Source organism: Artemia sp. Qi Xiang Cuo, chromosome 2 (genome assembly GCF_049724085.1).
Source record: "Artemia sp. Qi Xiang Cuo chromosome 2, ASM4972408v1, whole genome shotgun sequence".
Taxonomy (NCBI): Eukaryota; Metazoa; Arthropoda; class Branchiopoda; order Anostraca; family Artemiidae; genus Artemia; species Artemia sp. Qi Xiang Cuo.
Window position 1 is genome coordinate 48,519,232 of NC_142795.1, and position 121,896 is coordinate 48,641,127.

At 35.0% G+C, this 121,896-nt stretch overlaps 1 protein-coding gene across 2 annotated transcripts; it reads left to right on the top strand.

The window, feature by feature from the left end:
* Nucleotides 1-43,133: 43,133 nt before the first annotated feature.
* Nucleotides 43,134-115,719, top strand: LOC148955310 (1-acyl-sn-glycerol-3-phosphate acyltransferase gamma-like). Of its 2 annotated transcripts, none has more exons than XM_089101436.1 (8): nucleotides 43,134-43,158; nucleotides 81,354-81,548; nucleotides 83,978-84,147; nucleotides 98,542-98,703; nucleotides 103,468-103,658; nucleotides 105,903-106,050; nucleotides 109,145-109,358; nucleotides 113,974-115,719. In XM_089101436.1, the coding sequence occupies exons 2-8, from the start codon at nucleotides 81,365-81,367 to the stop codon at nucleotides 114,042-114,044; spliced, it is 1,140 nt and encodes a 379-aa protein (XP_088957562.1). In that variant the 5' UTR covers nucleotides 43,134-43,158; nucleotides 81,354-81,364; the 3' UTR covers nucleotides 114,045-115,719. The 2 variants fall into 2 exon arrangements, with proteins under 2 accessions (XP_088957562.1, XP_088957552.1); XM_089101426.1 differs by having other exon boundaries at nucleotides 43,152-43,258.
* Nucleotides 115,720-121,896: the final 6,177 nt, after the last annotated feature.

Genomic DNA, 121,896 nt, shown 5'->3' on the forward strand with positions numbered 1-121,896 from the left:
GGTTAAGATATCTTTTTTATCCAAATAAGACAAAATTCATTTGTGAAATAACTTTTCTAAAATCTTTGACAAAGGAGAAAATATTGCAATAGATCGGTAATTATCAACATTAGTTTTATCACGATTTTTTTACCGAGGAATAACTCGGGCAATGACTAGTTTCAAGATTTTGCAATGGAACATCATGTTTCTAAATAGTTTATCCAGATTTCTCTTGTCCCATATCTTCAGACTGATCATGCTGCAATCCTTATCGAAATTCATGCAGCAAAAAACACTCCGGTTCCACACACATTGCATTGTACAGTTATGACTATACAGTTATTGTACAGTTGTGACAGGCATTGTAAGTTATGCCATGGGGGCATATATACTTTTTATGGAAGAGATGCTCGTATAAACTTCAGAGACGGCTCATTTGATTGGACATTGAAAGTTCTAGTTTAATTTTAAAAGTCAAAAGAGATGGGAGGGTAAACAGTCCCCCTCCCCTTCCACGCCTTTTTTCCTCAAATCGATCCGATAAGAACTTACATGTTTACATTATTATGATATACATTTTTTGAAAATTGTTCAGAGATCATATAAATAAAACTCCAGGGTTGATAAAACCCCCATGGCTCGGGTGGAGGTGTTGTAAGTTATGCCCTGGGGGCACATACGGTTCTTACGGAAGGGATATTCGTCCAAACTTCAGAGAGGCCTCATTTGATTGGAAATTGAAAGTTCTAGTTCAGTGTTTGAAAGTCAAGAAATATTGAAGGGTAACCAGCCCCCCAATCCTTTTTTCCCAAATGCATCCGATAAAAATTTCGGGATAGCCATTTTGTTAAAAATAGTTCAAAGCTCAGATAAGAAAAATTACGGTGTCGATAAAACTCCCCAGGGCCCGGGAGATGGCGTTCTATGTTATTCCCTGAGGGCATATATGGTTTTAATGGCATGGATATTCGTATAATCTTCATAGAGGGTTCATTTGATTGGAAATTGAAAGTTCTGGTTCGCTTATTAAAAGTCAAAAGAGATCGGAGGCCAACTGGCCCCCCATGCTCTTTCCCTAACCCCATCTGATAAAAATTTAAAAATAGCCCCTTTAAAAATAGTTCAAAAATTAGATAACAAAAACTTCGGTGGTGACACAACCCCCCCCCCCCCCCCTCCAGGGCCCAGGGGGCAGGCGTTGTAAATTTTGTCCTGGGGTCGTATACGTTCTTTATGAAATGGGTGCTCGTATAAACTTCAGAGAGGGCTCATTTGATTGGAAATTAAAGGTTCTAGGTAACTCTTTCAGAGTCAAAAGTGATCCGATGGCACTCCCCCCCCTCTCTTAACCATTTCTTCCCCAAATACATCAGACATAAATTTTGAGATAGCCATTTTGTTAAAAATAGTTCAAAGATCATATAACAAAAACTCCGGAGTCAACACAACCCCCAGGGCCCAGAGACAGGTGTTGTAAAATATGCTTTGGGGGCAAATATGGTTCTTATAGAAGGGATGCTTGTATAAACTTCAGAGAGGACCTATTTGATTGGAAACTAAAAGTTCTAGTTTACTTTTTCAGAGTCAAAAGTGATCAGAGGGCAACTAACCCCTCCCCCCCTCTTCCCAAAATACACTCGATAAAAATTTTGAGATAGCCATTTTGTTAAAAATAGTTCAAAGATCATATTTCAAAACTCCTGTGTGGACACAAACCCCCAGGGCCCTGGGCCAGGCGTTGTAAGTTATGCCTTAGGGGCAAATATGGTTCTTATGGAAAGGAAGCTCGTATAAACTTCAGAGAGGGCTCATTTGATTGGAAATTAAAATTTCTAGTTCATTATTTCAGAGTCAAAAAGAGATCAGAGGGCAACTAGCCCCCTCCCACGCCCATTGTCTCCAAATGCGTCAGATAAAAATTTTGAGATAGCTATTTTGTTAAAAGTAGTTCAAAATTCAGATAAAAAAAACTCCGGTGTCGACACAGCCCCCCGGGGGCAGGCGTTGTAAGTTATGCCCTTGGGATATATATGGTTCTTATGGAAGGGATGCTCGTATAAACTTCAGAGAGGGCTCATTTGATTGGAAACTGAAAGTTCTAGTTCACTTTTTAAGAGTCAAAAGAGATTCGATCGCAACTAGCCCCCAAACCTCCACGCCCTTTTTCCCCAAACCCATTCGATAAAAAATTTGTTATAGTTATTTTGTTAAAAATAGTTCAAAGTTCAAATAAAAAAAACTCCTGTGTTGATACCCCCCCCCCCCTAGAGCCTAGGGACAGGCGTTGTAAGCTATCTCTGGAGGCATATATGATTTTTATGAAATGGATGCTCGAATAAGCTTCAAAGAGGGATCGTTTGAATGGACACTGAAATTTTGGTTCAATTTTTAAGATTCAAAACAGATCAGAGGGCAACTAGTCCACCCCACATCCTTTTCCCCCAAACCCATCTGATGCAAATTTTGAGATAGCCATTTATTTTTATATAGTTCAAAGGTCAGATAACAAAATTTCCGATGTCGACACAACCCCCCGGGGCAAGGGGGTAGGCATCGTAAGTTATGCCCATGGGACATATATGTTTCTTACGAAAGGGATGCTCGTATAAACTTCAGAGAGGACTCATTTGATCAGAAACTGAAAGTTCTAGTTCACTCTTAAGAGTCAAAAGAGATCCGAGGGCAACTAGCCCCTCCATGGTCTTTTTTCCCAAACCCCTTCGGATTAAAATTTTGAGATAGCCATTTTATGAAAAATAGTTAAAAAAAACTCCGGTGTCAACACAACTCCCCAGGGCCCGGGGGCAGGCGTTGTAAGTTATGCTCTGGGGGCATATATGGTTTCTATGGTACGGATGTTCAAATAAACTTGGGAGAGGGCTCGTTTTTATTGGAAATTTAAAGTTCTAGTTCACTTTTAAGAGTCAAAAGAGAAATGAGGGCAACTAGCCCCCCTAGCCCCTTTTTCCCCAAACCCATCCGATACAAATTTTAAGATAGTCATTTTTTAAAATTAATTTTAAAAAAACTTTCCGAAAACTTAGTTTTTCAAAGAAAAATAAAGTAAATTTTAAACTTAAGCTATTCAGATAAAAATACTTTTTAAAATTCAAAAAAAAAACGACCAGAAATTACTATTAAAGAATAAATGAGCCCCAAAACGAACAGAAATTAAATAAACAATCATAGCAAAAACATACAACAAGTAATAATAAAATGAATAAATAGATATTAAAGCGATTAATGCTTAGAGTGAATATGAAAATCAAGCTTAAAGCGAAAAAAAAATTCCTATTGAAGTATAGATGAAACTTAAAACGAACAGAAATTAAATAAACAATCAATGCAAACAAACATACAATAGATATTAATGTAAATTAATAAATAAATCTTGAAAAGAGAGAAACTTAAATTGAATATGCAAATCAGCTCGAAACGAACAAAAATCACTACAAACAAGAATTTGGGTATAACCCCCTTCTCTCACTGTAAAAGTTTGAAACCTACTGCGTCATTGGCGCTTTACTGAAAACCAATTTTATGACAGATATTTTCTTTTGTACTTAATATTGCAAATAAACATTAAAATTATAGTAACATTTTGAACTGATGAGCCTTCAGCAATTATTATCGATATACATCAAATATTCTGTTTAATTTATTAGCTATTTTTAAAGTTGTTCAAGACGAATATATATTCACTACAAACAAGTGTTTGGATAGTGCCTCCTTTCCTAACTGTAAATAAAAACCAAAAGCCTACTGCTTCATAGGCGCTTAACTGAAAACGAATTACATTACAAATATTTTCTTTTCCAGTTCTTACAGCATTGAAAAAAAAATTAAGACGATATTAATTCTTAAACCTAAGGATCTTTCAACAGTTAATATCATCATACTTCAAATATTAAATTTGATGTTGTTTATACTTTTCAAGGCTGTTCAAGACGAATCTAGTTTTAAGTAAATCGCCAATGACGCAGTAGGTTTTAGACTTTTACAGTGAGAGAAGGAGGTTATACCCAAACTCTTGTTTGCAGTGATTTTAGTTCGTTTCAAGCTTGATTTGCATATTCAATTTAAGTTTCACTCGTTTTAAGAGTTATTTATTAATTTACATTAGCATCTATTTTATGTTTGTTTGCATTGATTGTTTATTTAATTTCTGTTCGTTTTAAGTTTCATTTATACTTCAATAGGAAAATATTTCTTTTTTCGTTTTAAGCTTGATTTTCATATTCAATTTAAGCATTACTCGCTTTAAGATATATTTAAGGGCCCTGGGGGGGGGGGGTTGTTATCTAATTTTTGAACAATTTCCAAAAAACTCGATATCTCAAAATTTGTAGTGGATGAGTTTGAGGAAGAGCGTGGGGGGGGGGGTAGTTGCCCTTAAATCTCTTGAATCTTAAAAAGTGAACTAGAACTTTCAATTTCCAATCAAATGAGTCCTCTATGAAGTTTATACGAGCATCCCTTTCATAAGAACCATTCATGCCCTTAGGGCCTAACTTAGAACGCCTTCTCCTGGGCTCTGGGGGGTTATATTAACACCGTATTTTTTCTTATCCAACCTTTGAACTATTTTTAACAAAATGTCTATCTCAAAATTTTCATCAGATGAAATTGGAAAAAGAAGGCTTGGTGGGGGGGAGTTAGCTGCCCTCGGATCCCTGTTGACTATTAAAAAGTTAGCTCGAACGTTCAATTTCCAATCAAATGAGCCCTCTCTGAACCTTATACGAGCATGTCTTTCATAAGAACCATATATGCCCCAGGACATAACTTACAACGCTTGTCCCCGGGTCCTGGGGTTGTGACGACACCTGAGTTTTGTTATCTGACTTTTGAGCAAGTTTTAACTCAATGGCTATCTCAAATTTTATTGGATGCATTTGGGGAAAAACGGGCCGGGGGGGGGGGGGGCTAGTTGCCCTCCTATCTCTTTTGGCTCTAAAATACTGAACTATAACTTTCAATTTTTAATCAAATAAGCCCTCTCTGAAGCTTTTACGATTATCCCTTCAATAAAAACCATATATTCCCCCAGGGAATAACTTACAGCACCTTTCGTCGGGCCCTGGGGGGCTATGTTGACCCCGAAGTTTTCGTTATATGGTCTTTGAACTATTTAAAAAAAAAAACTATCTCAAAGTTCTTATCGGATGGGTTTGAGGAAATAAGGCGTGGAGGTGGGGGGGGGGCTATGTGCCCTCCAATCTCTTTTGACTATTAAAAGTGGGCTAGAACTTTCAGTTTCCAACCAAATGAGCCCTCTTTGGAGTTAATACGAGCATCCCTTCCATAAGACCCATATATGCCCCCAGGGCATAACTTACAACGCCTGTCCCCATCCCTGGGGGGATGTGTTGACACCGGAATTTATTTTATATGATCTTAGAACTATTTTTAACAAAATAGCTATCTTAAAATTTTTATTGTATGCATTTGGGAAAAAAGGGTTTGCGTGGGGGGGGGGGGATCTGGTTACCTTTCATTATCTTTTGACGCTTAAAAAGTGAACTAGACATTTCAATTTCCAATCAAAGGAGCGCTCTCTGAAGTTTATACGAGTATTCCTTCCATAAGAACCATATATACCCCCAGGGCATAACTTACAGCCCTTGCCCCTGAAGACTGTGGGGAAATTGTCCTGCTCAAACATATAATTTCCAGAACTTTCAACTACGTTGAACAAAATGGCTATATAAAAATTTTGATTGGATGTGTTTGAGGAAATGGTGGGCGTGGAAGGGGTGTCAGTTGCCTTTCAATCACCTTCGACTATTGAAAGGGAACTAGCCATTTAAATTTCCAATCGAATGAGTCCTTTCTGAACTTTCTACGACAACTTTTTCTATAAAAAAAACCTTATATGCCCCCAGGGCATAACTTACAACCCTTGCCCTGAGGGATTTGGGGGGGGTTGTTATCCTCAAAGACACAATTTCCTGAATTTTCAACTACGTTTAACAAAATGGCTATCTACAAATTTTGATTGGATGTGATTGGGGAAAAGGTGGGCGTGAGAGGGGGTTTAGTTTCCCTCCAACCACTTTCGACTTTTAAAAAGGGCACTAGCTCTTTGAATTTCCGATCGAATGAGTCCTTTTTGAAGTTTCTACGACAAAACTTTCTATAAGAACTTTATATACCCCAAGGGCATAACTTACAACCCTCTCCCTGAGGGCTGTGGGAGACTGTCCTCCTCAAAAATATAATTTCTATCTGGAAATCAACTACGCTGAACAAAATGGCTATCTCGAAATTTTGATTGGATGTGTTTAGAGAACTGGTGGGTGTGGAAGGGGTAGTAGTTGCCTTCCAATCACTTTTGACCCTTAAAAATGGCACTAGAACTCTCGATTTCCAATCAAATGAGCCTCCTTTGAAGTTTTTACGGTGACCCCTTCCATTTGAGGTGCCTCTGGAAAAAATAAATAATAAATAATAAAACATTGAAGCCGTATGGCCTTTACTATAGACAACGCAATAGCGTTGCCTCTGATAATTCAAACCTCAGATAACAAAAACTGCGGTGTCGACACACCCCCCCAGAGCCCGGGGGCAAGTTTTTTAAGTTAGGCCCTGGAGGCGTATAAGGTTCTTATGTAAGGGGTAGTCGTATAAACTTCAAGGGTGGCTCATTTGATTAGAAATTGAAAGTTCTAGTTCACTTTTTAAGAGTAAAAAGAGATCTGAACGCAACTAGCCCCTAGCCGTTTTTCCTCCAAATCCATCCGATAGAAATTTTTAGATAGCTATTTTTTAAAATAGTTCAAACATCAGATAACAAAAGCCCTGGGGTGGAAACAATCCCCCAAGGCCGAGGGGCAAGTGTTTTAAGTTATTTCCCGGAAGCGTATAAGGTTTTTATGTAAGGGGTGGTCGTATAAACTTCGAAGATGGCTCATTTGATTAGAAATTGAAAGTTTTAGTTACCTTCTTATGAGTCATAAGTTAACGATGGATATCGACCCCCCCCCCCCCCCCCGTGACACGAACACCCTCTTTTTCCCAAATGTATCAAATGAAAATTTTGAGATAGCCTGTTTGTTTGAAATAGTCCGACGATAAGATAACAAAATCAATGTTGTCAACACCCCCCCCCCGCCACCAAAGCCAGGGTTGTAAATTATGCCGCGGGGCATAAAAGCTTTAAATGGAAGAGGTGGTCGTATAAACTTTGGAGGAGACTCAAATGATTAGGAATTGAAAGTTCTAATTCAACTTTTAAGAGTCAAAAGTGATCTGATGGCAACTAGCCCCCTCCCTCCCAACCTTTTTTTCCCCAAATGCGTCCAATCGCATTTTTTATATGGCCGTTTTGTTCAAATAGACCGAATAGAATATAAAAAAACTCCAGGAATAAAACAGCCCCCTCCCCATGAATCGGGGGTAAGTGTTGTAAAATGTGCCTTGGGAGCATTTAAGATTTTTATGGAATGGATGGTCGTATAAACTTCGGAGGGGGATTATTTTATTGTAAATCAGAATTTCTAGTGCCCTTCTCAAGAGTCAAAAGCGATCGGAGTGCAACTAGCCCCCCCCCCAAGACCCTTTTTCCTCGAATGTATCCAATCAAAATTTTTAGATAACTATTTTGTTCAAAATAGTTTAAAGATCAAACCACAAAAACTCCAAGGTCGACACCTCCCCTCAAAGCCTGAGGGTAAGTGTCGTAAGCTATGCCCCGAGGGCACATAAGGTTTTATGTAAGGGGTGATCGTATAAACTTCAGAGATGGCTCGTTTGATCTGAAATTGAAAGTTCTAGTTACCTTTTTAAGAGATATCAAAAGTGATCGGAGTGTATCTACCCCCACCCTACGCCTTTTCCACCAAATACATCCGATAAAAAAAAAAATAGATGGCCATTTTTTTTTTTTAAATAGTCCGAAATTCTATTTCCAATTATCTGTCTCAGGTTTACAAAAAAAAGTCTCGACAAGTTATTAATGATCCAGAGTGGATGAGAATGCCGGAAACTAACATATATATATATTTTATATTTAGCATTAAGGATTGTGTTTGCCCCTGCGTTAGGGGGGGTCCAGGGGGGTTGATTTTCTGGTCCCTTTTTTGTTTTTTGCATAATTTTATTTTAAATCTAAAATTACAAAAAAATAGTTACAAAATATTTACAAGAGAAACAGACAGCATAAAAATTCACTCCAAATTTTTGCCAATTTAGGTTGAAAGGATACAGAAAAAAACATAGTTTTTTCACTCAAGCGGCATTGATTTCGCGTTGTACTATTTATTAACTTAAAAATGGATATATATATATATATATATATATATATATATATATATATATATATATATATATATATATATATATATATATATATATATATATATATATGTATGTACATATATATATACATACATATATATATATATGTGTATATATATATATATATATATATATATATATATATATATATATATATATATATATATATATATATATATATATATATATATATATATATATATATTCGGCCTTGGATTATTTGAAATTATGCCAAAGGGCAATTTACATTTTTATTGAGCTGTGGGGTTGTTTCCAAAGATGGAAATTAAGAGGCTAGTACAGCCAATTTTTCATGATGGCTGGCATCATCAAATGTGCCAGAAACTGATTCTATGCTCCTCTCAATGTAATTTCGTGAGACGGAGAAAAGTTGTATTTTTGATTGTTCTGTGCTCAATTATTTTTTGCGATTCTTGGAGACTTCAATTTACAAAACCTAATGCGGATGCCATACGATAGAGCATGGTGGTTCTCCAGTAGAGACGTGTGGATGACGACAGATCTTGAGCCAAGCAGTGGAAGTACAGGCACTGGTAGAAGAAAGAAGACAAATGGATTTCGTAAAGTTGAAGTTCAGTGTTATAATTGTAAGGGTGTACCAGCGTGGCGCATGGGTGGTCTATATATATATATATATATATATATATATATATATATATATATATATATATATATATATATATATATATATATATATATATATATATATATATATATATATATATATATATATATATATATATATATATATATATATATATATATATATATATATATATATATATATATATATATATATATATATATATTATATATATATATATAAGTAGAAGGCTATCTTATACTCCGAGTCGACACCCCTGCTGCCACCTACAACTTTTTTTAACATCAAATATGGGCATAGAGTCCCTAGGGGAAATGGATTTCTGAGAAATTGATTGCGTAATCAAAGTGTGTCAATAACTTAAATTTCCAAAGGTGTTGATGTTGTTGTTGTTGTAAGTGCATGCTCGAGGCGAATGTTATGTCGTCCAGGAATTTGGAACACCTGTGCTGTCGACCTCAATTCCCCTATCGTGAATCAATAATTCCCCTTAGAAACAACAAATTAATTCCCCATTTCTTGACAGATCAATCAACCAATGACATCATCTGTCAGACTTTAAAAATTTTGGCCTAGAAACGACTCTCCAGGAATAGATCCAAGTCATTAATGTCTTTGCCTCGGAAACAACTCTACTGGTCGAACTCCAAAAGATATTAATAACCAAACGCCATGGAAACAATTCTCCAAGAAACATCTTAGCGATGAATTGTTTTAGCGTGGAAATCAGGTTTCTTAGTAATTTGAAATGCGTCAGCGCAGAGATGCCAAAAACAAAAGGAACACGCTGAAATTACGTTTAGGGATTATTTAGGCGAAACCGTTTTAGACAGGTTATGGAATTATTTCGGCGAAACAGTTAGAGACATTTTAAAAGATGATTTAAAAGATGATTTTAGAAGAGGATTTGAGGGTGAAACTCTGTGGTCGTTATAATACACAAGTTCCATTTGAACAGTGTTATGGGGTCCCCTACCACAACCTCAAAGGGTTCCGATCCCCCCACCCCAACCCCCAAGGAAGCCACCCGTCCTCAAAGGTCCCCCGGGCTCCCAAAGGTCCCCCCGCGCCCCAAAGGCGCCGGAGCCTCCATTTTAATACTTTTTTAAGTCTTTATTATATCTTTTCAGAACAAATTTTTATTTTAGGGAATTATTTCGGCGAAACAGTTAGAGACATTTTAAAAGATGATTTAAAAGGTGATTTTAGAAGAGAATTTGAGGGTAAAACTCTGTGGTCCTTATAATACACAAGTTGTATTTTAACAGTGTCGTGAGGTCCTCTACCCCAACCCCAAAGGCTCCTCATACCCCACCCCAACCCCGAAGGAAGCCCCCCGGTCCCCAAAGGTCCACCGGGCTCCCAAAAGACCACCGGGCTCCCAAAAGACCACCAGGCTCCCAAAGGACCCCCGGACCCCCAAAGGCCCTCCACCGGACCCCAAAGGTCCACCGGGCTCCCAAAAGACCAATCGGCCCTCAAGTGCCCCCAGACCCCCAAAGGCCCTCCCCAGACCCCCAAAGGCCCTCCCCGGGCCCCCCAAAGGCCCTCCCGAGTCCGCAAAGGTCCACCGGGCTCCCCCAGGACCACCCAGTCTTAAAGGGCCCCCCCAGACCCCCAACGGCCCCCAGGACCCCCCAACACCCCTGAGCCCCCATTTTTTTATAATTTTTTATGGGTGTATTATATCTTTTCAGAACAAGTTATTTTCTTAATTTCCATCCTAAACGCATTTTAGAAGTTGAACTACCCATCCTTTTCACCCACAACTTTACTATACTGATTTTTGAATGCTCCAACACCAAGCAATACTTTTCAAAGGGCATTTCAGAACAAGTTCTTTTCATAATGTCCATCCTAAACCCATTTTACAAGTTGAAGTACCCATCCTTTTCACACACAACTTTACTTTACAGCTTTTTGAATGCCCAACACCAAGCAATACTTTTCAAAAGGCATTTCAGAACAAGTTCTTTTCTTAGTGACCGTCCTAAACCCATTTTACAAATTGAAGTACCCATCCTTTTCACCCACAACTTAGTTATAGGTAAGAGTTTGAAGTTTTACCTTAGAGACTTAGCTTAGAGTTTTAGTTTGGTTTAGTTTTACTTAAAAGTCTGTAGGTTTTTTTTAGCTTAGACTCTTAGCTTAGAGTTTTTGTTAGAGTTCTAGTTTAGTTTATTTTTAGTTAAGAGTTTATAGTTTTTAGCTTAAAGTCTTAGCTTAAAGTTTTAGTTTGGTTTAGTTCTATTTTACTTTAGTTTTAGTTAAGAGTTTATATTTTTTAGCTTAGAGTCTTAGCTTAGAGTTTTAGTTTGGTTTAGTTTTAGTTAAAAGTTTGGAGGTTTTTTTAGCTTAGAGTCTTAGCTTAAAGTTTTTGTTAGAGTTCTAGTTTAGTTTAGTTTTAGTTAAGAGTTTATAGTTTTTAGCTTAGATTTTTAGCTTAGAGTTTTATTAAGAGTTCTAGTTTAGTTTAGTTACAGTTAAGAATTTATAGTTTTATATTAGAGTCATAGCTTATAATTTTACTTAAAGTTGTAGTTTGGTTAAGTTTTAGTTAAGAGTTTCGAGTTTTAGCTTAAAATCTTAGCTTAGAGTTTTTGTTAGAGTTGAAGTTTAGTTTAATTTTAGTTAAGAATTTGATGTTTTACCCTTGAGTTTCAATTAGAGTTCTAGTTTAGTTTACTTTTAGTTAAGAGTTTAGAGTTTTTAGATTATAGTCTTAGCTTAAAGTTTTAGTTTGGTTTAGTTTTAGTTAAAAGTTTAGAGTTTTTTTTTTTGCTTAGAGTCTTAGCTTAGAGTTTTTGTTAGAGTTCTAGTTTAGTTTAGTTTTAGTTAAGAGTTTAGATTTTTTAGCTTATATTCTTAGCTTATAGTTTTATTAAGAGTTCTAGTTTAGTTTAGTTTAGTTACAGTTCAGAATTTAGAGTTTTAGCTAAGAGTCATGGCTTATAATTTTACTTAAAGTTATAGTTTGGTTAAGTTTTAGTTAAGAGTTTCGAGTTTTAGCTTAGAGTGTCAGCTCAGAGTTTTTTTTAGATTTGTAGTCTAGTTTATTTTTAGTTAAGAGTTTAGAGTTTTAACTTATAGTCTTAGCTTAGAGTTGTAGTTAGAGTTGAAGTTTAGTTTAGTTACAGTTAATAATTTAGAGTTTAAGCTTAGAGTCAAAGCTTAGAGCTTTACTTAAAGTTTTAGTTTGGCTAAGTTTTAGTTAAGAGTTTCGAGTTTTAGCTTAGAGTCTTAGTCTAGAGTTTTTTGTTAGAGTTCTAGTTTAGTTTAATTTTAGTTAAGAGTTTGATGTTTTAACTTTGAGTTTCAGTTAGAGTTCTAGTTTAGTTTAGTTTTAGTTAAGAGTTTGGTGTTTTACCTTAGAGTCTTAGCTTAGAGTTCTAGTTTAGGTAGTTTTAGATAAGAGTTTAGAGTTTTAGCTTAGAGTCTCAGCATAGAGTTTTTGTTAGAGTTCTAGTTTATTTTAGTTTTAGTAAAGAGTTTAGTGTTTTTATCTTGGAGTCTTAGCTTAGAGTTTATGTTGAAGTTCTAGTATAGTTTAGTTTTAGTTTAGAGTTTTAGCTTAGAGTCTTAGCTTAGAGTTTTTGGTAGAGTTGAAGTTTAGTTTAGTTTTAGTTAAGAGTTTAGAGCTTTTTTTGTTAGAGTTCTAGATTAGTTTTATTTTAGTTAAGAGTTTGATTTTTACCCTTGAGTTTCAGTTAGAGTTCTAGTTTAGTTTAGTTTTAGTTAAGAGTTTACCATAGAGTCTTAGCTTAGAGTTAGAGTTAGTTACTTAGAATTATAGTTTAGTTTAGATTTAGTTACAGTTCAGAATTTAGAGTTTTAGCTTAGAGTCATAGCTTAGAGTTTTACTTAAAGTTATAGTTTGCTTAAGTTTTAGTTAAGAGTTTAGAGTTTTCAGCTTAGAGTTTTTTTTGAAGTTTTAGTTTGGTTAAGTTTTAGTTAAGAGTTTCGAGTTTTAGCTTAGAGTCTTAGCTTAGAGTTTTTGTTAGAGTTGAAGTTTAGTTTAATTTTATTTAAGAATTTGATGTTTTACCTTTGAGATTAATTTATAGTTATAGTTTAGTTTAGTTTTAATTAAGAGTTTAGAGTTTTTAGCTTAGAGTCTTAGCTTAAAGTTTTTGTTAGAGTTCTATTTTAGTTTAGTTTTAGTTAAAAGTTTAGAGATTTTAGCTTTGAGACTTAGCTTAGAGTTTTTTTTAGAGTTTTAGTTTAGTTTAGTTTTAGTTTGGTTTATCTAGATTTTATACTGGAGTGGTAAATTAGAGCTTCAGATGTATCTCTAATTTAGTTTAGTTACATTTAAGGAATTATAGTTCTATCTTTGGGTCATATCTTATAGTCTTACTTAAAGTTTTAGTTTGGTTAAGTTTTATTTAATATTTTCGAGTTTTAGCTTATAGTCTTAACTTAGAGTTTTTGTTAGAGATATAGTTTCGATTATTTTTATTTAAGAGTTTTAGAGTTTTACATTATATTACTATCTAATGTTTATATTAAGATTTTCTTTTTAGATTAGTGACAGTTAATAATTTATATTTTTAGATTATATTAATTTATTATAGTATTACAATTTTTATTTTGGCTAAGTTTTAGTTAAGAGTTTCGAGTTTTAGCTTAGAGTCTTAGACTAGAGTTTTTTGTTAGAGTTCTAGTTTATTTTAGTTTTAGTTAAGAGTTTAGAGTTTTTAGCTTAGAGTCTTAGCTTAGAGTTTTTGTTGAAGTTTTAGTTTATTTTAGTTTTAGTAAATAGTTTAGAGTTTTAGATTAGAGTCTTAGCTTATAGTTTTATTTAGAGTTAAATTTTAGTTTAGTAATAGTTATGAGTTTAGAGCTTTAGCTTAAAGTCTTAGCTTAGAGTCTTTGTTAGAGTTCTAGTTCAGTTTAGATATAGTTAAGAGTTTGGAGTTTTACCTTAGAGACTTAGCTTAGAGTTTTAGTTTAGTTTAGTTTTAGTTAAGAGTTTGGAGTTTTTAGCTTAGAGTACTATCTTAGAGTTTATGTTAGATTTATAGTTTAGTTTATTTAAAATTATGAATTTAGTGTTATACCTGATATTAAAATCTTTTAAATTTAGTTAGAGTTATAGTTTAGTTTAGTCTTAGTTATTAATTTATAATTTTATATTATAATCTTAGCTTAGAGTTTTTGTTAGAGTTCTAGTTTAGTTGAGTTTTAGTTAAGAGTTTAGAGTTTTTATCCTAGAGTCTTAGCATAGTTTTGGTCGAAGTTCTAGTTTAGTTTAGTAATAGTTAAGAGTTTAGAGTTTTTAGCTTAGAGTCTTAGCTTAGAGTTTTTGTTAAAGTTGAAGTTTAGTTTAGTAAAAATTAAGAGTTTAGAGTTTTAGCTTAGAGTCTTAGCTTATAGTTTTTGTTAAAATTAAATTTCAGCTTAGTAATTTTTAAGAGTTTAGAGTTTTATCTTATATTAGTATCTTATATTTATATTTTGTTTTAGATTTATTAAATATTGTATAGTTTCTTATAATATAGTATTATATTAGAGTTTTTGTTATAGTTCTAGTTTATTTTATTTTTGGTTAATAGTTCATAGTTCTGAGCTTAGATTATTATCTTAGAGTTTTAGGTAATCTTAGTCTTAGTTAAGAGTTTGGATTATTCAAATAGATTCTTATTATAGGGTTTTTTTTAGATTCATAGTTTAGTTTAGTTTTAGTTAATACTTTATAGTTTTTTAGCATCGAGTATCCGTTTAGAGTTTTTTTTTTATGTTCTTTTGTATTTTAGAGTTTTATATTTTAATCGGAGTTTTTTTAATATTTCTCGTATTGTTTATTTTTAGTTTATATTTTATTTTTATGGCTTTGAGTCTTAGATTTTTGTTTGGTTTATATTTATTTCCTATTTTATAGTTATTTCATATTTTAGAGTTTTATATTAGAGTCTTGTCTTAAATTTTTTTCTAGAGTTCTAGTTAAGTTTAGTTATAGCTAAGAGTTCTGAATTTTAACTTAGAGACTTATCTTAGAGTTTTAGTTAATTTTAGTTTTAATTAAGAGGATATAATTTTAGCTTAGAGTCTCAGCTTAGAGTTTTTCTTAGAGTTCTATTTTATTTTATTTTTAGTTTATATTTTTGTTTTTTTATGTTATAGTATTAGTTTAGATTTTTTGTTGAAGTTCTAGTCTAGTTTATTTTTAGTTTAGAGTTTTATATTATAATTATAGTTTTAATTATAGTTCTAGTTTAGTTTAGTTTTAGTTAAGAGTTTAGAGTTTTTAGCCTAGAGTCTTATCTTAGTTTTATTTAGAGTTATAGTTTAATTTAGTTTTAGTTAAGAGTTTAGAGTTTTACCATAGAGTCTTAGCTTAGAGTTTTAGTTAGAGTTAAAGTTTAGTTTAGTTACAGTTAAGAATTTAGATTTTTAGCTTAGAGTCATAGCTTGGAGTTTTACTTAAAGTTATAGCTTGGTTAAAATTTAGTTCAGTGACTCGTGTTTTAGCTGAGTTTTAACTTAGAGTTTTTGTTATAGTTCTAGTTTAGCTTAGTTTTAGCAGAGAGTTTAGAGTTTTACCTTAGAGTCTTTGATTCGAGTTTTTGTTAGAATTTTAGTTTAGTTTAATTCTAGTTAAGAGTTTTGTGTTTTAAATTATATTCCTATCATAGAGTTATCTTTAGTTTTCTATTTTAGTTTTAGATAAGAGTTTAGAATATTAGCTTAAAGTCTTAGCTTAGAGTTTTTGTTAGAGTTCTATTTTAGTTTAATTTTAGTTAAGAATTTGATTTTTTAACTTTGAGTATCAGTTAGAGTTCTAGTTTAGTTTAATTTTAGTTAAGAGTTTAGTTTTTTGACTTAGAGTAATAGATTATAGTTTTTGTTAGAGTTTTCTTTTCGTTTGGTTTTAGTTAAGAATTTAGAATTTGAGCTTAGAGTCTTAGCTTAGAGTTTAAGTTCGATTTCTATTTTATTCTAGTTTTAGTTAATAGTATAGAACTTTTGTCTAAGAGTCCACTTCTTAGATTTTTGTTTGAAGCTTTAGTTTAGTTTAGGCTTAGTTACTAGTTTAGAATCTTATATTTGAGTAGTAGCTAAGAGATTATTTTAAATTTCTAGTTTATTTTATATATAGTTAATAGTCTGGAATTTTAAATTATATACTTAGCTTAGAGTTTTAGTTTAGTTTAGTTTTAGTTAAGATTTTAGAGTTTGAGCTTAGATTCTTGTCTTGTTTTTCCATTGAGAGTTGTGTTCTTGATTTGTGATAGGTAAGAGTTTGGAGTTTCTAGCGTAGAGCCGTTTCAAATAGTCTTTGCGAGATGTCGAGTGTAGTTTAATCAGGATTAATGAATTGTAGCATATAAACTTATCTTCTAGTTTCTGTTGGTTTTAGTTTAGTTTTTGTGAAGTTAGAATAGTTTTTTATCTTATTGTCCTAGCTTAGAGTGTTTTATATTGTCCTATTGCATTTTACTTTTAGTTAATTTGTCGGAGCTTTTCCTTATATAATTATCTTATAGTTTTATTTATATTTCTATTTTAGTTTATTTTTAGTTAAGAGTTTAGAATTTTAGATTAGAGTCTTAGCTTAGAGTTTTTGTTAGAGTTCTAGTTTAGCTTAGTTTTAGTTAAGAGTTTAGAGTTTTTAGCTTAGAGTCTTAGCTTAGAGTTTTTGTTGAAGCTATAGTTTAGTTTAGTTTTATTTAAGAGTTTATAGTTTTAGCTTATATTCTTATCTTAGAGTTTTTGCTAGAGTTTTAGTTTAGTTTAGTTTTAGTTAAGAGTTTTGAGTTTTATCTTAAAGTATTAGATATGAGTTTTAGTTAGGTTTGAAGTTTCGTTTAGTTATAGTTAAGAGTTTACAGTTTCATCTTAGAGTCTTAGCTTGGAGTTTTTAGTAGAGTTATTTATTATTTTAGTTTTATTTAATAGCTATAGCTTAGAGGTTTAGCCTACAATCTTAGCATAGAGATTTAGTTAGAGTTGAATTTTAGTTTAAACTAGAATAACCACAAAATTACACAATATTGCATAGAAAAACCAAAACAAAAGGTTAGATTAGGTTAGAGGTTAGGTTTCTCTACGTTTATGTTAGGTTAGATGAGTTTATCTTATCTTGAGCGCTCATGAAAAGCTAACCTAATCTAACCTAACTTAAACGTGGAGAAACTAAACTAAACTAGGACTCTAACAAAAACTCTAAGCTAAGACTCTATGCTAAAAAAAACTCTAAACTCTTAACTAAAACTAAACCAAACTAAAAATCTAAGCTAAGACTCTAAGCTAAAAATCTAAAATATTAACTATTAATAAACTTAACATAAACTTAAAAAAAAACTATAAGCTTAGACTATAAGATAAAACTCTAAACTATTAATTTTTACAAAACTAAACTTAAACTTTAACTAAAACTCTAATATAAGACTATAATATAAGACTCTAAATTCGTAACTACTACTAAAATATACTAGAACTACGACCGAACATATTATAGGAATAAAAGCTTAAAACTATAAAAACTTAGCTAAAACTCAACTAAACTAGACCTCTAACAAAACACTAAGCTAAAACTATAATATAAAAATCTAAATTAATCAATACGACTACAATAAACTAGAAATATAGCTAAATTTAAATTATATTAATATATTTTAAAACAAAAAACTAAGAACTATAACTAAACTAAAATAGAAATCTAAAATAAAATCTAAGATAAGACTCGAAACTAAAAACTCCCAACTCCTAAATAAAATTAAAATAAAAAAAAACTCTAATCTAAGTCTTTAATGTAAAACTCCAAACTCTTAACTATATCTAAACTAAACTAGAACTCAAACAAAGACTATAATATAAGACTCTAAGATAAAGCTATAAACTCATAACTATTACTAAACTAAACTTAAACTCTAAAAAAAATTATATTCTAAGACTATAAGCTAAGACTCTAAACTATTAACTAAAACTAAACTAAACTAAAACTTCAACAAAAACTCTAAGCTAAGACTCTAAGCTAAAAACTCTAAACTCTTAACTAAAAATAAAATAAACTAGAACTCTAACAAAAAATCTAAGCTAAGACTCTAAGCTAAAAACTCTAAACTCTTAACTGAAACTAAACTAAACTAGAACTTCTAACTAAAACTCTAAGCTAAGACTCTAAGCTAAAACTCTAAACTCTTAACTATAACGAAACTAAGCTAGAACTCTAACAAAAATCTCTAAGCTATGACTCTAGACTAAAACTCTAAACTCTTAACTAAAACTTAACCAAACTACAACTATAAGTAAAACTATAAGCTATGACTCTAAGCTAAAACTCTAAATCTGAACTGTAACTAAACTAAACTAGAACTCTGAATAAAACTATAAGCTAAGACTCTAAGCTAAAACTCATACTCTAACTAAAACTAAACTAAACTAAAACTCTAACAAAAACTCTAAGCTAAGACTCTAAGCTAAAAACTCTAAACTCTTAACTAAAACTAAACTAAACTAGAACTCTAACTAAAAATTTAAGCTAATACTATAAGATAAAAACTATAAAATCTTAAATAAAATTAAACTAAAATATAACTCTAACTGAAACTCAAAGGTAAAACATCAAATTCTTAACAAAAATTAAACTAAACTTCAACTCTAACAAAAACTCTAAGCTAAGACTCTAAGCTAAAACTCGAAACTCTTAACTAAAACTTTACCAAACTACAACTTCAACAAAAACTCTAAGCTAAAAACTCTAAACTCTTAAATAAACCTAAATCAAACTATAAATTTAATTATAACTCTTAGATATGACTCTAAGCTAAAACTCTAAATTCTGAACTATAACTAAAGCTAAACTAAACTAGAACTCTAAGTAAAACTCTAAGCTAAGACTCAATGGTAAACTCTATACTCTTAACTAAAATAAAACAAAATAGAACTAAAACTTAAAATAAAAGGTAAAAAATAAAACTCTTAACTAAATTTAAACTAAACTATAGCTCTAACAAAAAAAAATATAAGCTCTTAAATAAAACTATACAAAACTTAAACTCGAACGAACAATATAAGCTAATACTCCAAGATAAAAATCTAAAATAAAAATAAACTATACTAGAACTTCAACATAAAATAAAGCATAAGACTCTAAGATAAAATTAATAACATCTTAACTAAAACTAAATAAGATATAACTATTAAAAAAACTATATTATTAGAATAAAATATAAAAATCGAAACTATCAACTAAAACTAAACTAGAAAGATAATTTAATAATACATGGTAAAGCGTAAAAAAATTAAATAAAACTAAACTAAACTAGAACCATAGCTGAAGATCAAAGTGGAAACAACAAAATCTTAACTAAAATTTAACTGAACTAAAACTCTAACAAAAAACTCTAAGCTATTACACTAAAATAAAACTCGAAACACTTAACTAAAACGTAGCTAAACTAACAATTTTAGTAAAACCCTAAGCTATGACTCTAAGCTAAAACTCTAAATTCTTAACTGTAACTAAACTAAACTTCAACTCTAACTAAAACTCTAAGCTAAGACTCTAAGGTAAAACTCTAAACTCTTAACTAAAACTAAAGTAAACTACAACTATAACAAAAAATCTGAGCTAAGACTCTAAGCTAAAACTCGAAACTCTTAACTAAAACTTAACAAAACTACAACTTTAAGTAAAATTATAAACTATGACTCTAAGCTAAAACTCTAAATTCTGAACTGTAACAAAACTAAAATAAACTATAATTATTAATAAAACTCTAAGCTAAGACTATAATATAAAATATCTACACTATGGACATAAAATAAACTAAGCTATAACTCTATCAAAAAATATAATATAAGAGTCTAATAAAAAAAAAAAATATAAAATTTTAGATAAAACTAAAAAATACAAAAAATATAATATATTAATAACATATAAAAAATACTATCTCTTAAATAAAGTAAAATAAAATATAGATATAAAATAAAATAAAAGGTAATACATAAAAATATTAACTAAAATTAAACTAAACTACAACTATAACAAAAACTCTAAGCTATGACTCTAAGCTAAAACTAGAAACTCTTAACTAAAACTTGACCAAACTACAACTTTAAGTAAAATTATAAGCTATGACTCTAAGCTAAGACTCTAAATTCTGAACTGTAACATAAACTAAACTAGAACTCTGAATAAAACTCTAAGCTACGACTCTAAGCTAAAAACTCTAAATTCTTAACTAAAAATAATGTAAACTAGAACTATAATAAAAAATATTAGATAATAATCTAAGATAAAAAAAAACTCTAAAATATTAACTAAAAATAAAAAAAAATAAAAATTTGAGCTATTACTCTAATCTAAAAACTCTAATCTCTTAAATAAACATAAAGTAAACTAGAACTAAACCAAACTAAAACTTTAAGCTAAGACTCTAAGCTAAAAACTCTAAACTCTTAACTAAAAATAAACTTAACTAGAGCTCTAACAAAAACTCTAAGCTAAGAGTCTATGCTAAAAAAAACCTCTAAACTTTTAAACTAACAACTAAAACTCAAACTAAAACTCTAAGCTAAGTCTCTAAGGTAAAACTTCAAACTCTTACCTATAACTAAGTTGTGGGTGAAAAGGATGGGTACTTCAATTTGTAAAATGGGCTTAGGACGGTCACCAAGAAAAGAACTTGTTCTAAAATACCTTTTGAAAAGTATTGCTTTGTGTTGGGGATTCAAAAAGCTGTAAAGCAAAGTTGTGGGTGAAAAGGATGGGAACTTTAACTTGTAAAATGGGTTTAGGATGTACATTATGAAAAGAACTTGTTCTTAAATGCCCTTTCAAAAGTATTGCTTGGTGTTGGAGCATTCAAAAAGATCTAAAGTAAAGTTTTGGGTGTAAAGGATGGGTACTTCAATTTGTAAAATGGGTATAGGAGGGACATTAAGAAAAGAACTTGTTCTGAAATGCCATTGAAAAGTATTTCTTGGTGTTGGAGCATTAAAAAATCAGTAAAGTAAAGTTGTGGGTGAAAAGGATTGGTGCTTCAACTTGTAAATTGCTTTTAGGATTGAAATTAATAAAATAACTTGTTCTGAAAAGATATAATAAAGCCATAAAAAAGTATTACAAAATGGGGGCTCTGGGGTCTTTGAGGTACGGGGGTTCCTTTGGGGGTCTGGGGGGCCCTTTAGGGCCGGGTGGCCCTTTGAGAGCCCTGTGGACCTTTGCGGACTAGGGAGGGCCTTTGGGGGGCCCGGGGAGGGCCTTTGGGGGTCTGGGGAGGGCCTTTGGGGGTCTGGGGGGCACTTGAGGGCCGATTGGTCCTTTGGGAGCCCGGTGGACCTTTGGGGTCCGGTGGAGGGCCTTTGGGGGTCCGGGGGCCCTTTGGGAGCCTGGTGGTCTTTTGGGAGCCGGGTGGGCGTTGGGGGCCGGGGGGGCTTCGTTGGGGGTGGGGGTGGGGTATGAGGAGCCTTTGGGGTTGGGGTAGAGGACCTCACGACACTGTTAAAATACAACTTGTGTATTATAAGGACCACAGAGTTCTACCCTCAAATTCTCTTCTAAAATCATCTTTTAAATCATCTTTTAAAATGTCTCTAACTGTTTCGCCGAAATAATTCCCTAAAATAACAATTTGTTCTGAAAAGATATAATAAAGCCTTAAAAAAGTATTAAAATGGAGGCTCAGGAGCCTTTGGGGTGCCGGGGGCCCTTTGGGAGCCCGGGGGATCTTTGAGGATGGGGGGCTTCCTTTGGGGTTGGGGTGGGGGGATCGGAACCATTTGGGGTTGTGGAAGGGGACCCCATAACACTGTTCAAATGGAACTTGTGTATTATAACGACCAAAGAGTTTCACCCTCAAATTCTCTTCTAAAATCATCTTTTAAATCATCTTTTAAAATGTCTCTAACTGTTTCGCCGAAATAATTCCATAACCTGTCTAAAATTTTAAAATTTTTAAAGTCTGACAGATGATGTCATTGGTTGATTGATCTGTCAAGAAAGGGGAATTAATTTGTTGTTTCTAAGGGGAATTATTGATTCACGATAGGGGAATTGAGGTCGACAGCACAGGTGTTCGAAATTCCTGGACGACATAACATTCGCCTCGAGCGTGCACTTACAACAAGAACAACATCAACAACTTTGGAAATTTAGGTGATTGACACACTTTGATTACGCAATCAATTTCTCAGAAATCCATTTCCCCTAGGGACTCTATGCCCATATTTGGTGTTAAAAAAAGTTGTAGGTGACAGCAAGGGTGCGACTCGGAGTATAAGATAGCCTTCTACTTATATATATATATATATATATATATATATATATATATATATATATATATATATATATATATATATATATATATATATATATATATATATATATATATATATATATATCCAAAAAAGGATTTTTTGAACTTGTAGGTTTCTGGAATTTTCAATCATACTATTAAAACAAAAGAAAAATGAAAAGAGAAAAAAAAGAAGAAAAAAGGAAAAAGATTGTGAAAATCGTATACGTAATCCTATAGTAAAAATCAATGCTTGATGGTGCGCGTGCGGCGTAGCCGCACGCGCCAAAATTTGTTTTGAGCATTTAGTAAAAACAAATGCGATCTAGTAAATTTCTCCTCTCCGATTTAGTAAATTCTTCCAGGTCAGGGTGGCAACCCTGGTAGTGCTTACAACCACCTGCAACAGTATTGAGTATATTCACACTTGTCGATAAAATTAAAATTACACACGGCTACAGTGCCAATTACGTTCGCCGTTCGTAATTTCTCGAGTTGAACACTGTTCAACTTTCAGATATAAGCTTCTTGACTGAACAATCATAGTCAAGGTTTAAGACATAATTTTTAAAACTAGACAAGATGGAAACCTAGAACAGCGGTGTTTCTATCTGGGAGAGGAATCTGACAAAATCTCAGAAGACTTAGTATTAGTAGCGAACGGTTGGACACAAATTACTGTTGGTGCTAACTCTTTAAAATAATTTCTTGCAGTTTTAATTTTTTTTTGTTTTTTTAAATACAAGTGTGACGTTAAAATCACGAAAATTGCATTGTCATTCATGATATTTGGCTTTCTTTATCGATAGATGTGACTATGATGTGGCACGGGCATAAAGATTTTTACTTATTTCTCTCTCGTGGTTGTTCTCATTTGTGAGTATTGCTTATATTCTTGTTTGAGCTATATCAATCAACTGTAGGCAACCGAGGCATGCGTCCTGGACATCAGATCATTTTCCCCTCTTTTTTTCTGGATTGGGTTGACAATAGGGATGTTTTTTCACTCCTTATCAATGTGCTAAGATGTTAAGGGTAGGGCCACATAGCTGATTTTGGGAACCAATTTCAGCAACTCAGTGGACAAATAATAGCAGTAAGAAAATTTTATTGTGCAGGATTTTCAAAACAAAAATCATGGACACAAATAGTCAACTGGAGTTTATTAATAGTTGCATGATTGATCTCAGCTTAGTTCTCCACTCAGTAGTGGGGTCTTTCACCACAGACATCTCTGCCTGACTATTTATTGTTATCCCTATTTTTTTGCGATGATCACGATGAAATCAGCAGTGATCTTGTAAATCAGCACCAAAAACTAGAAAATTTTTCAAGCTCAAAATGACGCTAATTTCTTTTAAAATCAGCGCTGATTTGGAAATAAGTTCTTGAAATCAGCTACGTGTGCCCAGCCCTTTACATCTTTTGCCAGAAAATGCTTAGAAGTGAAATATTTGAACTAAGAGCCTCATTTTCAGGCTCATCGGGTTTGAACACAGGTTGTTTTCGTCTAGTGTATCAAGTGTTTTCACAAAGTGGGTTCTCAAGGAAAAAATGGGGTTGAAACTTTGCAGCTGAAAACGTTTGATGCTGAGCAATAAAATTTCCTTCAATTACTTGGACTATTTCTCTTGACTTTTTTTTTTACAATTAGCCATGTTTTGAAGCCTACTGCAAAATACTTGATTTTCAATTCAAAATCAAGGGTTTGGTATCCCAATGTGAAACTTTCATGGGCTGTGAATTCAGGATGGTTAGCCATTTTTGAATTTATTGCAAATGAATGCAGAACTCGGGACTAAACCTGGTATTTCTGTGGGTTCCAGATTCAAGGATCCTGGGTTCAAACATGGGGAGAACCTGGCAGATGAATATACTTAGAAGCAGATTTGTGTTGAACCTGCAACCTTAAAAACACTTGATATAGAACTCAATAGTAACCTCTGTTCAAACCCAGTGCCTGAAAACAAGGCTAAGATCTTACATCTTTGATCTTTTTTATGCAAAGGTCTTTCATCATTCTGCTCTGATCAGCAGTCTGAGAGCAATGATGAGTATATCATCAAAGTTCTCTCATCATTTTTCTATTTGGCAGAAAACTTGATTTTAAGAAGATTTGGATCAACAAACCCATGTGTTATTGTGAAATTTAAATTGTTGGTTATTTCCTCAAATTGGGAGTCAGACATTTTTCCTAACCTAGTGTGTTATTTTCCTTATTAATAGACCCTAAAGTGTTATATTGTACTGACTTACCTTGGAGTTTTATTGTGTTTAATGTGTTTTTAATCGGTGATATATAAGTGTAATTCCCTAGAGATTTCAATGTTTCCTGATTTCAAACTTTCTTTGTCGTTGATGCCTCGCAACATTCGAAGATACTGCGATCACCTCCACTATCCCCAACTGCCCCAAATTATTACATTGTATCAATTAAAAATAAAAACGGAACACCTTTAGTAACAGATGATTATGTATTAATCTGAAAATCAATTTTTAAAGAAGTCAGTGTAAGGTTGCCCCTACTAGCAGGGCTAATAAATTTGGTAGCGTGATACAAACTGAGGCGTTGGGTAAGAATCGGTACTCAAAATTCAATGACAACTGATTTTATTTATAAAATAAGATAAAAGGAAAAATATTCTAATTCTATTTATGTTGACTATTTATGTTGACTAATTCCAAACCTCTTCTAAGGTCAAATGATCTACTTGTTCAAATCCACCAATGTATACCGAAAAGAAAAAGATTAAGTTAATCATAAGCTAACGAATGTTTTAACTTAAAAGGGTTACACTTGAACAGCTAGTCAAGGCTTGAGTTCTGGATTATTAAAATCCTTTAGTTCAAGTTATATTTGAGCTAAGCTAAGAATAACCGTACTTGCTTTTAATTCAAATTTTCATTAACCCAAACCAAGAGATTCCTTTATTATTTCTTGAAAGGGTTGTGTATTCCTTTGACCTTTATTAAGCTTTAATTTTAGCAGGGAAACTTTCAAATATAAGCTTCTTGACTGAACAATCATAGTCAAGGTTTAAGACATAATTTTTAAAACTAGACAAGATGGAAACCTAGAACAGCGGTGTTTCTATCTGGGAGAGGAATCTGACAAAATCTCAGAAGACTTAAGTATTAGTAGCGAACGGTTGGACACAAATTACTGTTGGTGCTAACTCTTTAAAATAATTTCTTGCAGTTTTAATTTTTTTTTGTTTTTTTAAATACAAGTGTGACGTTAAAATCACGAAAATTGCATTGTCATTCATGATATTTGGCTTTCTTTATCGATAGATGTGACTATGATGTGGCACGGGCATAAAGATTTTTACTTATTTCTCTCTCGTGGTTGTTCTCATTTGTGAGTATTGCTTATATTCTTGTTTGAGCTATATCAATCAACTGTAGGCAACAGAGGCATGCGTCCTGGATATCAGATCATTTTCCCCTCTTTTTTTCTGGATTGGGTTGACAATAGGGATGTTTTTTCACTCCTTATCAATGTGCTAAGATGTTAAGGGTAGGGCCACATAGCTGATTTTGGGAACCAATTTCAGCAACTCAGTGGACAAATAATAGCAGTAAGAAAATTTTATTGTGCAGGATTTTCAAAACAAAAATCATGGACACAAATAGTCAACTGGAGTTTATTAATAGTTGCATGATTGATCTCAGCTTAGTTCTCCACTCAGTAGTGGGGTCTTTCACCACAGACATCTCTGCCTGACTATTTATTGTTATCCCTATTTTTTTGCGATGATCACGATGAAATCAGCAGTGATCTTGTAAATCAGCACCAAAAACTAGAAAATTTTTCAAGCTCAAAATGACGCTACTTTCTTTTAAAATCAGCGCTGATTTGGAAATAAGTTCTTGAAATCAGCTACGTGTGCCCAGCCCTTTACATCTTTTGCCAGAAAATGCTTAGAAGTGAAATATTTGAACTAAGAGCCTCATTTTCAGGCTCATCGGGTTTGAACACAGGTTGTTTTCGTCTAGTGTATCAAGTGTTTTCACAAAGTGGGTTCTCAAGGAAAAAATGGGGTTGAAACTTTGCAGCTGAAAACGTTTGATGCTGAGCAATAAAATTTCCTTCAATTACTTGGACTATTTCTCTTGACTTTTTTTTTTACAATTAGCCATGTTTTGAAGCCTACTGCAAAATACTTGATTTTCAATTCAAAATCAAGGGTTTGGTATCCCAATGTGAAACTTTCATGGGCTGTGAATTCAGGATGGTTAGCCATTTTTGAATTTATTGCAAATGAATGCAGAACTCGGGACTAAACCTGGTATTTCTGTGGGTTCCAGATTCAAGGAGCCTGGGTTCAAACACGGGGAGAATCTGGCAGCTGAAAATGCTTAGAAGCAGATTTGTGTTGAACCCGCAACCCTAAAAACGCTTGATGTAGAACTCAATAGCAACCTCTGTTCGAACCCGGTGCCTGAAAACAAGGCTAAGATCTTACATCTTTGATCTTTTTTATGCAAAGGTCTTTCATCATTCTGCTCTGATCAGCAGTCTGAGAGCAATGATGAGTATATCATCAAAGTTCTCTCATCATTTTTCTATTTGGCAGAAAACTTGATTTTAAGAAGATTTGGATCAACAAACCCATGTGTTATTGTGAAATTTAAATTGTTGGTTATTTCCTCAAATTGGGAGTCTGACATTTTTCCTAACCTAGTGTGTTATTTTCCTTATTAATAGACCCTAAAGTGTTATATTGTACTGACTTACCTTGGAGTTTTATTGTGTTTAATGTGTTTTAATTCGGTGATATATAAGTGTAATTCCCTAGAGATTTCAATGTTTCCTGATTTCAAACTTTCTTTGTCGTTGATGCCTCGCAACATTCGAAGATACTGCGATCACCTCCACTATCCCCAACTGCCCCAAATTATTACATTGTATCAATTAAAAATAAAAACGGAACACCTTTAGTAACAGATGATTATGTATTAATCTGAAAATCAATTTTTAAAGAAGTCAGTGTAAGGTTGCCCCTACTAGCAGGGCTAATAAATTTGGTAGCGTGATACAAACTGAGGCGTTGGGTAAGAATCGGTACTCAAAATTCAATGACAACTGATTTTATTTATAAAATAAGATAAAAGGAAAAATATTCTAATTCTATTTATGTTGACTATTTATGTTGACTAATTCCAAACCTCTTCTAAGGTCAAATGATCTACTTGTTCAAATCCACCAATGTATACCGAAAAGAAAAAGATTAAGTTAATCATAAGCTAACGAATGTTTTAACTTAAAAGGGTTACACTTGAACAGCTAGTCAAGGCTTGAGTTCTGGATTATAAAAATCTTTAGTTCAAGTTATATTTGAGCTAAGCTAAGAATAACCGTACTTGCTTTTAATTCAACTTTTCATTAACCCAAACCAAGAGATTCCTTTATTATTTCTTGAAAGGGTTGTGTATTACTTTGACCTTTATTAAGCTTTAACTTTAGCAGGGAAAGCTTAATTGAAAATATCTCGACATAAAGGTTTAAAAATTCTTAAGCTGGTAATATTGTTCCCCTTTTTCCCTTAACCTGCTTGTATAAACATTGAGGTTACCTTTGTATAAACATGCAGTACGGGATTAACGAAATGAAAGAGTGATTAAAAGGGGAACGGTGTGTTCCTCTTCGTATAAACGTCTGAAGATTGCACAAAGGGAGGGGCGGTTTAAGTAATGTTATTGTCCGATAATTCCAATTTTCGAATATAAGGTCTTTATAAAGTCAAGCTAAGTCTCAAGGGACTCTAGGCTGAAAAGGGGAAGCCAAAATGGCTCTCTTAGCCTTCTCTTCTTGTTTAAGGTTTTCTTTCCTCCTTAAACTCACAGTTATTCAAAGCTTAAATTTCTGGGAAGAAATTTAATTTGACTTATTCTAACCTTAAAAAAATGCTGTTTTGTCCAAATGGCTCAAGCCTTGTTTAGGTTAAAATACGAATGAAACTATAAGTCCTAAAATCATTAATTTCTCTTATATACGTATTAAAATTATCTCCAAGTGACAGATAGCCTTTAAGAGGTTTATCTTGTTATTTTAACCTTTATCTTCAAACTTTTATCCCCAAGGAGAATTTCAGACAGACAGTGGTAGCTTATCGTTATTACAAAGTAAACACTTACTCTTTGTTCGATTTCCAAAAAAAGACTACCCTGTTTTCGTTCCTCAATCCCTATTGGCTAGTGGGAAGTGTTTGACACTGGGAACGGAATGATGAACATTTCGAACATTCTAAACCCATCTTGTTTATTTGATATAGAAAAATCACAAATAGCCAACGATTTCAATTGTTGTGTCGCCAAATTGCAGCAAGTAGATTTATAAGGTTCCAGTAAGCCGTACCGTCTGTAATTTACCGATATTCTATAACCTATTGGTAGTGAATTTTCAATTTCGAAAATTGTCCTAAGCATGTCTGCCGGATCTGTGACAATGAATGGGAAAGTTTTATTTTCTGCTTGAAGAATAGAAAGGATTACTGTTTCTGTTTTCTTTACTAACCTTTTTATTTTAATTGAACTTTTTCTCACTCCATTGTTTATCATTTTAAGTTGTCTTACATTTACTAACCGTCAGTTATAAATTTTCAACTGGTGTAACAAAAAGACATTTTTATATAATTCCGGTAACACTAGACCACACCATTAAAAGCATAATAAGAATAATTTTCTTATGAACTTTATTGAATGACTCTTTTTTTCTCTTTTTCTTTATTAATATTTGTTGGCTGAAATTTACCTATTGAAAGAGAGTATATATTCATTCATATTTAGAACGAAACTCCTCTCAATTATCCGCGCTACTAACTCCTGTGTCATAGTTCTAGTCTGTCCGTGCCAGTGACGTTAATAGTTTTAGTCTTGTCCATGCCAGTGACTCCTGTTTCATAGTCCTAGTCTTTCCGTGGTAGTGACCTTCATGGTCCTAGTCTTGTCCGTGCTAGTTACTTCTGTTTCTTTTCCCACTAGCCTGTTTCTGTTCCCACTAGCCTGTTTCTGTTCCCACTAGCCTGTTTCTGTTCCCACTAGTCTGTTCCTGTTCCCACTAGCCTGTTTCAGTCCCCACTATCCTTTTTCTGTTCCCACTAGCCTGTTTCTATTCCCACTAGCCTGTTTCCGTTCCCACTAGCCTGTTTCTGTTCCCACTAGCCTGTTTCTGTTCCCACTAGCCTGTTTCTGCTACTAGTTGTAAAGTCTCTCCACTTAAAGATCTACAAAGATTAAAGATCTATCTACAAAACATTTTAAAAAATTTTGTTCTGCTATTTTAGCAGTCCACATAAATGGGAAAGAACTTGGTTCAGTTTTATATTCCTGTAACGCACTAAAACAAATATCTTCATGTTGGTTAGAGGAAGGTTTGTGATTTTATTTTCAGGCTTGGGACGTACCTCCTCTAAGTCCTGGCCTGATTATTTTTTTTTCAATAGGATTTGGTGTACGGCTTTCTAAAATCCAGATTTCTCTTGTCCCATATCTTCAGACTGGTCATGCTGCAACTCTTATCGAAATTCATGCAGCAAAACACACTCCGGTTCAAACAACAATGAGATTCAATCTAAAGATAGCAATCTGGACCCTCTTCAAAAATATATTAGATAGCATTGATTATTCTACTATGAGGTGCCATATTGGTGCCATACATTTGTCTGCACTATGCCCAAATTCTTGGCATCTTATACATACTAGACTTTGCCAACAATCATTACGAATAATGTCCGGCTTAAGATTTTGCAATGGAACCTAAAGATAGGTTCCATTCAATCTAAAGATAGCAATCTGGACCCTCTTCAAAAACATATTAGATAGCATTGATTATTCTACTATGAGGCTGGAGGAAGATAATGAAAATAAAGCCAAAAACTAATTGACACTCTCCTAACAGCAACAGAAAACTCAATCAAGAAATTCTCTGACCAAATTTAGTCAGAGAATTTTTTGATTGAGTTTTCTGCTGCTGTTAGGAGAGTGTCAATTAGTCTTTTGGCTTTATTTTGCACTTCTACAGTCAAGACTGTAGAAGTGCAGTTCTAAGTAAAAATAAAGCAAGAAGCATTTTCCAGAGGCATCCAAGCCAAGAAACTTTCGTTGCTCTTAGGAAGGCTGAAGCTTTAGTGAAGAAAACAGTTTTGAAGGCCAAGCGCTCAGCTTGGAATGACTTTTCCTCCGAAATTGACCATAATGTTCCTACAAGTAAAATTCATTCGTTCATAAATCGAATGGCTGGCAATAATAAACTTACAATTCAAAGATCCCCTGTCTTACAACAACGGAAACCGCTTTAAAGACCAACAAAGACATTACTGAAGCATTTGCTATTCGTTTCAACAAAGAGGTCCTCACAGTGCACAGAGGAAGGCCTAGAGTAAGCAAGTTGCTTGAGAAGACCAATTTCAAGAAGGAACATGTATTAATGTCTACCAAATCCGAGCTAAAGGAGGCTATAAGGTCGTCTAATTCCTCTTCAGCATCAGTAGAAGATGAAATAAGTATCCAATGGGTCATAAATGCAGGAGAAATCTTTCATGATGCCTAACTTCATGTACACAAGTGCGCAAGGACTTAAAAAATATTCCCAAGGATATGAAAACAGGCGAATATAATCCCAATTAGAAAAAAGACAAATCTCCAGATTTAATTAATTCCTACAGGCCTACCTCACTACTACTAGTGCTTGGAATTTTTTTTGAAAAGATGCTACATAGGAGGGGTAGATTGGTTTGTGGAAATTGATAGAACTCTACCCAATTTTCAGGCTGGCTTTCGTAAGGGGCGTAATACTGTAAACATTGCAATCCAGCTTGAAGCAGCTTCAAGAAATGCCATGGATAGCGGTGAGATCATGATAGCAGTCTAAGTTGACTTTGAATCAGCTTTTGACCACGTTTGTAAGTACCTCATTTGTCGAGTTCTAACAAGGATGGATCGCTCGGATGGATTCGTTAAGTTCCTATTCAATTATCTATCTGATAGAACCTACAAAGTCTGGGTGCAAAATGAGCTATCCAGTATTTCAGAACTACATGTTGGACTCCCTCAGGGGTTCATACTCATTCCCATTCTTTTCTTATTAGTTCTAAGTGAGCTTCAGTTCAGTAGTGATTCTATATCCAAGATTAAACTCTCAGATTACTCAGTTCTTTGGTCAGCAGGTAGAGACGTAAATATTATTGCTAATAATATTAACTTAGCATTAGATTAGTTAGTAACTTTTTCTGCTGCATTTTCCCTACCTATCTCCAAGTCTAAGACAAATGCAATCATATTCCATAAAAAAAAAATTCGTCATACCACCAAAATTATTCGTCAATAATGTGGAAATAGAATATGCTAAATTTTTAGGAGTATGCCAGGATCCAAGACTGACTTGGCAAAATTAAATCAACTGTGTAAAAAATTCATTTATGCAAAGGTTACTCATCCTTAAGCGCCTGGCAGGGTCAAAGTGGACTAATTCCGAAGAAATACTCTTGGATTTTTACAAAAGGTTTATTCGTCCAAAGATTGAGTATGCCATTGAAGCATATGATGAATGTAGTAAGACTAATCCTGCCAGATTAGAAACAATCCAAAATATGGCTAGCAAAATTGCCCTAGGGCTTCATGCTCAGTGCCCCTCTAACAAAGTTAAACACTTAACTGGCCTGCCTTCTATTTTAGAAAGACGGAATGCACTGATCATCAAATACTACAGCAAGATACAAGCTATAATCACGGGCATAATATCTTTAAGCTCACTTTTACCAAAGATTGTATCTCCCATAGTTTAGTATCTATAAGGTCATGGAAAACATTTAGCGAGATTGTCCCATCTTGGAATCTTTACTCACCCTGTTTCAGTAATTTTCTTGTCTCCCCTGGATGGGGGGATACCCTTGCAAAAGACAAATTACCTACCAATCCAAATTCAGACACTTTCATGAGAAAATAGCCACTTTGTATCCAGATTCTCTCCAAATTTACACTGATGGCTCGGTTAAAGGCAGCAAATGCGGCTCTGCATCTGTTATCCCAAGTTATCCACTGAATATAAAAACCAGACTTCCTGACAATACTTCCATCCTAAATGCAGAGCTATCGGCAATAAAAAAGGCTTTAAAGGTCATCAATATTAATCCACTTTCTTCCAAAAGAGTGGAATTGCTGTCTGTTACAAGATGATATTCTGGAGATGGGACCAATGAATTGTGCCTGCTAGAACGGCGCTTTCCAATCAAAAGTAAAAACCTGCTCGACGGAATGGAAGCTTGGCGGTACAACTTCCAAACAGTCCCTCCAACATTGTCTACAAAACTTCACTTCAACACTGGCTCAAGGATAAGTAAAAACAATCTGTTTGGCCCAAGAGAAGAATCTTACAGCATTTTCCAGAATATAATTCCATAATTTCAGAGGTTAGAACCTAACCGCTTACTTCCTAAAAACTGGAAAAGTTGAAGACCCCAGCCGATGCCTGTCAATAAACCGGAGTCTCCCCCCCCCCCACAAAAAAATTATGTTTGAATTATGCACGTAAACTAGATAAACTCTATTTTCAGAATGTTTATTGAATTCAAAATTATAAACGACTTTCACTAGAAATGTTAACGTAGACTTGCACTAAATGACATGTAAGAGACATGTTAACTAGACTTGCACTAAAACATGTTAGCTTAGTCTACTTAACATACATGATAATAAATTACCCTAGCCGCTCACTTCCTAAAAACTCTAAAAGTTAAGACCACGGCTACTGTCTGTCAATAAACAAAAGTCTTGCCCCCCCCCTCCCTCCCAAAAAAAGCGAAGTTTGAATTATGATGGAGTGAGTTGTTAGTAGTAGTAGTAGTAGTAATACCGAGTCATGCTCTTCAATTATAATCTAACTAACCAAATTGACACAATTCCCAGTTACGGTACAACCCCCTAGGGCCCGGGGGCAGGAGTTGTAATTTATGCCCTGTGGGTATAAATGGTTCTTGTTGAAGGGATGCTCGAATAAACTTCAGAGAGGGCTCATTTGTTTGTAACGTGGAAGTTTTAGTTCACTTTTGAAGAGTCAAAAGAGATCGGAGGGCAACTAGCCCTCTCCTGTCTAAGCTCTTTTTCCCGAAATGCATCAGATAAAAATTCTGAGATTGCCACTTTGTTAAAAATAGCTAAAAGGTTAGATAACAAAAACTCTGGTGTCGACAAAAACTCCCAGGGCCCGGGGGCAGGCGTTGTAATATATGCCCTGGGGGCATATACTGTTCTTATGGAGGGGATGCTCGTATAAACTTCAGACTCATTTTTTTGGAAAGTGAAAGTTACAGTTCTTTTTTTAAGAGTCAAAAGAGATGGGAGGACAACTAGCCCCCCAAATGCCCTTTCTCCCCAAATGTATCAGATAAAAAGTTGAGATAGCTCTAAAATAAATAGCTGAGGTAAACTTCAGAGAGGGCTCATTTGGTTGGAAATTGAAAGTTCTTCTCTTAAGAGTAAAAAGAGATTCATGGGCAAATAGCCCCCCTCCACGTCCTTTCCCCCAAAAAAATTTTCTTTGGGGAAAAAAATTTGATAGCCATTTTCAAAAAAATAGTTCAAACGTCAGATAGCGAAAACTCCGGTGTTGACACAATCCTCCAGGGGCAGGTGCCGTAAGTTATGCCATGGGGGCATATATGGTTCTAATGGAAGAGACCTTCTCTTCTAGATGACTCTGGAGATGACTCTGGATCCAAACATCAGAAAATAAAAGCTCCGGTGTCGACACAACCCTCCAGGGTCCGGGGACAGGCATTGTAAGTTATGCCATGGGGGCATATATACTTTTTATGGAAGAGATGCTAGTATAAACTTCAGAGAGGGCTCATTTGATTGGACATTGAAAGTTCTAGTTTACTTTTAAAAGTCAAAAGAGATGGGAGGGTAAACAGTCCCCCTCCCCTTCCACGCCTTTTTTCCTCAAACCGATCCGATAAGAACTTACATTTTTACATTATTATGATATACATTTTTTTGAAAATAGTTCAGAGATCCTATAAATAAAACTCCGGGGTTGATACAACCCCCATGGCTCGGGTGGAGGTGTTGTAAGTTATGCCCTGGGGGCACATACGGTTCTTACGGAAGGGATATTCGTCCAAACTTCAGAGAGGCCTCATTTGATTGAAAATTGAAAGTTCTAGTTCAGTGTTTGAAAGTCAAGAAATATTGGAGGGTAACCAGCCCCCCAAGCCTTTTTTCCCAAATGCATCCGATAAAAATTTTGAGATAGCCATTTTGTTAAAAATAGTTCAAAGCTCAGATAAGAAAAACTACGGTGTCGATAAAACTCCCCAGGGCCCGGGAGATGGCGTTCTACGTTATTCCCTGAGGGCATATATGGTTTTAATGGAATGGATATTCGTATAATCTTCATAGAGGGCTCATTTGATTGGAAATTGAAAGTTCTGGTTCGCTTATTAAGATTCAAAAGAGATCGGAGGCCAACGGGCCCCCCATGCTCTTTCCCTAACCCCATCTGATAAAAATTTCAAAATAGCCCTTTTGAAAATAGTTCAAAAATTAGATAAAAAAACTTCGGTGGTGACACAACCCCCCCCCCCAGGGCCCGGGGGCAGGCGTTGTAAGTTTTGTCCTGGGGTCGTATACATTCTTTATGAAAAGGGTGCTCGTCTAAACTTCAGAGAGGGCTCATTTGATTGGAAAGTTATGGTTCTAGGTAACTTTTTCAGAGTCAAAAGTGATCCGATGGCATCTCCCCCCCACCCCCTCTCTTAACCATATTTTCCCCAAATACATCTGACATAAATTTTGAGATAGCCATTTTGTTAAAAATAGTTCAAAGATCATATAACAAAAACTCCGGAGTCAACACAACCCCCAGGGCCCAGAGACAGGTGTTGTAAAATATGCTTTGGGGGCAAATATGGTTCTTATAGAAGGGATGCTTGTATAAACTTCAGAGAGGACTTATTTGATTGGAAACTAAAAGTTCTAGTTTACTTTTTCAGAGTCAAAAGTGATCGGAGGGCCACTAACCCCTCCCCCCCTCTTCCCAAAATACATTCGATAAAAATTTTGAGATAGCCATTTTGTTTAAAATAGTTCAAAGATCATATATCAAAACTCCTGTGTGGACACAAACCCCCAGAGCCCGGGGCCAGGCGTTGTAAGTTATGCCTTAGGGGCAAATATGGTTCTTATGGAAAGGAAGCTCGTATAAACTTCAGAGAGGGCTCATTTGATTGGAAATTAAAATTTCTAGTTCATTATTTCAGAGTCAAAAAGAGATCAGAGGGCAACTAACCCCCTCCCACGCCCGTTGTCTCCAAATTGTCATCCATTGTCATCCGGTGTCGACACAGCCCCCCGGGGGCAGGCGTTGTAAGTTATGCCCTTGGGATATATATGGTTCTTATGAAACGTATGCTCGTATAAACTTCAGAGAGGGCGCATTTTATTGGAAACTGAAAGTTCTAGTTCACTTTTTAAGAGTCAAAAGAGATCCGATGGCAACTAGCCCCCAAAACCCCCACGCCCTTTTTCCCCAAACCCATCCGATAAAAAATTTGATATAGTTAGTTTGTTAAAAATAGTTCAAAGGTCAGATAAGAAAACTCCTGTGTTGATACCCCCCCCTCCAGAGCCTAGGGACAGGCGTTGTAAGCTAGCTCTGGAGGCATATATGGTTTTTATGAAATGGATGCTCGAATAAGCTTCAGAGAGGGATCGTTTGAATGGAAACTGAAATTTTGGTTCACTTTTTAAGATTCAAAACAGATCAGAGGGCAACTAGTCCACCCCACATCCTTTTCCCCCAAACCCATCTGATGCAAATTTTGAGATAGCCATTTATTTTTATATAGTTCAAAGGTCAGATAACAAAATTTCTGATGTCGACACAACCCCCCGGGGCAAGGGGGTAGGCATCGTAAGTTATGCCCATGGGACATATATGTTTCTTACGAAAGGGATGCTCGTATAAACTTCAAAGAGGACTCATTTGATCAGAAACTGAAAGTTCTAGTTCACTTTTAAGAGTCAAAAGAGATCCGAGGGCAGCTAGCCCCTCCATGGTCTTTTTTCCCAAACCCCTTCTGATTAAAATTTTGAGATAGCCATTTTATGAAAAATAGTTCAAAGGTCAGATAAAAAAAAACTCCGGTGTCAACGCAATTCTCCATGGCTCGGGGTCAGGCGTTGTATGTTATGCTCTGGGGGCTTATATGGTTGTTATGGTACGGATGTTCAAATAAACTTGGGAGAGGGCTCGTTTTTATTGGAAATTGAAAGTTCTAGTTCAGTTTTAAGAGTCAAAAGAGATCCGAGGGCAACTAGCCCCCCTATAGCCCTTTTTCTCCAAACCCATCCGATACAAATTTTGAGATAGTCATTTTTTTAAATTAATTTTTTTAAAATGTCCGAAAACTTAGTTTTTCAAAGAAAACTAAAGGTAATTTTAAACTTAAGCTCAGCAGATAAAAATAATTTTTAAAATTCAAAAAAAAAACGACCAGAAATTACTATTAAAGAATAAATGAACCCCAAAACGAACAGAAATTAAATAAACAATCATAGCAAAAACATACAACAAGTAATAATATAAATGAATAAATATATCTTAAAGCGATTAATGTTTAGAGTAAATATGAAAATCAAGCTTAAAGCGAAAAAAAAATTCCTATTGAGTATAGATGAAACTTAAAACGAACAGAAATTAAATAAACAATCAATGCAAACAAACATACAATAGATATTAATGTAAATTAATAAATAAATCTTGAAAAGAGAGAAACTTAAATTGAATATGCAAATCAGCTTGAAACGAACAAAAATCACTACAAACAAGAGTTTGGGTATAACCCCCTTCTCTCACTGTAAAAGTTTGAAACCTACTGCGTCATTGGCGCTTTACTGAAAACCAATTTTATGACAGATATTTTCTTTTGTACTTAATATTGGAAATAAACATTAAAATTATAGTAACATTTTGAACTGATGAGCCTTCAGCAATTATTACCGTTATATATCAAATATTCAGTTTAATTTATTAGCTCTTTTTAAAGTTGTTCAAGACGAATATATATTCACTACAAACAAATGTTTGGATATTGCCTCCTTTCCTAACTGTAAATAAAAACCAAAAGCCTACTGCGTCATTGGCGCTTAACTGAAAACGGATTAAATTAAAAAAAATTTATTTTTAAGTTCTTAAAACAATGAAAAAAAAAGTAAAAATAAATTTAAATAAAATATTAAAATGATTGATATTTAAACAATTAATATTATTATACATCAAATATTCAGTTTGATGTTGTTTATACTTTTCAAGGCTGTTCAAGACGCATATAGTTTTCAGTAAAGCGCCAATGACGCAGTAGGTTTTAGACTTTTACAGTGAGAGAAGGAAGCTATACCCAAACTCTTGTTTGTAGTGATTTTTGTTCGTTTCAAGCTTGATTTGCATATTCAATTTAAGTTTCACTTGTTTTAAGATTTACTGATTAATTTACATTAACATCTATGGTATGTTTGTTTGCATTGATTGTTTATTTAATTTCTGTTCGTTTTAAGTTTCATTTATACATCAATAGGAAAATATTTTTTTTTCGTTTTAAGCTTGATTTTCACATTCAATCTAAGCATTACTCGCTTTAAGATCTATTTAAGGACCCTGAAGGGTTGTTATCTAATTTTTGAACAATTTCCAAAAAACTGGATATCTCAAAATTTGTAGCGGATGAGTTTGAGGAAGAGCGTGGGGGGGGGGAGGGCTAGTTGCCCTTAAATCTCTTGACTCTTAAAAAGTGAACTAGAACTTCCAGTTTTCAATCAAATGAGCTCTCTATGAAGTTTTTACGAGCATCCCTTTCATAAGAACCATACATGCCTTTAGGGCATAACTTTGAACGCCTTCCCCTGGGCCCTGGGGGGTTGTATTAACACCGTATTTTTTCTTATCCAACCTTTGAACTATTTTTAACAAAATGTCTATCTCAAAATTTTCATCAGATGGAATTGGAAAAAGAAGGCTTGGGGGGGGGGGGAGAGTTAGCTGCCCTCGGATCCCTGTTGACTATTAAAAAGTTAGCTCGAACGTTCAATTTCCAATCAAAAGAGCCCTCTCTGAAGTTTATACGAGCAACTCTTTCATTAAAACCATAGATGGCTCAAGACATAAGTTACAAAGCCGGCCCCCGGGCCCTGGGGGGTTACGACTACACCTGAGTTTTTTTTATCTGACTTGTGAGCAATTTTTAAGTTAATGGTTATCTCGGAACTTTTATTGGATACATTTGGGGAAAACGGGCGGGGGGGGGGCTAGTTGCCCTCCTATCTCTTTTGGCTCTAAAAGACTGAACTATAACTTTCAATTTTTAATCAAATGAGCCCTCTCTGAAGCTTTTACGATTATCCCTTCAATATAAACCATATATTCCCCCAGGGAATAACTTACAACACCTTTCCTCGGGCCCTGGGGGGCTATGTTGACCCCTAAGTTTTCGTTATATGGTCTTTGAACTATTTAAAAAAAAAACTATCTCAAAGTTCTTATCGGATGGGTTTGAGGAAAAAAAGGCCTGGAGGTGGAGGGGGGGCTATGTGCCCTCCAATCTCTTTTGACTATTAAAAGTGGGCTAGAACTTTCAGTTTCCAACCAAATGAGCCCTCTTTGGAGTTAATACGAGCATCCCTTCCATAAGACCCATATATGCCCCCAGGGTATAACTTACAACGCCTGTCCCCAGCCCTGGGGGTTGTGTTGACACCGGAATTTATTTTATATGATCTTAGAACTATTTTTAACAAAATAGCTATCTTAAAATTTTTATTATATACATTTGGGAAAAAAGGGTTTGCGTGGGGGGGGGGAGCTGGTTACCTTTCATTATCTTTTGACGCTTAAAAAGTGAACTAGAAATTGAAATTTCCAATCAAATGAGCGCTCTCTGAATTTTATACGAGTATTCCTTCCATAAGAACCATATATACCCCCAGGGCATAACTTATAACCCTTGCCCCTGAAGAATGTGGGGAAATTGTCCTGCTCAGACATATAATTTCCAGAACTTTCAACTACGTTAAACAAAATGGCTATATCAAAATTTTTAATTGGATGTGTTTGGGGAAATTATCGGCGTGGAAGGGGTGTCAGTTGCCTTTCAATCACCTTCGACTATTAAAAGGGGAACTAGCCATTTAAATTTCCAATCGAATGAGCCCTTTCTGAAGTTTCTGCGACAACGCTTTCTATAAAAAAAACCTTATATGCCCCCAGGGCATACCTTACAACCCTTTCCCTGAGGGATGTGGGCGGGGGGGGGGGGTTGTTATCCTCGAAGACATAATTTCCTGAACTTTCAACTACTTTGAACAAAATGGCTATCTCAAAATTTTGATTGCATGTGCTTGGGGAAATGGTGGGCGTGAGAGGGGGGTCAGTTGCCCTCCAACCACTTTCGACTTTTAAAAAGGGCACTAGCTCTTTGAATTTCCGATCGAATGAGTCCTTTTTGAAGTTTCTACGACAAAGCTTTCTATAGAAACTTTATATGCCCCCAGGGTATAACTTACAACCCTTGCCCTGAGGGGCTGTGGGAGACTGTGCTCCTCAAAAATATAATTTCTATCTGGAAATCAACTATGCTGAACAAAATGGCTATCTCAAAATTTTGATTGGATATGTTTAGAGAACTCGTGGGTGTGGAAGGGGTATTAGTTGCCTTTCAATCACTTTTGACCCTTAAAAATGGCACTAGAACTCTTGATTTCCAATTGAATGAGTCCCCTTTGAAGTTTCTACGATGACCCCTTCCATATGAGGTGCCTCTGGAAAAAATAAATAATAAGTAATAAAACAATGGGGCCGTATGGCCTTTACTATAGACAACGCAATAGCGTTGCCTCTGATAATTCAAACCTCAGATAACAAAAACTGCGGTGTCGACACAACCCCCCAGAGCCCGGGGGCAAGTTTTTAAGCTATGCCCTGGAGGTGTATAAGATTTTTATGTAAGGGGTAGTCGTATAAACTTCAAGGTTGGCTCATTTGATTAGAAATTGAAAGTTCTAGTTCACTTTTTAAGAGTAAAAGAGATCTGAACGCAACTAGCCCCTAGCCATTTTTCGTCCAAATCCATCCGATAGAAATTTTTAGATAGCTATTTTTTCAAATAGTTCAAACATCAGATAACAAAAGTCCAGGGTTGACACAACCCCCAGGGCCCAGGGGCAAGTGTTTTAAGTTATGCCCCGGATGCGTATAAGGTTCTTATGTAAGAGGTGGTCGTATAAACTTCGAAGGTGGCTCACTTGATTGGAAATTTATAGTTCTAGTTACCTTTTTATGAGTCATAAGTTAACGATGGATGTCGACCCCCCCCCCCCCCGTGACACGAACACCCTGTTTTTCCCAAAAATATCAAATGAAAATTTTGAAATAGCCTGTTTGTTTGAAATAGTCCGACGATAAGATAACAAAATCAATGTTGTCAACACCCCCCCCCCCGCCACCAAAGCCAGGGTTGTAAATTATGCCGCGGGGCATAAAAGCTTTAAATGGAAGAGATGGTCGTATAAACTTTGGAGGAGACTCAAGTGATTAGGAATTGAAAGTTCCAATTCAACTTTTAAGAGTCAAAAGTGATCTGATGGCAACTAGCCCCCTCCCTCCCAATCTTCTTTTCCCCAAATGCGTCCAATCGCATTTTTTATATGGCCGTTTTGTTCAAATAGACCGAATATAATATAAAAAAAACTTCAGGAATAAAACAGCCCCCTCCCCATGAATCGGGGGTAAGTGTTGTAAAATGTGCCCTGGGAGCATCTAATATTTTTACGGAATGGATGGTCGTATAAACTTCGGAGGGGGATTATTTGATTGTAAATCAGGATTTTTAGTGCCCTTCTCAAGAGTCAAAAGTGATCGGAGTGCAACTAGCCCCCCCCCAAAGACCCTTTTTCCTCGAATGTATCCAATCAAAATTTTTAGATAACTATTTTGTTCAAAATAGTTTAAAGATCAAACCACAAAAACTCCAAGGTCGACACCTCCCCTCAAAGCCTGAGGGTAAGTGTTGTAAACTATGCCCCGAGGGAATATAAGGTTTTATGTAAGGGGTGATCGTATAAACTTCAGAGATGGCTCGTTTGATCTGAAATTGAAAGTTCTAGTTACCTTTTTAAGAGATATCAAAAGTGATCGGAGTGTATCTACCCCCCCCCCCACGCCTTTTACACCAAATACATCCAATAAAAAAAAAATTAGATGGCCATTTTTTTTAAATAGTCTGAAATTCTATTTCCAATTATCTGTCTCAGGTTTACAAAAAAAAGTCTCGACAAGCTATTAATGATCCAGAGTGGATGAGAATGCCAGAAAATAACATAATTATATTTTATATTTAGCATTAAGGATTGTGTTTGCCCCTGCATTAGGGGGGGGGGTCCAGGGGGGTTGATTTTATGGTCCCTTTTTTTGCATAATTTTAGGTTAAATCTAAAATTACAAAAAAATAGTTACAAAATATTTACAAGAGAAACAGACAGCATAAAAATTCACTCAAAATTTTTGCCCATTTAGGTTGAAAGGATACAGAAAAAAACATAGTTTTTTCACTCAAGCGGCATTGATTTCGTCGTTTTCGATTTTGGTTGAGCGGCAGTACTTTGTTGAACTGGTTGGCAGAGTTGTCACTGGCGACACTTATGTGCCGCTTTTGACACTTTTTAAAGTAGCACTTTTCGGGAAACATGACACTATTGTGACACTTTAGTAAAAGTAGTATTTTTTTCAAAGTAGCACTGTTTTACCAAAAAAAACGGAAGGAAACTGTCAATGTAAAAAAATTAATGTCCTTTTTTCTTTCGTTTTTCCAACTCTGTTTTCAGATTCAGAAACGCTCTATTGCTATGCTGATTCTCCTCCATATTAACCATAAATCTTATGCTTCATCATCATCACATTGATCATAAATAACATCCCTTTTGGAAACCTGCTGAGTAATCACCGCCAAAAAAAAGGATTGGACGCACTTCCTCTTTTTAGCTATTTCCTGGTCACAAAATTTTGAGCGTAAAAAGTGATAATTTCCTTAAGTTTTGTCTCCCATGTATCTCAGCAGAAGGATATCCTACTGTTTTTAACAAATAAATTATTTGAAAGAGTGTCTGATCGACTATTGGTTGTATTTATCACAAAGTAATTAATAGCTGCAATCTATGTTCGCGGCATTCTGTTCAGTATTTTCGGAGAAAAGTTTCAAGTACCCGAACGCACTGTAATAATCCAAACCACATTTGTTTCTTAGGCATCCTTATTAATAAAAATTAATACTTTGAGCACCACATTCATTTGATCAAAATAAAGATTTGCCGAAAACCAGACATTCTAGGAAAACACAAACAATAATTTCCGGGACAAATTCTACGAATCGCCTTTAGATAAATAAATATTTATTAATTTATGACAACACAAAACAATATTAAACACTAACACTACACTCAACAACATATATTCTCAATGTAGACGAGTATTGCTGTCCCTTTTTTCCGTTTTCTCAAAAGAAAAGAAAAAGCAAGGACGGCTTTTTTTCTTTTCTTTTTCGCGTTATGGGCAAAAACTACTCATAAAAAAGAGAAAAAAGTACCATTTGCACTTTAGCGGGTTTTAAGGGGAGGCCTGGAAAGTTGACAAGAGTAGAATTGCTGCGCAAAGTGGAGAATCAGCACCGCCTTAGTAAAATCAATATTGCTTTTTTGTAGTTTTTGGATGGCATTAGAGACGACTTTTCATGTTTGAAAATTAAAAGATACGGAATACCGCGTGGAGGGGATCCCAATTGGACTGGCCAATAATTTCAATTTCAAATCTTGTTCGTACCAGGGCGAGCGATGCAAAGCATTGCGAGGGGTATATTTCTGGAGAATGACACTTTTTATACAAAAGCAATACTATTTGGCCACCCAAAGTTGCACCAAAAAAACCTACTCAGTGGCAACCCTGCTGGTAGGCTACAGAAAAAGGTAAATAAATTATGCATTAGTTAAGGAATTTTTGTACTCTACCTTAATTATTATACCTGATGCTGTTTAATGAATTTAATGAATTTCTGCATTAGTCAAGGTAAGGTCTGAATTTTTGAGAAAAATTAGTTTAGGGACTTTTGACTAGGTCTAGCCCATTTCAGAAAGCTGTTGAGCTTGACCTAGGTGAAAGAAACTAACCTTGCTAGGCTATGAACCTAGATTAAAGAATAATGATTCCATTTATATTCGGTAAAATTCAATTTTAGCCACTTTTGGCTATCTTGGAAAGGGTTTGAGTTAGGAAAATGAAACTTTCAGTGATCAGTCTACAGGCTAAAATATATCCCAAGAAGGTATTTTGAAGTACATATCTCCACTCCTCCTCTCTCTAGTGGGTCCTGAAATTTTTCTACATAACAGGTCTATTACATATTGAAAATTTGAAAAAAAAAATTAGTTTAATTTTCTGTTAGCCTATTAATTTCTTTTTCTTTAGCTTTAGTTCTGAAAATGCAATTCCTGTTGTTTGAGTAGAAGTTTAAGCCACATCAATGTTTTTTTTTCAAAATGTAGGAAATGTATTTGCATATCTTTAAAACCTTACAAATTGAGATTGAGCAAATCTGCAAAGCTAGAAACAAATTTGTTGTACTTCATTTAAGCAGAAGATCTATTTTGCAAGGTTTCACTTCAACACTCAATGTTTGGTAAATATCTACCAAATAATATTATTGAGTTAGGACTAAAGTGAATACACCATTTGATGCCTTTTTTTATGATGATTACAAATATATTAAGCATTTCAATTGGTAATGAATTTCTGCCCCACCATATCCCTAACCTAACCCTGAATTGGCATATATAGGGGGGGAGGCTGAAATTCATTTCCGACAGAAATGCTTATTATATTTGTAATCAGCATAAAAAAAGGCATCGAATGGTGTATTCACTTTAGTCCTAACTTAATAATATGATTTGGTAGATATTTACCCAATGTTTTTTTTCAAAATGTAGGAAATGTATTTGCATATCTTTAAAACATTACAAATTGGGAATGAGCAAAGTTGCAAAGCTAGAAACAATTTTGTTGTACTTCATTTAAGCAGAAGATTTATTTTGCAAGGTTTCACTTTTATAATACACAGATTTTTAAAGGTCATCAAAGGTTAGGACCCTCTAGAGGGAGAAGGAGTGGAGTTAGGTACTTCAAATACCTTCTTGTGACATACTTTAGCTTGTAGACCCATCCCTGAAAGTTTTGTTTTCCTAACCTAATCTCTTTCCAAGATAGCCAAAAGTAGCTAAAGTAGAATTTTACCTTATATTCTTTGTAACAGCCTAAATTTGGAACTACAAAGACCAAAATTTGGTAATAATTGAATTAAGTTTGGATTGAAAGTTCTGTCAAAAAATTAGATAAAGGACTTTTCATTGGTCTATCTCATTTACCCATTGAGCTAGGGCTAGGGAAAAAAAGCTTGATAAATTTCCTGATTAATTCACTAATGAGATTCATAAGAAACAGACAGAAAGACTGTGGCATCATTAAGGGGGGGAGGGGTGCAGTTGCCCCTCCAATAATTTGGAGAAAAAATTATTAGATAACTTTAAAACTGTTGTTTGTTTTAAGCTTCAACTTTGTTCTTTACTTTGAGCAGATAATTCTTTTAGTTTATCCATCCTCATTTTTAATATTCAAAAAATTGTGAAAAACAAGGATCCACTTCACTTCCTAATATGTCCCACATTAGTATTTATAAAAATAACCCTTATCAAAACCTTATTATCAAGTAAATGTGTGAGCCTATTTAAGGGCAAAATTGCGAAAATGTACTATACTTCCTGTTTCACCATGTTTGCTCAGGTCAAAATGTTTCCCCTGATAGGTAAGGGTCTTTTAGATCCTAAAATCTATAAGTTCAATATAATATTTTCTTGTTTGGAAATTTTCAAAAATGGATATGAATACATCTTCTACATCTGCAAATAGGACAAAAATGGAATCACTGAAAATCAAGAAATAATCAAAAAGAATATCTTTTTTTCATTGAAAAACATAAAAAGAAATCATCAAAAAGGAAAATAAGACTTAGTACTCTTTATAATAATGTTTGTACTGTAGCTAGATAGGTCAAATCAGTTTTAGTTTAGTCATAAAAGTTAGTAGAGGGGAAGGATCAGCTCCAGGAATCATTTAATTGTTTTAATTTTCTACTTCCACTATTTAAATTAAAACTTCAATATAGTTGCAAACTCTCTTAATTGTAACTGAAATGACTAATGAATGGTGATAACATCATATTCCTTGCATTTTGGATTCAAATACTAACCCATAAATATAGAACTGCCTCTAAGTACAATACCATGTTGACTTCTTGCTGTTTTTGTTTTTCTAAATATTTCTTTTGACTAGCTCCAAAAAAAGAATTGGCATAAATGTGCAGAGAATTATTACTATTATTAGCTGGATTTCATGTAATGATAGTGCTACTTGTGTTACACTTACTTGCTCTGTATTAGCTTGTTGTACAACATATCTGCTGCAAGTAGGATAAAGTAAACCTTAACAATGTATGCATATTTTTCTTGCAAATTAGAAATTTTATGCTCACAAATAAGGAGTACCAGCCCATACTCTTTATTTATTGTTGCTAGTTTTAATATACAGCACTAGGAGACCAAGCTCCACTTGGTGAAGGGAATTAGAAAAAAAATGCAGGGCCCCCTCCCCCTTCTGAAAATGTATACCTCCCAAAAGCTTTAGTGTGATTTTTCTAGTTTTTTCAAAGATAAAAAGGGGAAAGCAATTTTCAAACTCTAGGTGTCAATTTTTCCCACCCAATTGTCATCCCTGGTAAGTTTTAATGAATTCATGGTTTCTACCACAATGATACCAAGATTGTTTAGATTTTATGGATATTCTTAATCAAGCAATGCTCAACAAATAAATTAAAAATACTGGCACTATTTCAAATGTAAGGAAAATTTCCAGGGGGTTTCCTTAGAGGAGAATTTCTGCAGGGGTGGGGGGGGGGATAATTGTACAACATGCTTTTTTTTCTTTTTTAAGAAAAGACAACCCAAAGTGCCTTCCTTGGGTGCCAAGTGTCATTTTATGATTGCCTTATAGATTCAAATTTACAAAGAGCAATTAAATATAAAAATTGGTTTATAAATGACCAAATAAATAGCTCTCTATGATGTCCATTTGTCTGGCCCAGCCTTTCCATTACAAAAATGTCACCCAAATTGCACTTTTAGTGCACCATATGGCATTTTATGATGGCCTCAATTAGTCTGGGTATATAAAAAAAATAATAAGATATAAGATTTATCTTTAATTAGTCCTTAAACAGCTCTCTACTATGTTCTGGTGCCTCAATAGCAACACCAAAAAATAAAAGGACATACCATACCACTGCTGCCCATGTAAAAAGAATATTGTTTTCTTGTCATTCAATGAGTATTTGTGTTGTGCAATTTTCCTGTATAAGGTTTCAACAATGGTAATTTAAAGGGTGTACTTTTTGATTTGCTAAGACATCATTTTCAAATCATATGCAACTGAATGGCGCGATGCACGGGGTTCTTGGAGTAGTGCATAGTTCAACTGCAAGATTTTGTCTCCTATGATGGGCATGGGAGTTGAAGGAAGTGGTAGGGGAATATTCACTTTAATATTAATGGTAAAACTGGCAAAGGATCCCAGCTTATTAAACTCACCATCACCCACCCAAAGTGTTTCGAGTAAACTATTGTCATCTGCAACAGCTCATTGCTGGCAGCCTTAGTAGAAGATGAATCCACTACTTATTTTATGTTTGTTTTATTTATTTGTACTGTTTGTTTATGTATTCTGTTATATTTTTGAATTTAACCAAGTATCCTCTTTGCTAAATAGTAACATTTCTTCATTATTGGTTGAAGAAAAATGTCCTATTGAAGACTTAGAGTTGTCATGTGGTCCCAGGATAGGGACAGCTGGGCTGATACCTATTCTGTAATAAATTATTAATTCAGAATAACTGTGTCATCAGGTTCTAAACTTTCAGTTCCTTAACCAGTTCTGCAAAGACAACCTTTGTCCAGCTCACAGCTTTTATGTGTTTTATAATGCTATTAAAAGTATAATTTGTATCAATTTTAATTCGTTCTAGAAGGCTAATGAAAACAACAAAGGGTAGAGCTCCTTACTTACTTTCTTTGGCTCAGAACTAACTTTATAAAGCAACAGGAAGTAAAACAAGAACAAAAATTTATTGAAAAAGGATTTGATATCCCATCTACATCTTCTTATAGTAACACAAGAACAGAAAGGGAAGGCAATCTTATCAATGAAAACAGCTTAACTTTGACCCAATACATTAAGAAACATGATCCATTTAATGGTCCAACCTCAGCTTTGGCTCATATTGGTGATGGCCCCTTTCAACAAAGAGACTTGATTTTCCCTTTAACTAACAGGAAAAAATTTGGAACAGAATTTTCAGATGTCTTTAAAATACATTTAGGCCTATGTTTTTCCCAAGTTTTCTAACACACCTTTCCCCACGGATGGTTTTAGAGGAAAGAGGTTGAGGAGGCATAGAAATTTTAAGGGCTCAAATTTGAAATAAATAATCTAACATTTATAATTATTTTGTAGTTTTTAAAATTTTGTCCTTATTAAAATCAAATAGGGGTTGTAGTTGGCAGTAAGTTAGTTACCTACTGTAGTACTTGTATGATACTACTTAATACTTGCTGTAAGTATAAGCAAATTGAAGAGACCAGAATCGCCACTGCTTTCCCCTGAAGGATAACCCATGGTCATTGACTATCTGGAGGTGGACCCCCCTCTCCCCCCCCCCATAAAAAATGATGTAGCTACACCCCTGGAAACAGACATAGGCCTACCTTTTGAGTCAAAATTTCATCCTGAACCTGAATATGACATTCATTTGCATCAGGAATAAACTTTAACACCATCCTATAACATGCAAATATATACCTTCTGTTGTATATATGCACTGAATTCTCTGTAATTTAATTTTATCTCACAGCCTAGGTACATATAGGTTTATGTATGCATTATATGCATAAATAAAAGGAGCCAAGGAAAAATGTACAACACATGATGTGTCCCAGAACTTTTCAGTAAAGAAAATATGATTGTATATTACTGAATGGGAGAATGGTATATGCAGGGACGGATTTTGGAAAACCTCCAAAATGTATGGTTGACATAAGAGTAGAAAAATGGTTTATGGCCCAAAAGAAAGCCCCAGAACTGCAGCATAAACTGATTTTTCCAGATTTTTCTTGTATAGCTTGAAGAAAAAAAGAGGGATGTCCCTGCTTATACCATTTGTCCCACTAAGTACCATGGGTGGTATGTCTTGGGACACAAGATGGTATACTCTCGGCCATTGTAAAAAGATTCATATATTGGTAGAAAACTTTGACTATTCATCATATAAAAACTATATTCTAAATTTAACTTCAAAAGTAAAAATATCTTAGGTACAAGACTAGACTAGCAGTCAGCAAACAAAAATATGACGCTGCTCTTGAAACTGTACTGGGCGCTGGGGTAGGAGGCGACAACTTTTTCAATATGTCTTCCCTTGGATAAAATATTGAGTCTTCTCGATCTGGCCACTTCCACTTTCTTAGACCGGCCATGCACATGACACTCACTCTGACACTGTTCTCATTTTTCTCTTGGACAGACCCAGGAAAATACCCTCCTTCATAAACAACTTTAACAAAATCTCCTGTAGAGACACTATCAATGACAGTGTCTTTCTCTGTCTCACTTTCATCTTCCAATTCACCTAGTTTCATTGACTCATCACTGTCATCATCAAGAATAATTTTTTGATCATCACTTCCTTCTGAATCCACAAATAGCTTTTTTGTTGTCTGGTCTTTTTTTTTGCTTTTCCAGTTCTTCCAACAGTCCTAACTTTTCTTCTAGCCTTACCACCCCGTGCTTTCTTATCTTTTCTTTCGGCTTCTTGTTCTTCAATCTTTTTTTTCACAGGACTGTCAGTAAGAATCTTTGTAGAGCCTTTCTTCCTACCTCTTCCACTCAGTACACATGGCTATGCTTTAGGATATGGCCAAACTTGTTCTGGCATCACAATAACTGAAAAGGGTGTAGAGGATTGTTCAGGCCCACTTGTAATGGGGATTTTGGCCTGGTTGTTTCCAGTTTCCAGTCAACTGAATCCAAAGCATCAGGCACTGGTCTGTTAGTTACAGCAGAGGTTAGAAAATCCTTCTCTTTAAATATGTCTGGGTTGTAGGGCCATATCCTTGCCTTTTCAAAGCCCCTCATTATGTTGTTTGGTGTGAAAGATACAGGGAGGCTTTGGCCAACTAGAGATGCAATCTCGTATATCGTCATGGTCTTCCCTGGGTTGGATAGCTTCTAGTTGTCCACAGCTTTGTTGTGAAAATACACACAAATGTCCAATGGCTGCAAGCTGTGGCTGCAGAGAGGTGGTATTGTTAGTAAAGTGATACCAGACTCTTTCACAAACTGCACAACAGCATAACAAATGTGGGAGAGAGAGAGAGAGAAAAGAATTCTTACTGTAGGCCTAGTCTCTGAACTCAATATAAGAACTGAAGATAATTACGAAACCTTGCCCCTAGAACGGCCAAGCTGCCTATGGGCTGTGGGTGGATTCTATCCATAAACATGCTATTTCCAGCCAATCAAAGCCCTCACCGGTTGCAACATCAACTCAAATGAATCAACTTTATTACCCTTTTCTCTCCCCGTCAATTTCGACCAAAATTGACTCACCCATAGAACTACGCAGTTACAATTTGTGACTTTGACTGTCTATGCAATAAAAGAAAAAGAAAATGGTGTTACCACTACTAAGAGAAAATTAAGATTGCCACAAAGAGGGAAGGGGATAATTACAAACCAAAAAAGAGAAAAAGAAAGAACTTTTATCTTAAAAAACAAGAACTGAAGGTTTCAGCATGTGGTATATCATGTCCCACTACATACCACTTGTCCTTGTCCCAGTATATACCATGCAACCTCTTGTTCCAAATTGTGTCCAGTTTTTTTTACTGTTGCATGTTTTTCCACAAGATGGCCACGCAACATGGCCTGATGTTTTAGCTTTCGTTTGCTATCTTACACACACAGTTTCTACAAACCATTACAAAATAAAACACAAAAAACTATTGCCCAAATATTTTTTTGGGGTTATAGCCAAAACTTTGAAGTCGATTTTCTCAAAAACAAAAATAGCAACTTACCAAAATGATGAAAACTGTCATGTTCACCATTGAATGAACTATACTAGGTGACTTTATTGAATTTGTTAAAGAATGCTAGATGGCAGATAAGTACTATGTTCCACCTTATACCCTGTCCCTGCATATACCACTCTCCCCTATGTATACAAGGGCAGTCTGAAAAGTTTCTGACCTGACATAGATACAAGAATGTATATCTTGAACTATATTTTTATTTCTCTACATATTCTCCTTTTGACTCTATACACTTCTCCCAGTGATGCTTCCATTCCTTTAATCCATCAATATAGTACTTGGCATTCTTCTCTATAAAATAATTGTTCACAAGGGTGATTGCCTCCTCATTTGACAAAAATCTTTGCCCTCCAAGTGCATTTTTAGTTGAGGGAACAGAAGGAAGTTGCTTGGGACTAGATCTGGTGAATAAGATGGATGGTCAAGCAGTTCAAACTGTAATTCACGGGTTTTTGCCATGGCAACTGTTCAGGTGTGAGATAGGACATTGTCTTGGTGAAACAAGATTTTCTTTTTCTGCAAATGTGGCCGTTCATCTGCAGTTTCTGCCTTCAGCTTGTCAAGTAAAAATGCATAGTACACTCCTGCAAGGATTTTCCTTTTTTGAATAAAATTTATTAGGATAACTCCATGACTATCCCAAAAAACAGTTGTCATCACTTTACCAGCCAAAAAAACAGATTTTTCTTTTTTGGAGCCAGTTCCCCTTTTGCAGTCCACTGTTTTGATTGTATTTTTGTTTCAGGCATATAATGGTGTATCTAAGTTTCATGTACAGTGATTAACCAGCACAAAAACTCAGATTTATTGTGCCTAAACTGCACCAACAAAGCATTGCAAATCTTCACTTGAACACATTTTTGGTCTAACATTAGCAAATTTTGCACCCAATGTGTTGACAGCTTCCTCATGCCTAGATCTTGATTTAATATGTGACAAACACGTTCTTTGGACATTTTCATTGCCTCTGCTATCTCTCTAACTTTAATTTGGCAGTCATGTAACACTGTTTGGTGAACTTTGGCGATGTTTTCGTCAGTAGTTACAGTTGTTGGACGTTCTGAATGTTCATCATCTCCCAAGCTCTTAAAGCCATGTTTAAATTCAGCTGTCAAAAATTTCACTGTGGTAAATGACAGTGAAGAGTCCCATACACAGAGTCTAACTGATCTTCGACTTTTGTTGGTGTATTTCCTTTCAAAAACAAATGTTTTATGGCAGCTTGATACTTGATTTTTTCTATTTTCACACAAAGACCCACATCAACTCACCAAATTAAAACTGTGCATCCAAAATGGCTGAAACTTTGATGTGTTGCTGTCAAAAGATGCACAACTACATTCTCTGACTTATTGATGAATTCTGTCATCTTCACGTTGAAGGTGGAAACTTTTCAGACCACCCTTGTACATAGGCTGTGTCTTTTCTTTGAATTGATTCAATGGTTAACCAAAATAATAGAAAATTCTTTGCTTAGGCTACATACATTTCAGGGTACATATTTGCACATTAGGAGGGGTGGGGTAAAGTTCATTTCTTATGTAGATAAATGTCATTTCTTATCAGTCTTATGTTCATTTCTAAGAATGAAATCCTGATTCTAAAGATATGCCCATTTCTTAGATATCTCATTAGTGAGCCAAAGAATAATAATTCCAAATTAAAAACTTTTTGCTAGGCTAAAGCCCATGGTAAATATCTAGATGATTCCATCCCTAAATAGAGACAAGGTGAACCTAGTAGGCCTACACAGTACCTTTTAGAGATGGCCAGTGTTGCCAGATCGTGAACAAAAAAGTAAGCCGCAGCCTTTGAAAAACAAGCCAAAAATAAGCCAGACAATTTTTTTCCCAGAATCTAACTTTACTTTTAAAGGTGTCCAAGTTTTGACGGCCGCTTAATAGAAATACTCACCACTATTCAGGTCCTTTGATCCTACTGGCATTATCCACCATTCAATTCGTTCCCTGGCTACAGGAAGTTCAGTTCCAGTGTAGAGATTATTTTGTGGCTGCATTTAGTACAATTGTAATAAACCGCTACCCCATGTGGAACTCTAGAGACTTTACAGAAATTCCCGCGCACTATGTTCAGAAAATGCTCGACCGTGCTTACTTTCCTGTCCAACAGTTCGGGGAAAATTATTGACGAGGACGCCCACCGGCTCGATTTCTCCTGTGTTAGTTCGAGCACTGTCCGTGTGTGCGCCGTAATTTCTGTATCCCATAATTTCACTGAGTCGGACCTCCGATTACTATAATGATACTCTGTGAACCAATGCGTTTCACTGAAAACATTTTGGTTCAGTCTGTGGCGAAGGAGATTTTTTGCAGTAAAAAATTACTAAATTTATGTCCCAGTCCTTATGAATTGGTTGGAAAAATTGAACATTGCTATATAACGACCGTGGTTCGCAGACAAAAACAAAAAAAACCAGTAGATCATTGGTTTATTATTATATAGATACACAAACAAAAATCAGATCATTGGGATATTATCACTTATAGATTCATAAAATTATAGAAATCACTTTGTGTAAAGTCAAAGCTTTGTGATAAAATCCTTTTCCTAATGCTAAATGCAATGCTAAAATGCCCTTAAAGGGCTACGAAAAATACACAAGGAACACAATCGTACTTTTGTATTTATCACAAGTCCATCCCAGGGTCATAATTGGCTATCTCGAACCACACTACGTCCCTGGGATCAAGAACAAATAAGACTGAGTAGAACCTCAGTCTTTGGTCCATGCACCGACTATTGGATAACCCGTAAAATTCTGAGTGGAGGTGGAGCCAATTTGAGAACTTGCTGAGCAATGAGTTGACAGCCATCTGCTTTCCCTCTTCGCTGTCTCGTATTTGTGAAGAAAAGACCGTAGCAGGCCTCCAGGCGTGTATGATAAATGTAATCAAACACTTTCACTTATACTCCCTCAATTTTTCTTCTCTACGGCTGTACTGCGATGAGCTAGTTGTAGAGGTAACGAATTGTAATGTTCCGCGCCAGCTTCACCTCCGCTCAAATTCGCCGGGTATCAGCCGTATTTTATTCGACTCCGCATGGTTGTAGTATCGAGATAGGGAGACGAAGGTTCTTAGTCTTTATTTGTTCTTGCTGGGATGGATCTCCAGTTTCCTGTTTGATGAGCCACATTTTAACAAAGTCCGAACATTCCACCACTTTAAACATGGATGGGAAGTATCGTGGGCCAGATTGGGAATGACACGCGTTATAAATTTTGATACTTTTATGTAAGACAAACTAAGAATTGAATTTTGTTGCTGTGCTGCGAGAGTGCGTGCCTCTGGATATGGGGTTTTCCCTAACTAAACGCTCCATGTTAATGGGCAGCTTCAACCTACAGAGGTGGTTGGATTCGACTTCATGGACTCTCAGTATCTACGCAAGTCTTAACTCTTATTAGATCCCAAGTCAAGGGTCGGTTGGGTCAGCCCCCCTCCACCCGAAAATTTTACCAGCCAGACGCGCAATGATCCAGCGTAGGATGACCTACCCCCCCCCCCTTTACCTTCCACGACCCCAGCACGTTCCTGGACCGGTTTTAGACCATCAAATGAACCTTATTGACGAAGGTGGAATATGACTTATCACTTGAAACGCACTCCCACTCAACTTCTCTGAAGCTAAGTCAATGCTTGCCTATGAGCTATAACTCTTCAATATAGCTGTGGCTGCCCTTGCAGCAACCTGCCTTGTCAGAAGAGAGTCCGAAGATGTTGGTGAAGATTATTACCTGGTCTGGTCTGGTGACCCAAAAAGCAAGACAAATGGTGTAGGCCTCGCGCTGAACGCTAGATCCAAGAGATGCCTTCTCTCCTATAAACAAATTTCAGATAGAATACTGATGGCTCAGCTCAAGCACAAGCATGGAAAGTGGACAATTATTGTATGCTATGCTCCCACCAATCCTAGTTCTGCGGAAGTGAAGGATCAGTTCTATGCGGAGCTCTCAGCAACCCTGTCAAGAGTCCCACCCCACGACATCGTCACTCTTTTGGGAGACCTTAACGTGACGGTAAATGACAGGGAGGGCGTGTGGAGAAGTGTTCTCGGCCCTGTGACTCCAGATTCACTGAATGACAACGGACAAAGACTCCTCCAGCTCTGCAATATGCATAATCTGGTCATTTCATACACGCTCTTCCAGAGACGAGATATACACAAATACACATGGTATAGTAACGACGGCCAGACAAAGAAGATGATCGATTATGTTATGATCTCGGGTCGCTGGCGCTCGTCGATAACAAATTGCCGGACTTATAGGTCGGCCGAGCTTGGAAACACAGACCATAGGATGGTAGTCGCCACACTCAGGCTACGCCTGAGAGCACAAGGACAAGAAAGACGGCCTCCCAAGCTTGATCTGAGTAGTCTGGCTACATCTCAGATGTAACAGAAGTATGCTCTCGATATCTCTAACCAGTTGAGCCACCTTCAAGTTCTGGGCGATCTTAAAATAATCTGGAAGTCTTTCAAAGATAACGTACTCGATTCTGCTGGCAGCACTATTGGCTGGAGCAGACACAAGAATAAACCCTGGATATCCCAGGAGACTTTGTCTGTAATCGAGCTGCACTGGAAGGCCCGTTTAGCAAAGAACATGCCAGAGTACGGACGACTCAATGGCCTGCGCAATAGCCTACTGCACAGTGATAGGAAGACCTTCGTCGACAAGAAAGCCAGCGATCTTGAAGATGCCTCGAGAAAAAGAGGCACCTGCTTCCTCTACAAACACCTCCTCGAGCTGACGGAAGGGAGGACCTCCACCATGAGCCGTGTTTTTTCTGCTGACGGAAGCATGCCGGATGACAATGCAGGGCAACTCTCTGCCTGGAGCAGTCACTTCTCAACGCTTCTGAATGCCGACGCAGTTGCTCATCCCGACCCTGATCTGATTCAAGCAGCAATGACCACACCCGAGGCTACTTCTTACCTCGTATCGCAACCGTTTACCACCTTTGAGATCCGAAATGCTGTAAAACGGTTAAATAATAATTGAGCCCCCGGCGTCTGTGGTATTTCTGCAGAACTCCTCAGGTACGGGGATGCAGCCATGATTCTGTGGCTCCAGATACTCTTTTCAGCTGTATGGACGACGGAAAGCATACCGAATGACTGGCGTGCTGGCATCATATTGCAGCTCTGGAAACGCAAGAGCAACCATCAAATCTGATCCAATTATCGTGGGATCACGCTTCTCTCCGTTCCTGACAAACTCTTCGCCATGCCACTTCTGAACAGATGTTCTACATTTTTGCATAGAAAGAGAAGAGTACAGCAAGCCGGGTTCGTGCCCAGCAGGTCGACGACGGAGCAAATGTTTACTGTGCGCCAGTTGATGAAGAAGACGCGGGAGTTCCACCAAAAAGCGTACATCGCGTTCGTGGACTTTAAGGCTGCCTTCGATTCTGTTGATCGCCGTTCACTTTGGCTGATACTAAGAACTACGGGTCTACCCAAGAAATATTGCTCACTCTTTGAAAAGCTGTATGAGGATACGGAAAGCTGCGTGAAAGTAAACGGAAGATGTAGTCCCACAGTCTTGGTAAAGACCGGCGTCCAGCAAGGGTGCACCACCGCTCCCGAGCTATTCCACTGTGTCATATACCATGTTATGGCCAGTACGACAAATCACCTTCAAGTTGGTCTTCAGTTCGGAGACGGGGTACTTCCTGATACTAAATTTGACAACGACCTAACGCTAGGTGCGAACACCTTCGATAAGATGACGGAAGCTGCCCAGTTGCTTTCAGAAGAAGCCTTGAAAGTTGGATTGAAGATCAACTGGCAGAAAACCAAAGTTATGCTCCTTGAGCCCCCCACGTCCCGTTCTACTGTAAAGGAAGTCAACATCGGAAGCAACCGAGTAGATGTGGTTGAAGAATTACCTTACCTTGAATTTATTCTGTCTATTGATGGCTCGATCACAGAACAGTTTTCATCACGAAATGCAAAAGCTTCAGCACTTGTTGGGAAGCTTATCAGCATCTTGATGAAGGCAAACAAAAGCCACTTTACTAAAATGCGCTTCTACAATGCGTCAGTCATCATTGTCCTGCTGTATGGAGCGGAGACATGGTCAGCTGCCAAATCTATCCTCAGTGCCATCAATGTCGTTCAGACGAAACATCTCTAAAGAACCGAAAGACTTCACTGGACTGACTTCGTTAGCAGCCAGACTCTCCAATCACGTACGGCTCAAACTCCTTTCTCGACGCAGCTTGCCCAGCATACTGTTCGGTGGTACGGCCACCTCCTTCGCATGCCACGCAACGCCCCAGTGCGGGTCGAATTTAACTTCGACCCCAACCTCCCCGGATGGAAACGACCCAGAGGACGCCCTCCCACTAGGTGGAAAGACAAAGCCAATGAAGTCCTCACCCAAGCCCACCTACCGGTGAAAAAAGCTGTGATCTTGGCAAGCGATAGGTTAACCTGGAGACGCCTTGTATCATCGTTCTATATGCCAAAACCCTCGGCAGGAGCCTTAAGTCAAGTCAAGTAAGCTGCGAGAGCCAACTCACTCATCGATTTCAGAAGTTTACAACTTATCATAATTATATTGACCTTTAGCGCAATATGGCTGTCCGAACTCTGGCTGCCAGTCGTTGAGTGAGTGCGTACCTTTTAAGACGCTTTATGACGGGAAAACGAAAAAAAAAGGGGCAGTTTGGAAAAAAATGCTCCAGGGTGGAATTTTCGGTGATTAAGAATACCCGTCTTTCATAACCCTTTAAGACTGACCAAATGCCTCTAAGATGTCACTGAGTTCATCTTCTTCGCGGTAAGCGTCAGGCGCATCAGCTCTGCCACATCGTCCACTGTCAGACGCATTTTCAGCTCCATTTTTCGAATATATGGAACTGTTGAACGACATTTTGGCCGATGGTACGAATGACGAACAGCAGTGGCCACTGATAGACATCCACAGTCAAAAATCAAAATTGCGTTTTGTATTGGTAAAAGCATTCTATTCCGATGCTTTGACATTATACAGTTCATCATAGAAAACGCTCTCTCAACAACTGTGTCGCTGATAGGCAAACTCAGCAATGACAGTGCCCACTTAGCCAAATCCTGAAAGACTGAATCTCCAATAGGGATGCATATTTGAAGTTTTGTTCATTTCTATCTTGCATTTAATGGACATAAATTGTGTATGTTCCTTCATTTATCTGTCTGTTTCTTTTCTGGAGGAATATTTTTTTTATCATTTTTAGAATTTGTAATTAATTTTTCCAACTAGTTGACTAATAACTTCTCCCCAGCAGAACTTAATTTTTCGCAGGGGTTTGTACAGAGATACAAACCACAGAAAATAGCTAGAGTGCACATGACGACAGCATGACGACTCTTAGACGACTCACATGAACTAAACAGCTAAACAGGATCTGTAGATGTTACAGACATGTCTGTTATGAGGTTGATTCCTGGCGTTATTCTATACTAAGAAGTAACAGCTAATATACTGTACCTTCAGCTGTAGTTCAACCCATGACTTATGGCTAATGCTTTTTATGCTGTTGTTACGAAGCCACGTGTCTCTTAGGATTTGAAAACTTCACCACACTGCCGCGGTTAGATTCGTATTTTGACCATAGAGTTAATACGTGATTTTGACCTTTCGTGAGCATTCGTTCGTTCGTTCGTTCGAGAATCGGATGAATTGCCCAAAAATATAAATTCTTCCCGAAAAAGTAAATGACGCCAAGAAATAAGCCAGCTCAAAATAAAAATAGCCAAGTTTTAAGCCACAAGCCAGTTCCAAAAATTTTCACGCCAGTCGCCAACAAAATAAGCCAGTTTGGCGTAAAATAAGCCAATCTGGCAACACTGGAGATGGCGGTTAAAACACTTTACAAAGAGTATAATAAACTAGGGCTGTGACCAAGGTTGCCTCCCTGACCTGGAAAAATTTACTAAATCGGAGAGGAAAAATTTACTAGATCGCATCTATTTTTACTAAATGCTCAAAAAATTTTTCACCATCAAGCATCGATTTTTACTATAGGAGGATAATCAATACGATTTTCACAATCTTTTTTCCTTTTTTCTTCTTTTTTTCTCTTTTCCTTTTTCTTTCGTTTTCATAGTATGATTGAAAATTCCGGAAACCTACAAGTTCAAAAATCCTTTTTTTGGATATATACATACATATATATATATATATATATATATATATATATATATATATATATATATATATATATATATATATATATATATATATATATATATATATATATATATATATATATATATATACATTTGTATACATATATATATATATATTTATATAATGTCACATTTCTATTTACTTTTAATTGCTCTCAGCAGGCTCCTTTTTCCTCAATAAAAATTTTCAAACTGAGGAGATTCACCTAATCACCTTGGATGGTTGGCTTTTGTTTTGATTCCAATAGATTCCCAATCATCATAAATCCAAGTGTCATTATAGCTTCATTTTTAGTTGGTAAGATTTGATACACAGAAAGCTGATTTTGTCGACCTTTAGACGCCGGAAGTGAAGTATTTGACTATGAAAATAGGTGACTGCTTGTCTGTCTCTGAGACGGACAAGCAAAATTGTAAAACAAACAAGCAAAAATTGTAAATTGTCATATTTTTACGATAATTGTTTTCCCTGAATTCATGGCAAATAAAAAAAAGTTTTCTTTACTATAAATCATGACCTTTTACTAGTTTTAGTAGATATCGGAAAATTTACTAGATCCTATAAATTTACTAGATTTTTTTTTTTTTTACTAGATATAGTAAAATCCTACTGACGGTGGCAACCCTGGTTGTGACTGTGTTTACAGCCTAGTGACATGCCTTCTGACCAGGGTTGCCATCCTGACCTGGAAGAATTTACTAAATCGAAGAGGAAAAATTTACTAGATCGCATCTGTTTTTACTAAATGCCCCCCAAACAATTTTTGCGCATGCGGCTGCGCTGCACGCGCACCATCAAGCATCGATTTTTACTATAGGAGGATAATCAATACGATTTTCACAATCTTTTTTCCTTTTTTCTTTTTTTTCTCTTTTCCTCTTTTGTTTCGTTTTCATAGAATGATTGAAAATTCTGTAAATATGTAAGTTCAAAAATCCCTTTTTTGGATTATTTGGATGTACTGCTAGATAGGCTTTCTGCTTCAGATGCGGTGTTTGCAAGATGTCGAACAATAGCCTGGAATCTTGGATTCTGGAAATTCTGCTGGTGAAGCCGGCTTTAAATTTATTAATGGTCTTCAGGTCATAAAATTCAGATATATTGAAAAAGTAAAAAACAATCAACGAAGACAAACAGCTACAACTCATCACGAAACAATTTAGGCGATGAAGTGCTAAGAATCTGAGGTGTGTTTGAAAGTGACGGCTTTTGAAATTTGTTCCCCGGGTTCCGTTTTTAGGTTTGAAATCTAAACCCTTCAATTTTGCATTTTTAGGAGAAAATTTGCAAGTTTTAAAACACTAATTTGACTGGTCCTTAAATTCGGGATAAGCTGCTTACAAAGATGTCTGGCAGATTTTAAATTAATTAATTTATGATTTTTTTAATTGATTTTTTCTGGATTCTTTCTCGTTCGTATTCTAGGGAATCAAAAACCAATACAATCTATGTCACTTCAAAACGGAAACGACGTAATCGGCTACCGGCGTAGTTGTAAAATCATTTAAGTTTAAAAGTACACCTCAAATTGGACCAAGAAAAAGAAAAATGGTTTTTATGACCAACAAAATCGAGAACTGTCTCTCTGCTCCAGCACTTGAATAGGGCAAGCTGCAGAGAGTCAGAAAGAACTCTGGCAAGTATGGAAAAAGTTTCGTTTCCAGCAGCGTTTTTAAAAAGGGACAAAGTTTTCCAAAATTTGCACGGATTTTCGAGGTCCAACTGTGAACCGTGACGGAGAATCGTTTTCCTCCATCACGGGAGCTCTTCCCATTCAGAGTGTAATGCCTCTCTCATTTTCATTGTCTCTCCCTCCGTCTTGCATGTTCTGAAAGCTACCCTTTCAAGTCGTACCATCAGAGACACAACGGATAATATTTGTCTCTCGGGAGAGATTGCTTCATGAGGATCAAGAGCTCTCAAATTAGACAGTGTTTCATCCCAATAGCTAATTCGCTTACGTATCTGGTCAGCTATTTCTATGTAATACATTTTCACTGTCTTTCTAAAAGCATCGAGTTCCTTTTGTTCGAGAGGCAGCACAGTGAAATGTGCTTCTACATTTGCACAAAAGGCAAGCATATCATCAGGTAAGTAGTTCTCAGGGACTAGGACGGTTCTGGAAACCTCCTGAGGGTTGATTGCTACCGTTTTGACAAACCCTCTATGCACTATCTCTTAGAGCTCACGGGTTGTGACTAAAAGAAGATGAATGTGTGTTCCTGTGCTTTGGAATTCCACGTTGAATTTGTTTATTTTTGGCAGCATATAATGAAGGAAGTACAAGTATGCCTTGAACACTGGGTGCAACATTGCTCCATAGATAGCCTTTGCTTTGTCAACAGAGGATCTCTCACTGACAGCCCCATCTAAGGCATGCCTCGAAAAAAAAGTAGCAACGCTCTCCACTGTTCAAGCACTCGTGCTACAGCAGAATGAAGAGAGAGCCAGCGAACCTCACATATGGAGAGCAGTCGGTGATTCGGAACATCGGCAAATTCCTGATGTTCTGCTAGTTCATCTATTCTTTTTGGGCTATTCATGACAAATAAAATTAAATCTCGCAAAAAACTCTCCACTTCATTGGGGATTTGTTTCACGGCCGTGGAAGCACATAGTGCAGTGTTGTGGCAAATACAACCAAGTATAAACAATCCAGGTACTTCGTGCACTAAAAGGATGTTCAAACCTTTGTCTTTGGCCATATATACAGAAGTATTGTCAAGTCCTATGCCAATTAAGTTGGAAATTGGTACATTAATGGTGACCAAATAATCAGTGATCAGTTTCCTCTGGCCCTCCCCACTTGCATCATCCACCTCCAGCAACCCCAAAAATTCTTCCTTTGCTTCCTTGTTTTCATTTACATAATTTGCCATCAATACTAGGCTCTTTTTTGTCGAGCGATCTGTCGACTCGTCGGCAATCAGATAAAAAAAAATTCATTATTCAGTTCCTTCGATATAAGTTTTGTTTCATATGAAGAAGTTACATTGGAGATGATGGTAGTTGCTTTGGTTCTCTTGATCTTGATACAAGACGCAATTTCCGATTCACTGAAAGTAGACTTTACTAGCTTTTCCAGGGAGTTCATTTTCAAAACAGGAAGGTCTTCGACAGCGAAGTAGGTGGCTAAACGTAGTTCTGCATTTGTAACTTTGTTTGCGTGCAGTTGTTTTGCAGAAATTGCAGAAGTGAAGAGATCTAGATGAACATCTTCTTTGGTAGCGTTCATACTTTTCACTTGACTTTGGCATGTAGCATGTTTCTTAAGAACAGGCGTTTTTTGCAATATTTGCAGTACGCCGACTTTGAATCAAGAGGGCACCAGGTAATGATTGTTTTCAGTTCTCTATCTTGTAATTATTCGTCCCTAAACTTCTGTTGGTACAGCAGTTTTCCTAGGCGTTTTACTGACCTTTAACCCACATTCTCAATACCTGCAAAGTTTTCATCTTCCAAACTAAGATGAGAAATAACATCACTTCGTTGTTCATTCCTGGAGTTTGCAATATTGCATGATACCTGAACTGTACCAGTGTTGGATCTATGAGTTTCATCCATAATGCTTTTAGTGTCTAATTCGCGATCTGATCTCTAGGCTTCTATTTCTCTTTCATTTTTATGACTATCAGATATGTTGGATTCGTCAGAACTTTCATTTTCATTTACTCTCCTGGTCCTTCTTGCATTAGCAAACAGTGAACTACTGTACGGTTTAATTTCACGCGGTTTGACTTCATGATCTACAATAAAAAAAAAAAAGTTTTGTATTTTTTGCCAGAAGAAAGATCGCAGATGCGTGTTTGTTTATTTTTTTTCCCAGGGGTGATCGTATCAACCCAGTGATCCTAAAACATCGAGAAAGGGCTCATTCGAACGAAAATTAAAAGTTCTATTGCCCTTTTTAAGTGACCAAAAAATTATAGGGCTGCGAGGCCCCCTACCACGCCCCTTGTCCCCATAATTGTCCGATAAAAATTTTGAGGTATGTATTTTGTTCATTAAAGTTGAAAGGCCCAAAAAACATGCCGTCGGTTATAACATAGCCCTCACCCCCCAGCCCCAGGGGAAGGGTCTTTAGGTTATAAATTATAGTATTTGTTATTGAAATGTAGGCATATATTTTCCAGTGGGGGGGGGGGACAAATTTTCTGATGGGAGGTTTTCCACGGCAAAATTTTCCATGGGGAGTGAAGTTTCCAGGGAGTGAACTTGTAAGAGGAAATTATGCACTGGGGGAATTCGCCAGGATTCTTATACAAAGTTTTTTTTGTCTTGCTTTCTATTTGCCCTCTCAATTTTATGTGCGGAGTGGTTAAGAGTAATTGTCCGGGGTAAATTTTCACCGGGATCGAATTGCCTAGAGAATATTTCCATGAGGAGTGGGTTTCTCCGTGGAGGTGGGGCCAGATTTCCTGGCATTATTTAAAAACGATCAGAAATTAAATAAAAAATGACTCAATTGCGAGTGCCCCACCCCCAATTGCCCCTACCCACAAATATTACTATTTACGTTAGTTCTACCCTAGGATGAAAGGATGATAAACTATCTATATAAAAGTAAAATGAATCATTTTATGCAATTCTGAAAAAAAAAGGTAACTTTCACTGCTTTCAAAGTTTGGTAACTAAAATGTTTTGGCATATTATGGAGTGATAACTGTTTCTTAACACGTTCTCTTCTCAATAGCCCCAATTTTAGGCTTATATTAAATATATTTATTTCTACTTACTTTTAATTTCTCTCAGCAGGTCCCTTTTTCTTCAATAAAAATGTTCAAACTGAGGAGATTCACCTAATCACCTTGGGTAGTTGGCTTTTTTTTTATTATTCCAATAGATTCCCAATCATCACAAATCCAATCTTATAGCTTCATTTTTAGTTCGTAAGATTTGATACACAGAAATCTGATTTTGTCGACCTTTAGACGCCTGAAGTGAAGTGTCTGTTTATGAAAATAGGTGACTGCTTGTCTGTCTCCGAGACAGACAAGCAAAATTGTAAATTGTAAAAAAGACAAGCAAAAATTGTAAATTGTCATATGTTTACGATAATTTTTTTCCCTGAATTCATGGAAATTAAAAAAAAGTTTTGTTTACTACAAATCATGACTTTTTACTAGTTTTTACTAGATTCCGGGAAATTTACTAGATCCTCTAAATTTACTAGATTTTTTTTTTACTAGATCTAGTAAAATCCTACTGACGATGGCAACCCTGCTTCTGACTAGGAGAGTGCATCTAACATCAATTTCTGGTAGAGTAGGCTATGCAAGTTGGTTGGGTATGACAAGTGTAGAATTCGTAATATTCGAGTTGATTTAGCTCTTTAATATGACCCAAGCACCTGTAAATACAACAATATAAGCACACAAGCAGAGCAAGGCAAAGCAACACTAAATACAAGCACATAACAAAAACAACACTTAAACTAATAAGCAAGCGAGCTCAGCGGGATGCTACTTCTTCCGAGCATGCTGTTGTCTCTATAAGTTTAACCTGATGGGTTTGGTTATCGTTCTACCAGATCTTGTTGGCGTCACTCTGCCTCTGTCCGGGACTGATCTCGTCCGTTGTTGCGCTACAGCGCTAGTAGGGGCGGTGGCACTATTTCCGTTGCGTTCAGTGGGGGCTGCCAAGCTGGGTGAGGCTTCCCACAAAGTGCACTTTTGGTTGTTTCCCCAACTTTTTTAAATGAAAAAAGTGCCTTTTCCAATGAAAAGACAATATTATATTACAATATTATACGTCTGTAGGCAGTTGAAGATGATTTTTTTTTGTCAAATTGATCTCAAATCATAACATTCGAAAAAAACCTTATGAGACAAATTAGGTCTTGGGAGGAGGTTCAGTTGCCCTCCAATCTTTACGGTCTCTTAAAAAGGTCACTAGACAAAACAAAACAAAAAAAAAACAAAAAACAGAAACGCATCCGTGATCAGTCTTCTGGCAAAAACATAAATTCCACATTTGTGCAGATAGGAGATAACCCCCACAATAACATTTTCTGATACGCTGAATCTGAAGGTCTAATTTACATTAGGATTTATTGACTTTTTGGGGGGGTGTTTCTCTCTTTTTCGAAAATCAGGCTCCCTGTTTTCAAAATCCCTTAATCCATCAAAATTCCTTTTTCTTCTGAGGCTTGGAGCCTTTGGTAAGTAGATATTAAACGTAATGAAACTTATATATTTGCAATCTGCATAAAAACCCTATTCTTATCAATTGTTATCAAAATTCCATTTTTTAGTTTCGGTTACAATTGAGCTGAGTCGCTCCTTAATTACATTTTAACACTATGAACTGTTTGATAAAACTTATTGGGATAACGTCCTATTTTTAATTAGTCCTGTAGTAAACCGGAGTTTTTGAAGCACGATTCGTCCTATTAAAGTGTAGTATTTCTGAGTCCAGTTGAAATGTGCATCATCTTAGAAAATTCTCATTTTGGGGGAAGTTTTTGGTTCCTTTACGTGTACGTAAAGGACTGAAATACCCTTACCGGCGTCTTCTTTTCTTCGATATATTTGCTTACTTGGTTTGTCAGTGTAAGCAGCAAATTTATGGCAAATCCAGGGAAGAATTTTTTTTTGAAACGCTTTTTGGGTCCCATTACAAAAATGACGTTCATTGCAAAAACATAAGTTGTTCCCACAAAAGGATTTTCGTTAGTAATTAGAAAAAATTGAATTCAGAAAGCAATATACTTTCACCGTTAGCACTGTTAAGGTTAGGGTAGCATATTAAGAAATTTTCTACCAGCAGAAACTAAAAAAAATGTATCTAAAAAAAGCGATTGTAAAAGTTAAAAGATAATTTTTGTACATAAATTTCTCCGTGTTCATTTTGCAGACAAGAAAGCTCAACTTATTTCAAAGTTAAAATATATTTCCTTATTTTTATAATTATCTTTTTATACTCAAAATTCAATTAGAATTCCCCCTTTTCTGCTATAATTCAAATATTTGAATTGAACTTATACTGAACATATTACTTTCAATGGTCCTATAAGTATAGTCCTTCTAATGAATTTGCTTCCGCCCCCGTACCAAACAGGTTTTTCTGATAGGTATAGTATGCTACCGGTCCTATCGGTAAACATTTCTACGGGTCATTACACCTTTGCCAAGAGGAACGAGTATCACTTGATTGGTGATTAGTATTTGAATAATTTTTAGGTTAAATACGTGGTCATTCATCTGTAAGTTGATTAGTAGGTTTTTTTTTTTTATACTTTGCTAATATGTTTTTAAAACTATTAATACAAACCTTACATGCATTCCATTTTTGGAACTAGGAGCGAGATTGTGTGATGCTATAAGACTGGTTTCGTTTCATGGGTTCATTAATAGAAGGACTAATGTTTTTGAAAAGGGTAATTACTTCTTTAGTTTACGAGATTTGCGAATTTTTTGCGAAAAGATATTTGCGTTAAGGTATTGAGATGGTTAAGAATGCCTCACGTGTAATTATAGAATGGGATGCTTGCATCAACAATACAAAGAATAAGCTCAGATACTTAATAGATTTGACGCTTACAAGAGACATTGCTAGAAAGTATTCAATAGCTTAATTGAAAAGTAACGATAGAATGACATTGTGGCTTGACCTAGCTTTACCTCGTCGTTGTGCTCTGTATGATAAATAAGTAACGTTTGGAAAGTATTGTCAATTTAAAAAGAAATGGCTGAAAAGTGTTTTGAGGGGGATGGGTTGCATGGAGGGGTGAGTTGCACGAGGGTTCAGTTAAAGGGGATACAGCTGCACGGGGGTTTCGGTTATACAGGGGTTTAGTTACAAGGGGGATTGAGTTGCACGGGGGTTGAGTTAAATGGGAATTGAGTTCCACGAGAGTAGTGCTTTGTCGTGGTTTAGCCGTGAGGTCCCTTACCACAACCCCAAAGGGCTCCGATCCCCCCACCCTAACCCCGAAGGAACCCCCCCCCCCGGTCCTCAAAGGTTCTCGAGGCTCCCAAAGGGGCCGTGGTCTACCTTGTAACTTTTACATTCTCGTGATTTTCACAGTTCCGTTTGAAGGACTATGTTGTTTTAAGCCCGTGTGATTTTTTATTTACATGGTGTTCGTTCAAAAAAGCTAGAATTTCTGTTAAATAATTAATTATTATATTTTTCATGTTCAATTGAAGGAGAAGATTTCTGTTAAATAAATAATTTTTATACCATTTAGAATGACGTTACGGGGTTTGAAGGGGCTCTATTGTTTTAAGCCGTTTGATTTTTTCTTTACATGGTGTTCGTTCAAAAAGCGAGTATACTCCGTGTGATTTTTTGGGAAGTTTAATGAATTTATTAGTTACCGAGAGTTCAATGACTCCCCTCCTCAATGACTTCCAGGAGTTTTATGACTCCTTCTCACAATGAATTCAGATGGTTTTAGGACTCATCCACCTAGCCATAACTCCATTCAACCTTGAGCGAAGATATAAAAGTTTGATGAAATATTTTTCTGCTTAACAACTACATTAATAACTTCCAAGATGATAGCTTTTTGTACATAACTTAAAATGTCAAAATATGCTTACAGTCCTAACAATTACGCGCTGTGATTGGTCAGAGACACGTTGTGACTTTCCCACTGGTATTCTATGGCCGGGTATTGACACTACCTAATCTATTGCATGTATTAAATCAGTATTTTTTACGCAGTGGAATGATAAACACATAAGTCATATCTTTAAAAAAAAGTGAAGATGGAGCATTTTGATAAAGTGTGTTTACATAACAAGGTTATTGTAGCATTGAATGTTGACAAAGAGAAGTATTTAAACTTAGAAACAAGTACAGCTTGTAGCACTATTTGAAATTTATGTCTGCCTTGTAATGACAGTAAGGAATTAAGTTTCTTTGGAATGCTGAAAAAATTCCGCTATTATGTTGGGGGTTATGAGAGATTGTGATCTCCAGAGAAGATTGCACTCATAGAGAATGTCAACATAAAAATAATAGTTGATGATAGAGGAAAACTCCTTGCTACCGTTGCAGGTAACACATTACCTACTGATACATCCAATCGTCACCTTTCGGGTATTAGCATTCAACGGAAGATTAATAAAAGAAAGGCCTACTCTTCTACTAATATCGTAAACCATATCTTGTTTACTTGACGAAACTGTTACCTGTATAAAAATAATGTGATAATAGACAGTGAAATTGACATAAAAATAAAAAGGGCATTGTCAGAAAATATCACGATGGAATATAAAGATGAATAGATGAAAAACAAATCACCAGCAAAAGTTACTGACATTGGTCAAAAAGTCAATGAACCAAATAATACCAAAGACAAAAAGCATATTGAGCCTTTTGATGAGACACCAGTAAAAATTGTGTATGACTGAAAATGGAATAATGATTATTCTACTGATTACGAACTAAGAGAAGACAATAGCTATAATATCAAGAGAGAACATGGTGAACTATTTTATGGAACAGATTCAAAATGTCCAAAGTTAATCATTGATATTAATAATGTATCGTAATATATTTTTTTGTATTAATATTCTACATAGCATTATTTCATTAAAAATATATTATGCATTACATTGTTATGTGTTCATTATTTTTAGAGTAAGCTAGCATATCAAACGTTTAGAATGTCAATAAAATGTTTGGTGTGTAAGGAAAGGAAGTTTTATGAATGTTTTGTCAGATACATGAGGACAGTCTTTTTCTTTAATTTCCCTCCCGGATAAATAAAAAAAAAAAAGTAAAGTCAACACGTTATTTAGTAAGTACCATTGATCAAAACACAATTTCCTGAATCTACATCAAGGATACATAATGAGGAAATTTAATTTAAGAAATTATCAAAAATTGTAAGTAAGTAGCAAATTCTTTCAAAAATATGTTAATACGTTTAAGCAATAAATATCTTTAAGCTTAACCCGTCTTTATTCTTAAGAATAGTTTTATTCATTTCATTAAATTATGAAGAAATTGTAAGTAAGTAACAATATCTTTCTTGAATTCGCTTCCTGCACACAATAAATATATTTAATTCAAGAAATCATAATAAAATTGCAATTAAGTAATAAAGTATTTATTGTTTTGATCTATTGGATACACAAAACTGAAAATTCATTCAAGAAATTATGAAGGAATTGTAAATAGGTAACACACTCATTTTACCTCATGGATACACAATGCAGAAATTTCAATTAAGAAATTATCAAAAATTGTAAGTAAATAGCAAATTCTTTCTTGAATTTGCCTCCTGTACACATAAAAAAGACAATTCATTAAAGAAATTGTGAAAAAATTTTAAGTAAGTAGCAAATTCTTTCTTGAATTCACCTGCTGGTTAAACAAAAAGATATTTAGTTGGAGAAATTATGACAAAATTCCAAGTAAGTAACAAACTCTTTATTGTTTTCATGACTTAGATACAAGGTTTATAAATTTAATTCAAGAAATTATTAAAAAATCATAATAACTTAGCATTATATTTCTATTATTAGGATATCTTTTAAAATCTCCGTAATTAAAATTCAATATTTTATGAAAAAAAAAAAAAATTATTTATTTAAGTAAAATCGTGTATACAAAAAGAAGAAATTTCATTCGTTAAATTATGAAAATATTTGTAAGTAAGTAACAAACTCTTTTTGATTTCACCTCTTGGATATACAGTACAGATTCTTCATTCAAGAAATTATGAAAATATCGCAAGTAAGTAACTTTTTTTTTCTCTTTATCAAAAACAATTTTCACTTAGCTACACGATGTAGAAATTTAATTCAAGAAATTGGGAAAAAATTCTCAGTAAGCAACAATTTCTTTCTTGAAGTCAACACATTGATACACAATACGGAAATTTCACTTAATAATTTAGTGACATAGATACACGATGAAGAAATGTTATTCAAGAAATTGGTAAAAAATTCTCAGTAACTAACAATTTCTTTCTTGAACTCATCTCTTGGATCCACGCTATTGAATTTTAATTCAATAAATCATGAAAATATTTTTAAGCAATTAACAAACTCTTTATTGATTTCACCTCTTGGATATACAGTACAGATACTTCATTCAAGAAATTTTGAAAAAATCGCAAGTAAGTAACTTTTTTCTCTATATCACAAACAATTTTCACTTAGATAAATGATGTAGAATTTTAATTCAAGAAATTATTGAAAAATTCTCAGTAAGTAACAATTTCTTTCTTGAAGTCAATTCTTGGATATGCAATACGGAAATTTCGTTCAGGAAATTACGACAAAATTGTAACTAAGTAGCAATTTCTTTCCTGAATTTACCTGTTGGACAAACAAAAAGAGACATTTCGTTCAAGAAATTATGACAAAATTCTAAGTAAGTAACAAACTCTTTATTGTTTTCACGAGTTAGATATACGACGTAGAAATTAAATTCAAGAAATTATGGAAAAATTCTCAGTTACTAGCTAAATCTTCGTAAGTGAGATTTTTTCCTAATGTCTTGAATGAAGTATTTGCAGTGTATATATAAGAGGTGAAATCAATAAAGAGTTTGTTACCTACATACAAATATTTTCATAATTTATTGAATGAAATTTCCGTATTGTTAATCAATGAGTTAACTTCAAGAAGGAAATGGTTACTTACTGAGAATTTTTTAATAAGTTCATGAATTTAAATTTCTACATCGTACATCTAACTCGTGAAAACAATAAAGTTTGTTACTTACTTAGAATTTTGTCATAATTTCTTGAACGATTTGTTCTTTTTTGTTTATCAAACAGTTGAATTAAAGAAAAAATTTGCAACTTAGACTGAGAATTTTTTCATAATTTCTTGAATTTAATTTCTACTTCGTATATCTAACTCGTGAAAACAATAACGTTTGTTAAATACTTATAATTTTGTCTTAATTTCTTGAACTAACTGTTTTTTTTGTTTATCAAACAGGTGAATTCAATAAACACTTTGCTACATCGACTGTGATTTTTCCCATTATTTATTGAATTTAATTTCTATTTCGTATATCTAACTCGTGAAAATAATAAAGAGTTTGTTACTTACTTAGAATTTTGTCATAATTTCTTGAACGAAATGTCTTTTTTTTGTTTGTCCAACAGGTAAATTCAAGAAAGAGTTTGCTACTTAGTTACAATTTTGTCGTAATTTCCTTAACGAAATTTCCGTATTGCATATCCAAGAATTGACTTCAAGAAAGAAGTTGTTACTTACTGAGAATTTTTCAATAATTTCTTGAATTAAAATTCTACATCATTTATCTCAGTGAAAATTGTTTGTGATAAAGAGAAAAAAAGTTACTTACTAGCGATTTTTTCATAATTCCTTGAATAAATTATAGGTACTGTATATCCAGCAGGTGAAATCAATAAAGAGTTTGTTACTTACAAATATTTTCACGATTTCTTGAATTAAATTTCCGCATCGCGTATCCAAGAGTTGACTTCAAGAAAGAAATTGTTACTTACTGAGACTTTTTCACTAATTTCTTGAATCACATTTCTTCATCGTTTATCTAAGTCATGAAATTATTGAGTGAAATTTCCGTATTGTGTATCCATGAGTTGACATCAATAAAGAAATTGTTAATTTCTGAGAAATTTTTACTAATTACTTGAAATAAATTACTACATCGTGTAGCTAAGTGAAAATTGTTTTTGATAAAGAGAAAAAAAAAGTTACTTACTTGCGATTTTTTCATAATTTCTTGAATGAAGTATCTGTACTGTATATCCAAGAGGTGAAAACAAAAAAGAGTTTGTTACTTACTTACAAATATTTTAATAATTTCTTTAATGAAATTTCCGTTTTGTGTGTCCAAGATTTTACTTAAAGAAATAAATTGTTTTTTTTTTCATAATTTACAAAATTTAATTTACCTATTTTTTATACATTAGTTTACTTATATAAATAAAATTCTAATTGATTATGATTTTTTAATAATTTCTTTAATTAAATTTATAAATAGTGTATATAAGTCATTAAAAAAATAAAGAGTTTGTTACTTACTTGGAATTTTGTCATAATTTCTCAAACGAAATGTCTTTGTTTAATCAGCAGGTGAATTCAAGAAAGAATTTTCTACTTACTTACAATTTTTTCATAATTTCTTTAATGAATTGTCTTTTTTATTTGCCCGGGAGGCAAATTCAAGAAAGAATTTGCTACTTACTTAAAATTTTTGATAATTTCTTAAATGAAATTTCTGCATTGTGTATCCATAAGGTAACATGAGTGTGTTACCTATTTACAATTCCTTCATAATTTCATGAATGTAATTTCAGTATTGTGTATCCAATAGGTGAAAACAATAAAGACTTTATTACTTACTTGCGATTTTATTTTGATTTCTTGAATTAAATATCTGTATTGTGTCCAGGAAGCGAATTCAAGAAAGCTATTGTTACTTACTTACTTACAATTTCTTCATAATTTAATGAAATGAATAAAACTATTCTAAAGAATAAAGACGGGTTAGGCTTAAACATATTTATTGCTTAAACGTATTAACATATTTTTGAAAGAATTTGCTACTTACTTAAAACTTTTGATAATTTCTTAAATGAAATTTCTGCATTGTGTATCCATGAGGTAACTTCAAGAAAGAGTTTGTTGCTTACTTAGAGTTTCGTCATAATTTCTTGAATGAAATGTCTTTTTTTATTTATCCAAGAGGCGAATTCAAGAAAGAATTTGTTCCCATGTGTCTGACAATAGATGTATGCAAATTCCTTTTCTTACATCTCCGACGTTTTATAGACATTCTAAACGCTTGATATGCTAGCTTACTCTAAAAATAATGAACACATAACAATGTAATGCATAATATATTTTTAATGAAATAATGCTATGTAGAATATTAATACAAAAAAATATATTACGATACATTATTAATATCAATGATTAACTTTGGACATTTTGAATCTGTTCCATAAAATAGTTCACCATGTTCTCTCTTGATATTATAGCTATTGTCTTCTCTTAGTTCGTAATCAGTAGAATAATCATTATTCCATTTTGAGTCATACACAATTTTTACTGGTGTCTCATCAAAAGGCTCAATATGCTTTTCGTATTTGGTATTATTTTGTTCAATGACTGTTTTATCTATGTCAGTAACGTTTTCTGGTGATTTTTTTTTCATCGATTCATCTTTATATTCCATCGTGATATTTTCTGACAATGCATTTTTTATTTTTCTGGCAATATCACTGTCTATTATCAAATTATGTTTACACAGGTGACAGTTTTGATATGTAGATAAGGTAGGCTTTAAAATATTATTAGAATATCATGAATGTCTTTTATTGATAGTCTATTGAATGATAATACATGAAATGTTATAACTGTATTACTCAGTATGTAATTTGTTACCTGCAACAGTATTAAGGAGTTGTCCTCTATCATCACTGATTATTTTTATTTTGTAATAATCTTTGATTTAAATCATATATTTATATATCAATCTATCATAAACAAAACAAAAAGTTTTGAATTATTTATTTATTAAAAATATATATAATTAATTACTTTCATGACAATACATTCATAAATATCCAATAGTGCTACCATCTGTACTTGTTTCAAATTTTAAATATTTCTCTTTGTCAGCATTCAATGCTACAATAACCTTGTTATGTAAACACACTTTAGTAAAATTCTCCATCTTCACTTTTTTTAAAGATATGACTTATGTGTTTATCGTTCCGCTGCGTAAAAAATACTGATTTAATACATGCAATAGATTAGGTAGTGTCAATAACCGGCCATAGAATACCAGTTGGAAAGTCACATCGTGTCTCTGACCAATCACAGAGCGCAATTGTTAGAACTGTAAGCATATTTTGACATTTTAAGTTATGTACAAAAAGCTATCATCTTGGAAGTTATTAATGTAGTTGTTAAGCAGAAAAATACTTCATCAAACTTTTATATCTTCGCTCAAGGTTGAATGGAGTTATGGCTAGGGGGATGAGTCCTAAAACCATCTGAATTCATTGTGAGGAGTCACAAAACCCCTGGAAGTCATTGAGGTGAGGAGTCATTGAACTCTCGGTAACTAATAAATTCATTAAACTTCCCAAAAAATCACACGGAATATCCTCGCTTTTTGAACGAACACCATGTAAAGAAGAAATCAAACGGCTTAAAACAATAGAGCCCCCTCAAACCCCGTAACGTCATTCTAAAAGGTATAAAAATTATTTATTTAACAGAAATCCTCGCCTTCAATTGAACGGAAAAAATATAAGAATTATTTATTTAACAGAAATTCTCTCTTTTTTGAACGAACACCATGTAAAGAAAAAATCACACTGGCTTAAAACAACAGAGTCTTTCAAACGGAAATTTGAAAATCAAGAGAATTTAAAAGTTACATGGTAGACCACGGCCCCTTTGGGAGCCTAGAGAACCTTTGAGGACCGGGGGGGGGTTCCTTCGGGGTTAGGGTGGGGGGATCGGAGCCCTTTGGGGTTGTGGTAAGGGACCTCACGGCTAAACCACGAAAAAGCACTACTCTCGTGGAACTCAATTCCCATTTAACTCAACCCCCGTGCAACTGAATCCCCCTTGTAACTGAACCCCTGTATAACCGAAACTCCCGTGCAACTGTATCCCCTTTAACTGAACCCTCATGCAACTCACCCCTCCATGCAACCCATCCCCCTCAAAACACTTTTCAGCCATTTCTTTTTAAATTGACAATATTTTTCAAACGTTACTTATGTATTATACAGAGCACATCGACGAGGTAAAGCTAGGTCAAGTCACAATGTCATTCTATCGTTACTTTTCAATTAAGCTATTGAATACTTTCTAGCACTTTCTCTTGTAAGCGTCAAATCTATTAAGTATCTGAGCTTATTCTTTGTATTGCTGATGCAAGCATCCCATTCTTTAATTACCCGTGAGGCATTCTTAACCATCGCAATACCTTTACGCAAATATCTTTTCGCAAAAAATTCGCAAATCTCGTAAACTAAAGAAGTAATTACCCTTTTCAAAAACTTTAGTCCTTCTATTAATGAACCCATGAAACGAAACCAGTCTTATAGCATCACACAATCTCGCTCCTTGTTCCAAAAATGGAATGCATGCAGCCTTCGTAGTAATAGGTTTAAAAACCTATTAGCCAAGTTTAAAAAAACAAAAAAACCTACTAATCAACTGACAGATGAATGACCACGGATTTAACCTAAAAAATATTCAAATCCTAATCACCAATCAAGTTATACTCGTTCCTCTTGGCAAAGAGTGTGATGACCCGTAGAAATGTTTACCTATAGGACCGGTAGCATACTATACCTATCAGAAAAACCTGTTTGGTACGGGGGCGCAAGCAAATTCATTAGAAGGACTATACTCCTATAGTCAAATTTAAAATGATATTCAAGAAACTTCAAACTACTGTTGAAGTTCAAATCGTGTTGATTGATATAGCCTATTTACGGTGAAAATTACATTTTTTCTACTGAAAAGTACATAAATCTTAATAATTTCAATAATTTATTGGAATTCAATAAGCAAGTCACAATTCAAACAGAAAAATTCGATTTGTTTGTGACTTGTTTGAATTCAATAAGCAAGTCACAATTCCAACAGAAAAATTGGCTTTTTTTGACTTGTTTGAATTCGAGTGAAACATTTTGTTGGAAATCAAATTTTTTTTTACAGTGCAGCTTTTTCACTTGGGACACGACGCCAAAAGTGCCGTTTTTAGTGCCATCTGAACTTGATGCTGGTGGAATTTATATGAAAGACGTAGATACGTGCAATATCTTTTATATGAGCTATAAAAGATCTTTCAACAATGTTCTGGTAGCCTGCTAGTGCCGCCCTTTGAGAAATAGCACATAAAGTACCATTTTAGTGCCATATGGCACTTGCAGATGGCAGAATTTATAAAAAGCATGTAGATATTAGAAATAGATTTTGAATGAGCCATTAAGGATCTCTCTATGATGTTTTGGTAGCCCGCTAGACCTGTTGAAAAAAAAAGAAACAACAACAAAAACTGGAGACAAATCAGTGCTACCGATGCAAAAAAGTGATTTTCCTTGTTGTTCAGGGAGGGGGACTGTAAATTCCCTATACAAGGTTTTGACCATGTTGATTCCAATGGTACAATTTTCATTTTAATCTGACGTCATTTTCGAGGGGTTTGAGGGTTTTTTTTTTAATTCACCATAAATTTCTTTTCGCAATAAACTTTTAGTTTTAAGACGAATCGAAATAATAGTTAACGTTCTTGAGTCAGTGTCAGATGGGATTTTTTTTTCACTAGGCAGTATTTTTCAAAACATGTTTTTTTTACTTTTGGTTACTATGGGCTGTGGATCGCTCTTTACTAGGTTGCAGCTGCCGCTGCAACCATGATACCTTGCCGGACGTGCTTTAAAAAACAAGTCTAGAAAATGACTGAAAAAAACAGCGGATACCGATATTCCCGATACGATACATGCGATACCAATACGCGCGATACCGATACGTGCGATATCGATATGCCCGATACCATATACAGCCCTTCCCCGGGGACTATGGGGGCCATATCATCGTCAAAACCATGTATGTTGAACCTTTGAACTATGTTAAACAAAATGGCTATCTCAAAATTTTTATAGGACTAGTTTGGGGGGAGGGGGGCTATTTGCCCTCCAATCTTTTTGGTCACTTAAAAAAGGCACTTAAAAATTTAATTCCTTTTCCAATGAACTATTACACACCTCTCTATGATGCTCTGGCCACGCCCTAGCCCTTCTAGAAAAAAAAAGAAAGAAAAAAAGGGAGACAAATCAGTGCTACCCATGGAAAAAACTCATTTTCCTTGGTGTTCAAGGTGGGGGACTGTAATTATCCTACTAAAGATTTTAGACCATGCTGATTCCTATGGTGCACTTTTTATTTCGATTTGACGCCATTTTCAAGGGGTTTCAGGCTCGTTCTAAATCACCAAAAATTTCTTTTCGCAATAAACTTTTACTTCTAAGATTAACCGAAACAATAATTACCATTCCTGATTCATTGTCAGATGGCAATTTTTTCTCACTAGATAGTTTTTTGGAAAACACGTTTTAAACTTTTAGTTACTATGGGCTGTGGTTTGCTCTTTTCTAGGTTGCAGCTGCTGCTGCAACTATGATCACTGTTTCATACGGTTTGATAAAATCACCCCTGAAAACAAGAAACACGCATCAGTGATCTTTCATATGGCGAAAAAAGAATGTTAAATTTCACATTTTTGTGTATAGAAACTTGAAACCTCTATATCAAAGTTCTCTGATATGCTGAATCTGATGGTGTGATTTTCATTAAGATCATTTGACGTTTTGGGGTGTTTCCCCCCTTGTTCCAAAATTGGGCAAATTTTCTCCAGCCTGCAACTTTTGATAGGTAAAGTTAAATTTAATTAACTTTGTATATTTTGAATCAGCATAAAAATTCGATCCTTTTGATGTATGTATTGTTATCAAAATTCTGTTTTTTATAGTTTTGGCTACTATTCAGCTGTGTTGCTCCTTACTTACAGTTTGTTACCACAATTTGTTTGATACAAGACTAGCTAATGTTCATGTTTTTTTTCAAATTGTCAAATTGTCAGGTTGTGTAATCTCTGATTTTCTTTTCAATGCTTTTTCCAAATATGATAATTAGTAGTTCCATGGTACCATCACAATTGTATCCCATCTCCCCCCCTCTTAAAAGTGCTGGATATAGTTCTATGTTATGGAGAAGTTTTAAGTTTTGTTGATTGATCTCGAAACTAGAAAATGAGCACACAACTTGATTTGCCGTTTTATGCTCTTCTCCAGATATACCAATTGCTACCATATAAATTCCATATTGGGTCCTTAATGGGACCCTAAAAGGAAGTTAATTTTGGGCTAGCAGAATTAAAGAAAAGCATACAATTCAATTCAAATGTGATGCTAGGCTGATATTTTATAGCCATGTATTCAACATGCATTGATTTATTACTACTAGTTCTGATGCTTATTGTATGATTGGTTATGGGCCTGTGGGGGATGGAATGTTTTGAAAAGTGGCATGTTCATCTTCTAGTTAGTAAACCATTTGAGAAAACCTAAAATTTACACTTTTATACTAATTTTTCATCAAGAGTTGGTTCATAATAGCAAACAAAGCCAATTAAAGAAAAAAACTAACCAAACTATTGTATATAGGCTAGGGGGTATATTCAACCCTCTTAGGGGCAGGGGGCTGGGATATAATCATGATTTTAGTGTCTAATATATTTGGGAGGAGCATTGAATAGTATATTTTTTTCTATCTCATATCTGTCTTACAACATGCTAATTTGCTGGCATCTGTTGGTAATTTGAACCATTTGCCAAAGAGAAGTAAGTACACCAAACAATGCTAACCACGAAAGTCTGCAGGGACACAATTTCAATGGTTTGCAATCATAATATTTGGTGACGGTATTTATTTTGGAGTCCCCGAAAGATGCATCAAAAACTTTAGTTCCTGATGCAGTTTCCCATCTGTGTCTAATAGGTGTAAACAAGATAGTGCAATAGATAGCTATTGCTATTTCAGGATCAGGTCAGGTTGAACTTGCATCATCCTTTTAGCTCTACCAGGTACCTTATCCAGAATTTTGTTTTAAGATCGGTTCAAGAGAACAATGGCCTTTTGTAACTTTTGCTTTTTGACCATACAAATATTGATGGGAATGTTTGCACCCAAATCTGGTACTGTAGAGCTCTTTCTAGTCAAGAGTATTTCTGTTAAGTGTAGTTAAGAGTTCTGGAGGCAAAAACTATTGCATGTCCAATGCTGCCTATGTACGCTGCTATTCTCTGATATGATGCATCAGCACTTAGGTCAGTCTGGCTTACTTTAATATAAATTACCTTAAATCACAGTTTAAGGCACGTTAAGGATTTTAATCCTTAGTAAAAAAAAAAAAAAAAACATTTGGACAATACAGTAGCGTTCCTCTGGTCTTCCAGGGCAACGTTATGTTTGTCGTTTCAATTATAGTCTTGCTGTTTTTTTTGGCACTCTTAAGATCCTTATTTCAAGATGAAAGATTTGGAATGTAACTTGAAAGAACATCGAATTATCCTAAAAGCGTAGCAAACTCCTTTTTATTAGTTCGTTCTAGAATATTGTTTAAAGCTTTATGCTTGTCCGGGTATGGTTTCAATTCCTGTTCACTTACTATGTGACCAAATATTTTTCGTCTGTCATTCTAAAGTTGTAGAATGGGCATTATATGCTCTGATATAAATCCTCACCACTATTGATTATATTCTTGTCAAGGTTATATTGATATCCAAGCATTGAGCTGCATCTAAGTACATAAAACTAAAATTTCATGGGATACTCTCTCTATAAAAATGTGGTTCAATACCGCTTTCTAGGTCTATAATGAAAGAAAGGTTGAGGTGGTTAGGGCAAGTTGTGCGGATGAAGGATGACAGATTGCCGAAGATTGTTCTTTTCGGCCAACCATCTAGGGCTAAACAGAAAGCAGGTCGTCCCCATCTGGGGTGGGAGGACGTCATAAAGAAAGATTTAAAGGAAATGGGAACTTCGTGGGCGGGTGTAAAAAGGGAGGCTTCGAATAGATTGGGGTGGAGGAGTATCGTGCGTAGCTCTGTTGGCCTCAGGCGGCTTGGTGCTGCGATGAGTTGTTAGTAGTATATATATATATATATATATATATATATATATATATATATATATATATATATATATATATATATATATATATATATATATATATATATATATATATATATATATATATATATATATATATATATATATATATATATATATATATATCTGTCACTGCTGTTCTGCAGCCTCTATAACTTGCGAGCTTGTGAGTTGCTGCTTTCATTCTTGGTTGGTGATTTATTTCTTCAAGAACTTTGCGAGGGACTATATTGGCATGAGCACCCACATTTATTTGAAAGTCTATCAGCTAACTAATTTTGAATGTCTAGCTTAACTAGAGCTCCTTCATTTAGCCCAGATAGTTTTTGTCGCCATGTGTAAGAATATACATCTTAGTCACATTTTTCACTTTTAAATACATTCACAACTTTATTGCTTCTGCAGACCCTTGCAAAATGGATTAATTTTTTTGCATTTATGTTCATGCCTTTCCTTTTGCAGGGGTGGCTATGAGTAGGTAAGTAAAGACCCCTACAAAATTAATGATCCCTGAATATTCGTTTATTATGCATTCTTGATGATTTTGGCTGGGAGCAGTCGTTTTTTTTTACAACGCGCATTTCCTTTTTTATCTCAATATCTGCTTGATTGAATATTTTCAGCTGTGTCTAGCTTGTTTTATGCGTTTGACACTTAGAGGAAGTACTTTGCGGGGTTAGTGCATCACCTTCTGCTAATGGCATCTCTATCATATTTAACTCAGCTATGCCACAAACTATTCTGTCTCTGATCCTCTCGTCAGATTTCATCTGCATCAGGATATTTGTCGGTCCTTGCCACTGTTTTGAATGTATATTGTATTTATTGGTAGGCTCACCTTGTTGATTTTGTTTTCAGAAAAGGTATAATGCAAAGAGGCTGTTTCATTTTGGGAGGGTATATTACCTTACCTTAAATCACGCTTGCGAGCAATAAGGACGAATCCTGTAGACACTGATCAATGATGATGGTGACTCAGCTCATTGGAGGCATCCCAAAAGGTGTGCCATGGCTTGCTGCACCATTCTCTGCCAACAGATGACTTGAAGGCTTTAGTACCAGGGGACATGACTACACAGTCATGTATAGTCGAAGACCAACCATACAGTGGGAGAAAAATTCGTTTTGCAACCTTGTATTAGTGCGTTTCCCGTAGAACTTAAGGGAGTGCCCTCTCTTTGCTCAAGAACTATCTACCTGGAATAGGTTTAGGATAATATTATGGTCGCAGATCAACTTGTACATCATCAATACATCCTCTCGCTTAAGTTGGTATGTCAGAGATAGGCCGCTGGATTTGGTAGGATATGGTAAATTTTGAAAAGACATTTGGCATGTCATTGCTCGCCATTGCACAGATTTCAGAGTTGATTGGATGTGATATAAGACCCACTTCCGTCTATCATATCTTTCTGCTTTAAAGATCTCAAAAGTTTCTTGTCCGTTTTCTCCCACCCATATAAGCAGGTTGGCGCATTGTAATTTTTTTGTGATTTTTCTATAGAGCCCTTATAAATTGACCTTAAATTCTTATTTTACTTTAAATATTTTTTTTTTTTTACAAAAGCGAGTAAATGTAGCAGTTTCGTTTAAAATGAATCTTTAAATAACACACAGGAGAGGGAGGGTATGTCTGGTTCTTTGGGCTAATATTGTGGGGGCACTCTCCTGTCACCCCTGTGTGTAGACCTATTTATTATTTTCTCTTTCCGTACTGTACAATTATTAGCTACAATTTTGAATTCCTAATCCAAAAATAGTAGGTGACCCCTCTCCTTTGGCTTCTACGTCCTTGCACAAAAAGAACCTTAAACATTCTGTCAGAAGTTCCAACTTGCTTTTGGAATTATTTTTAAAGGTTTCTTTCCAAAATTATTCAAATCAAAATAGTTGATGCATTATTCCCTTCTAATGAAGGCTAAAAAATAATAACTAGTTCTGTTTTTTAGGCTATTGTAGTTTTAAAATATTTTCTCTTAAAGTGTTTTTTTTTATTGAAAATACGCAAAAATGCCCTATTAATCTTGCTTTGGCTTTTTTAGGAGAAAATAAAATGATAGCAACGCATGTGATCGAAAGAATTAAACTTGTCCTTGTTCTTCCAATGCTGATATCACTTATAATCAGTGGACTCTTCCTAAACCTGTGCCAGTTTCTCCTGTGGTCCCTTTTGAAGCCAGTCAACGCCTGGTTGTACAGGAAGATTGACTATTATCTAATCTACTCCATTTGGTCCCGTAAGTAGTCAGAACAATTTCTTCACTTATAAAGCTTGATACCTACTATTTTCCTACTGTGCTTTTAGAAGCAGTTTGTTTGAAGAAAAAAAGTTCTGTGGGTAATGGTGACAATACAAGAAAGGCATACACAGCCCTAAACTGCAATACTTCTGACTGGTTTTTTCTTGAATATAAGGAATTCTTATTGCAAAACCAATCGAACAGTTTGTGGTAACAAACTGTTAAGGAGGGCATGGATGAATAGTAATAAAAAAAAAAAAAAAAATGGAATTTTGATAACAGCTCATACACAAAAAAATGGCTTTTTATGTTGATTCCCAATTTATAAAATTCTTTAAGTTTAATGTCAACCATCAAAAGCTACAACCCTGAGAAAATTTGCCTGATTTTTGAAAAAGGGGTGAAACGCCCCCAAAAAGGCAAGCGATCTTAAAGAAAATTAAATCGTTAAATTCAATATATCAGAAAACCCTACTATAGAGGTTATACCATTAGATCTAATTTCTATAAATTATGACTCGAAAATAACTTCGAAATTCCTTGATAAATCATCACGCAAGCAATAATGCAAATTGCAAGATATATACATGGCAAGACCTCCTTTAGCCATCTTGCAGTGGTTTATACTTTCAAGCTCCTATCTACAAAAAAATGGAATTTTGCATTTTTTCCGAGAAGAAAGATCATAGATGCGTGTTTATTTTGTTGTAATTTTGATCAAGGTAACTCACTCTTTTGTGGTGTTGTGTCTCTTTTCCAAAAATGGGGCATATTTTCTCAAGCTCGTAGCTTTAGTTGGGTAGCTATATGTCTAATGAATTTTGCAGATTCAGGATCACCATAAAAACCAATTCTTTTTATTCATAAATTGTTATCAAAACTGCTCTTTTTAAAATTTCGGTTACCATTAGCAGGAGTTGCTCCTTGCATTGCGACCCACGTCGCTGTATTGCATTTAATTTGATTGCTTTACTATAGGATCTTTCTTCTATCATAAAAGAAATGTTCCCGATTCCTTCAACAAATAGATTCCTCCAACTATGTCAAAATTGCTAGTGGAATTTGGGAACGAGCTTTAAAAATTCTAAGTGCGGAGATAAAACTTACAGATTTATTTTTTTTAAGAAATATTTGTTGACTGCTTTTGCATTTTAGTTCCATATGTGTTTTAAACCTGTAAATGCTGCTGAAAATATTTTGTTTCATTTCCACATGTCACGCCAAATAATATGTTTTCATGTATCTACAAAATATTTTGCTAGTAATTTTAGAATGACTAAGGCTGAAGAAACATGCCTTAAATAAGACAGGAAAACATCTGATACTTTTATGTTTGTTACAGAAATTTATGTTTTTATGTTTGTGGAAGGCCTGCTTTCCAGCCGATATATGCTATTAGACAAGGCTGTTAATGTAAAAACAGCGGTAAAGCTGCAGGAGCTTGATTTTTATTGACTTTGAAGCTGGATTGGTTTCTGTCGTTTTATATGCAAAGTGATCGCTGTTTATATTCTTTGACAACACGGATATGTCGAATTTATTTTTGTCGACATGGAGATCAGGCTGCTTTGTCTTTGCTTTTACTGTTTTTATTCAAAGCTTTGCAAGGGTTTGAGTACAGGAGCTGATTCTCGTCTTTTGAAGCCTTAAGTTTAAAAGTGTGCTCTATTCAAGTGGTATCCCAGCGGTTTTAATTTGATCCAGCATTTAGATGAGAACAAAAAAAAAAAAATCAAACATGCAAATAGCCGTAATTGCTGAGAAACAAGGTTTCAAAATTGTATTTTAAGCTTCTTCTCTGTGGTCAATTCTGTCAAAGGGGTTATAAGTGGAAGCAGGAGTGCACATTGAAAATTATTAAGTTAAGGAGGTATAGGGCTCTGAATAATGATGTAGGAGGGACGGAACCAGTCCAAACCAACAAGGAAAATAGTCACAGTTTCGGGATTACTGTAAGCTTGCTAGTTCTGTAACGACAATCTGAATAACTACAATTTTTTTTAGAAAACACAGTAAGATAATAATTAATGGATGAAGTAGTTATATACAAAAAGTATATTGTATTCTAGAGATATGAAGCTAATAACAACATAGATTTCTATGTTGAACAGTTTTATGTTGAAAATGACAGGCTAGCAAGCGAAATTGCATATTCATGTATTCTAAACTGTTCGGTGATGATATGGTCGATGTCCACTTCCACTGCACAAAGTCGACACCACTTTTTATTGTAGAAGGAGGAAAATCAAAGTTGATAATATTTTAGTGGCATCAAGCTTGATCTTGAATGACCCCTACCTCTGCGATTGAATTGTCTACGTCCTAACATTTTTAGGTTTAGATAGTTGTCGACGAGACTTTTAAAATTTTAGTACTATGTCAGTATATTTTGCATATTAGCTTATATTTTTGCTGTTATCGTGTAGAAATCGTGTTCGTGTCGCATTGGTGGTCGAACTCTCAGTGCTACGTTTGGACGGAGGATGAAACATGGAAAAAGATGAAAGAAGAGCATGCCATTGTAATAATGAATCATTCATATGAAGTAGACTGGCTAATGGGGTGGACTACATGCGAAGAAAGATCAGTTCTGGCTGTAAGTGTTTGTTGTTTTCCCTCTGTCAACGTAAAACATTCCTGTTCAACAAAAGAATTATTAATATGAAAGGCTTATTCTCGTGTTATTTGTACAGAAACAAAAAGAACAAATTGCCAATTAATAATATCCATAACTTAGTTTATAAATAGGGAGTTTATTTCGTGAACAAGAAAAGGGAAAACTGAAGAGATGTAAATGAGGATTTTTTTTTTGTTCTCTATTTTCGTAAGGTTTCTAATATATACTTAATTCTTCTTCTTTTAACGAGTAGGGTCTTGATATGATAAAGCTTTGTCTTGACCATGCATCTTCAATAATATAGGGAAAAAAATATAACTGCTACTTCTACTTAACAACACATTTTAGCATACAGCTGACAGTGCCAACATACCCACACAAGCTTCTTCTTTATTCCAGCTAATTCAAGGCTGTACCTCACATACCCCAACAAGGATCAAAGGCTAGACCTGTTATGGTGTTGTGCGATGTTTGTGAGTTCCAACTGTATCATAAACTCCATATTTGCTTCTAGATAGTTTCTAAGACCGTTCTGGCTATGCATGACAAAACGAAAAGAAAATGTGGAGAAGGAAAAACGAGGATATTTCCAGCCAGTGAAAAAATGGAGAATAAATATATAGATATTTCGATCGAGACTTCCGCTTAACTGTCCTTAGTGCACAAAAGTATATAAAGACTAAAAAAAATGGAGGGAACCACTAACACTTAGGAGGGAGGCTATTGGAACACAAATCATCAAGAGATATAGCCATGAAGCTACGCAAAAGGCCTGAAACCTTGGATTCTGCCTTGGCTCAACACGTCACCATTCCATTTTATTTGATAATACCTCCATTATTGCCCCAGTTAAAGGCCTTATGCAAGTCTTCAGGGAGGCAGTTGAAATTAAAAACATATACACCAAAATGTGGCCATTAATAGAGACGCCAGTGAAACTTGCCTTAGCCCCATTTATAATGAACGTATAAATCCAGATCCTTTACCTAATTTTTATTCACAAACTGCTATTTCACTACGAATTTTTGATAATACCATATCTGATAAGCTATTAGTGCTCATAAAAGCAGTATACAAAATGACTTCCTAGATTTGAGTAGCCAATCAATATTTTATGCAACTATTTAGTTACCCTCTCACCATTTCTTGGAGAGGGTTTATTCCTATTTTAATTTAGTATTTTGTTCTTGAGATTCGTTTTGTTTTTATTTTTTCTTTGGGACTTTTATCTGCATATTTGCTTACTCTTCATTTACTTTTGTGCACTGAGGACGGTGTAGCACATGGTTTCTATTGAAATATCTGTATATTTATTCTTTCTTTTCTCACTGGCTGAAAATATCCTCTTTTTATCTTCTTCGCAATTCTTGTCATTTGTTCTTTGCTCCTATCTCTGCGAATGAAATTACTCCATATGTGAACTCATTTGGACGTAGAGGTGAATCCCTTACGAGTTCACTCAACCAGAATCATGATTGTGAACAACCTTGCTTGGCGATATTGAGGCTTGGTGACCCTTGAGGTACTTATAGCTGAGATACCAATCTTACCTTTAAATTGTATTTTGAGTTTCTATAATTTCTCTGGGTTTTCTTTGTCTTGGTTGGCTTTTTTTTGGACTAGTTAACCTCCTCTTGCTATATTATTTCGTTATGGATTGCTCTGCCATAGAAGCATAGTTTTAACATGATAAATGTGTGATGTTTTGGAGCTAATAAGCCTCGAATTAATAGTGAAAGCCAACGACTCTTGCTGTGTTAACGACTTGCTTGCTTGCTGAAAACAACGTTGTTACGAAGATGGGCTTGCTTCCGTCAATCAAAATTTGGAAAATACTGTGTTTATACCATGCCCGTTAGTGCATACTTTTATATGTAGCTTTAGTATGAAGTAAATGATGGGCGAGTTCTGGGGATGAGGATGGGGTTACAACCTCGTATTTTTTTTTTAATAACGTTTTATATTGTTTTTCTTAGATTTCATGAAACTAAAGGATTTTTGTTTTGTAACTCGTTTAGATTCTCCACAACCCCTACCCCAAATAGGGAAACCTTGCTTGCGTGGCCTCATAGTGGTGTATGGGGGTATCTTGCACGAGTTTGCTTAACCAGAGCCATGACCGCTACTGCTGCCCTCCCCCCCCTGAAGAAATTTTGGCCTAACAAACGACACAGCATTACACTGTGTTTTTATTCATGGATAAATCTTCCATGTTTTGTTTGTTTTGGTGGGCTTTTTTGGACGAATGACCTCTTTACAGTTATGTTATTTATTATGGGCTGCCTCCCGGTTTATATAATATTTGGAAGCATCAATACATAATGAGTTGGAGGTAATAGGCTTGAGATAGGCTAATGCAGGAAGCCGAATCTAGTTGGTAGGGAAGCATTGTCAAGCCATGGAAAACCGTGTTGTGACGAAGATGAGCTGAGACTTGCACAAAGCCTCCATTCCGTTGGAGGTCCTGGGGAACTCTTGTGCATCGGTTTTAAGCCGGCTTGAGCACTTTGTTTAGACATGAGAAGAGTTTATTCGTCTCTGAAGTTATCAATTTATTTTTGACTATCTTCTTAGCTAGTGCTTAATAATTTGTGTGATGGGAAAAGGAAAGAAAGGACAAATTGACTTGTAAGTGACTCGCGACTCTATTGATTCTATAACCATACATGAGTCAATTCAAAATCTTGCAGCTAGTGTACAACATATTTTAATAACTGTTAAAATTATTCAAGATGAAGTGAAAGGTCTAAGGAATGAAACAAAAGAAATTAGATCTGAAATAAGTAGTGTATCCTCCAGGACCCTAAAATTGGAAAGCTCAAATCGAGCTCATGATGATGCTATCTCAAAGCTAAAAGAAGATGTTACAGGCCTATTGTCAAGTAAGTCGGTTGACAATTCTAGACTCGGGCCACTTTCAAACAAAGTATTAATTTCAGAAAATGCTGAACGGCGAGATAATATTATTGCATAGAACTTAAAGTGTTTGTGAAAAGAAGAGAGTCTTGATAAAATTAATAAACTATTGCTGAAATTACTTGTTCGTTGTGAATGTCAGATCACGGAACAAAATGATAAATTTACCAAGTTCAGACTTAACAACATAAGCGACAAATACATGGTTTTGCAAGCGAATAAAAAAATTAGAGACCAAGCTTTTAGAAAAGAAGTCAGTATTGAGAATTGCCATATTTTCTCAAAGGTATACTCAACAGAAGATGTCAGCAAATCGGTTAAGGTTATCCGATCATCTCTTATAAAGAAGAAAAATGAGCTTAAGCAGAAAAGTTCTCAAGCTTGGATTCATCCAGTAGTTCCCCTTGTGCTGTGCTACATCAATGAATTTGACCAGAAAAAGAAATTAGATTGGTTCAAGTTGTGATTGGTTGATTGTTATGAATATGGATTCTTCGTTTTATTTGGGAAATAACTTTTTTTTTTCTTATTTTATTTTATTTTGGGTGTGATATGTTATTATTTGGTTCCAAGCAGAGCATTATCGCGTTTTCTGTAAGAAAGAGATTTTTAGTGCTTTTTTACTTTGAAGAAAAAACTAATTCAAACAGAAGAGACTTCACACCTGGATTCCACCCATAGTCCCACCAGTGTTATGCTACTTTGACGAAAACGGTCCGAAAATAAAGATAGAGTAGTTCCGAGTGGTACCGACATTAAATAATGTTTATCATCGTGTGTACTTGTCTAACTTTCGTATGCTGAGGAGGAAAAAAAACATCTTTTTCTTCTTTTTTTTATCAACGTCTAGGTGTGACTTAGTTTATTGTGGCTCACAGCAGAGTGTTATGGTGTTTTCCATGAGAAAAAGCCCATTTCGCGTGGCGCTAACTTATGATAATGGATATTGATTTGAATGAAATCCCGTTATCAAGGTTACAAGAATTAGAAAGAAAGTCGGTTTTATTTAATTCGGTTTTTCAAGCTCCTTTAGCTCATGATATTAACGATATTTCACATTCTTTTAATATTCCACCAAATAAATATGTATTTTGTAATCAACTAACTAAAAACTAAATTTTGTTTTAGGAAGATATCATTCTGGAATTGTTGGGTATGGGTGAGTGGACGGGGTGTGATTGAGAAGTTTTTATTTGATTCGGGTACTGACATTTTAGGCCTTTGTGAGACTTTCCTAGATGAAAATTCTGAAGATAAAATTGATGTAAAAGAATACCAATTTTTTCATAGAAATTGAGCCCATCGAAAACATGGTGGTTTAGCCGTTTTAATTAAAAATTATATTCCTGCACGAATGAGAGATGGTTTTTACAGTTTAATATTGAAATGAATTTTGAATGTTGTGTAGTCGAATGTCTTTTGCCTAATAATGAAAAAGTTTTAATTGTAGTAATATACCGTGCTCCTTCTAGTAAGATAAATTTCATAAGTAGATTGGAAAATATGCTAGTTCACCTTTCAAGTCCGCGTATTCCATTCATGATCCTTGGCGACTTTAACATAGACCTAATGAGATGTTTACCTTCAGATCATCATGGGGTTGATAATTATGTATTACAGTTTTTAGAATGTTCTGTTTCTTGTAATTTATATCCGGTTTGTTTTATCCCGTCACGTGTAGCCGATTCATCTACTTTGCTTATTGACAATATCCTTTTGCCTTATACTTGTCAGGCTACGTCTGTGATTATGGATGAATCATCAGATCATTCTATGATTATGTCGGATTATAAGATTCAAAAGACTTTGATTAGAGAAATTAATTCAAGAAACAGAAATTTTCTTTTAAAAATATATAAAACAGTTCGTGGTAACGAACTGTAAGTAAGGAGCGACCCGGCTCAATGGTAGCCGAAACTGTAGAAAATGGAATTTTGATACCAATAGATACATCAAAAGAATAAGATTTTAATGCTGATTTCAAATATATAAGTTTCATCAAGTTTAGTCTTACCTATTAAAAGTTACGCGCTTGAGAAAATTTAGCTGATTTCGAAAAAAGGGGGAAAGACCCTCTAAAAGCTATAGCACCTTAATGGAAATCACACCATCATATTCAGCGTATCAGAGAACCCTACTGCGGTGCTTTCAAGCTCCTATCTACAAAATTGTAGAATTTTGCATTTTTTGCCAGAAGAAAGATAACGGATTCGTGTTTGTTTGTTTGTTTGTTTTGTTTGTTTTTTTTTTCCCAGGGGTGATCTTATCGACCCAGTGGTCCTAGAATATCGTGGGAGGGCTCATTCAAACGGAAATTAAAAGTTCTAGTGCCCTTTTAAGTGACCAAAAAATGGAGGGCAACTAGGCCCCCTCCCACGCTCATTTTTCCCAAAGCCACCCGATCAAAATTTTGAGATGGCCATTTCGTTCAGCATGGTCGAAAATATGATAACTATGTCTTTTAGGATGACTTAATCCCCCGAAGTCCCCGGGGGGAGGGAGTTATGAACTTTACTAAATGTTAACATATAATATTGGTTATTGGGAAGTATACAGACCTTTTCAGGGGGTATTTTTTCTGGTAGGGGGGGGGGTCGGAGGTTACTTGGGAGGATCAGTCAATGGAGGAAGTTGTCATGGGGGACGGGAGATTGCTACGAAGGGGGTGCCGGATTTCCCAGCATTATTTAAAAAAAAAAATCTGAAATTAAATAATAATAGAAAACAAGTTTTTTAACTGAAAGCAAGGAGCAACATCAAAACGTAAAACGACAGAAAACATTACGTATATGATTGGGTTCACTTCCTAGTCAATACCTTGCTCTTTAAGCCAAAGATTTTTTAGTACTTTCATAAGAGCTATTTATTCTAATTAACGGCCTTTGTGATTAAGGGGTCATTTTTAAAGAATTGGAACAAAATTCGAACTTTAGCTTAAAGAGCAAGGTATTGACTAGAGGGCGAACCATCTAATATACGCATTAAAAATATATGAATATAGAAGTTCGTTACGTAAGTTAATTCGTTTGACTTTCTCACAACTCTATTTTTTTTAAACAATGAAAAACTTTAGCGTAAAGAGCGAGGCGTTGAGGAGGGGACAGCCCCTTTCATATACGGAACAATTTCTGTTAGTTTTAAGTTTTAACGTCGTTCCTTACTTTCAGTTAAAAAAAAACCTGTTTTTTTATTATTTAATATTACTTAAAAGTAGCCCTTGGTGACGTAGATTGGAGTGAAGTTTTAGAAGAGAGAGGTACTAACAGGTCACTTGATATTTTTTATAGAGGTTTAAATGAACAATTAGATCAACATTGTCCTTATGAAAAATTGCATGGCAAAAAATTTTTACCAAGAAAACGATGGATTAATGAGTCACTCCTGAGATCAGTTAATGGAAAGAATCATCTATATAGGATGAAAATGAAATATACATCACCTGATAATATTATACGATTTAAAAGTCATGAAAATTTGCTGGTGAAAACTCTTAGAATGAGTGAAAAAATGTATTTTGATAATTCTTTTAAGAATGCGGATTCACCTAAAAAGAAATGGGATATAAATAAACAAAAGATTGGAAACAATTGTAATGATTTTTACCCAGAATTATTAATAGATAAAAATAGTCTTTAGTTAAAGGGACATGAAGTTATTGCAGAATCTTTCAGTGCTCATTTTGCTATTATTGCTTCTGATGTTACTCGTGGTCTTGGTTCGACTTCAGCTCATTCATATAAAGAGTGCTTTCCTCAATCACAGGACACAAGTATGTTTTTGCCTCAGTTAGTTTTGATGAATTCCAAATAAATTTAAAGCGAGGTAATTCATTAAGTTTGGATGGACTTTCAACTAATCTTTTGAAACACCTTGCTTGCATATGTAATTCTTATACCTCTTGTTTATATTTCAAATTTGTGCATGTCTTCTGGGGTATTCCCTACTAAATGGAAAAATACCTGAGTTATCCCACTTTATAAAAAAAGGTGATAAGACTAATGTTAATTATTAACGACCTATTGCAATACTTATTCCTTTGTCAAAAATTTTAGAAAAGTTATTTCAAAAAAGAATTTTAACTTTTTTGGATAAAAAAAATCTTTTAACCAAAAGCCAGTTTGGTTTTAGATCGGGTCGTTCTACTGAACAAGCAGTTGCAGGCCTTTTGCTTAAAATTAAGGATTCATTGAATTGTGGTAATTATGTATCGTGCATTTTTTACGATATAAAAAAAGAATTTCATACTCTAGATCATTCCATTTTGTTCAAAATTAAGGATTCATTGAATTGTGGTAATTATGTATCGCGCATTTTGTACGATATAAAAAAGAATTTGATACTCTAAATCATTTCATTTTTTTTGAAAAATTGAATAACTCTGAAATTCGTTGAACAGCATTGGATTTAATAAAGTCATATCTACGAAATCGCGGATTCCAGGTAGAAGTCCAAGGTCATCTGTCTCAGCCTAACTCCCTGGATGATATTGGAGTGCCCCAGGGGTCTATTCTCGGACCGTTACTATTTTTGGTATAAATAAATGATCTCCCTATAGGGATAGCCAGCAATTATGTTTGCAGATAATACAGTGGTATCTGTTGAAGCTAAAACCCCTTTATTACTGACCGAGCATTTGGCGTCTGAAATAAATTCAGCAATCCAGTTGTTTTCTTGTAACTGTTTAGTCCCGAATTTGTCCAAGACAATATTTATCGTTTTGGGAGATCTAAGTTACTAAAGTTGGGATTGGTGAGTTCGTTATTTCTGGGACTAGAATTAGAAGGGTTAAGACATATAATAGCCTTCTTTTCAAGCTTAGCTCCCTGTTGGCTATATTCAATTATTTGTGTTTGTTTATATTCGTGTGAAATAAAAATCTATCCATCCATCTATCTTACCTGCTCTACCGGAACCCGTTTTTTTTAGGTCATAATGATTTCAATTACTTAATTAGTATAAAAATTGTGACTTGTAACAACTATTGTAATGACACTTTGACTGATGAATTCAGACATTTGGAACTAAATTTGTTGGGAGTTTCATAAACTCATCGCCCAGGGTTTGGCAAAACAAGAAATTAGGGTATATATAATTTATTTATTCAGTTAAGAAGGATGGGGATATGTAGGAATGGCATAAGGATCATGGTGAATAAGGAAACTTCAAAGTTTTGCTCAGGCTGAGGAGGTATTAATAATAGAATTCTAGCTAGCTTCTTTATTACCAAAAAGTGCAAGATATCTGTCATAGCGCTACGTGGCACTGTAGAACAGAATGACGGAGACAGTTGTGACTTGGTTGAATTTTATTTACAGTTACAGAAACAAATGGACAAGATATCAGGTAGAAATACATTCATGATGGTAAGACTGTCAATCTTATTGAATTCATCATTGTAAATCGAAGACTGGCAGGACCGATACGGAACACTAGGGTGTATAGGATGTTGTTATTGATGTTAAAAGTAAAAATTATTACCTAGTAGTCTCTTGAGTGAAGTCTTTTGACTGAAATGTAGGAAGAGCAACTACCTTCTCTTGACTGAAATGTAGGAAGAGTAATTACCTTATGAGTATTTATGACGCTAATAAACTCCAGGGTAGGAATTTGAGACAAACTTTCTAAGATCAGTTGAAAATAAAATTGGAAATTTTAGAATCTGACAGTGTAGAAGGTGGATGGAATTATTTTAGGAAAACAATTTGCGAATTTTCTGAAGATATCTTAAGGAGGAAAATTAGAAACCCATTTAGGAATATCTGCGATAATGTTTTAGGCTTGGCAGAAGAGAGAAGGACTTGGTGCAAGAACTTTCTGAGTGATAGATTTTACGAGAATAAGGAAAAAGTAAGGGAAGTTGAGAAAGCGTTAAAATCTGTCTTGAAGAGTGTCTGTCAGTTTGAACTTGTCCCAATCAAGGATAGGAACGCAGCCTCAACTAGTGATGAGGAAAATGGCAAAAATAGATGAGCAGAACAGTCTGAGAATGTTCTAAACCGTAATGAAGTTGTAGGAAAGAATTCAAAAAACAAGGCAAAGTCCATGAAAAAGCATGGTATCAAATGGGAAGGTAAAGCTCTTCTAGACTTAAATAATGCAGATGATTGAATGTCTTAGGCAAAAATCTTAGAGAAATGAATGAATTTCTGAAACTTTTGACGGTTCAGCGGTCCAAAAATAGGTTTGGAAATTAATATTAAGAAGACTAAGTCGCTTTGACTAGGAATAGATGAGGGTGGAAAGCCGATACTAGGCAGCGAGAAGATCGATCAAGTGAATAGCTCTGCTTACCTACTACTACTACTAACAACTCACCGCTGCACCAAGCCACCTGAGGCCAACAGCTACACTCGCTCCTCCTCCATCCCAATCTATTCAAAGCCACCCTCTTTACACTCTCCCAGGAAGTTCCCATTTTCCTTAAATCTTTCTTTATGACATCCTCTCACCCCAGATGAGGACGACTTGATTTCCGTTTAGCCCTAGATGGTTGGCCGAAAAGGACAATCTTCGGCAATCTGTCATCCTTCATCCGCCATAAGTGCCCTAGCCATCTCAACCTTTCTTTCATTATAGCCCTAGAAAGCGGGGTTGAACCACATTTTTCGTACTGCCTACTGTTTGAAATACGGTCAGTCAGTCAGGTTCCCAGAACAATCCATAGGCAATTTCTCTGGAAAACATTTAGCAAATCTTCATCCGCTATTCCGAGCGCCCATGCTTCTGAGCCATATTTGACCACTGTCATCACTGCAGCTTCCAATATTCTATTCTTGGTTTGCAGAATTAGCTTCCTGTTCTTCCAAACTGTTTTTCAACTGTGAAAAAAAAACCTGAGCCTTGGCTATTCTACTTTTAACATCTTCACTGCACCCACTGCTTTTACTAATAATACTACCAAGGTAAGTTAATCTGCCCACCTGATCGATCTTTTCGTTACCCAAAGTCACCTTTTCATCTTCACTTATTCCTAATCTTAGCGCCTTAGTCTTCTTAGCATTAATTCTCAAACCTATTTTTGTACCCTTAACTCGCAAAACCTCTTAAAGTTCATTCATTTTGCTCACTCTTTCATCTAGGATGGTTAAATCATCAGCATAATCTAAGTCCGGAAAGGTTTTTCCTCCCCATTTGGTTCCTTAGTCTCCCATTGCCTTTCCTGTGCTCCTTAAGACAAGGTCCATCAAAATGATCCATATAAAGGGAGATAGAACACAACCCTGCTTAACTCCTGATTTAATATAAAACCAACTGCTAACCTCATTTCCTACCTTAATCGCAGCAGTGTTATTCTCGTACATAGCACTAATCAGTTTAGTGCATTTGTCGGGTATACCATACAAGGGTAAGACCTTTGCTAAAGCTCTTCTATCAACAGAATGGAACACTTGCTCATAATCTATAAAACTGAGGACCAAAGGCGTTTGAAAACTCAGGCCCTTCTCAATTATTTAAGAGTGAAATTTGGTCGACCCTTCCTCTACCGTTTCTAAAACCGCGCTGTTCTTCTCTTAAGACTTTGTCTATAGCATCTCTCAGTCTAAAAAGTATCATAGCACAAAGTAATTTGCAACCTACCGAGGCCAGGCTAATGTCTCGCTAATTACCATACTAATTCTTATAACCTTTAATATAAAGTAGTTTAATTAGGGTTTTCCTAAAATCGTTAGGTACTTCCCCTTTTTCAAAAATCATATTTATAATCTTCAGTAAATTATTTTTAACCTCAGAGCCACCATGTTTAATAATCTAATGTACCACACTATCCGCACCTCGAGCCTTGTTATTTTTTAATCCTTTTAGTACTGTCGCTAATTCTTCTTCACAAAACAAATCTTCCTTCACATCCAAGGTATCGCAAACTTTTTCATTTTCCTCTGAATCTTTCCTGCAGCTCTTATCTCGGTTTAGCACATTCTCAAAATGTTCTGCCCATCTCGCTTTAATTCTTTTCTTATCACTAATTATGGCCCCGTTTCTATCTTTAAGTGGGACAAGTCCTAATTGACTACTCCCTCTCAATTTATTAACATGTCAGTAAAATATTTTACTATTATGCTGTCTAGCTGCATCTTCCAGATCCTCGGCAATTTTATCCATGGCCTACACTTCACACCTCCTTAGTTCATATTTTAATGCTAATGATGCCAAATATCATGCTTTTCAGCCATCCATCTGAAGCCAAACTAAAAGCAGGTCGTCCCCAATTGGAATGGAAAGAGGTTATAAGGAAGGATTTAAAGGAAATTGGAACTTCACGGTAGGGTTAAAGGAGTGAAGTTTTGAATAGATTATAGTAGAGGAGCATGCGCAGCTCTGGTGGCCTCAGGTGGCTAGGTGCTGCAGTGAATCGTTAGTAATAGCGGTAGTAGTTAGTATTGGTTTATTATCCTGTTTAATTCAGATGGTGCTGTGCAAAACGGTGTAGAATTGGAACACAGAGATGGAACATAGGAACACAAAAACACAAACGGAACACAGAGAAGTACCATCACAATGGAACACAGAGAAGTACCAGTTTTTCAAATTTTTAAATAACATTATTTGAAGAAATTCCGCTTGTTTTGCTGATATATTTCTTTTTTTCGTAGGATCTTTTTTCTTTTTTTCGCTATTAGCCGTTATCAATTTATGTAGAACCAGGATGCAGTGTTGTCTCAGGCAATGTTTTTTATATTATTATTGTCAATTTTCCTGTCCTTTTCGTATTTCTCTTGAATATTTTTTCTTTGTTCCAAGCGTGTAAATCTGAAATCTGAATTTTATATAGAAAAGTAAACATTTATTTTATGAAAATGGAAATATTGGAAATATTGGTTAGCCATACCTTTTCCCCATATCTCTGGAAATGTTTGGAAGTCCCAGAAAAAAAAGAAGCTAAGTGCTATTTCAAAGCAGACTAATCATCAATTCGTTTTTTGCCCGTTTTCATCAGAAATGATTCGCTGCTGAGCAAATGCTTGTGGTAACCAAATTAATACTAGTTGAATAGAGCCAAGTCTGGTGAATAAGCAATAGGTGCAAACATTTTCCAACTCAATACCTCAATCGTTTCCTTGTTCAGTTTTGCTTTGTGTGACGGTAATTTTTTTATTTTCTGTTTTTGTATTTTGGTAGTATTTATTGCTGCCTTTTAATCAATTGATGTCGAACACATTCTCCTATTCTTGCCTTTAAATCGTATGAAGAAGGCCTCCTGTGTTACATCTAGTTGATCCGTCTTTGTAAGGTTTGAAAGTTGTTCTCATTTGAAAGTGTTTGAAATTCACAGTCCAAGCTTCGCCAATGGTCTTCCATGTCCTTTGTTTCTCCTGTCAAAATAGCTACCTGTCTGCATATCATTAATTATCAAACAGTTCGTGGTAACGAACTGTAAGTAAGGAGCGACCCGGCTCAATGGTAACCGAAACTCTAGAAAACGGTATTTTGATACAAATAGATACACCAAAAGAATCAGATTTTAATGCTGATTTCAAATATATAAGTTTCATCAAGTTTACGCGCCTGACAACTTTTGACCCATCAAAAGTTACGCGCCTGAGGAAATTTGGCTGATTTTTGAAAAAAGGGAGAAAGACCCCCTAAAAGTTATAGAACCTTAATGAAAATCACACCATCATATTCCGCGTATCAGAGAACCCTACTGTAGAGGTTTCAAGCTCCTATCTACAAAAATGTGGAATTTTGCATTTTTTGCCAGAAGAAAGATCAGGGGTGCGTGTTTATTTGTGTTTTTTTTTTTGTTTTTTTTTCCAGGGGTGATCGTATCAACCCAGTGGTCCTAGAATATCGTGGGATGGCTCATTGGAATGGAAATTAAAAGTTCTAGTGCGCTTTTTAAGTGACCAAAGTATACAGACGTTTTCAGGGGAGATTTTTCCTGGTAGGAGGGGGGGGGGTGGGTGGGTCGGGTTTTATTTGGGAGGATCTTTCCATGAAGGAAGTTTTCATGGGGGAAGGGACATTGCTATGAAGGGGACGCCGGATTTCCCAGCATTATTTAAAAAAAGATTAGAAATTAAATATAAAAAAAACAAGTTTTTCAACTGCAACAGCAGCAACATCAAAACTTTAAACGTCCAGAAAATATTACATATATGATTGGGTTCACCCCCTAGTCAATACCTCGCTCTTTAAGCCAAAGATTTTTTAGTACTTTCATAAGAGCTATTTATTATAATTAACGGCCTTTGTAATTAAGCGGTCATTTTTAAAGAATTGGAAAAAAATTCGAACTTTCGCTTAAAGAGCAAGGTATTGACTAGGGGGCGAACCCCCTAATATACGTATTAAAAATATATGAATATAAAAGTTCGTTACATAAGTTAATTCGTAAGTTAAGTATATTTATTACTAGTAAAAACGTTCGTAAATAAAATTAAACAAGTTTCGAGAAAGCCATTTAACCAAATAAAAGTAAATTAATATGCAAAATTTGTTTTAATTATTCATGTACGATGAGCCAAGATCAAAACCTGCATTTATTCAAAAACGTTCAGAAATTAAATTTAAAAAACGAGTTTTTTTAACTGAAAGTAAGGAGCGACATTAAAACATAAAACGAACAGAAATTATTCCGTATATGAAAGAGGCTGTCCCCTCAGAGAACGCCTCGCTCTTTACGCTAAAGTTTGACTTTCTCACAACTCTATTTTTTTTAGACAATGAAAAACCTTAGAGTAAAGAGCGAGGCGTTGAGGAGGGGACAGCCTCTTTCATATACGGAATAATTTCTGTTTGTTTAAGTTTTAATGTCGCTCCTTACTTTCAGTTAAAAAAACTTGTTTTTTTATTTAATAGAAACAAAAATCGACATTCAGCGTATGGAAATAACTATACTGGTATGTGAAACTTGTTTTGGTGTGAGTCGCATCTTTTTCATCCGTTAAAGATATAATATGGGTCCAGTCATGTGGTTTAAAGGCAAGTCCATTGACAGCTGCGGCCATCTGTGGATAAATTCTGGTTTTATATTTACACATCCGACATTTGGGAAATACGAGCGATTGTAAAATAACGCGCCCTTTGAAGTTTCATCATACTGTACTTTTCTCTGTTTAACTTTTTTGTGCTTATAGTTAAAAAGTACCCCCCCCCCCCCTGAGATTATTCACGAGGAAGGAAGAAAGAAGCTCCTGGTAAGAACTGATAGAAATTGTACTTTGAAGCTCAATAGTTTTTTTACTCTTACATACTAGGTATAGTTATTGTGGGGCGAATTCAATGAACAAATTGATCTTACTCACAATTGGTTGGTAATGTCTTCTCTTGGAATATCCTTGTTCTGAGATTTGCTATCTTTCGTTTGTATTGTTTTTGTTATTATTGTGACACTTTCTTTTAGATGCTATTGCTAATATAGTTTTCTATTTATTTTTCAGTCGAGTCGCACAGCTCTTATTTCCTTATTCTTTATTGAATTTGCAAGTAAATCAAGTGCTTGTTTCTTATTTTCAGAGCGCAAAAGGGATAATAAAGAAGGAAATTGAAAAGGTGCCTATTATTGGTTGGAGTTGGAAGTTCGGTGAATCTATATTTCTACATCGAAACTGGGAAAAAGACCAAGAAAATTTAAAAACCAGTGCTAATACTGTTTCTATGTCTCCTGATCCAGTATGGGTAAGTATATCCCTATCCCAATCTGTTTTACTGCCCCTTATCCTCTAGTTCCCTTAGTTGATGACGTTTTGCATTTTTTCAGGAATAATGTCATAGAAAAGTGCAAGTACACAGTTTTGAGCTTCTGATTATATTAAAATATGTATTTGCTATTTCATACATTGATAAACTTAATGTTTCATTATAAAGATTTTCATACCCTTGAAAGATCTGTTTCTCATTGAGTTTTGCCATCGTGATACAAACAAAAGTAAAAAAAGAAACAACAAACAAGGCAGGTTTTTCACTTTCACAGCAAGTCGGTTTTAAAGTTGGACTGCTCATTTCTTCGTTAAGTAAATACATCTCTGGCTTATCGATTTAGGTTTTTTTTAGGAGTTATCGAACCAAATAGTGATTTCAAGAAAAAATTCATAAAATTGAATGTGTTGCTTTGAGTCACATGCTGAAAGGAGATCGATAGAATTCGAGGATTATTCCGCTTTTTAATTGCACTTTTTATGGTGGACTATGTATTGTTAATCCAGCCAAGCTTCATAGTTTGGTCTGGGAGCTGAACTATTTTGAAAAATAGAAAGATGGTTTAGTTTCCACGCATTTATTTTTAAAATTATCTGTTACTTGAACGATGGAATTCTTGCTTTTCTAGAGCCCAACATGTAAATGTGACGTAGGTATTAGCATTAGGATATTAATCTTTGGCACAAAGGACTTGGTCGTATAAAAATGCGATGAATTCTTCTTTGACTTAGAAAATATTCTATCTAAGGCCTTCTGTAGCTCATATTCAAAAATGAAACTATTGGAACAACTTCTTGTAGAGGTATGGAAGATTTTGGAAATTGGAAGAATGTAGCTTTTTTTCTTCTAAGTTGTTGACGATCAGAATGGTTAAAGATAAATTATCTGTCTTGATTATGGGTACGATTAATTTAAAACTGATTGGAAGATTTATTGGCTATAACCATGGACATGGGGGTAACTAAGAGTGTGGATTTGGGGACTGTCCCCCATGGTTGGCACCAAATTATGTATAGTTTCCAATTTCCGTTAGCCATAAAAAATGCTGTATTTTTGACTACTGTTTTAACAGAAATACAACTTGATGGCGAACGTGAGAAAATAAGTATATATTAAGTATATAAACATTGGGATATATATTTATATGTCTATACAAGTTAACATTTGATCTATGAGTTAAAAAACTTATCAATAAAACAAAAAATTAACAAGTGATGAAAGCGATTAACCATAGAAAATCATTTTTTAAAATTTGATGTTAGTTTATGGTTTAAGCCAAACTTTGGAAATCTGTCAATTTCTCTGCAAGGGAATACCGTGCTTACAATCGTTTGACAAGCGTCACAAACATTAAATATAAAAGAAAAGAAGACCGACGGATGATTTAATGCTAGTTTTCTTCTGTGTTGTGAGACATGAACGGTGTGTTGCATAGCAGTTATTGCTCCGTCGTTCAGTTTTATTAGAGTGTTTAAAACAAAATTGACCTAATAAATGAAAGACTTGAAAGACTGAACTAAAACGAAAGAGATTATTTTTTTCTTGGTAGTCTTTTTTCCTTCTCTAGCTTTCTTCTGCTCGCTGTAATGACCTTTTTACCTTTTTATATTCTATTTTGATTTTACTTTATTTATCTAGTCATCTAGAGGGTTTTGATCCACTGGTTGCATGGGGAGAGGCGTATTTACTTCTTTCGAGGTAGAGAGGACCGACCATGATTAGGGCAAAAATGTTTCAGTGCTCCTAGCTCACTTACTATCGAACGTCAAGGCTGCAGCTATAGCAGTAACCTAGCTAAGAGTGGATCTCAGTCCATAGTTACCGAAGAATTATTTTCTAATAAAATGTCTAATGACAAGTATTTCCGATTTGCCACTAATTGAGTTTCGAAAAGAGCTTGAAATTCTTCAAATACATCATCAAGTAGAAGAAAATTGAATCGCAAATGCGATAGAATGTGATTTCCATATAAGATTAAAACCGCATTGTCGAAAACCCTTAACTGGAGGTTAAAAGCCGCTCACATTGAAAGCCAATGAAAAGCCTCTTTTCGCATGGCTAGCAGTCACTACCAGCCATGCACTCATAAAAGCATCGATGTCCCTGGAGCTTCAAACTTGTAAACCAAATTTGTTTCTTATTTTGTTTTTACACTTTCACTACCAGGCACACACAGTGTTTCATGATTGTCTTTGGACGTAGAATTATCATGATGATGCAACAGTTATAAATGAAATGGAAAAAAGATCACTAAGTTCAGTTACTAATTATTTTTTTAAACTATTCTGTGCTTTATAATTCATTTAGCTTTTAATTTTTCCTTTAACTTATATAGAAACCCCAATTGATCTTCTCTAAATAATGAATTTAAAATGACAAATTGAAGATTTGGTCCTTTTATTTCACTTCAGTAATAAATTAAATTTATGCTTTAAGGTATCATTAGTTTTCTTATGTAACCGAAGATAAAGTAGGTTAAACTTTTTCTAGAAGCCTCAACCATCATAACGAAATTAAATGACTTTTTTGGCCTGAAGAATTATTTAATTGATACAGTTTCCAAGGAGAAGAGGGAGCTCATCATATACGGGGAGAAACTGTCAAGCTATTGCTTTGATTTAATGGATTTCCTTGGCTACCAGAATTGCTCAATAGAAGTGTCATCCTGACTTTAGATGCCCTTGGGTCTAGAAATTAGTTAGTTGGTACCCTCAGGTCCCAAGAAGCACGAGGCCGGGTACTGAAGACCCGACTTTAGTGAGAATACTCTAGAAACTTTTGGAATATCAAGTTGCCAGTCCGCTTCAACAAGTGCTATTCATGTTTCTAAACATTAGTAAAAATCTTTTTAGGAGATGTAAATTCTTTGTATTTTCGATTCTTCGTGCTCTTTCTTCTATATGGGAATGCCTTGCTTATAGTACATACAAAAAAATCGTTTGGGCTTTTCTTAGCTGGAATGTAGTAAAGAGCAAATCACTTTTTGAAGCTGTCGCTCTTTAGTAGGACTAGTGCCGGAAAAAAAAGAAAAAAAATAGGAGACATTTCAGTAACACTCAGGCTAAAACATTTTTTTTTTTGGGGGGGGGGGGTTTAAAGGGGAAGGGGGGTGGGGCTAAAAAACTTCCAGTTGAAGGTTTTGACACATATATTGTCTTGTGAGGATCAGAAACCTACTGCTTTGACTGTATAACGGAGAAATGTTCGCTTCATGTCCCGTACAATGTCATGCAATGGTTTTTAGATTAGTGATTGACCCTGAGCTACTGACACTTCCCAATTTACAAAAAAAGTAAGACTGAGAGGTTTTTTTTTGTAAAAGCAGTCCAGATTTCCTTTTCTTTGAAAAAAAAGAAAATAAATTCTTAGACCACACTTGCTATAAATAGATGTTCGACAAGAAAAAAATGAAGAAACAAAAAAATACAATAATTCAGAAACGAAAAGGAGGTGATTTTTAGCTAGTGGAAAATAAACAACGAAAAGGCAAAGCAGACATTTTGGCAAAGATCTCCGCCAAGCCGTCCTCAGTACTGGAAAACGAAGATAAAAAACGTTATTGCTTTTATATATGCTTTCGGCTGCTTTTATATAAAGTTTTCTTTTATATACATTTTTTCTTTCCCGTTTTTTGAGCGCTGTGGACGGTTTGGCTGATTGTTCCTTTTCCACTGGCTGAAAAGCACCTTTTTTTGATTTCTTAAAAGAAAACTTCTTCGATTTTGTCAAACTCTTTGTTTTTAAAGGCTTGTGTATTTAAAAAAAAAAAAGATGCTTAGAGAAAAAAAAAGAGGGGACCCTTATACATACAGCAAAGGCCTATAGAGACTTTGCTGCTTTGTTTCTTGGTTTATTCAAATTATAGAACGATAAACCTCATTTAACCAAGGACATCAAAATGAAAACATTTTTTACCCCTGGCTCCATCTTAGGGCCTTTTATTCCTGAAAACCTGAATTTTCCACAATTTTTATTTTGGTTCTTATACAACTGTGAACATCTTTCTCATAGCGCAAATTCTCTTTTTTATTGTCACATTAAATCGTGAAGAGAAACAAGCGGAAATTTTTCCTGTTTACACAAAAAGCCAAACCGAACGATTGCACAGCGTAAATATATTCAAGTATTTAATCAATCAATTGGGCGGTTCGAGTGTTAGCTATTGATCAAATATAAACTTGAAATTAAATCAAAATCAAGCAAGGAAAATGATGTTCTTTGAATCAGAAAAAAATGATGTTATTGATATGTCAATAGTCAACTAAAGGGATAAATACAACAAAATAGGATGGGCTAATTGATCTTCTTAAAAAATATTCTCCAGCACGTTAGTCAATTAACTAATAATTTGAAGTATATAATCTTGAAGAATTTTAATAATAAACATTTTATTGCATAGCTTAGATTTTTAGCTGTTCAATGATATACAAATTTCTTTTCAATTTGTATTTGGAAACAAGATGTCAAGTTGTAACTTTGCATAGTTTAATCATTCAGTCACTTTTTTTACCCAGTTTATTGCCAATTGCAGTGTCTGTCTTCGCCCATAGCAACCAGGAAAGTTTTTGTTCATTTTCTGTTGATTTTTCACATATTTTTTTGTTTTTAAACTTGGCACCCGCTAAGTGTTAAAACTGCATTTCTGGCTCAGACACCTTTTGCTTTAAAAATTGAGTTCCTGGGGTTTTCTCATTTTTAGTGTCCTTTGTGCATTAACGCTCCATTCATGACTTTCATTTTTAGCTCCTGCTTTTTCCTGAAGGGACGCGTTTTAGTGAAGAAAAGCATGAGAAATCATTACATTATGCCAGGAAGAACAATTTGCCAGAACTACAAAATCTATTGCTACCGAGAGTTAAGGGCTTTGTTGCTGTTGCACGGCTATTAAAAGGGAAATTTCCCGCCGTTTATGATTCTGTTATGGGCTTTGACTTGTAAGTAACTGTCTATGTTTGTATATTTATACTGTCGTTCTAAATTTGAAAGGTTCATTTACATTTTTTGGTTTTTCATTTCTTTTTTCATAAGAAGCTTTTTTTTAAATACTAAAAAACTTTAGCGTGAAGAGCGAGGTGTTGAAGAGGAGGCAACCCCCCTTGCATACGTAATTATTTGGTTTGTTTAAGTCTTGATGTTACTCCTTACTTTCGGTTGAAAAAATTTGTTTTTTCGAGGGGCTAATTGAACATTGTAAGAGTCCCCTTGCATTTCCGCCCAATCGCCTCTCCTTATCCAAACCAGCGAAATTGGATGGTTTTGTCGTCATGAATAGCGCTCGAAGTGAAAAGTTGGTTTTACGGCGTACATGGGCTCTGATGTCTCCGCCCAAGTTTTTTTCCGACTCACTGGAGGAAAATAGGGCTAGAATCAACGTAAATCACGGTAAAGGAAGATTTATAGCTATGTGAGATTGTCGACTTATCCCTCATGCAGCCACAAAAGGCAATATCCTTGCTCCCAATCCAAGATTAGCGATCCTCATTGTTTTGGGAGTTCAGGTACCGTCAAGGTAGTTCAGTGAATATTGCTCTTGTTTGTGTTCAACAGCTTGCACTCCCGACTTTTTACTACATGTCCCCAGTATGGTATTGGTTTACCAATACACACATGCTTTATGTTCGTTCAGGCCTATATAAGTGCCTAAAGCTTTTACTGGACCTTCTATTGTATGTACGAAACATGTTTGTTTTGGATAAATACCCATGAATTAGAAAAATTGTCAATGGGAAATCACCGAATCGTGTCCTTTGACGTGCCCTTTACATTCCTCATTGAGGTTTGAATAATAATAAAATTGTGGCTTGGTGTAATATGTTACATGAGAAGTTACACGAAGTTATATTAGCTTAATTTTTCTCTGAATTCTCCACTTTTTTCTTATTTTTTTGTAAGCGAGTTTATAATAAACAGATTAATTAATATTTTACCTTTCGTGCGGTAGAATTTGTCGTGATGGAATAGTCTCAGCTAAATGGACCCAAATAATTTGGATTAATTAGCTAAATTGTATAATATATATAAACTGATGTTTGGTTGAGAAATCTCTGCATCTGATGAACTATAGATAAATGGAATATTAAAGGGAATAAAAATGCCTAACCGTTTAAAGCATGTTGGCTTCAAGGAACCTACACGTTGTTGCTTCTATAACATTTTAATCTTAAGTAAACATTCTACCACATGTTTCTGTCTGTCTCTTAAGAATATGTGAATTAAGCAGACGATTGAGAAGAGTTGTATAGTTGCATAACTTTGTAAGATTTGAGATGAAGCTGGACTTGACTAAACTAGACGGACAGCAAAATCAGCTTTGCCAACTAAGCTCCTACATAATGCAATGCAACTTCGTGACATTTGGTTCTAATGATAAATTTAGTTTCTTTTGAAAAGTAATAATAAGTTTTTGACTAATGAATGTCAACTAAGGGCTTTTGAATAACATTCACGCCATATTGTAGTGAATATTGTTAAACTGAATTAAATATCGAAAGGCTATTGATTTTACCGTATCTCTACATTGGTTACTAGTTATCACGGTTTTTAATTATCTTATTTCTATTGTATTCTAAGGGATAATTAACTAAGGTTCTAATCTAAAAATAGATTATTTAATGTTGTTACTAACAGTGTCACAATTCTTGTCTTCCTTTATCACATGATCTACTCCAAGCCTCTAAAACTTTCCAATCTCTTGAAAAACATTCACAATTTTGCAAAGCCTAAAGCTAAAGGCTAAGCAAGCTCTTCTTGCAGAGCCATCTATAAACTCCGTAAGTCCTTCTGTAATGGCATTGACAACCGTGGTATCAATACAACAAACCTGTTGATATACTTTGAAGAATAGCATAGGTCGGATTAGAGACTTTTGAAATGCTAGTAGGGGATGGACCTTTTGCTTGTTTCAATCAGTTGATGACCTGCCACAAGATTGCAAAAACAGGAAAACCACGATTTCCAGGTTTATGGGTGGGTGTGCCGGTCATACGCTCCCGCGGCAAATAAAAGCAGTAGTTTGGTTAGTGGTCAGGGAGTTTTCTGTTAACATATCGCGAATAGAAAGATGATTATTTTCTAATGTATCAATCTTGTGTATTAAACTTCCTGGACATAATTCTTAAAAGCATAAAATTCTCGTTTGGAGCCTTTTACCCATCATAATCAAACCACTTTTTTAAAAGGAAAAATGGTGCAGCTCCAACCCTGAAGAATATGCTAATGGGTAGACGTGTGGTTGCAGAAATATTTCTGAAAAGGATTCCCTTGGAAAATCTCCCAGATTCTGAAGAGGATTTGACCAAGTGGCTGTACCAGTGCTTCAAAGAAAAGGTATTCTAGAATCGTTTACTAAATAGCTCGGGGGCGGGGGGGGTAGAATACCTCAGGGGATTTGAATAAATTTCAAAGATCGGCCTACATTTTTGATAACTTTTATATGGCAACCTAACATGGAGGTTCAAATAGTTTAGAATTGAAAGGGAATTTGTCACTGGGATTCAGCCTGGGGGTCTAACTGTGTGACAAGTAAATAGTTGTAGCAGCACCGCACTAGGTTTATGTAGCCTTTTGAAAATTATATCATAACTTATATAATAATAATAATATAATGCGAAAATGTAGGCCGGAGCCTCTAACCGATGAATCTTTTTTTTTACGTACAATCCTAATGTTTGTTATTTTTAAAACCTTTGTTTTTCATTTTGTTTCAGATGTTAATTTGTCCCTTTTATTTAGATTATTATTATTATTATTATTTATTTGTTTATTTATTTAGCAGAATAAAACAAAGGTGAAATAGCTAATAAATGAGTTTGCAGGACTATGAACATTGAAATCCATTATAGTGCCCTTTTACTTAATTTTGGGACAGGTACAGACTGAGCATCTTCTGTGTTAGCTGTGAATATGGAAGGACTTTCTATATTTTGTAAGAATTGTATTCCTTGCATTACATCAAAGTCCCTGCATAATTTGACATACATCTTATGAATGAAAAGAAGAAACACTATAACTTTTGCTACTTACGCAGATTATACGAAAATACCCGTTGTGCTGCTAAAACCAGGGGGTAGTTCATAGCTAAGCAACTCAAAACATTAGAATTCATTTTTATATATTAAAAATATGCATAAGGGAAAAGATTCTGATGTCGATTCGACTATTGGCATAATTTTTGAAAGACTGGAAAATGTTATTGCCTGAGATGTCACTTTGAAATTTTAAATAGTTTGATATGCAACATTTCTTCTTTTCTTCCTTCAGTGGTTATCAGTAAGCCTTGCATAAAAAGCTTAGGAAAACGAAACTTGATCTATTGAAAAGACAACCTGAGTTTAAAAAACTAAATAGATAGCTGCAATTATTAAAAAAAAACATTTCAAAAAGTCATTAGAAGAAAATACCACGTTGTGCAAATGTTTAGGCCGTAATTCATTCTATTTTGGTTTAACCCGAAAATTTTTAAAGCAATGATCAGGATCTCTAACTGTGTATATTGTTATACTAATATGTTTTTGTTTTTTTTTGTCTTATAATTTTTGTTTCTGCTTAAGTCAAATTTTGGCCAACTTTTAAAATCTTCGGAACTTTAGGTTTATTTCTTCAGCTTCTCCAGCTCTGCAAATTTAGCCAGTTTTAATATTTTTATTGCATTTTTGACGGTTAAAAACGCTTTAAGAGACCAGAAAATCTTAATTTCAAAAAATTTCGACAGAGATTAATTCTATTGAAGATGTCAGCATAGATTCTATGCAACCAAATTTATGATTGACAGAAGAAATTCGTAGATTATTAATTTGCAAACTAAATTAAAGTAATAAGAAATATTTAACGAGAAAGAGAGTATTTGTTGTTTGAATTTGTTTCTTACTTGCAATAGCTTTGAATATAGTGGTTCATTCATTGAACCAGGTTCTAGTATATATAAATAAATTTCAGATAAATAAATGAATATATATTTTTTAATACCTAAATAAAATTAGTGTATTTTTTGATGAATTCAAAGTTTACCATTTTACTATCAAAGTAGTTAAAAGAAAAAAAAACACAAGAAAAAAGAAGACATTTTTTGAATAGCAAATATTATCTGTACCACTATAAAGGCAGCTTGGGCTTAGATCAGCTTTAACTTTTTATGCTTTTAGTTTTATAATAGAATCGTTATAACAATGTTTTACTTCAACCATAAGTATCTGGATAGCAGGTGTAATAAAATATCTAAAAAAGTGCTTCAAGTTTTATAATCCCGCTAAAACAATTTTGATTTAATTTTGGTAACAGGAGAGCAATTACTCTTTGTCTATGATTTTAAATATTTGTTTTGCCTGAAGTTTGGACTCTCTGCTCAAAGTCTGTTTACTCAACAATGGGTTTTGGAGGATCTCTTTTTTCAGAGAATTTTTTAAATTTATTTCAGCAATTAGACTTTAAAAAATCTAAAATATTATTCTTTGCTGAAAATTTTTTATTTTAAAGTCCGTTCAAGAAAACTAAACTTGCAGAATTAGACCGTTGCTTATTTTTCTTTTATTGGTACCTAAAGAAACAGAAAGTGGGTGGCCATTGTCTATTTATAGTAGGAAATCCTTTTCGAGACTCTAAATTTGATTCATAGCAAGTTATAAGGAACGTTTTATCTTACATTTGGTAAAACTTAAAATGAAAAAACGACACATTCAATATAAAGAGTTCGGATTTAATAATAATAATAAAATTATGCTCCGTTCAGGCTACACATTGGTTCGGTATATCTTAAATGGTTTTCTTCTTGTGTGAAAACTATTGCCCTTTAGCTCAATTACCGAAGCTTCAATTCTTTAGGTTTAGTTAACATTTTGCTTGTACTGACTTCGAGATTAAGACTTTTCACAATTTGATTTTTAAATAATTTTTTTTTATTTAAAAAAGTGACTATAAAATGTTTAATTTTTCTGAAGATTCTAGAGCTTTAATAAACTCCATAGTTGCTAATTAGAAACAAATAGCGTTAGAAAATATCTTTGGCAAAATTCCAAAAATTCTTCACTGACTGAAAAAATTCTTCACCGAATTCACTTGAAGTGAATTCTTCACTTCAATCAATTTTGAGTAGTAAGCCTCAGCTGAGTAAGATTTTCTTAGTAAATAATTCTTTTTAAATGTGTATTAATAGGTGTATTTAGAATCAGTGTCAAAACGAAAATCTTTGTCACTATTTAGAAACTGGTAAAATGGAAACAAAAAAATTGCCAGGAAAAATATAAAAATTTGAAGCCCCATAAGGCAAACTCTCGCTCAGACCTACGTGGTTTTTGTACTTTCCTTCTTTTGTCATTTTCAGCCAGAATGAACGGGAAAATATCCGCATTGTGCGACTTTTCCAAACCAGCTTTTTTCCTTAAAAACTCATTAGATCAAGCTCATGACCTACCGATTGGTGTTTTAGGATGAAAGACTTGGTCGATATAAGGAAACAGGATGTTTTTGCTTTGAGGGTGAGACTAGTCCTCCAAAACAATCCCGTGATCGTCGCCTTGCACCCCTAATCAATATAGCTGTTTGGAATGCCTTAATACTGCCACCAATATTTCGAGCTTTTCTGACATTGCTCTTAAGTGGAATTGCAAGTGTTGTGTTCGGCGTAGTATTGGTCCTTATTGGTAAGTGTTTTAAAAAGTCAAATACAATTGCTTGAGCCATTCGTGTGCCAAGCTGGTCATCTTCATTAAAACACAAAGAAGACAATTGAAATTGAGGAAATACTTTTGGTTGTGATTATAATTGTGATTTATTTTGTGCGTGTATGTGTGTGTGTGGGGGGGGGGGGGTAAGATTGATACTGATCTGCTTGTATGTATTTTGTTTAAATATGGGGAATTTGCTGAAGCTCATTTTATTTTATTTAGTCATGTTGGCTTATACAACAACATTGTTTAGTATTCAATAGTCGAATTTTTTTTTAATTTTCATTCTTTATTTTGATGAATCTTATTGTGAACGCACAAGCATGAAAGTAAAGCAAATGCATGGATGGTGGATACAAGTCACATGCTTAATCTCAAGTAGGGTTAAAGTATATTTAATTTATTTTTTATTGATTCTATGCTGTGAATATTTGGACAACAAAGTTTAGGTATTCGGGATAGTTTTTTGTTGCTTGAAATGTCTTCTAAAAAAAAGGTCCTCTCTGAAACCGTCCTGGCAGGACGTTACTAAATTTTATTCAGATTTATTATGGCTTTTTAATTTTATAACAAAGACGGAGTTTTGTCTTTATTTTTTTTCTCCTCTTTGAGTGGATTTTTCTTGTGTTTTGAGTAGGAAAGTATGACATGTGTGTTATTTCATTGACAGGCGCTGACTCGCTGAAGACGTGTTGTAGAGACATTGGCCTTGAAGAGCATAGTTTTTATTTATTTATCATGAAACGTTTGGCCACAACTATATTCAAGGAATTGGCAAAGTTAAGGACCGTGATAAAGACAAATTTTTGAATTTAATGAAATAAATGGCATATGTATTTCAATGATATCATACAACATACGAAATGTTTCTTATATCATTGATGACAAACAGCAATCATATAACTGTATATCTTTAGATTGAGATTTTCTCACGGTTTTATTTCCATCAAAATTTTGCGTCAACAGTTGCGTATCTTGCTTTTCTTTAGTGCATAGTGCACAAGATCCACGGATAAGAAAGAAACTGCGAATTTATGTATCGCGCATAAACAATACGAGGAAAGAAAACATGTAAAGCAGCGTTCAGACGACTCAGTCTTGGCTGATATTCAAAATTTCATAATTGCTGAACTTTTTGACCCAACACTTTCAAAGTTTAAAGGGTTTAAAACTTGATCCAAGACCGAGTCAAGTGTCTAGACACCAAATAACCTGACTTCCTGGCGACAGAAGCAAAGTTTTATTTTCCGTTTGCCGAAAAGGCAAAGTGCGTTAGGAGCTTCAGAAGAAGAGTTCGAAATGATTTTCATAATTATGTGGCAAGACTACGCGTGCGTTTAGACTGATTTCTAATGTGTAGTTTCGTTACTAGCTAAAAGTTTGTCTGTTTGTTAATTTGAACAGGCTCTTCACAGCTGGGCAAGAGGTTCTGCGTGTTAAATAAAAGCATTTGAAAGAATTAAATGTTTTTGCTTTCATTTTCTATTGAGTCTTTGTTTTTCCATGAGTCTTTGTTGAGTCTTTGTTTTTCTCTGAGTCTTTATTTTTCCATGACATGTGAAATGGACATGAAGTCACTTTTGTCGACTGAATCAAGATTATGTCTGTCTTGGCAGCTTCAAACTTTCAAATCCGAACCTTCCCTGTCGCAAATACTGCCAAGTATGTGAAACTCATGACATGTACAATACGTGGACTCCTTCCCGTTGATGGTACCTGGATATTTCAGCTGAGGAAGTCTCTGTTTCTCTTTTATCTCCACGTTTTTTATTGCTAGTTAATGTCGGAACTTTGAATGGATATCCAGTTTTGAAACAGTGCTGCGTTATCCCCTAAGTTGAAAACTCTGAGGTTTACTTTAACCTATGGGACATCTACAAATGAATTTTATCCCTCGCTGAATACAGTACCAGAAGCTTGAAATCGTGACCTTGCCAAAATGTATAGAAAGGAAGTAATCCCACTTGAAAATCATAACAGGGCTGCCATTAGGTCCCAGAAGTCCCTAAAACTGAAGAAGGTCCCTAAAACCAATCTCAAGTCCCTAAGAGTCACTTTATGCAAGTCATGTCAATATTTCAGCCAGGAAGTCTTTTTATGGTATTAGTGACCTATAGTTTCCTGAAGACTGTAGAATAATTTCAAGAATACAGCGTTCAAGTCCTCTTGATAATGATGGACAAAAGATTTGACACCATTTGCTTCTGGAGTCACCTAAGCTGCGGGGCTTTTTTTCGTTGTTCTAAACATGTATTACTGGAGATTTGACATTTTCTCAGCTTGCTCTTAATGGACTAATAAATTCACCAAAGTAGACATTGATGTCGAACCCAAACGTACCTAATCCTCATATCCGTGTTGCAGCAGTAGCTACAACCTAGTAAAGAACACTTCGACCGTAAAAAATACTCAACTAAAAGAAATCAAAGAGGGGTAGCTACTCTTCACTTCTAACTCAACAGATAATTGTAGTCTCGAAGTTTTTCTTACAAAATTTTTGAACAAAAAACGCCTGAAACATCTCGAAAATGGCGTCAGATCAAAAACTGCACTATTGGAATTGCCATGTACAGAAACCTTCATTAAATTGCGGATTTGGTGGGAGGGTCCAGAACGTCTTTTTAACTGAAGACATGATAAAGGTTGTGCGGTCTGCACGAAATGATTACGAACGTTTGAGCAGTAGAGAGAGCTGGAAAAAAGGAGTGAAGAAGAACGAAGGAAGCCTGCAAAAAAAAAAAAAAAAAAAAAAAAAAAAAAAAAATAGATGTTCGCTGAATTTTCTTCCAGCGAGCAAACAATAGAGTCTCTCAGAAAGTTATTACAAGAAGAAAAAAAGACGCTGGATACAAGGAGTAAGCTACTTACAAGATGTGAGAAGAAGCTAGAAATCGGCTTAAAATGGGCATTGAGAAGAAAGACCTGATGGGCATTGAGAAGAAAGGAGTCATGCATACTCCTGTCATTTACCCGTGCCCCAGCCATTTAAACATTTGCCTCTCAATTACTTGGACTATCTGTCTTGACTTTTCTCTATCTTGCAGTTACCCAGCGTCTTGATGCAACCTATACAACCTATTGTAAAATACTTGATAACTTCAATTCAAAATTGAATTGATGTCATCAAGTATTTAACATTAGGTTGCATAGGATGCATTACGACGCGGTGTAACTGTAGGAATGAGAACAGTCATGATAAAGCGTCCAAGTAGGTGAGAGGAAAATGTTTAAATGATTGGGGCATGGGTAAATGACAGGAGTATGCATGACTCTCTTATTGAACATATACTTGTCAAGTTAGTTTTTGGAAAGGCATGCCTGCCTAGAGTCTTAGGCATGCTGATCAAGAATTCAAAAATTCAGCTCACCCAGACCAGGTTGGATCAGTTACTCTTGTTGTGCACCAAACAGAAAAAGAAATTCGCAGCTGTTGAAAGTACCCAGGTTCTTATACAAAAAAAAAAAAAAAAAAAAAAAAAAAAAAAAAAAAAAAAAAAAAAAAACAGTTGCTGATAACTCCACTTCTAGAGAAGTCTAAAGGAAGAAAAGCCAACGCCAAAAAAAAAGTGATTTTGAAATTTAGAGGTCTTGTGATGATTTCCTGGTTATTAACCAAAGTAGTTACTTGTGTAATGACAGTAGTTACTATAATTTGTAGCTACTAATTTTTGTATCTTCATGGTTTTAAATCAAGGAAAAAAAAAGAAACCTGAGAAAATCTACATGGATAGTCAAGCGGTCGGATCACGTTCATATTATCCATGTCTTTCCAGAAGATGATAACGCTAGGCGCGATTATTGCTGACCGTCCTGGTTTCAGATTCTGGAGAGATCGGTGTGAATATCGTGTATAATGTTGATTTTGTCATTTATACAATAAACAACAGCCAGATCAGATCCCTCTTGGTCCCTTTTTTGGTGTCAGAAAGGTCCTTAAAAGTCCTTTTTTCCGCCAAAAAGGTCCCTATAATTCCTATTTTGACTTCCTTGACCTGTGGCACCTCTGTCATAAGGGGTACGAAGCGCTAACAGCTTCCAAATGAAGGAATGTCGATTAAATTTCCTTCAGTTTAGACTGTGAATTCAAGGAATATAAATAAATTTTTTTTTTTATGAAACCATGTTTGAATATTCAAAGTTTGCAGAGTTACTTGGCTTTTTCCAGCCCTTTCAACTTACAGGCATACTACTAAGTAACAAGCAGGAAGATCTTGTATTATTTCGAGCAGAAAGTATCATAAGTTTTAAGGGATCCATTGCGAAAAGCTGCCTATTTGACACATAAATCACATAAAAATTTGTGAAAATCAAAATATATAGTTTCTGTTTGTCAGCTTGTGATATAGAAAAGTCAAAACTTAGTATGAATTTAGCGATAAAATTAGCTTAAATTTAGTATTTTTGATGACTATTTCAGAGGCAACGCTTTAGCGTTGCTATAGCTTAGGAAAGGGCAGCCTTTTGCATGTGACAGTAATACCCGCATACTCTCTGTAATACCCGCATATGTCACGTTTCCTTCTAAAAATAGGCGGTGTCTAATCACAAGTATGGTATGACTTTTAATCTGTTGTTTCCTTTTTCATTTTAGCCATCCTGGTTTTGTATAAAGTGGTTGGTTTGACGAAAGTCCAGCATTCACCTACTAAGAAAACCAACTAAAACAATCCTATGAAGACAAAGGCCACACTCAACTAGTAAGAGACCGGTCTCAGGATAGAACAGTAATTCCCTTGTTAGTTTGTTGTAGTAGATGGTAATGCTCAATTTTTTTGTTATTGTTACTGTTTGTTTTACTAGATGAAAGCTAAGCGGAAAAAAGTGCTCTTGTACTAATTACTATGTAAAAGCGATTGTCTTCGGCTGCAGTCTAATCCAATCCTTTTTTTTTCTCTCTTTAGTGAAGGAATTCTGTAAGTAATCTGTTTTCATAAAAACATTAATGATTGCTAGAAGTAATTTGTAAAGTTGAACGGGTATTTATTCCCGAAATATGCAGTTTCTAGGTTGAGTTTTACCTTGAATGCTAACTTATTGGTGTCAGGAGCAAGGCAGAACGGTGATGCTCCAGTTTTAGCTATACACAGCCACTAGTGCGAATTGGTGGGGATATGCCATAGGGAATAACTTTTGAGGATCTCTTAAGGAGTGTAACTATCTTTTTATATCACTTTATTTTTTATTTTTTTTTGGGGGGGGGGGTTCTTAAAATTCTTGGCTGCTGCATGAATTACAGGGTAAATTTCTTTAGAATTACATATTATTTTGCTTGTTTAATTCATTTTTGTTTTTTCCACCATTAACTTCACTGCTTAAATCAGCTGTAAACTTAAGGTACAAATTTACAAAGGCTCATTTTTAAAAGTGTAGTTGACCCGTCATAACTGAAGCTAAACAGGACAAGAAGCCGTAAGCGTGTATGCGTAGGGTTTAGTAAGTATTTATATTTGCCAATATTTTTGGATGGCCTTTTTTCTCAATTTTGGCCAGATTTCACAGTTGCCAAAAAAGTGATGCTAAAGCATTTAGTTTTAATATGTATTTTTATTGGGTCTGCTTCCTCTATCAGAGTCATTCTATTGTTATTCGTTTCGTTATTGTATTTTCACGTTGGGCCTCAAACTGAAAACAGAAAGGAAAAAAGAATACGACTTGATCATTCACCGACGTTTACACAAAGTGAATCATGTTATAGCATTCCCATTTTAACCCGTGGTAACTCTTGCCACTCTCAAGTGACTGTTAACAAGTTTTAACTGTCATGTCTTGATGGGCATGATCAAACGTTAATCCAGAAGTTATTCGTAGCTGCGTTAAGAAAGAAACTCTACAATGCTCTGAGAGAGCGGTGGGATTAAAAAGAAAAAGTTAGTAAGGCAGGCTTAATTTAATATGAGTATCCACTGTTTCGATTTGTAACTTTCTTATAAGAATTGAATATAATGGTTTGTAATTTCAGTTGTTTTTTTTTTATTTGCAATATCTAAGAGTGTTTAAATCTTCCCAAGTTAACTGCCTACTTAAAAGTAGATCGACAGGTCCTTAAAGTTCAAATGAGACATAAGTATGCCAACTAGCTTTATGTGATCGGTACGGTTCCGAAAATGGCAGATAAGAAGGGTAAGATAGAAGCATATGTTCTGTGTTGTGTTTTCTTTGTCCCTGTTTCTATCATTTTTCTACCTAGTCCAAACAACCCACTTGAGGCCTTATGAATGGTGTGATTTACAATGTTTGTAGATTATGAATTGGTTTGGTATTCAGTAATATTAATTTCATGTTTGTTATTTTTTGTGGTTTACTTCTTGTATTGGAAATTAAAAGTGTTTGTTGATTATGCTCTTATCTAGTTTTTACGATAGTATTAGTTGTTTTTTGTTCTGTTTTTCGTCTGCTAAGGTTCTCCCCCCCTAAACGTGTAAGTCTTAATCATTCTGCCAAAAGAGATGCACATAAACGTATAAAAAACGATATCAAACAGTTCGTGGTAACGAATTGTAAGTAAGGAGCGACCCGGCTCAATAGTAACCGAAACTCTAAAAAACAGAATTTTGATACCAATAGATACATCAAAAGAATTGGATTTTTATGCTGATTTCAAATATATAAATTTTATCAAGTTTAATCTTACCCATCAAAAGTTGTGAGTCTGAGAAAATTTGCCTTATTTTCAAAAAAGGGGGGAAACATCCCCTAAAAGTCATAGAATCTTAATGAAAATCACACCATCAGATTCAGCATATCAGAGAACCCAGCTGTACAGGTTTCAAGCTCCTACCTGGAAAAATGTGGAATTTTGTATTTTTTGCCAGAAGAAAGATCAGGGATGCGTGTTTATTTGTAGTTTTTTTCCCAGTGGTGATCGTATTGACCGAGTGGTACTAGAATATCGCGAGAGGGCTCATTCGAACGGAAATTATAAGTTCTAGTGCGTTTTTTAAGTGACGAAAACATTGGAGGGCAATTAGGCCTCCTCTCAAGCTCATTGATCTCCTAAAGTTACCTGATCACAATATTGAGATAGCCATTTTGTTCAGCATAGTCGAAAATCCTAATAACTATATCTTTGAGGATGACTTAATCCCCCACAGTCCCGGGGGAAGGGCTGCAAGTTAGGAACTTTGCTCATTGTTTACATATAGCATTGGCTACTGGGAAGTATACAGACGTTTTCAGGGGATATTTTTTCTGAAGGCGGTCGGGGGGAGGGGTTACGTGGGATGATCTTTCCGTGGAGAAAATTTTAACGGGAGAAGGGAATTTCCTATGAAGGGGCCACCAAATTTCCCACCATTATTTAATAAACGATCAGAAATTAAATTAAAAAAAAAACAAGTTTTTTCAACTGAAAGTAAGGAGCAACATTAAAACGAACAGAAATTATCACGTATGTGAGGGGTTTAACCCCCTGGTCAATACCTCGCTCTTTACGCTAAAGTTTTATTACTTTCAAAAGAGCTGTTAATTCTAATAATTAAACGGCTTTTGTGATGCAGGGGTCATTTTTAAAGAATTGGAACACACTTCGAACTTTAGCGTAAAGAGCGAGGTGTTGACTAGGGGGTGATCCCCCTCACATACGTAATAATTTCTGTTTGTTTTCAGTTTTAAAGTTGCTCCTTACTTTCGGCTGAAAAAACTTGTTTTTTATTTAATTGTAATTCTAAAACGGATTATTTTTTAAAATTTAAGTCCCCAAAGGTTCAACAGAAATCGGGAGGTCATAAAAAATACATTGAAGGAACAAGAAAGGAATTGAATGTTCTAAGAGAAACTTTACGCATTAACCCTGTTGTAACAACACGTTATATTCAGTGGGATGTTTGGTACCCAAAATATACAGGTAACCAAGAATTCATCCAAGTAATATCGCTCTTACCCATGAGCATAGGCAGCATATTGTGTAGGGGGGGGGGCAGTCGATAGTGTGACGGAGGGCCTTTTATCAACTGCTTTTCCAACCATCTGCTTTTTCAGCCATATCTAATGTAAATTTGAAGGTCTGGGGGGAGGGGGGCAGCTGCCCCCCTCCCCTACCCCCAAGCGCTTACCCCTATCCCGTCGACCCCTTTTGAAAATGAAGAAATGGCCAGCAACTACGTTTTGATCCCATTTGAGTAACTGACGAAACTTGAGCAACAAAATGGGACAGATTTAGCATAAAATCTGAAAAACCATAGGTAACAACATTTTGCAGCTCTGAAGGTGTATCATTGTAGCCTATGCAAAGTAAAGCGTAAAAAAAAAAAAAAAAAAGTATGAATTCCTACCGAAGAATAAATTATAAACGTATTTTTATGAATTGTAATGTGAAATTTAACTGATTCGGATATTGATGTTATACTGAAATTGATAATAATCCTTTTATTTGGTTTGGTTTTAACTGATTTGGTTTTAACTGATTCGGATATTGATGTTATACTGAAATTGATAATAATCCTTTTATTTGGTTTTAAAGAAGAATATCGCGAACAGATTTTCGGGCAGCCTACGGGCGTTCCACTCTGTCATCTTTGGGCATTTGTCTTGAAATGTATTGGAACGTCCGCGATTTGAAGTTCCTATTTGATTCTTTGTTTTAGAGTACTTTATACATTTAGGATTAGGAGTATAAAATACAATCTCTGGATCTATTTTGTAAACGTTTAAATGCTTTTGGTAGAAAATTCAGACTTACTTTAGAGTTGGAAGAGGGTAATAATTTATATTTCCCGGATTTTGTATTAACGAACAGGGAAAATTGTTCGCATTTTTCGATTGAGAGAAAATCAACACATAATGAGAAATGCTTGAATTTTCCTTCTTGCCATTCAATATTAGTAAAACAAGGAGCTGTAATAAAATGTCTGGAGTACGTAGAATTCTTAGGATTTGTTCTTCGGGGTGTATTGATTCCGATCTGCTATATCTAAGGGGCATTTTGTTTCGCAATGGCTACCCAATCCAGTTAGTAAATGATATAATAAAGAGAGAAAAAGTAAACTCGGGCATAAAGCAGACCTTCATTGTAAAGAAACCAAGGTTAACGCAGTCTATGCTGCTTTGCGTTATGTATCAGGTCTCAGCGAAATAACTTTATCAAAATATAACATTGGAACCTATTTTGAATCTGTTAGACCTTGTCAACATTCCTAAATAGTGGGAAAGATACAACTCGTCTTAATCAGGGTACTGGAGTTTATACTGTCCCATGTTCCTGTAGTAGATACTACATTGGCCACAATCGTGAGCAATTCCATAAGTTTTTTATTCAACACAGTCATATTTAGAAACCATCCAGACATCTTCGGTCCGTCTTTGCTGGTCATATTTTCAATCAGCCCAGTAATTTTTTTTCATATATTTCTTAGGACAAGAGTTTACATCATGGGCAAGGAAAGCCATAATAGTTAAAACAGGTTTTCCCAGTTTTGAAAATAATTGTAGATACTATAAGTCTAAGCAAATTGTGGTAAAGCTTTCTAATTTAGTTATTTATTAATTTAGTAAAAATATATAAGACGCAAATATGAAGTTTTGAAATACCACTTTTTATTAAGATAAGGAACATATCCTGCTAAGTTCTGTTTAACGGGAAATTGAGAAATTACCACTTCCTAGCGATTACGTGGGAAGGTGTGGTTGATAAAAATGTATAAAAGATACATTTTATCGGAAGGGAAATCTTATACTAACTTTATGCCGGACTGACCTCTGGTCCGTTGTTTTAGAAATACTTTGGAACTTTGGCTTATCATTGTAAGTGTCTAAGTATCTATTTATATATTATTGTGTTTTTTTTAGACTTGCAGTCTACTTGGGACAGCCAGTGCCAGTAGACAGAATATATCCGATTATATTATATGTTAAATGAATAAAAGTATTGTATTTTAGACAACCTATCTACGATCTATTTTTAGCCTCTCGAACATACCCAGTCGGTACGCCTCATTAGTTCAGTCGTAGCCTAAGGCACGCTACCAAAGTTTAATTACCTTAGGGCCAGAGTTTACCTCCCCTATAAGGGGAGAATAAAGGCTTCTACAACTACAACCCCCCAATACCACAAATAATAACTTCACAACAACTGGTGGTCGCTAGAAAAACTGGGTCGAGAAGGCTAGATAAAAATTGCAAATTGAAATAAATTGACCTTAACAGAGGAAAACATGGATTACCAATACTTGAAATTGCAAAAATAATAGCAGAGTACCCGGAAAATTCAGATGTAGATGAGTATATCGAAAAATTAATATTTTTTTACGAACTAACTAAGTCATTTGAGGATAAGCTCAAAGAACAATGTGTTGCAGCCAGATTAAAGGGAAGCGTCCTGAAAAATTTTGAGGTAATTAAGGAAAAAGAGCCCAAGGACATCAGTATTCTAATTCAATCTTTTAAAACAAGATTTATAGTGACAATCATCTCCGAGAGGCTGAGAACAGAGGTAGTCACATTTGATACCTCAACTAGTATCAGGGAATATGCAGACAATATTTTTAGATCTGTGTGTCTACAATGAGAGAACAGCGGAAATGACGAGACAGTACAAAAAGTAAAATTACATACGTTTACCCAAGGGTTACCAAAAAAGCTATTAAGACTAATATTATCACGGAAACCTGACAATTTAGAGCAGGCTATAATACTAGTCGAAACAGGTGTAAAAATTAACGAGGCTATGATAAAGTTTGATCAGATGTCAATAAATAACACGGGAGCCCAAGAAAGTATAAAATATGAAAGGGGACAAAAAAGGGTGAGCTTTGAGGAGCCGAATCGTGAACCAAAAAGGCGCGACGGAGGCCGAGGGTCGCCGTCTAGGAGATAGCTGACAGATTCCACGACCTTGAGAGATTAGTAGCTAATAACTATAGAAAATATGGGCACCCTCCCCCACCAAAGACAGATAGTTGGGGAACCAACAAGGACAGATCCAAAATATTTAGAAATAACCAGGAAACAAACAAACAATTTAAGAGAAAATTTTATTGCTATTATTGTAGAAAACCAAACCACTATGCAGCTGATTGCTGGCATAGAATACGCAAAGAAGGCCAGCAGTACAAGACAAGACACCAATTCAGAACGCAGGGGAACAGAAATTTAGGAAGACATGGAGCAAATAGTACTTGGCAAACGCATAATAATATTCCCTATTTTAGGCCTAGAAGGCAAACGGTTAATAAGGCCCAGGGAACAAGTAGCTGCGTTGAAGAAAACCGGGATAATCTCATAAAATTTTTGCAAAACAGTAAGCACTTAAACGGAGAAACCAGTCTGTAAGTGTCGACAGAGCTGTTTCCTTACAAAGACGCCTATATAGTTTAGAATGTTGTGATACAAATAATAATAAGTCATCAATTCTTGTTTATTCCAAACCCAAGTGTTTCCAATGTCTTACAGGTTTACTAGAAATTGATGAATTCAAATCATTAATTCGAGAAGAAAAACTTCATAAATGTTCTAAATGTGTCAAAAATCAAGTGACCAGGTGCCTAAAGACCCTAATAGCAGTGACAGGGCAAAAGCTGACAATTTTGGGAGAATGTCCACTAAAATTTAGTGCAGGGAATAAAGAAATAACAGTAACAGTAATAATATGCAAGCGGCTACCATTTCCTTGTATTCTAGGAGTAGATGCCATCAGAAAATATGGGATTGTATGGGAACCCATATCCAATACAATCACAATAAACCAGGCAAATGAAAGTAATAGGCAAATTTACGTAATAACAAATGACGAAAGTGAATATTCGAATTATAACCAAAAAATAAGCGGAAAAATCCCAATAGAAGAGGGGCCGACAGCTCAATTTCTAGTTACATTAAATGAAAAAAAAAAAAAGGTTAAAACCATCGATGCCGTTATAGGGGGGTACACCAAAAAAGAATACCTAATGATTTTTATGAAAAATCAAGTTATAAAAATTGAAAATGGTATAACATACTTTAAACTATCAAATCTATGTAATGATAAAATAAAACTGAACCAGGTAGAACTTGAATCAGTAGAAAAAATTTCACATTCAGAAATAAAATCTCTAAGCAGTCCAGAATTAAGCGTAAATTTCACTTCTAGCCAAGAACAATTATCCTCACTAAAACCGCAACCAGAAGAAGAGTATGGAATGGCGAAAACGGATTTTTTGCAACAATTTGATTTAAAACATTTACCGGAAAACGTAAAAACTAGGGTGGAAAATATTCTTTTTGATTTTAAATGGACTTTTGCAAGACACACAGCAGATTACGGATTAACTCATTTAATCACGCACAGGATATTAACACAGGGCCCTCCAATCAAAAAGTCACCGTATAAAACACCTTATCATTTAAAGCCATGGCTAGATAACCAAATAAAAGAAATGGAAGATCAGGGTATAATTAAAGAAAGCATTAGTGATTGGTGCTTTCCATTAGTAATAGTCAGAAAAAAAGATAATACCTGGAGACTATGTATAGACTTTAGATCACTAAACGCCGTCACGATTAAAGACGTGATGAAGCTACCAAGAATTGATTCGATTTTAGA

What these genes read in the sequence shown, in the direction of transcription:
- LOC148955310 (XM_089101426.1), top strand. Translation starts at nt 43,228, where the DNA reads ATGAATTTAATGAATTTCTGCATTAGTCAAG. An exon ending in GAATTTCTGCATTAGTCAAG is followed by an intron (nt 43,259 to 81,353) that starts GTAAGGTCTGAA and finishes TGGCTTTTTTAG; the next exon opens with GAGAAAATAAAATGATAGCA. An exon ending in TCTGTTATGGGCTTTGACTT is followed by an intron (nt 103,659 to 105,902) that starts GTAAGTAACTGT and finishes CTTTTTTAAAAG; the next exon opens with GAAAAATGGTGCAGCTCCAA.